Source organism: Oreochromis niloticus, linkage group LG1 (assembly GCF_001858045.2).
Source record: "Oreochromis niloticus isolate F11D_XX linkage group LG1, O_niloticus_UMD_NMBU, whole genome shotgun sequence".
NCBI lineage: Eukaryota > Metazoa > Chordata > Actinopteri > Cichliformes > Cichlidae > Oreochromis > Oreochromis niloticus.
This window is the reverse complement of record NC_031965.2, coordinates 30886050-31030228: the sequence shown is the minus strand read 5'-3', so window position 1 is coordinate 31030228 and position 144179 is coordinate 30886050. Positions and strand designations below refer to the sequence as shown.

General features: G+C 39.0%; 3 protein-coding genes and 3 long non-coding RNA genes across 23 annotated transcripts; 2 read left to right on the top strand and 4 right to left on the bottom strand.

Moving 5' to 3' along the window:
- Positions 1 to 52542: 52542 nt before the first annotated feature.
- On the bottom strand, positions 52543 to 53419 carry LOC102080475 (uncharacterized). Its single transcript, XR_265662.4, has 2 exons — positions 53008 to 53419; positions 52543 to 52727 (listed from the first exon to the last, which is right to left on the bottom strand). It is a non-coding gene; the product is annotated as an uncharacterized LOC102080475 (long non-coding RNA).
- Positions 53420 to 55834: 2415 nt separating this feature from the next.
- Positions 55835 to 65216, bottom strand: LOC100712326 (retinoblastoma-like protein 2). Of its 3 annotated transcripts, XM_025907594.1 has the most exons (15): positions 65034 to 65216; positions 64256 to 64448; positions 61662 to 61789; positions 61099 to 61205; positions 60825 to 60928; positions 60501 to 60638; positions 60242 to 60406; positions 60045 to 60102; positions 59835 to 59944; positions 59579 to 59755; positions 58164 to 58235; positions 57814 to 57865; positions 57179 to 57339; positions 56903 to 57067; positions 55835 to 56712 (listed from the first exon to the last, which is right to left on the bottom strand). In XM_025907594.1, the coding sequence occupies exons 3-15, from the start codon at positions 61733 to 61735 to the stop codon at positions 56512 to 56514; spliced, it is 1584 nt and encodes a 527-aa protein (XP_025763379.1). In that variant the 5' UTR covers positions 61736 to 61789; positions 64256 to 64448; positions 65034 to 65216; the 3' UTR covers positions 55835 to 56511. The 3 variants fall into 3 exon arrangements, with proteins under 3 accessions (XP_025763379.1, XP_025763384.1, XP_025763375.1); XM_025907599.1 differs by lacking the exon at positions 61662 to 61789 and having other exon boundaries at positions 65034 to 65215; XM_025907590.1 differs by lacking the exons at positions 64256 to 64448; positions 65034 to 65216 and adding an exon at positions 62473 to 62610.
- On the top strand, positions 62535 to 65708 carry LOC112847008 (uncharacterized). Its single transcript, XR_003220268.1, has 2 exons — positions 62535 to 62622; positions 65118 to 65708. It is a non-coding gene; the product is annotated as an uncharacterized LOC112847008 (long non-coding RNA).
- A 212-nt stretch (positions 65709 to 65920) lies between these two features.
- On the bottom strand, positions 65921 to 135938 carry chd9 (chromodomain helicase DNA binding protein 9). Of its 7 annotated transcripts, none has more exons than XM_025907578.1 (39): positions 135789 to 135938; positions 130991 to 132638; positions 107580 to 107992; positions 97978 to 98083; positions 95915 to 96061; positions 94708 to 94776; positions 94460 to 94515; positions 93764 to 93881; positions 93307 to 93393; positions 92930 to 93067; positions 91628 to 91749; positions 89170 to 89413; positions 87333 to 87509; positions 87079 to 87222; positions 85415 to 85670; positions 84924 to 85134; positions 83724 to 83919; positions 83217 to 83399; positions 82098 to 82283; positions 81782 to 81892; positions 81439 to 81638; positions 80935 to 81134; positions 80667 to 80826; positions 77991 to 78080; positions 77008 to 77111; positions 76571 to 76688; positions 76378 to 76435; positions 76100 to 76148; positions 75700 to 75949; positions 75063 to 75268; positions 73760 to 74629; positions 73460 to 73629; positions 73142 to 73321; positions 71983 to 72157; positions 71240 to 71388; positions 70798 to 71028; positions 70424 to 70573; positions 70176 to 70280; positions 65921 to 69820 (listed from the first exon to the last, which is right to left on the bottom strand). In XM_025907578.1, exons 2-39 carry the CDS (start codon positions 132527 to 132529, stop codon positions 68822 to 68824), a joined length of 8967 nt encoding a protein of 2988 aa, XP_025763363.1. In that variant the 5' UTR covers positions 132530 to 132638; positions 135789 to 135938; the 3' UTR covers positions 65921 to 68821. The 7 variants fall into 7 exon arrangements, with proteins under 7 accessions (XP_025763363.1, XP_005447710.1, XP_025763361.1 ...); XM_005447653.4 differs by having other exon boundaries at positions 73091 to 73321; positions 135789 to 135937; XM_025907576.1 differs by lacking the exon at positions 135789 to 135938 and adding an exon at positions 134999 to 135176 and having other exon boundaries at positions 73091 to 73321.
- On the top strand, positions 110833 to 123788 carry LOC109202609 (uncharacterized). Its single transcript, XR_002062553.2, has 2 exons — positions 110833 to 110964; positions 121934 to 123788. It is a non-coding gene; the product is annotated as an uncharacterized LOC109202609 (long non-coding RNA).
- A 516-nt stretch (positions 135939 to 136454) lies between the features above and the next one.
- Positions 136455 to 143202, bottom strand: aktip (akt interacting protein). 10 transcript variants are annotated; one of them, XM_005447645.4, is made up of 10 exons: positions 143048 to 143202; positions 142237 to 142361; positions 140485 to 140696; positions 140231 to 140295; positions 140022 to 140122; positions 139736 to 139824; positions 138517 to 138615; positions 138165 to 138272; positions 137971 to 138031; positions 136455 to 137857 (listed from the first exon to the last, which is right to left on the bottom strand). In XM_005447645.4, the coding sequence occupies exons 2-10, from the start codon at positions 142282 to 142284 to the stop codon at positions 137750 to 137752; spliced, it is 891 nt and encodes a 296-aa protein (XP_005447702.1). In that variant the 5' UTR covers positions 142285 to 142361; positions 143048 to 143202; the 3' UTR covers positions 136455 to 137749. The 10 variants fall into 10 exon arrangements, with proteins under 10 accessions (XP_005447702.1, XP_025763348.1, XP_025763357.1 ...); XM_025907563.1 differs by having other exon boundaries at positions 140485 to 140693; XM_025907572.1 differs by having other exon boundaries at positions 140485 to 140693; positions 142237 to 142358; positions 143048 to 143194.
- Positions 143203 to 144179: the final 977 nt, after the last annotated feature.

Below are 144179 nucleotides of genomic sequence, written 5' to 3'. Positions count from 1 at the left end.
ATAAGGATACATTTTTTCTTCTTGGTAAAGTAGAGAAAGTGGTGACGGTGTTGTAAGAGAGAAGCCTGCACCTCTAAGGCAAGAAATAAAGAGAAAGTCTGACTGTAGAAAATTCAATAATAGTGTCTGAGATCCAAGAAGGAAGCACTCAGTGGGAATGAAGACCGTTTATATAAATAAATAAATAATTAAATTTAGGCACTAAAGCTAAAATAATGGGAGTGCTGAATATCATTTCCCAGAAGAAAGGAAAAAAGTTTGAAATCAATGATAATATGAAAAAGACTAACAAACCTTAGAAAGAAAACTGTTCAATGACAAAAACCATGTGATTGGGCAGCTCCAGGTGAGAAATTCTCTAGCATCCATGGGATCGTGCCAGGAAATTATGCTGTAAGTGATGCCATTCAGCAATAATAGACGTCATTTTTAACTACAGTAGCAGTAGTACTCAACTTGTAAATTACATTGTGAGTATTTCTGGATATGATACTGTGTTGTATACTGATGTTGCATGTTTAACTGCTTTCTGATAGATTTTCTTAGATTCCAAATTAGGTGTGTTAAGTTTTTTACTTTCTATTTACGTTCCAGCCTTCTGCATTGTTACATCATTGAGTGATTGTGTATAGTCGTTTAACTGGAAAGAAAAAAATGGTTTTATGTTTCCTGCATTTAAGTGGAACATAACAGTTTAGAACTAATTATTAAAGGACTTTAGAAATTGATCAGGATTCTGAGAAGTGGTAAATGACCAAATTGACAAAAACATCATTATTTTTTTTAATTTATTTTTTTTGCTGAGTCATCAGTAAACATGCAAGACCATGTGTTGGGGAGAGGTACATTAAAGTTAACTTCTTTGTGGTCAGAAAAAATGCGTCTGCTACCTCTAAGTTCTCCATACAAACACACCAGATGACAGAATTAGGTTAAGGATGTGACCTTTGGAATGACTGGTTACATTAACTGACTGACACCACCAATTTTCCACCTGCCATAAAAACAAGTATTTTACGCATTATCAATAAAGATTATCTGGATGCTTTGGGTTTTGTTTTTTTTTTAAGTTGGAACTGGCTTACAAATCAACTATTTACCCATTATTAGTTTATTTAAACATTATTAGTTACGATATAATTGTAAACATTAAACAGCTATGAATTAGGGGTTAATTAACATTAACTTAAGCTATTCCTGATTTTATTGGTCTACTGAGAAATTTGGTAACACATATGTCTTACATAGCTCTATCTAGCCGCAAAGCTAATGTCTAATTTGCCAAAATGCAAACACCTGTGTAGGTCTGCAGGTGCTTTCACTATTGGTGTGTAGTGTTAAAAAAGATCACAAGGTGTGAAGCCAAGCAGAAAGTACTGAATGGGCTCATCTCAGCCAGATAACCTCTGGTTCTCAGTCAGGAGGTAATGCTGACTGTTAACCTAACACAGGATCTTCCCTCTAGTTACAGTATCTCACAGTGCTATAGATCTTCCCATGGGAACAGATTCTTTTTTAAAAAAGACTAATACCCCTTCGATGAGTTACTTCTCTTCTCTGCAATGTGTCATGTATGTTGACAAAACTGAACCAAAACTGAAACTCTATGCTATGAAGCCATATTTCGTCTTCTCCCGATAACTTATTAAGCCTGGGTTTTCAGTACTATGAAGATTGATCAACTTATGCTGCAAACTGAACCTGCTCCAATACAACTAATGTTGAGGATTAGGATCAGGATCCGTAGATATGAAATCACTGCCTACTAACTGATCAATTCTCTGGAAAATAGTATCACCATCCCTGGAAGATCCCTTGGTTCTTGGGGTCTTAAGTTTTCTATGTTTTTGCACCAGTATGAAATATACAACTTTATTCTGTAATTCTTTTGTTAGTTTGTTTGCTTTCTATTGACTGCAAACAAATTTATACAAAAATGTTCTATATTTTAAGCATTAATATATATGATCTTGGTTTTGTATTTTAATTGATTTGTGAAATAACTGTTGTGTCAATTTTGTGTCAAATTCACATATAGCATAGTGAAAGCTTACTTTTCAATTATGTTTTTATATTTATTCTTTACCTTCGCTGAGACTGTTAAACACCATCAAGGCTGCAGCTGAAAGAACAAAAATTAAAACCATCCTTTAAACATAATTGTGATGAAATGCGCTATTATAATCCATCAGAGTATCACGTCTGAATGACAAAGCTTTGACATTGATAAACCTGTTAAACTCACAACTGCATATTTGCCAGCTTTCCTCCAGCCTTTAAATATGCTAGACTTTATTAATAGCTCTTCTCCAATTTTACTGACCAAAGCATTTAAAGTCCACTCCTTCATATAGTGCTTTTAATGTTAAACTGTGGACTTTTATTACACAACATCATATGTAGCTTTCAGTGTTCATCAGACAGACTGCAATTTGATTACATGCCTTGACTAATTCTTTAAATATAATGTTTAACACAACTAGTGTAAACTGAAAATTGCATACAAAGATTAACTAGAAAATCACCAGAAAATCCAGTTGAAAAAAAAAATACCAGTAATAAACAATGCTTCATATTTTGTATAAAAAGGATTTTGTGTTGACCTGCTTGCCAGGTGATGTTTCCTGAGGTCTGACAGGCAGCTGTGCCACCAGCAGTACAATGCCACACCTTTGGGCAGCACAACAGACTTTTATTCATCTTCACATTTTACACAAGCCACTCAAGACAGGCAAAAAGAAGTGTTCAGCACTTAAAAATGGGTCGATCCTCAGTTCCTGCCCTCTTCAGAATGTGCTCAAGAAGGCCAAACCAAGCGCATGATTTTTGTTCAGGTCTTTTAGTAAAGATCTCTTATGGAAGAAAACAAAGGCGCAATACAGTAGCTGGTTTGCAGAGTATTGTGGAAAAACGGATAGAGAAAGGGAGCAGAGTGGTCTCACAGTTAGCGTCATAATAAAGCCTTTTTAATTGACATAAATAAGGATATGAGGAGAAAACCAAGTGTCCCAGGGAAAGGTTTTGTGCTTGCTGGACCTGATGTAGTGAATGTGTTCTGTTAATAGGATGTGAACACATGGCTGATGAGCAGGGGCCCTCTGCTAATTGGCAGTGTTTGTCTGCTGGTGGTTGTGTTCCTTCAAGGACCCAGCAGCGTCCCATTGGTATTCAGGGTACTGCTTTGTGCTCCCAGAAGTGACGCCACACCATTAGGGAGAGGAATTGAGGACCTTATGATTTACTTAACAAGAGGAACTTTCTCTCTGCAGCAAGCGGAACTCAACTGCTTCACCATGTATCAAACACCCCTGGAGCACACCTTGTACAGAATATATAGCTCTGTAACCATCTCCAGCTGAGTGCTACTAATGGATATAATTTATTGAGCTGTAGCCGAAAATTACATCATTTTGTAAAACTGCAGCAATGGTTTTCAAATTTTGTAAATCTGAAAGTTCTTGGTGCAGCCCAGTAACACAATCGGACAATTAAATAAATTACTCATATTTAATTTTTTAATGTATTATTAACCACCGTCTAAGATGTTACACAACCACTCACAGCTAGCTGTGACTGCAGCAACCCTGTCCTTATCTGTGGCAGAAACTTGTAATTAAGGCGTCTGTCACACAGGAACCATTTAGTGACCCCTTGGCAACCACTGGTCACTAAGGAAAAATGTGGACATTGCTAGTTGAAATTGGTTGCAACAGAGGTTACTGCACCAAAAGCCTCCTTGTGATTGTTTTGGTCACTAACAAATTGCAGTTGTTAGCCATAGTTTGCATGGAAAACAGACATATCTGCAAACACTTGCTATTTATTGTCCAAGCTGTACTGAAACTTGAAAAAGTGTGACACAAACCAAATACAGAGAATGTTTGCCTTCAAATTAAAAGTTACATTTGGTTGCAGCTGTAAGGCACAACTTTTACTTTGAAGGCAGACGTTTCTGATTTGCTTCTCACTTTTCACAGTTTCACCGCTGCTTGGCAAGTAGTTTACAGACAAGTTGGTGTCGCATGAAGGTGCAGCATAGTATACCTTTTTACAACCAATTTCACACTAGTGACAGCCAGCAAGCTTGAGGAACCACTCATGAACTGGTCACGAAATAAACATCTTTTCCTCTTGACCAATGTTTGTCAGGTGGTCGCTGACAGGTTTCTTGGCCTGTGAGATTGGGGCTTAAAAAGGGTAAAAAGACAGATAGCAGCATGCAAACATTCAGCACTGCAGTACTGTGATTAATAATTGATTGGTTGTGTGGAGATTGTGTCACCTGGCATATAACCACTTCAGATTCCGCAGATTCACATTGGCCTTGACTTGCAAGGAAAGGAAGCTGTTTGGTGCTAGCACTGCTAATGTTAGCTACACTCATTGTGCATGTTCAGTGCACAATGCAAAGTCCCCAGGAACATTCATTAAGGTCACTAGAAAGAATAGATAAGACATAATGAATGCAGATGTTTACATAAGAACATGAGGATTGTCTGAAATATTTGAGAGAGCAAATGGTCTTCTAAGCAATATGTTAGAAATTGAGCTTCACCTCAAATAGTGTTTCATCCCTTCAGTATGCTCTAGCGACATAAAAAATATATGGCAAAGAGCAATGGAGCCTTTTTTTTTAGCAGTATGAGAAAATTAAAGGCATCACTCTAACACCAGTTAGAGCAACACCAGTATACAAATTATACAACTTAACGTCCTCGTATCCATTACAAACTGACTTGTGTACTGACATTCTCTTCAGTGATACATTACTGAATCCTGAGCTTCTGTTTCTCTTTATGATGTTAATTACTCAGGCCTGGTTCCTTTGCTTTGGAGGCTTTGAAAGCAATTTCCTGTTCATGTTCACAAATTAAGATGGGACTGCCCAAGAAATCACTAATTATATATGAGAAATCTACTTAGCAGTCAGTTAGACTTAAATCATTCTGTGTTGTCAGAGGCGTCTCTGTTATTAATTGTTGTAATAATTATTTGTGATGCCATATTGTAAATCACAGAGCCAAGTGATATAATAGCTTCTTCTGCGTGTGTTGCTAATTATGCTCATCACTTTATTAAAACATGACTCACCTTAAAAATATCACATAGTGTAAACTATAAATAAAATAGTTAATAATATCTTAATATTCAAATTAATATTCAAATTTAATCTCAGGGACGGATGATATTCTATAAACTTTGATTTCTATTAAGTAAAATCTTGTCCTCCAGAAATAACAAATGCCCTAAAAGTTATATTTTAACTTCACAGCAGCTTTTCTGCTGAAGACTTAAACATTTTTGACCTTAAGAATGCTATTAATATGTATATGTTAAAATTGAAGTTCAGTTTTAAGCCCGTTTCCATAAAGGTCAAGTCTTTTATGAAAATTATGAGATAGGTAGCGGTTTGTAATGAAAAGACGGAAAACAGCCTCTCTTTCCAATGAAGAGTAGTGAGCAAATGCTATGATTTATTAGGTTTTTTTTTCTTATAGATATTTCTCAATGCCATATAAAATTAGTTGTGTTTGCGTGTTGATTTTAAATACTTGCTACCGTATTTTTCGCACTGTATAAGCACACTTAAAATCCTTTTTTTCTCAAAAATCGACAGTGTGCCTTATGTATGAATTCTGGTTGTGCTTACTGACCTTGAACTGATTTTATGTGGCACGCGGGGCTAAAAAATCTGTCAAAAAATGTTTTAGTATGACTTTGGTAAGCTACGAAGCTGCACCACTTGATGGATTGTCGGCTACCATAGTCAGGAGCCTCTCGGAGTAATCTGGGTCCAAAACTCTGTCCGCTTCAGGTCCCAAAGTCAAACAAACACTGCAGCATCACTGAGAGTTAAAAACTGTCTAAATTCTTTCATTTTTAATAAAATGGTCAGTGTTGCTGCTTTACCAGGTGTGACAATTGAGTTTAACATCCAGGCACTCATGAAATCAGAATTTATTAAATTTAACGTAGTTAGAAGTTAGCAGGAAGTTAGCTCTCCACCTAAACATGATATACCATGTTCTGATTGAGGGATATCTGAAAAAATTAAAACGGAAAGCTCTGCTATCACTTCCAACATAAATGAAGGCAGAAAACTAAACATCACTGACTCTTGTAGGGTTATGGAAGTTGGACTAGCTGGTATATAATGATGTGCTATGTGATTGCTAGCGACACAGCTATGTTAGCATAACATAAACACCGTGAAGCTGGTGGATGAACGCTAACTTTTTTCCACTCAAAAAAAGTTAACGCGAGGGTTCCCGATGGTTAGGGACAAATGCAATCGCATGGCCGGATGCTGTAAACCGACCAAACTTCAGTCAGGAGAACAACTGAGATAATACATCCACAATACGAGGTTACTCATTAAAATACTAAAACAACATGGGAGCAGCTGCAAGAGAATTCAAAATTAATGAATCAATGGTACATAAGTGGAGGAAGCAAGAAGAATGAGTTGAGTAAAGTATGACTTAAATGACTGTTTTGTTTTGCTTAATGCGCCTTATAATGCAGTGTGCCTTATGGTCCGAAAAATACGGTAATACCAGACACTCACTAATATTTGCTGATTACAACATTGCGGAACTTGCTGTGCTTAGTAGAAAACCTCTACTTTAACTAAAACAGCCTACTTAGGCTACGTTCACACTGCAGGTCTTAATGCTCAATTCCGATTTTTTGATCAAATCCGATTTTTTTGTCTGCTTGTTCACACTACAAATAAAATGCGACAGCAAACGCGCTCTAGTGTGAACGCTCAAAGCGGCCCGGATGCGCAAAAGATGATGTCACACACAACACGCTCTGTTCAGACCCAGACCAAACAGTATTGTTTGACTGATGGCCCTTAATATAAAGACTTCGGACTTTACGTTTCCCAATTTTTGCTTTAAGTTATTTTGTTATTTACATAATAATGTAAATAACCTAAAAATTATCCTTATTGCTGTTTTAGAGGAGCGGTGCTTCAAAGGATAGTTGCAGATTTCTGTCAGAATCTGCAGATTATACAGTGCAAATAAAATGTTCACGTTGTCTTCCCAACAGTTTCACTAACATCTACACTGGATGGCCAGGAAGCGTTCGCGATGTCTTCTTGGGCGCTTCTCCGGCGCTGATAATTGGCGTCCGTCTTGTGTCAGTGACGTAAAAGACGGATTTAATGCGACATGACCATTCAAACAGCAGTCGCTTTCTAAAACATCGGATATGTATCGGATTCAGTACCACATATGAAAGTGACCCAGATCGGATTTGAAAATATCGGATTTGTGCCATTCACACTGTCATACCATGATCGGATATGGGTCGCATAGGGTCAAAAAAATCGGATTTGATGCGCTTTCGCCTGCAGTGTGAACGTAGCCTTAGACTAACCTAATAATAAGTACTAAATGCATTCAGGGGCCACCTTATTAGTTGCAGCTGAACTAATGTAATTCAGTCCAGAGACAGTATAAAAGATTGATGTCCCTCCTATGATATTGCCCGCTGGTTGCAAACACCCAGATATCCCGAGGATGGGCGTGAAACTAACTTCTTATTTCTAGCAGGTTATCATATTGTTACCAAGGGATTACACAACTATTACTAATTGATTTTGCCTCATGGGGATGTCTTTATTTCCACATTATTACCCCCAGTTTCTGGGCCCTTATTATCCTATTAGATTGCTCAACTGTAACCACTCTTGTTACCATGTTATTACTTGGATACTAACTGGTTATTACTTTGGTAAATAAGTGGTGATAGCTTCGAAATTTCCACATTATGACGTTCTTGTTTGTGCTTTGTTACCCTACTATTACCACTTTATTACTGAGCTGCAATTGAAAGTGCAAGTTCTTATTAAATATCACGTTGACTGACTGACCAGTTTAATCTGGATTCAAATGCTTTTCAGCATGTAGCTTCTATATAGTTCTATAGAAAGAAAAAACTGTTTTCTTTGATGAAGTATTTTCATCCCAGAGGTCATATAGTAACACAGCACACTCTGTGCTCAGTTTTTCACCTCTGCACCACTGGCTCATCATTCTGTCATGTAGTATGGGAGCTGTCAACAGTGACACCCTCTACTAGTTCAGTGTCAAGGATAGATGGTACAGCCTCTGCATTTAACCTGGAGTTTTACTCTCCAGCCATGTTAGGTTAATAGTATCAAGCTGACTGCTGGGTGGTAGAGGAATGTTTTATCTGTACAGCATATGTTGCTGAGATGGTGAAAAATGTTGACAAATTTTTCATGGAAATCAACATAATTTTTTGTGTTTGTGTTAAATAGTTTTAGACTACCTATACTTTTTCTGTCATGTTCCATATTATAAGGTAGAAACTATTTTGTGCTCTCCTCTCTTGTTATTATGTTTCTCTCATTATATTTATTATGTTCCCCAAAAGAACCCAACACATAATATTCCACAAGGTTGATTCAGTTTTTAATAATAGAGAAATAATTATTTATAAAACTAAATACAAATAAGGTATATGGGGAAGCCCGACAAAAACAAACAAAAGAGGGAGAAGACCAACCATGCAGTGGATCATGCTTCTTAGTAATTAAGTAAACTCATGAAAGTAAAACTGAAAAACAGGACTTTTGGTAACTCCCAACATAACTAACATAACTGTAACAAGCTACTGATGAGAAATGCTGGTGCTTAGGGAGGAGAGAGAGCTGCTCCATCTCCTCTGGCTTTATATGAGTGCAGGTGAGCATCCACAGCTAATCAGCACCGTGGATGAACCAGAGCCTGAGAGATAGCGGGTTAATAGTGATCATAAAAAGAAACAATAATTGGAGACTAAATGTGCCAGTGTACTGAGGTACATGTAACCGTAGCCAAGAGAATTAGGCGAATAGACTCTTTTAACAACAGATGTGTGTATTGTGTTGAGAAAAACACAAATGACCATGACGTTATTGTAGCGTAGATTGCTATTAGCATTGGGATAAGGACCACATGGATTTGAATGGCTATCACTGGCATGTGAATCATGCAAACTTGAATTTTGCAAGGGACAGCAACAGCAAACACATTGTTGCATGAAAAGACAGCAATGAAACTTGAGCGTACAAGTGATGGTGATGTTTAACCTGATTTCTGACAGCACTGGTTTGAGGCTATAACAGTTTTTTAAGTAGTAAATAATGTGCCTTATAAAGTGATATTTCAGTGGATGGAGGGAAATCTGCTTAGTCTTCGTCTTTCTCTTAGAAAGAGGCAATGTAGAATTCAGGCACTACTCTCTGGCATAATTGAGCATTTTGAAAAGGACTATGGGACTGTAATTGCTTCACTACTGTTCATAAGTACCTTTTGATTAAATTTTTCCCAATACTTTTATGAGGTGGATCCTAAACATCAAAGACTATTGATGTTTAGTTCTGAGGCTGTTTAACAATTACGGTATTTTAATGCTACAACCGGGTTCTTTTTCTTTTTCTTTCTTTAGGTAATGAAAACAGATCTGGAGATGCGGAAAAACCATTATGGAACAGATTAACAGGTTTTTCAAAGCATTTAAAAGCATTTTGTTCTTAAGACATGAAGTCTCATTAAACTAAAGAAAATAAGACATGGCAAACATGAAGCAATCTGTCATTTAATTGTAGGTCCAAATATCCATTCTTTTTGTTTTTGCCTCAAGACCTCGGAAAATGTAACATTTTAATTCAAAGCATCTCGGACATTTGCAGTAAACATGTGATAAAGATTTTTTTAATCACCTGTGGTTTTTTTCACTAAAATCAAGAAAAAGAAGCTTCATACTAGCAATGTACAGCAATGTACATTCACTCATTTGTCTTTTGTTGTGAAGAAAACCATTCCTGTTAGGAACAGACGAAACACAGCATACACTCATATATTATTGTTTGTTCATGTGTACACACGCCTACAGACATTTGAAAAGAGATCAGTTGAATACTGTCTATATCCTTTTAAGCAGACATGTTTGGCTTCTTACACGAGGCAAAACCAAAGTAAATAAATGGAGAGTTATTTGAGCTTTAAAGTCTCGTAGAAACTCTTGTAATTATGCAGTATAAACAAATGGTGTTGTTTTGATGTCTCCAGCATATATTGATGCATAGTTGTGATCACAGTTTAAATCTCTTTTACCCACAGGGAGCGGTTGTATGAAAACTCATCAGCAATAATCTGGTAGATGTGACAGATAGTCAGCAGAGGTTGTGTGCTCATCACTGCTATTGTGTGATCGCACATTTGCTTTATTTTATCAAGCTTGGATTATTTTTCTGCTCTCTCCCTTTCCCTTGTTTTTTCGACAGGTATTTTAATGCAAAATCCAACTGAGATCAATCAGTCCAGATAAACCAGGACTATACAGACAAAAGTCTCAATGGAGCAAAGGAGATCTTATATTTAAAACATTATTATACATAATGCACATGGTTCATACATTTTTAAACATTCACTCCATACATGGCTGTGGTGTTGGGTAGTGATGTGTTCCCCATACAAAACTCCTAGGTGCTGCCTTTAGAGTTTGCATGTCTCACATATTGTGTCAAAATAAAAAGCAATGATACACAAAAGGCAAAAACAATGGAGAGAAGAAGGAATAATTTGATATCTCTGGAGTGCGACTGGAGACATGGTCCTTGTTGTCTTTGTTTTGCATTGCCATTTCCAGTATGACTGAGTTCAGAGCAGACTGACTCTGTATACAAAGAACAAAAATGAGAAAGAAGAGTGACATATCCTGAAGGTAGATGTTGATTTGAAAGGGAAACATGAGAATAATATATTTGAGGTGAAAAATAAAACCAAACATTTTGCTTCCTGGATGGGAAGCTGTCTGAAAACAAGTCAAATTTGTGTAATCTTTAAGAAATTGAGGCCAACAGAAAACATAAGGCATTGAGGGACAGTGCACTAATTAAACAGATAATGGTGTTAAACTGCAGAAAAATGCATACTGGCGGGTGGCTGTGGCTTTGGAGGTGGAGTAGGTCATCCACCAATAGGAAGGTCTGTTGTTCGGTCCCTAGCTCCTCCAGTCCCTATGTTATAGTGTCCCTGGGCAAGATGCTGAACCCCTAATTGTTTCTGATGCATCCATCATAGTGTATGTGTGACAGAAAGTGTTAAAAGGAATAAAATACTGATATAGGAATGTTGTGTGAATAGACAAATGTAATTTGTAGAAAAAAGTGGTTTGAGTGCTCAGCTGGACAAAAAAATGTGCAATATAAGGATCAGTCCACCTACTATTTACCAAACACCGAGGAGTGAAATAAGCCATCTGAGTAGAGAATCAGCCACCCGAATATAATATGCCAGTTCAATCACACAGTTTTAGAGTAATCATTTGCATTTTGCCTTCATAAAACAAAGTCTTGAAAGCAAAGAGTTTCATTGAATGATTTCCCTAGTTTGACGGAATAGGAATTACAGCCCAGCTTGTTCTGTTGTGTGGTTATAAATCTTCAGTGCTGGAAAATGTTTTACATCTATAAAACTGCTTGGTTGAAAGCACTCTGTGATGGAATTAGGCTGTAATCTGAAATCCTTTAAAAGATGATTGATGGTTGTTGAACACGTTTTGTGATCATATGTGTCCATTTGGGTACGTGCACTGAGTATCTTTTGTCTCCATTTTTCTTCAGGTCATCTCTAATTGTATGTTGTCATATGCATGGTTTTTGGTGCTTTCACACCTAACTTGTTTACGCCACAGTTTCAGACCTTTCAGTTTGTTTTGAAGAGAAATCAGGGCTGCAAACCTTTCTTAGATGACAATCTGAAAACCCCATCCTTGCCCGAAAAAAGAGGAGGTCTCAGTCCAGATCAAACAATAGTTTAGATGGTTTGTAGTGTGAAAATATTTTCTTGGATGATTCTGACTTTCAAGATAAAAGAGAAATGAGTTGCAGTAGCACATGTAGAGGGTACGGGATGAAGGTGTCAAACAATGTAATACAAAGTCAATTTGGATACACTCAGAAAATTGCAGACAGCTCCAAATATAAACACATGAAATAAATCTGCTCGAAATACATTTAAGATTTTTTTTTCAATATCTGCAAAATTGAAAATACCACCATCAACAAACCAATCAATTATAGGAAAATACAGACTACATAGACTATGTTGATATGTTTATTATTTCTTTTCTTTGTCAGTATGTTATTAAGTGGAATAGGTCAGTACAAAGAGAAAGGCAATGATTGTGTATTATGTTGCCTCACAGACAACATTTTATTGATCAAAGATCTCCATTATGCATGACTCAGTAAACCCCAATCAAAAACTAATCAAACAAATACTTTTATGACACGCCTAGTTTTAAGGGGACACAAGATTTTAAAGGAAAGGTATTGATATCATATGTAATTCTTTATTGTCTTCCCATAATTTTGAATTTGAAAGTAGACAACTAGGATATACAATGGGATCATTTTTTTGTTTTCATTTTTTTAGATCTGTTGACTGTGGAGGATATTTGAGTACAGTGAACTCATTGTCCTGTTCAAGTGTTTGTATTGTTAGGTCACTGTCATGTTCACTGTGAGGTGATTTAAGCTTTGTGGTTTGTTATTCTGCTGGAAGTATATAAGATAGGCATGCTGTGGTCAAAAGAGTATGGGCTTGTTGGCTTGGTGTTAAAAAAACTAAGGGGTGCAACGTTTGCCCAGAAAATATCACCTACAGCATTACACACCCATCAAAAGCCTGAACCATTTATATGAGGCAGGATGGATCCGTGCTTTCATGTCAGATTCTGACCCTACTATCAGAATGTCTTAGCAGAAATGAAGACTCAGAAGTCAGACCAGGCACTGTTTTTCCAACCTTCTATTCTATTCTATTGTTTGGTGAGTCTGTGCAAATTGTAGCCTCAGTTTCATATTCTGTTCTTAGGAGTGGCACCCAGTGTGGTCTTCTGCTGCTGTAGCCCATCTGCTTCAAGGTTTGACATGTTGTGCATTCAGAGATGCTCTGCATACCATGTTTGTAACAAATGGTTATTTGAGTTACTGTTGCCCTCCTGTCAGCTTGAAGCAGTCTGGCCATTCTCTTCTGCCCTTTGGCATCAACAGGGCATTTTTGCCCAGAGAACAGTGTGCAGATCAGCAGCTTCCAAAATACTCAGACCGGTTCTTCTGGCACCTGCAAACCATGGTATGTTCAAAGTCCCGTAAATCACCTTTCTTCCTCATGTTGAAACTTGGGTTGAACTTCAGCAGGTTGTCTATATGCCTACAAGCATTGAGTTGATGTCATGAGATTGGCTTAGAATTTTTTTTTTTTTTTTTTGAGCTAAATAAGTGAAGTGGCTGGTGGTGTGTATGGACAGTGTGAAAAATAATAGTGCAGAAGGATAGAGCAGATATCAAATGTGCAATAGTGTGATACCAGCTGCAGTCATTTTTATTTTATTGACTAGAGTGCGTAGAGTTTAGTTCAGTCCAGTGCCCAGTGTAATTCCTGCGGGTATTTCAATAACAACTTCAACACAGCAGATATATGCTAAATATGAAACTCATCCATGCAACAGTTAATGGTCGAAATAATTTCTGGATTTCACAGTCACCAATGTATGTATACCCATGACATCACAGAAGGCAAACAAGAGAATACTGTGGAACTGAAAGAGAGGCTTTTCAGATTTGTCTTTCTCTGCAACAGTAGAGGTATCCATAGTAATTAAGTAAGTCAAATAAAACCATTGATAGTACAGTAATGAAATAAGCCATGTTATGACTGAAGCCTCAGAGTCTTGGAGAAGCTATTGTAATTGAGGAGCAGTTGTGTTATCCCAAGCTCCATTAAAATTTCATCACCCTTGCACATTTCCATGAATGGCATTATTGAAATTATGCTAAATCACATCAGCTTGCCTGCTTGGTAATGCAACGTTGCCCATTACAATGACCGAGGCAAGATTTCCAAAGTCTAGAAAGGGTCTGCATTTGATTTAACAGCATGCTTCATATTCTAAACAGATGCTGAAAAGCTACTGAGTATTGGCCCTTGGCCTCTGAATATCTGGATAACAAAAGAGTAATAACATTGAAACCTACTCATTTTAGAGGAACCTTGGTTTTATTTAAACAAATGTAGAACATGTTTTGAAATAAAGTATGAACTAAACCGACTTGGGAGGCAGTTAGACCTCATTTTTAAAATTCTGTAGATGTATTCTCTTTATTGTATAGCTATTTTGTGGATCATACTGTTGTTCATATTGCTGGTATTCAAAAATATTCACGTATTTAATCTCTGCATTTACTAAATAATGTTGGGGGAAAACATTGTCCCATATATAAGAAATTGATTTACATACAAAATAACATCATGTTATTCAAAATGCAGTGCAATTGATGCTGCACAAAACACATACAGAAAAGCCCATCGCAGCTTGACACTGTGTTGTTATTGCATGTAACTTGGTTTGTGGTGAAATATTCATCCGGTGGAGAGAGTGCCTACTCTGCTGCCTCTAATAAGTCACCTGCTAACACACTGAGTGTTACCTGTCTTAACCTAGGCCATGAGAACATTATTATGATTATAGCAGTGATTTCATGATACCATCCTGTTAATAATACATGATAAATAGCTGGATGAATGGAAGAAAGCAGTGTGTAATATTAGGTGACCCCGTGTTATTAGCACTGAGAGGAACCATTAGTGGGTTGCCTTAACCTGCCTTAATGAGGTCTCCCTGCTCTGGGAGTGAATGGGACGATTGGTGCATACAATAAAGAAAGTTGAGGCTGGAAAACCCACACAGCAGTGTCTGTTGAGAGAATGCTTCATTTGAAATGTTATTTTAAGGATGAGGAATTTGGTCCATAGATAGGTTTACTTTATTGATTTTTTAAAAAAAAATACTGCTGAGTTTAAAAAATAACCCTTGCCAACTTAATCTTATTACTTTTTAATCTTTTGTTGAATACACTACACTTTGATCTTCCATCAGTCTATCAAACATCCATGTCAGACATACTTAATTTTAATAGCTGTTCCATAAATATAAATCCATTCGTGTTTACACTGTACACTGAGCCATTCAGTCTATAATGGGATTAAACAGGAAAACCAAATACTGTGTATTATTGAAGGAGTAGTATTAATAAAAAATTATGTAATAGACAAGTTCTGGTAAACTGCATAAACATAACATGAAGATAATCCAAAGTATAAAACTGTCATGCATATGAGTAAAACGTTGTGCTCTGGTTTGAGCAACAAAATAATTTGCTCCACCACCAAGCTCCAAATGTGCCACCTACAAATGTTTTCTCCTAAAAATGAGAAACTATTAATTTAATGTTAATTTCCATATGCAGATGCAAAGGTATATGTGCAACATGACAGGCAAAAAATTGTCTTCAGGGATACAAAAGTCAGGGTGTTAAATCTGTGTGCAATAACATGAAAAAGATGGAAAATCTGCATCCAGAAAGACAAATCAATGATAATAATAAATAAATGTGGGTGTTTTACAAATGGCCAAAAATGTGTGGTGAAATATTTGACAGAGGTTCTCCTTTATAATGGGGGCCTCTCATATCATGAACTCCAATGGGAAACCTTAAAATAAAGATTACAACTACACTGGACCATGCAAATATATTCAGCTACAGCCCTGTGCTCATGCCGACTTGGCTCCATATTTTCATTGCGGGTCATATAGTTGGTAGGTAGGACTACCACTGTTTCTATCTAGGTGCTGGTAGACTTTTCTCAGCTTCAATCTGGGACTTGAGAACAAACATAATTCTTTTTAGGCATAAATAATTGAGTTACCTTGTTAAATTAACACTGTCCATTACAATTACAGACAGGTAGGACTGACAACACTTATTATTTTATTATCAGTTGTGGCTGCTACCTGCTACTTAACAAATGGCTAATGTAGGTAACTGTGAACAGTTAAACAGCTAACCTTAACATGTGTGCCTGTGGGGTTAACGTTCATGATAACTGTTTCATACTTCAGTGTAGTTGAAATGGAAATTTACTAACCTCTACTTAATAAAGACTGGGGTGCCAGTCTTTAATATGCTTCACCAAGTTTGTTGTGCTACTGTTTGTGTGTTCAGTTGTTAGCAAGGGGAGGGGCTGTGTGCCAGTCTGCAGTGGTGCTGGTGCAAATGACTAAAATGCAAATGAGTCTAATCTGAGTTTAGTAGGAAGTAGTATCACTTAGTATATACAGTATACTGGCTATGGTACCTACTGAAAAAATAAAAAGCTGGATTTTCAGAGTTGTGGTGAAGAAAGAAACCATAAGTTATGGTTATAAGTTATAACATATCCAGTTATGGTGGCATCCCTACATTTTACTAATAAATTATGTTATAAACAGGTAAATTAAAAGGGGAGTGGAATACATTGAAAAGCACATCCATTTAAATTGATATCTTCTCCCCCAAGCATCCAGAATTCCTGCTTTTACACTGGCAGGAGCACCCAGACCACCACAGTTGTGATGAGCAATTTCTTAATTCTTGTCTGGCATGTAGTGGAACAAAATATCTCTTTTGCATCGCTCAGCACTACAGCTCTATCAGCGTGTTGCCAGTTTCTAAAGTCTATTCTAGCAAAATAATTAATGTCCTTGTCAATCACACATTAAAGGCGAGCCCAGTCTCGATAGAGTAGAAGTCAATATTTAGAAACTTTTCCACGTGTGACCCAGAAATTACATTCTATGAAGTAAACAACAAAGGAAGGTAAAGAAACATTTCATGGGTGCTGTTTAAGCTCAGTTGTGCTGTATGTGCTGGCTAAATGACGTAATGCTTTAAATATACAAAGCTATAAAGCTAATTAAGCGAGTCAATTAATTAAGTAGTGTAGTTGCTTGTCCTCTCTAAATGAAGGGAAGGTATGTGGGAGGACTTTTAGCACAGAAGATGGGAGGAAGGGGGCTTAAAGATGTGCTACCAATGATATACGAAGTACTAGACCAATCAACTGGACATAACAGATGGCTGGCAGACTATACAGATAGGTGTCTCGTGGATTTGTGTAATATTTGTGTATATCAATATATGAGTGGACTAAAGATATGTGAGCAGTTGTGTGACAGATTGTGAAGTTGCAACCACAGGGTTTGCAATGCTGTACACCCACATACTGCTGTACATTGTTAATAGAGAATAATGTTGTCATGTAGAGCCACAGCCTGGTTGCCAACAACTTTATCCAGTTTTCTAGTTTGCAAAATAATCAGCAGTTTATGTCACATTTATTCCTTCTTATGTCATTTCAAAAGATAACCATTACTGTGTGAAAATGGAAATTGACCGCTGTCTCACTTGACAAAATAAAAAAAAAGTCCAAATAAGAAGACATGGATGTGACAAGTTTGCAAGGTGACATGCTGAAGTATTATTATTGTTATTGTTTGAGGTATTATTTTCTGGCAGCGACTTGCATTTCTTCCTGTGGGTGTCAGGTGATTGACAGTAAGCGCAGCATAAAATAACGTGCCTGCTGAGATGAAAATACAAAATGCAGCCACAAAGAAAAGGCAACAAAACAGACACATTGCCAAAAAACAGACCGTTAACCTAATTAAGGTATTATATTTACCAAGACAAAATGATATGGGTTTCACAATTTGCAACTACAAGATGAATAAATGAATGAAAATGCATGTAATTCAAAAAAAGAAAGGGGTACTCTTCAGAGACACTGCTCAGACTAATTTTCAGGTTATCAATCTAAGATGTTAAAAAAAACACCTTGAATGTAATACTTTTGTAATATTTGGCCTGTTTGATTACTGATGGGGGCAGTTTATATTAATGACCTGTATGTGGACAAGATGGACATGGAGACACATAGGGGGTCATCTAAATCAGAAAGAAGAAGCGGCAGGAACATTACTTGTCAGTCATGTGACAGACCCTCATTACACTCACATCACCAAACCAAGTGTTTATTACACTGGGAATCGGGGAGAAATCAATCTAAAATGACAGCTGTTCGGTCCAATCCTGCAGAGAGTGAAGTTGACCTGTACATAGTGTGCACCTTAGTGACTGGTCTACCTGAAATTACTGTGTTCAGCTATCCAGGGTGAGATGCTATCTTAAGATGTTATCTGGTTACATTATAGCTTCTGCTGGCAGCATTTTTACAAGAGCGAAAAAGAAAGATCAAAGAAAGCAAGGTTTAAGATGAGTGAGCAGAGTTGTGCAGAGTAGAAAAATTAGTAGAAAAGAGACACAAAAAAATCCCAGTCTAGTTCAATAAAGCTATCAAGGCAATAACAGGGGGAAAAAAGCACTTCATCCCCAAAATACCATAATATCTTTTAAAAAAGAAATATTTCAGTTACCCACAGATATTCTTGAGAGAAAATGGAAATAGTTGTTCCTTTTCTTCATTCACTATGCTGCATTTTCAATATATACTGTTCCCAGAAGGATAAAGAAATGAACAACTGCACAAAGCAACACTTCTTAGTATGATGTGCTGTTCTGGGTCTATGGGGAACCCAGAGCATAGCACAGCTGTTAAGTACTTTTAGCAGTGCTATTGTTCAGTGAAACAAAAAAGCCCATTCAGCTTGGCTGGTTTCCAGAGCACTCCTATAGCGACCAAATGTTTATCATTGTTTTGACACTGCATAGGACAGGACAGCATGGGGTATGCTTATGGATAGCCGTGTTGAATCTGTGTACTAGTATGCGTGTAGGGAGGAAGGTTGCACAATTCATTATTCTACAGTAACAAATGAATACTTGTACCTAACTTGGCCCTTTGATAACTCTTTGTAACATCCATCCTTGTTTTTTTCTTTCTTCTATTTAATTGGGATAAATCAGAATCTGCAGCTCAGTGAAGAAGATCGCATAGAAAATTTAGAACATTCAAAATCTAACGTATTTCAGTATTAAAGGGAAAAGGAAAATGTGTTTTTATTAGTCCTTTTTCCTATAAGCGATCTTTTTTCTGCCTCTAATAATCACTGTTTTCTTCCGCCCTTGAAGATTCCAGAATTGAGTCAGTCTTTGTTGTAACAGTATAGGACAGAAATGAAAGGTGTTGCATTATCTGTTCTGACTGCAGTCCGATAGCTGCTGCTGCAGTGATTGTGCTTCCCCTTTCTCCTTACCCATTTAATCTCTTCATTCTGGCAGTGTGCACAGCCAGGACAGTTCTGCTTTATTCTAATTGCATACTTTCGATTAAAAAAGCTTGTTTTCCTTGATTACTTTGATGTTGAAATGGGAGCAGGGGAGCAATTCACATTCATTCGGCAGTATGTTTTTCCCCCCCGCTCTTTTGTGCTAACAGCAGAATTCCTATTTATATATTGGCAGTGGAACTAAATTACTGCAAACATCTCTGTGGGCCAGCCAGGCATAACAGATTGGCAGGCTCCTGTATTATATCAGTGCCCCCTACTGGTTGCTGGAGGAAATGCACTATTGTTCATTCCGAGCACGTATGGCATCAGGGGCTGGTAGAAACACAGTGGAATAGGCTCCTCATTTTTTTTTCCTTGCTGGATATTTGCTAAATAAATCCCTCATGACTAGGGTTCATCAGCCAGTGCACTGCTATGTGCACATACCATGGATTAATCCACTTTAGCTCTACATTTTACACATTTAGCTTACACTATTTTCTAGGAAAACTTAACTTGCCTCTAGCAGGCGTCATCTAAAAAATCAGAAACATTAAGTTCCCTCTGGCTTCTCAAAAAATGAACTTTATAATTGCATGGAATTTGTGTATAGTTTCCCCATGACCATGCTAAGATAATAAAAAACTGGACTAAAAAAGTCAGATAGAGAAGAAAGATATGAGGTCAGATATGAATCAAAGGGGAAGGACTGACATCTTTAAAGAGATGGGTATTCAAAAGAAAGTCCCCAGAGTGATATATGCATAGAAATGGTATGAAGATAGAGGGTTAATAATTTCTTATCTATGTTAATGCCGCATTCTACATTGTTTAGATGACTATAGCAGGGCAAAGGACTCAACTGTCCATAGAACAAAAGCTTGATCAGCTATGTATCATTCATGCCCTTCACTGATGTTAACCCACTAGAGTAAAGGGGCAGGTTTGCAACTAAAGGCGTGGGTTGACTTCCCCACTGGGATGGAAGCTTTTCTCCCTAGAGTCCCATCACACACTGTGACAACACTGGCAAACATCAAGGGGCTTTTGCTCGTTTTATATTTATATCCTCTGTCTTTTCTTCTCACACAACAGTGAAAACGCAAGTTGCACAAGGATGTGCAAAATGGAACAAACACTGCCTTATTGGTCCATTAGCACTTAGCTACAGGTCAATTAGGAGTGTTGAACCACAGGTATCTCAGCAGGTAAAAAAGAAACAAAGTCAAAGCAAGGTATTTGAGAAAAAAAAAATCTTCCTGCCACAGATTTGTCCAAAGACAAATAGATACTGACAGAGACAAAAGTCATGAAGGAGAAAGCTCTGCACACAGCGAGCTGTAATTACTGGAGACATAAATAGGGTCAAATGCAGCCAACATAACATTGTGGCAAATGGGTTATGCCACATAATGAAATATGGATCTTGTATTGACTATGAATTAGAGTGTTTTATTAGAAGCAGTGCCATTTTAAGACTTGACACTAATGAATACATAGAAATGCCATGAAAGCCTTTTAAAGAAATTGCAATATCAGTAAAAGTATAAGATAATTAAGCTTTTTTTCTTTTTTGAGGAAAGCTAATGCCAACTAGTGAAATGTCACAAAAAGTCCACGGTAGCCTGAGAACTGAATAATGTTTTCTAGTTGTGCCCTCCTGTCACATTCATAACACAAATATGCATCTTATGCCCTGAACAAGCGCAATGATTGCTGCATTTTTTTTTTTCTTGTAGCAAATCAATGCTGCTCAGTTTCAGTTTTAATATAATGATTCTGTTGATGGGCACCTTCCTTGTGCCATCATGTCAAAGCTTATGCCAGCTGCACCTTGGGATGAGGTTGTTTGTCTTCATTAGCATCAAGTGATTCGTCAGTGTTTTCATTAACAAGGTCCCCTCCTGTATTTGTCAACTGCAGTGAAAGGCCAGAGACACAACAGAATCTGGGTCACGCTTTAATCGTTTTCATGCTATCTCCACCACTCTCCGAGGTGTTTGTCTTCCATTAGCCGAGGAGAGACTTTCCCACACTGGGGGTTTCTCGAGCAGCTGGTACAGCCCTACCCTGCCAGGCTTGAGAACGGAGGAGAACGAAGCTGTGGCTTCTGTTCTAAGCATTCCTCGTTTCCCACCTGCATGATGGCTTTTCTGCTTGATGGCAGCAATGAGATCCAGATGAGGTGAGGTACAATTTACTCAGCCTGGAGATAGCCAGGTGTCTTATACAAACACACCCTCAGAGTAAGTAATAGTTGCATAAGCGGCATTCAGTAACAACACAACAGTGTTACGGATTTTAGAGGCTATTTTGTGAATAACACTGAAGCGGCACTTGCCAATGACCAAAATTGTGATGTTGAAACTTAAAGCCTGCATTGTAAGTACACTGAGAATACAGGCTCAGTGATGCTTTAAACCTGAATGTTAAACTTTTGAAGTAATGCATTCTGATTTTCAATGAGAGAGGACACAAATATATTTATTCAAAAATGTGTGTAGGGGAAATACTTGGCTGTAATATACCTGCAAAAATAGCATTGCCTTATGTTAAATTTGTTATAGAAATCTTTTCCTGTATACGGACACTTATATTTGCCAAATCCATTATATACATTGGGATATCTGCTTAATTGTGCTAATTTACTATTGTCAGTCTACAATGCACTCAGCTCAACACAAGTGCTAATGCATAATCATCACACACTGTGACCCTAATTACACTCTAAAGAATAAGTTTCAGCAGGAAAAGTCTCCCTCACTATATTTATGTGTTGCCAGGTATAGAGGAAGAATTAAGGTACTGTCAGCAGTTTAATGAGCCTCTCACTTATTGTTTCCTGCACGTTTTTGTGGAACCTCATCTCTGTTTCTAACTCTCAATAAAAATGACTGTAGATACTGGGTTCAGTGTACATTGCAGTGATTAGTAGCTGTGATTTAAGTTCTGTCTTAATTAACCTTGTTCTTTAATTCCCTCCCCCTCTAATTTCCAGGAGAGACAATGGAAACTGTACTGACTATTTATGGGACTGAGTCTATTCTGACAAGGTTATAGAGATGGTGTATCTCACTGTGAGCAAATTAACCAAGTTAGTCTACAGTAAGTAATGAAGATAATATGAAATCATTAATCTCACTGGCTTTGAGTGCATTTTTGGTTATAGATTTTTAGGTAGTTGTCTTCTTTTATCTATTGCCTTCACCAGCTGTGTTAGCCTCTGCTACATTTTCAGTAAATATTAAAGCTATACTTACCTGGTACTTAAATAGGTCTGTTGAAAAAATGACTTTGTTAAATTGCCATGTAAACACTTTGGATTGGTTGCTTGCTGAAGTGTGTGACTTTAAGCCTCTCATGTGCACCAAAAATGTAACTTTTGTTTTAATTAACAATGAATTGATTTCTGCACTCATTGTCAGCAGAGTGAAAATAATGGGGAAAAACTCTAGTTATGCCAATTTGGGTGTAGGTCCTTGTTATTCCAAGAAGATCATATACTCTAAACTCGATGGACTATACTCTAAACTAGCTACTGTGACTATCTAATCACTTCTATTGCTAACACAAAGCCACCTTTAAAGTTGAAAAGCAGCCCAAAGAGCACTTCACAGAGAAATACTGTCTTAACTGCTGCAGGTTGAAATTGAGGCTAAGCCTGACTGCCCATCACTGCTTTTCTTACCTATTCAGCTTTGACCGCTTGACTTGGGTTGGCATGTTCTCCTTTAACATGGAGTCTGGAGGTCTTTGCTATTAGCTTTGTGTTAACATGTTATCTTTTTAGATGCTTTACTGTCATGGCTGTGCTCTTTCATGCAGTAAAAATGAAAATAATGTCTTTATCTGCGATTTTCTGCTTCCTCCAAAACTGAAGTCAGCTGATGTAGCAAGTGTGCTGGAAAATTGTATTTTTGATTTTTGTTCTATCCTAAAGAAGAACTTGTATAACACTTTGATTAGATTACAGAATTTTGTACAGTACTGCATTACAGAAAAAGGTAATGCAAATACAGTCAGTGAGGAACAGACTGTGAGGTCTCTGGCAAAGCTTTCAGCTTGTGCCTCTTGAGGTAGACCATTGAGGATCTTCAGGCAGATTTAAGACAATTATCTTGTATGTTTTTCTACAGTCTGCTAGAATTTAATTGAATCAGTTCTCTCATCTATTAGTGAAATGTTGCAACACCAGTGGCATAATCAATCTACCCCATGAAATAGTTGGAGAGGTGATTTTTTTCATTAAATTCTTCTCAAAGAATCCCATCATTTTTTATATCTTTAGACCTCAACTTACAGAAACCAGCTTGACCTTAAACTTATTGATAACTGCCATGTTTTAATTATTTTATGAACCAAGGAATTTGCCACCTGAAATTGCTTTATCTACCTATAGCCTGTTTTGTCAGCATCATTTTAAGGAGCTATTTATATATTGGAATTTGCAACACCTGGCTGTTGCTTTCCTACTAATTATTGAGAACAAGACCAAATCTTTTGGGGTTCCCGACCTTCTAAATCCTGTTCTCTAACTTTCCCATTTTGAAACAATAAACAAAACAGATTATACTAACCTGGCTGAATATTGAGAAACTTCCTTCAATTTGGCCATCTTTTATTTGCTTAGATTTCAAAAGGAATATGAATGGTTATTGTAATTATTTTGATCAGTATTGAGATCACAATTATTTGTCAGAATTATTCATTGAGTTTAGTGACATGTAAACGTAATGGCACTTTCAAATTCATGTTGTGCTACTCTGCTAATGTACAAATATAAATATAACTGGTCCTCCTTATTCTTCTAAATTCTTAGCAAAAAAAAGGAAAAAAAACTTAAAATTACATCAACAAGGCACTCCTCTCCTGTCACTTTTATATTGTTTTTCATGCCTAATTAAAGTATATTTACAGAGAAATATGTTTATTTAATGGAAACAAATGCCTCTCCTAGAAGCAAAATACAGTACAAAGTCTTTCACTCCATTCATCAGAGCTTCATGGATATAAATAACACTTGTACCTAAGTATTTCACAGCTGTGATGTCCCTCTAAATTTCCTTGGTACTTGGTTTTAGAGGGGATAGCATATCTTTTATCCAGTATGTTGACCATTTTCCTGAAGCCTTCATTACCCACTGTATTTATTTATCTTTGACCAAATGGAATGTGATTGCTTTGGTGATTTCAATGCATTTTTGTGAGCTGGACGGATCCATTAACAAGCTGCACAGGCTCACTTTTATGGACGTCTGAGTTGATGTTGGATGATTTACATTAGCAACCTCTCTATTGTTTTTCCTTGTCTTCATGCATTAATCATACTCTAGTTTGTGGTGTGTTTTCTGCCAGTTGAATAAGTTAGCATAGATGCAACTCTGAAGCATTTTCTGCATATGATTTGTCCCTGGTTAACATTTGCCCTGAATCCAAAGTATTTCCAAACCATAAATGATGGTCTGCTTCGGGTGACAAGCTCTTGACCTTCTGTTGTGCCAGACATTTGAATTTTGTTGTGAATCGCTCTGTTAATGTAGTGTTATCAAGGCTATATGAGAAAAGTTCAATCTGCGTGGTAAAACAAACAGTTTTGTACATGCGGGCATGTAGTTAGGCAGTGACTTTAGGAAGACTGCTTTTTGCTTTTGGTTTGTAGTGTGTTGGCACTTGTTTTCAGTATGGCTAAATCATGTTCACTTAAATTTTAAGTTTACTCACTATTGCTTTAGGTTCCAAATCCATGTATTATATATGTGTATGCAGGTATCTTTAATCTACACATTTTAATGCTAAAATATAACTATCGTTGTTATCAGTTAATTACACAAAAGGTGAAAAAGTAGAAAAGTGCATTATTATTATTTTTGATTACGAAGTAGTTTTAGTGGTTGAACTACTCAATTATTTGATTGATGACTCAAATTTGGGTATAAAATTTGACTTCAGTTTAAAATTTCTGACTCCTTTTCTAAATTTAAAAACACTTTAAACTCACTAAAAATAAAGTCTGCATTAAAGCACTTTGTGATGCTGAATTGTCTGAGACAAACAGGACAAGACATAAAGTGTTCTTACAGTGCGGTCAATATTTACAAAATGCACAGAGGAAGGGCAGAAAACGAAATCTGACTGAAGCAGATATCAGACATCTGAAGATTTTAAGTGCCACAGACAGAAGGAAGACCACTGCTAATCTTCAGGCAGATATAAATGCCTCTAGATCTGGTCTCCAAACTGATCATAAGCAGATGACAGAGGCTTAAGGGAAGAATACTGAGGTCTGCAAACTCCAGAAATGCCTCAGATTTCACAGGGAGCACAAATGCTGGACTGTAGATGACTGGAAGACAGTACGCTGGACAAGTGAGTCCAAGTCAGTAGAAGAGCGACTGGTTAAGTCTGGACTTGAATCCTATTGAACAGATATGGAATTTAATAGATTGAAAGACAATACATGACAATAATTTTAAAACAGGTTTTCGACTGACTATATATATATATCTATAACTCAGGCAGCTGATGAATGCAGGACAAATAGTAAGGGAGTGGCAAGCTAAATTCTAAGAGCATGTACTAGCTGTCAGCTCATGAGAGGAGCTCTGTGCTCAATGATTATGGGCTGAATAGCTGGAGGCAGGGCATCAGAATCAGGTCAGTCTGTTTACTGATCAGCTCTGAGCCTCCAGAGAGCTATCGGCTAACAGTGCTGTGCAGCAGTGTAAGGAGTGTTTTCACAACCAGCGTAGGTACCCACTGCCAAGGGCCAAACTTGGCAGAATTTATACATGCAATGGAAAAAATATCTCAGAAAACTTGATATTCATCCATACATAAATACATGCATCTTTATGTCCTTCAAATAAATGTGAAAACCAGGCTAAAATCTAAAATGTCCCCTTTTTGTTTCCTAAAATTTCAAAACTTCTCAGTTAACAAAAAAATGTAAAATAAAAAAAAGAAAAAGAAAAAAAAAGAAGATTTTATTTGTCTTTTTCTTTATTTTTTTATCCATTTTAAATGTTAAACAATGTCCGTTTTTTGCATTAGTTTGGTTTTGCAATCATGTAAATGGATAAACATTCGTAACAGTTATTATTCAGCATCTGTTATTGGCAAAGGGTAAAAATGGGAGAATCATTAAATGACCTGTGTGGCTGCAGCGTCTCATAGCCGAGACATTTCCTGGGTGAGGATTTAAGGCAAAATAGTGTGTTGTTTATTTGCAGTGTATGTATCAGAAAATGTTTAATAAACCACATTTTTCATACATAGTTTTGAGAGATATTGAAAAGAGTGAAGTTAAGACAACAAACAAATATCATTGCTTGGGTGTTTTTTCTTCAGTCAAGATTCTCAGTGTTTGTCTTTTACTGGCTTTTCCCATGATGCATCACTGTTATTTTATCCAGCAAATTATTAGTGCACTATTCAGTTTAAATGTGGCACACCAATGTGTGTAGAGAGAGAGAGAAAGAAAGAATTGTATTATATCTAGCATCGGTAGCAATAGCATCACCTAGTAAAACCTGTTGTTTTTCCAACAGGGTTGTCTACAGACTGTGCAGTAGACAACCATCATGTTGTCTACTGCACAGTCTGCATAACAACAGAGACCATGGGCCAAGTTTAACATATGGAAAGCATGAAGGCAGGATAAGTATTTACTGTATGATGCAAACTTTAGAGAATTTTAGCTGGGATAATACAGACAGCTTACAAGAGTGGAAACAAGAAAGCCTCTTTTGATTCATTCTTTGTTCTACTTGTTTACAAGATGCAACATTAACAATGCAGTACTTTTTTTCTTTACTAAAATGGATATTGTGTGGGATTTCTTTTGCAAAGTTGCTTTGTAAACATAAGAAGACTGCTATATTCAAGCATCTGCCATGCTCCATCAAGGATATGAAGCTGTGAGAGCAATAAGCGCTAATTCATAAAATTAGCAGCTGTGACTTCTTTTTCAGACAAACACATTTTCTGTATGTTGATGTATATATGGGATTAATTCATGATATAGTAACCTTCCTGGTAGAATGTTTGCATCAACTAATCTCTTAAAAGTATGAGTGTGTGTGTGTTCCCTGCAAGAAGGTGCTGATTATTCCTATTAGATTCGTGTTGTGTTTCAGGCAGAGTAACAGCAGTGTCATCTGCCAATGTTATTTCATGCTCGGTTGGGTGTGAATCAATTTCATTCCAGGGAGCAATTACTGAAGATTGCAGATTTTTTTCCATCCTTCCAATCATAACATTTGAATCAAATCATTGTGTGCTGCTCAACATACAATGCCAGACTCAAAACACATCAGCTGCTCAGTGCCGTGAACATGCTACGTCTATGACAGGCCGTTTCAGTTTCCCTCAGTTTTAAGCCACAGCAAAATAATCCCCCATGTTTTCTGACCTCTTTTCTCCGAGTCAATAAATACCACTCCTGACCCTGGTGAACTCTGACTCAGAGCGTTTACATTGTTGGGCCACCATAGTCAAACAATATGCTGGATGGATGGGAGATAAAGCCTCACACATTCTCCCATTACTCACATAAAGAATGCTGGCCCCTCTGCGATGGACAGAAAGCCTGGATTCCAGGGGCCTAGTTGAGCCAACACTGACAGTTATTTCTGGCCTCAGAGCTGGAATGAGGCAGACTGAAAGAAGGGCAGTCTGCACAAGGAGCCATGCTTCAACAGTTAAAAAGGCTGATCAGTTTGAGGTGGTGCAGCTCTCACTAACGTGGAAGCTGTCATTCAAGTCCAGCTACCTCTAACTGGAGGACAGGTTCCATCCATGGATCGCTGAACAACACAGACAGGCCCTTTTCAATTAGAACTGGCTGCAATGTATCCGCCCCATCTTTCACAGGCTTTTAGTTAGACATAGATGACTATACTGGGAAGGCTTCAAATAAAGATCATTATAATTAAACTGACAAAGCTTCCAGGACACAGAAGTATTAAATTAGTTCTTAAATTTATTCTGAAATAATATGTCCACTTGGTTGCTGATTGATAGAAATTAAAGTGGTACTTTTTAAAGTGTACTACAATAGGTAATATACTTTCACTTTTTCTAATTTTTCTTTTTTTCCTAATCTACTTTTTAAATACCAGATTTATAAGATAAAATACTATATTCATAACTGAGAGTTCTTCAAGATTAACGTGCAAGTTTTTAATTACTGCAGGTAATACCTAAATTATGGAAAAGTGTGGAAAAGTAATAACTTACTGGGTTATCTTTAGCAGCAGCAACTACAATCAAATACTCAAGTATAACTTAGTTTTCATCTCTAACCTCACTGTGGCGAAAATTGGGCACTCTCATCTTTGCAGAAATACTTACTTGCAGCCATGTTTGAGGCTATGTGGGCATGAACTGCACTTCTCAGCATTACAGTGGGGTTCGGGTCTGGACTTTGACTAAGCTGCTATACATTCTTTAGTGGTTGACTTAATTTTATGCTTGGGATCATTTTTCTTGCTGTTCTTATTTTGGTTCATCACAAATACAGATGAACTGACAGTCTCCTTTACTTATGTCGTAGAAACAAACGTGTTTTCCTCAGTTATAGGAAGCAACTAGTGGTGATGCCATGACTAGAGACCATAGAAGGTCAGTAACGTCAAGCTGCGACATGCAAAATGGTGGGAAAACAAAGCACGCAGGTCTCAAAGTTTGCTTAACCCCAAGATGAGTGATTGAAGACTACCAATCTGATAACAATGGAAGGGCAGTAAATATGTTGGACAGCTAGAGTGAGCTTTCCCAGCTTTCTGGTTTCCTCTTATAGTCCAAGTTCCTAGTCACTTTCTACATCAGCAAAATATCCCTATTTTAAGTTCAGTGTACATTTATTTAACAAAAACACACACTACATGCAGTTTTTATGTGGGCATGAGCTACACTCTAGATTACATATATTTGTACATACTGACATAAATACATAAATATAGTAGTAAGATTATAGTAGCATTACATCTGGCACTGTATTTGTTGAGATAAGCTGAAATCTGTCATTAACCTTGACGATATCAAAGCTTTTCTTGTTAAGAAACATTTCCTTATGATTTACCTGTATGTGACATAGGTCTGGTGTTTACTGAAGTAATGTTATCAGCACATCAGTTCTACAACCACTATAGAGTGCAGACTGATAAAGTTATTGTAATCAGCCATGCAGTGTCTAGATATGCCTAGCTTTAACAGCTATCCAAATGTTTTGTTCTCTGTAAATGCCCTAAGAAAACAATGATAGGCCCTGTGCATGCAGTGATAAGACAGTATTTCTCCCTATAGGCCCCACATCGCTGCAGAGGTGGCCAGTACACTAAAGGTCACCAGCTAATGAGCCTGGCTACAGTAAAGACACAGTAACAGCTTGAACTTTTGCAGAACCTTAAAAAAATGAATTCAAACTTTGTGAACAAGAACATCCATATTATTCAGCCACAATGAATGAAGTGACCTTTTTTCCTTGGGTGCAGTTCTGGAAATTCCATGTAGTTTGTTCATATATTTGCAGGCGATTTAGTGAAATTAGTACAGTTTCATTGGAACAGCAATACTTGCATGAAGCCTGTATCGTTTTTCTAACAAGTCCATACTGAGGTATGACATTATATGTCAGCCATAAGGGAAGGTTTATTCTAAAAATTCAGATTTGGAATCTGTGGTGTACAAATTGCTTTGTAACATTCCAGGATAATGTATTTCAATCGCCTACTTTTTCTTTTCTTCTGGTATTTTTGTTGATTTTGGAATAATGTGCTACAGGTGAGACATTTTAGTCAACTTCACGCCTGTGAAAATGGTCATTGTAAGCGATAGTGTGATTAAACAAAGCTGGCAGTAATCATGTCTGGTTCAGCCGCAACCTGTTATCAGTGCAGTTTGTCAGGTGTTTTTTTTCTACTTAGTAACTAAGGGGGTGTACACTTTTTCCCACAGCCGCAGTTTATCCATACATAATTCAAAACTTTTGTTTTCTCTGGTTGCTTTTGTTTTAGATTTTAGATGATCTGACACGCTACGTAATGCCGAACATTTTGTTTAATTCCTAATGAACACATCCTTATATTGTTGCCATCAAATGTTTTGTATTAGTGTGCAGTCAGATAGGGTTAAATTTTACAGGCGACATTGTTATAGATAAAATGTCTGCCATGAACTGTTTTCTGAAATTGAGCGAGGAGCCAATAATTGCATCTCCCCCTTCCAGAAAGATTATCTGTTTTAGCATCATGTCTTTCCTTTGTCACAGAGGAACACCTGGGAGAGAGTGTGAGCACAGCATACACAGATTTCCGCCTTTCATGCCTTGTGAACTACTCATCCCTTTCCTGTCCATATCACACAGATAGCCGACTGCTTTCGACAAGGCTGCAATCATCGAGCCCTGATTTTTCACTCAGATCTCCACAATATCAAATTGACAAAAGGAGAAGAAGCTATTTCTGAAAGAGGCACAAGAGCATAAAAAGCCCCACAAATAGAAGAAGAATCGATAGAGATTCTCTTTTTGCAACATTGGGGATGTGCGATGTGGTGTATTGTATGGTACATCAACCTTCCACCCACACTTTGCAGATCTAAACAGACACTTCGCTTGTTGTTCGTTGTGTTGCCACAGCAATATTTCTATTTATCCTGTGAGACAGCTATACAAATAGATGAAGTGCAACAACATGACATTTTCTGTACTTCAATTACTTTGCAGGGCTGGGCCACGTGGGTTAAAAGCCAACAAACCATAACTTTCCCTGACATTTCCTCCCCCCACAGTGACCGTTGATGGATTCTCCCTGACAAAGCATTCATTATCGCAGAGAACAGAGAGTGCACTAAAATCTCTTCTCTTTTCTTCTCCCCTCCATCCTCTGCCTCCCTGTCCAAATCGAGATGAACTCAGCTGCAGAAGGAGAATGGGCTCCACACGCACACACCGTCAGAAGGAAAAAGCGTTGAATTGCTGCAGGATATTCACTGGCAATCAAAAAGTATATCCTTATTGCAAGGCAGCCATTATGGTGCAGTGGGCAGAGGGGCATATCAAATGGAAACAACTGTTCTGTGCCAGCTCAGATTTGATCCTGCTACAATGAAAGAGCCTTCTATGGAAATGAGCTACGATGGGATGCCATTGAAGATTAGCTCCCTTTTATCATTTATCTCAGAGTTCAGTGCACTGAAGCTCAGTGGTCCAAGATGCATCAAGTCACCATACATGACAGGCAGTGCCCCAACCCCACCGCCCCACACCCCCAAAAGCCCTCTGGAAGGGTGTAGCTAAGATGTACTATTCAGACAGCTCAATCAGTGAAACAGTTGAGCATACATATGCAGAGATCGAATTTGAAGTCTGGCTCAAAAATAAACCTGTGCTCCTTGTTTTACTTTTTTTTTTGTTTAATGTGATCGCATAGTAGTCAAACATGCGTAAGGGAGCAATTTACATGCCAGAGTTAATGTCTTAATCGCATCTCTTTTGGATGGATGCAAACAAACATGCACAAACACACACACACACACACAAATACGCACACATTTTATTCACCTACAGGCAGGGGACTGATTGTCTGATAGCATTAGCATTCCTGTCCAAGCCTGGTAGAAGCAACACAGGAATCAGGCTCACTTCAAGAGGTGCACATCACAGACAGAAACACATCCATTCACTGTGGACAGGGTAATAAATAAAAGAGTAACCCTGTGGCAGTAACAAGCCTATAAAGTATAGCTATGTTTTACAAGTGAATCAGACGGATGGGCAAGAAAGATGGTTGTCTCGCGATAGTCAGGCACTCTGTATTTTATAAGGCTGAGAGTAGTGTGTGACTGTGCAATACTGCACTCTGCTGCAGATTGACTCTGCTTCATCATGATATGAAAATCTCACTGTCACAGCTTGAGTTATCATGTTTACACTGCAGAGATGACACGCTTCTCAGGTGATGTGCTTTTTTCGTAAGATATGAGCTGGATTAGAAATGCATCCAAACGTCTTGACACAAAAACACTCTTTTACAGTTTAAATACGCACCTGTTTAAAAGCTTCAAAGCACTTGAGTTATAAACTTTAATCTGAGAAAAAAACTAATTAATAGATCAATGATGTAGTACATTAATTTATGGCTATAAAGCACTAAAGAATATTTTGTATGTATCAATTTCCCAATTCTTATGATTTGATTTGAGTTGGAAAATTCATCAACTCTTAATAGGGCAAAGTTTGGTTGCCATATTAAGAATTGCTTGAACGGCAGTAATGGTCAAAATATCGCGCTTCTGGCATCTGAGATGTATTGATCTCCTGTTTTGCAGTTTGGACAGATTGACCCAATGATCTCGTACTGAGTAGATTATAAAAACATGAAATAACACATAACATGTTGTAATCTGACTGTATGAAAAAATCATTTTTCTTTTATTCATATAGAATTTGCAAGGTAGGGCTGTTTTTTTTTCTCTTCTAGACACAATTTTTGGTGTTTTGTTTCAAAAACAGCTTTCAGTGATGGCACTCAGCGTGTTTCTGAGGTTCTAGTCATGCAGGATGACCTGAAACTGGAAAAATTAACCTTTTTAAATACTGATATGAAAGCAAAAAAGTCTAATTATTCCTGAAAAACTATTGGAATTATTAATTTTGATATTATGTTGTAAATCTCTTTGTCCTTTTAAGTATTACAGTATGGATACTTTACATGCTCTTCAGTGTTCTTATTGCCACACTAGACATTCCAACCAGAACGCAACTATATCACAAGTGGACAAAAGATAGAGAAATTGCTCTGAGGCTCCAGTCTGGCTGTCATGCCACATTCACGCCTGGTGGACACACCACCGCTCGGTAACTGACTCTATGTCAGCTCCAACATATGCACATCAAATTGTGGATCAAAACGCTGGTGGACATAGCATCTGTTTCACAAGAACTAAAAGCCAACCAATCAAAGCAAGCTAACTCTGCTGCCTCAATTACTGGGATCGCCTGAGCAGCCAAAACACTGGCCTCATCATGTGAGCGTTAGCCCTACTCCTGTCCACCGAGACTGCAATCAGCAGCACACAACACAAATATAAACACATTAGCTTTAATTAGATTGTGGCCAGCACTTTGACTCCATCAAATCTAATACATGTTATGCTGGATGTAATCCAGCTGGTTGCTATGGTATTGTTGCTGTTGCAGAGGATGGGGGCTGGGCCAATGTGTGCTGCTGTGGAAACAGATTTTTTGACTGGAGATTTAGATGGGAGAATGCAAGTCTGGTTAATATGAATGTATGTGTAGCTCATGCTCAAAAAATGTACACTGTTTTTCTGTAGGTTTGCATACATGCAGGCATGTTTGTTTTCCAGTTGGTTAAGAAGAGGGGAGTTTGTGCGAGTTTGTTGAAAGTGGTTTGGGCATAGCTGTTTGTGTAAATCCATGCCGCGCACACACGGGTCTGTACAACCATGTGTCACATCTAACATATGCTTTGTAGAAGTTCACTTTGGAGGGAGAACGAATTGGGGCAAAAGGCAGGTCTGTTCATGAAACGATCCAAGAGGATAATGTGGAGCACATTTGCGTTGGCCGCACAGATGACCCTGGGGCCTTGAGAAGGCTGGCGATCTGTTTGCGTCCTGACTGTTATTGTCTTGTCTGCTTACTGGCTGCTGGAATGCAAGATGCTATACAGCTATGCAGTCTAACATTTGGAAGAAGTGCAGTCATACACATTGAAATGTATGCACAGTTGTATACACATAGCATTTGATGGGTGGACTTGTGGTCGTTTGTATACAGAGTCGAAGCTTTGATGCAAAACAGCTCAGGTCTGCAGTTCATCAGATTGAAAAGCAGTGGTTACAAACAGAGTACACATAAGCGCACATACCATAATTATAACCAAACACAAGTGTAGATAGAAACATAACTTTACAAAATAAATACACAAATATGCACGTACATTTGTACAGGGTGAGTTATATGTGTAGACACAGTGATATACTGATTGCTTTTTTAATACCATTAAAAATTGAAAACTCGAAGATAATTAGGAACATCACATGAGGCATAGAAAACCATCAAATTGTCATCATTCAGATGCTAAGTGAATGAAGTGGTTTGTCCTTTTGCTTGAGCAATGATTGAAATAATGTGTTATCATAATGGTTCGTTAGATAGGATTGCCTCAGTCTATTTTCAAATGTGTCCATTGTCGTAAATCTGTCATGGGTATTGTCATTACACCAACACACCTTTATCAGTAAGAACTCATTGTTGGCATACTGCCCTGCCTATATTCTACATTTCCCATTTTTAACTTTACCATATGACACTGGTCAGAGTCTGACAGCTCCAGAGATCACCGCTCCCATAGACCAGAGTCTCTTCAGCCCCTAAGAAAAGTCCTACAGACATTTCAGACCTTTCTCTTTAAATTTATTAAGACACCTAGGGGGCTGGCCTACCCATTATGACCTCAAGGAAGCCCTTCAGGTTCAACTGTCAGGTTTAAAGCTCCTACTGTCTGTATTGTAATGGCATCCCTATTGCCATATCTTCATTTTGTTTACATGGTGATTTATAAATCCAAACATCTAAATGATCCTAACATGTACTTTCCATGATAAAGAGAGCTAAAAAAGCAGGAAGACTTGAGGAGTATTATTCCAACCTTAAAATGTTAAAGGAAGCATCTTATGGTTCTTAAAAAAATTACATTTTGCCTAGTATAAGTGTTATGTTTCACACAGTAGCTATTATATCTGAGCAGGAAGAAGATGCCATTGCTGATGTTGATGCTATTTAAAATACTAAACTCTCATGCAGTCCTTTGATAATTAAAGGCCTTGGAAAAAAAGTAAATAAAAAATGTATGGAATTTGAAAATAGTAATTTCTTTGCCTTAATTACTTTGAATAAAATAAACAGAGGAATTGAATAAATGAATAAATATATAAAGTTCCTGAAAGTTATGGAAATCGGCTTCCTTCATAAAGGACTGTTGTGTTTCTGTTAGAATCACCCAAGAAAAATGTTTATTATATTATTAGATTTATTATACAGCAGGCATGTCATTCAGACATTGTGTTTTTTTCAGCTTCAGATCAAACCGTGACCTAATCTGCCACTTATACTTTGACAGGATGCGTATTTTCACAACAGCAGTTGTATTCCTGAAAACTATTAATAACTCCTTGAATAAGTCTGTGCTATGGCCAAATAAAGTTGCTTGTTTTTGATTGGCTGGGAGGACCATTGATGCTGTAAAGCCAAATATTTCAAATACAGTTAAGTGCATCTAATGATGTGTAATGGGTTGGTTACATAACAAGGCTTATATAACCAGCTTGTCATAGATTACACTGATCAACCCTGTTGGTCAGTCAAATTAAAGGCAAACTGTTTTCCCACTCAGAGTGCTGGACACACTTGGAGAAAATAAGGTGCCATGTTTATAAATTGCATTAGAGATGACATTAGGTGGTGGGGATGGATAGCAGTTACATAAATTACATAACTCCTCCAGCAAAACCTGGCATCCAGAGTTCTGTTTGTGGTTTGGTTTAGTCAGCAGAAGCATTTTGTTGAGAACATGCAAAAACTGTGAAAATAAACAAGCTGGAGCTCAAGTCACTGTGGATTATTCCCATTCATTTAAACCAGACCTTGATCTTTCCCCACCTCTTACAAAGAGTTTTACTTACAAAATTTAATAATTAGAGTGCAGCAACATAATTCATGACAGATTTGCCTTATAGTTAATAGTTTCAGTAACACAAAGACAATTATTTTTATATGAAGAGAAGTTCCTTGCAACCTCTCCACAGGATGCAGTGTGCAACTTGAAGGTTAATAGTTTTTGATTATCTGTTAGGACAAACAATATAAGCTGTTTATAGGCTATTTACAATATGGTGCAAAAGTCTTGAGGCACCTTATTTCTTAATAGTTTGCTTCCAATGAGCCAAATGTTCTTGTAACTTTTCAAAATGGTCTCAAATAATAGTAATAAAAGTCTAGTCCCTGTGCCTGACACATAACACCATTTGAGAAACATAAAAAAGTATTTTTGCACTTACTATTACCCTGAAATATAGCATATCTGGTGTGTAATATGGAACCAGCTGTCTGTTTGTTTTGTCTTTTCCTCTCCCAACATGCACCATGACCAATGTGACATTTGTAAATCCATCTCTGGACCTCCAGTATAGCCTGTGTTTTTACCAAGTGTGGACTAGTTACATCCAAATTGCATTTGTCTAGAACAATGAGCCAGAAAAAAGAAGGTGCTGCTAAGGCATGTATAGCAAGTATAGCAACCTTGTCTCAAATATCCCACTTTCTCTAACTATCAGCCGGGCAGGAGGTTTAGCTGTGCACCTACTATTAGTCTGAAATCTAACATATCTGGTGTGTAATATGCCCAATAAAAAGTGTAAAACAAAGGAAGTGGCAGAAGGGTAGGATAGAATAGTATCTGAAAGCCATCGTCTTAAGAAACAGAAAAAATCCAGCAAAGATCTGACACAGGACATGAACGGTACATCGGACCCAATACTCACAGAAGGGTCTCAGTGTAAGGTTGCTGTCAAGAAGCCAGAGAAACAGTTAGAAAAGGCTGAGGTATTATATGTGCCAAATTACACATAAAGTGGACAAAAAATTAGTGGCAACATGTCTAATGGAGTGATGAATCCAGTTTTGAGATTTTTGGTTCAGATCTTCATCAATATGTAAGTGTATGTAAGTGCTACAGTAATTTCTCAAATCTGGTGAAGGCTCTATGAAGTCATGAACTATAAATTATAATATGAACACAGAAAACTGCCAACAGATTTTGACCCACCAAGGAAGATAACAAAAAAAGAGCTTTAGAATGTCCTTCAAGAATCCTGGTGAGCTATTTCTGAACACTACTTAAAGAAATTACAAGGAAATTGGCCTAAAAGAGTTGAGGCTGTGTTAAGAAATAAAGGTGATCATACCAAATGTTAACTTTTTAAACTCTTTGTTTATGCCTTATATACTGCATTTCCATGTCTGTCCACACATGTTCTAAAAAATGCTGCACCTGTTTTCCATTTTCCTACCAAAATGTAAAGAAATGAGGGTTGGCTCAAGAATTTGTACACTAACATATACTAGCTTCAGAATTTAGATGTAGTGTACGTGTAATATTGATATTGTTTATGCTGTGTATATTCCTTGATTCCTCTTTTATAGAAACGACTTCATAGGTTAATTCTTACTTTGTTGTCTGTCTTACTGTGGTTCTTTATATTACCACAGCTTCTTGGCTATGAAGGGAAATACTTGAGATGGGGTTTTTTCAGTGTGGAGTGAACCCAAAGAGAAACCCTACAAATGACACAGCCGCAGCCTCAGCAGATCTCTGGCCAATGGACACAATGTGTGATGCGCAGAGCTTTTGCTGCTGTAATGTGCAAACATTACTGTTTGAGCTGCTCTGGCTTTAGCCTGCACTAGTCTCTCTGCCTCTCCAAACTTGGAGAGCAGCACCCAAAGCTGTGTGCAGTTACACGTCTCTAATCCTGTAATTACTGGCCCATCAGCGCCTAGTAAAACCATAATTGGAACCAGCTGTCTATTTGTTTTGTCTTTTCCTCTCCCAATATGCACCATGACCAATCTGACATTTGTAAATGCATCTCTGGACCTCCAGTAGAGCCTATGTTTTTACCAAGTGTGGACTAGTTACGTCCAAATTGCATTTGTCTAGAACGACGAGCCAGAAAAAAGAAAGGTGCTGCTAAGGCATACCATCAAGTACGGCAACCTTGTCTCAAATATCCCACGATTCCACTTTGTCTAAGTACCAGCCGGGCAGGAGGTTTAGCTGTGCAACAATCCAAACAATAGACATACATATACATATATATATATATATAAAGGTTACTCAAACATAAACTGACAGGCAACCAGAAGATAAGGCAGAATGAGACAGTTGTATTTATATAAGCATTTCCCAGAAGCAGCTGTGTTCTTGGAAAAAATAAACACATTGGTTCAAGAAATGTTTTCTGCTTTCATAATAGGTTATTTCAACCCTGTTGACCTACAGAAGCAAAAATCTAAATAACTCTGTACTGACTATAAAAACATAACTGTTTCATCAGTTGACACGTTAGCTATGTAGACTCACACCACCCAGTTATATGCACATGGATATGCTTACTATTGCTAGAATGCACTATAATAATTTGAGTGTGCAAGTGAGGCAATAAGAACTTGGGCATTTCCTCTAATCTGTCATTCATTTGATAACTGCTGCTGCATATGCCCTTAGTTTTATTTGCTTGGCTAATATTTAAAGGTGCTCTGTGGTCTTTTCTTGTACTGTAAAAGTAGAAAAGTTAAGGTGCAAAGCATTGCAGAAGGAACACCTCCAACTCTGAAAATTGGAGAATGGCAAAAGCAGACTCTTTTATAAACCTCTGCTGCTGTTGTGTGTGTGTCAAGCACAGAAAAAAAAGAAGAAACATTTCTATCTGCAAACATTATTCACTGGGCGAATAAAAACAAACTGATACAAGTTTATTTTCTCACAAATAGTATGCCTTATACACAAGTTTAAAAAAATCAAAGCACATACTTGATATTTTGGTGCTCATTCCCTGTGCATAGATAAGTGTTTGCTACTCCAGAGAAGATGTTCCTCACAGCTATTCTAACCTTCATTTTCATTCTGTTTTCCTGGTGAAGGTCATTGTTTGCTTTCCCCCCTCTGTATACATTACATTTCACAGTCTATTGCTTCATTCTCATCTAATGACTTGCAGGCTCCACTGTCTGATTTGCCAAAAATGAAAGCAGTCATGACAGACTAAATGACTTCAATTCTGCTCGGGAGTAGAACTACATACCCTCAATGAAAACCACGCACTTGATAAATAGCGAATAGAGGTAGAATAGAGGTACAGTCATGATGCAATAAAGCTGAACCACAACAAAAAAGACATGATTAAAGTTGTTTATGCAATACAAAAAAAGGAAATGGTTATTTTATTTTGAATTGTGCTTTTAAAAAATTGCATTTCGTCAGACTCTGCGTGATTATAAAAGCCGCCTGTGCAATGTTGTCTCTTACTAATGCAACTGTTTTGTATTTGTGAATTTCATTTGCAACAAACATAAGGCATGGAACAATTCAGCTTGGACATATTTGAGTTTATTCCTGATGTTATTATTAGAACTACTTTAATGGATGTAAGAGGATAACCTGCTATCTAAAATAAATGAACCAAACTGTATTCCAAAGAGTTTGGATGAATTTAGCAATTATTGACACCACTTGATATACTGTGTGACACTGATGTCTGATAATAGTACTGCTTAGCCATCTTATCTTAAGTTAGATAACAGCTTTAACATATAGAGTTTGTAGATTTTGTTCATAGTGTTCAATAGAGTACCTTAAGCCAGCATCGCCTTTGGGCTCAAATTTAAAATGCTACAAATGCTGTAACAACACAGGATAATTTAATAGGTTTCTGACTGCCAGTCCCCAGGAGCCAACAGGAGGGAAAAAAGCAGCTATTCTAATGTGCGCTTGGCTCTCTCTTCCTTGACTCGGCTGCAACTAGCTCTGATAGGAATGATGGTTTTTATATGTATCTCTTTCTGAGTGGAGGCAGATGTTCCGCATTCTCCAGCAGTGCTCCGTTCCAGGGGGAAATCAGGGAAAACTACGCACTATAAAATTAAACCACTGACACTTCACCGGCCCTGAAACCAAACAGGGCCTGCAGCATCGGCAAGCTGGAGCGAATCCATCATTTCTCATTTTTAGAGGGTTCCATCTGCGCTTACTTTCATTAACACTAGCTATATCTGCAGTGAGCTGCTTTATAAAAGATAAACACTGCAATACTTATTCGTCAGCTCCCATTGTGTCCTGCATGAAAAATTTAGGAACACCACATATAAACAGGTACAAAAGCTAACATTATCTGATTTTATTATGTGCAAAACATCAGTAATTATTTACATCATTGTGTGCCACAGTGAGATTGACTCTGTCCTAACAAAGAGACAGCCTGTTCAAAATATGTGTTTCAGTCTGAATAAGATATTTCTGGCTCAGGATGATACAGATGGTAGGGCTGATTTCCTGGATGAGTCATTAGAGCTTTATTGTTAAGTCCATTTTCCAGAAATGATTTGTTGCTTTTTCAAAGTAGGAACTAAAAATCTACTAGTTAGCAAATGCACTTGAATACTGCACACACACTGGTGTGCAAATGTTTTTGCCCATAAATGTAAATTGGGGATGCTTTTAAAAATGATGGCATGAATTGTTTTTAATCAGGATTGATTCAGTATAAAGCGGTAAACAAGGGACAAAAATCTCACCGGTGCAGTTTTTTAAAGTAGCTGGCAGGTAGATTGTTGTAAACATCTAACACCTGCTTTACAGTAAAGAAATAGAAGTCAAAAAGCTGACATGGTAAAACAGTTTTGGTGGACGCAAATTTGCGAGTTCATTGATTATTGGAGGGGCTACAGTTAGAAATTCACTGATATTAAGAGATTTCCTTTCTATAGAAATGACTACAACCTCCCATAAATAATGTTGTGTTAAATATGGTTCTCCAGACTCTGGAAATTGTGGGCTGGTTCTTATAAACATAGTAAAGGAGAACTGTTCTGTTGATTGAGGCTGTTTCAGATACTTGTGCCTCTTTATGTAAACTTAGTCTGATTTGATAATGTTGATAACAGATAATAGATCATCACCACATTATCGGAGAACTCCATGTTCTTCTGACTGTCTAGTACAAAATGACTCGCAGTATGTTTTGGTCATTATCATGCTGCAGAAGAAATTGTATACATGCAGCTTTTCATGTATATTTGTTACTGTTGTTCTGTTTAGTAAAATGTTTATTCATACTGCATGAGAATAAAAATGGTAAAAATGAAAGGGAAAGCAAAATGTAATTGAAAAGAAAGGATAAACATTGGATGCTTAGAACAAAATCAAAGGATGCTGTAGCCTGCAGCTTGATGCACTCTACAGTATCTCTGTGTGTTCCATTTGAAGTCAAGAGTTCAGAGAATTTTCACCTGGAACGCCCGTTCAAGTCAGACTTTCAAATCGGAAAGTTGTAGCAGCCCCGCAAACCCTGACTTAACAGTTCAAGAGGGCACCAGCATACACAAAGATTAGTAAAACTGCACTGCTACTTTTCTGTATTTGTGATTTGCTCCACTGATCAACAGATTCATGTGTATGAATGTGTATGAATCTGTTGCAGCAGTGTTTTAAAGTGCAAGAAAACAAGCATTGAGCTGCATTGGTAGTGATGCATGAATGGCTCTACCTCCTAAGGAGCAAAACAAATCCAGTTTTTTTTTGTTTTTCTGACTTTATAACAAAAACACGCTCAACTCACAAGTGACATCACTCCCAGCTCCAACATCCCACTTCTGCAGTATGGAATTCAGCACCTGACCAGTTTGATCTCCCTAACCTTAATTAATAAAATGTGTAAAATCAGTGTATTTACTTTCCAACACAGATTTAGTATTTAGTTTTTCACTATTATTTCTTGTATTTCCAGTTGTATAAGATCTTCATACAGACCATTTTAATTATAGTAACTCTATTAATTTTTTTTTCCATTTTTTTGAGTGAGTCCATTGTAACTATTTAGCCTTTAAAGTTGCCTCCACTAGTAGCCAATGACACCCAGTTGAACCTGGATAAGGGGATTAGGCCTCAAGCATTATGGAAATGGTAAAGATCAAAAGAGAACCAGCAATGGTCAGGCTGTTCATGCAGGTAGACTGGTGGAACAAAGCCTTTTTAATTACCCTTTTAATTGCCCCTTTAACAGCATGAATTAGCATTTTAATGATGGGTATGTAATTAGGGTGGAAAAGGCTACGAGAGCTGCAGGCTGCTAATAATGCCTCTCAGCTCAGAGATCACAGCAACAGGAGACAAGAGCAGCTGCACCTGAGTGCCAACACACACTGCATCACACAGTGAACAATGAACAGATGCTACATACACACACAAACACCCCCCCACACACACACATATTAGAGCTTTCTGCACACACAGATATATGAATTCATATATACAAAAGTTTAGCAGTCACTGGGGTGAACAATTAATGGACATCCAGAAATGAAGAAAACTCAGTAAGCAGTTGTTTCTCACACACAACTGCTTGCCAACTCTACAAACGCCTGATTAAATCATTAAACTGATCATTAAAATAATTACACATCATCAGTCACTACCCCAAACCTGACAGTTTCTTGTTTGTGTTACATTGTAGTTCTATATTGGGACCAATGATCATGTTATCTACAACATACAAAAACAGATGCACTTGCAAACAGACCACTTAAATACACACACTCATACGCGCACATTTCGAGCACGTAGCCTATCAGTGCGACTTACAGAGGATAGCTTTGAGGACCTTGGCAATTACACTATTAACTACAACCTCCCGAGCTTCCCCACTCTCATGTTGAGATGGAAACGATGGTAAAGGATGAGAGTAGTTTTGCTAAAGGCTTTCCAGCTAATTAAAAGACTAACGTTGCTTCCAAATGACCATTAGGATGCATTTGGCTTGTATGCAAAAAAGGCAGAGATATACATCTCATCGTAACATCGAAATGCAAGTTGAAAGCAGGCACCATCAAATTTGCCAGTGTGTGTGTGTGTGTGTGTGTATTATTTGTTTCAACAGAAACCTTTACCTGTGTTTACACGCGATGCAAATTGTTCAGCAATCTAATTTATTTACATATGAACAATAACTTAAATCTGCCTGTAGGAGACACAATGCAGGCAGTAATTATGTGACATAATGACGATGTTTGAAAAACAACAGCAGCCACATATCTGATTATACTCTAGTAAGTATATTTGCAGTGCAATAATGGAGGTAGCTACCTAGAAGCCCATTGTGAATTCAAAGTATTCTTTTTCTTTTCCACATAATGAAATATAAATGCGCTCCCTCTCATTGACCCTAGATTTGTATTTTATGAGAATCTTTGCTGCTAGTATTTACATTTAGACACTAATACCATGTTTGTTTGCTTGTAGCTTTTTATTATGTGAAACTTGTAATCAGCCGCAGTCTGAAACCTGCCATTCTTCTCACTTGTCTTATTTAATTGCAGCCTCTTTTTACAAGCAAGCAAGTTTTATTTAGCATTGCAATAAGATTATTTAACCAGGACTTTGGTCTATCATGACCGTCTTTGTGTAGTTTTGTTTCTGAGGGAGAGAGAAGGGGTTCTCATTATGCTCTGGACGTTTGTCCTAATTATTTTTCCCACAGATGAGGTTGCATTCCTCATGACCCAATCACGGAGAGGGGATAGCTTGTTATTAACGATCTGAAGACAAACAAACATGCTGACTAAATGGCATCCATTCAAAATAACCTTTTTCTTTTTTTCTTTTTTATTTGGCTGTTCTTGCAATGATCAAATTCAAACAAACAAATGTAGAAACACAGCGAGGAAAACAAATAAGAGAATAATCTTAATATTTTTACCATGAGAGTTTCAGCTTTGGAACAATGGAACAGATTTTTCTCTTTTCCCTTGAGGCATGCAGGACTGTGGCATGATGACACAGCGGGCAATAATGCCATTAGCAGACTATTACTGTTATTTGATGTGCATAAAGCAGCCCTTCTACAGATGGTTTAGTAATGTTCAGGGGTATTAGGCCTGTTGTCATGGTGAACACAAAGGCTCCAGCAAACTGTCGGGGAAAATTATTGAGATAATAAGCCTTTCTTGTCCTAATGGATTTGTTTCCAGTGATGTTAAATGTTGAACACACATAAGTGTGACAAGCCAAAAACACAAGCCAAACAGACAAATACAAACATTCAGTCGTTTTTGCTTTATTTTCCTTTTGATATATGGCATACATTAAATATGTAGGATTTCTCAAGTATCCCCATTCCTTTTCTCCCCTTTTGTGGTGCTTGGAAGTCAGTTGCAACGTTAGAACAAGACCTATTCTGTTAGAAGTCATGTATACCCCACAGACATGTCAGTAGATGATAATGAACATGAGAGCCTGTGAGTGGGGGTCTGTAGTTAAAGATTGGACTCTATAGCGGTTGGGCTGTTGGATGAATATATTGGCTGTGATATCTGTTTGTTTTTTTTCACAGATATTTGTGGTCAGCTTCCTTTAGAATTCAGCTTTGTAAATAAGCATCTTGTATGTAAAAGCATATGCTAATGGGAAATGAAGTATGGTTTACATTTTCTTAACCAACCCATCAAATACTGCTATTTCCTACTCAGTTGTATATAGTATTTGTATTTCTATTTTATTCTATTGTATATATTATTCGATTCTCTTTTATTCTATTGTATATAGTATTTTATTTTATTTTATTGTATCTTATTGTATTTTATTGCATTCCAGTGTTTTCTAAATTCTGCTACATAACTTTGCACTTTTGCTGTAACAAAACAAATTTCCCACCTGTGGGACTAATAAAGGTCATCTTATCTTATCTTAAAGCTGATGGATTCAGAGATACAAACAAGGTGTCCGTTGGTGTTTCTTGATGCAGTGGCTCATGGGCTCACTCCCAACCTTTTACATGTAGCCACTTGTTGTTTTCAATTTTAATACATTTGATACCATTAATCCGAACTTTTACATTTTTGATCCAAATCATGATCTTAATTGCTAAGTCTATATTTTTTTAGAACAAAGTGATGGGAATATATCTGCTGGCTTCATATATAGACTCATCATGGGGATAAATATAATGGTAACTTGGGGCTTTCAATAATTTCTTTAAAATGTGGAATGACTGTCCAGCATACATCTTTAATGACTTCAAAGAAACAAGAATTGGGTGCACAAGTATGAATTTATTTTGAATTCTGCTAATTCACACAGGATCAAAATGATTCATATGGGCTGAAATATACAAGCATATAATATTTTTTTAAAAAACAGGTTCCCCACTTTCCCTGCAGGTGGTCTTCAGACAAATTTGTCTTATACTGACTAAGAGGAATGACCAGTTGTAGTTAAACGATTTTGGCCTCGTGAAGCTAAAAGATGTTTCAGAGCCTTTGGCACCAGTTATTAAAAGATTTAGTGAGTATATGTGTTTATTTGAGCCTAAATCTAAACTTTTGATCCTGTGTGGATTAGAGAAAATTCCAAATAAATTCAAACTGCACCCAATTCTTGTTTCATTGAAGTCATTGAAGATGTATGCTGTACAATCAATCCAGTCTGGAAAAAGAAACACATTAAAAAAAACCAAATACCATGACATTATTAATGTCATTTATTACTGTAGATCCTTTTGGGTTCCTGGATGAGTACGCTCTTGTCTTTTTTTTCTCTCAGTGATTGAGGGTGGCTAACAGCATCTTCAGCATGACCTTGGTTTGTTAAGAAAGGAAAGTCAGTTGGAAAGCAGTTAAAGTAAACTGGCCTTGTTATCTGAGCTTCTGCAGGCCCCGCTACCATCTTTGCAGTTTACTTTTTGGTGCTTTGATTATAAACTCTTTCTGTTCAAGCTAAAACATCCAACCCATAAAAATGAAACAGAATCAATACAGTACGCGGTTAATATTTACCTTCATGAACAACACAAAGCAAAAACATGTACAGAATAATCACCAGTGGTATTAAAATCTGTTTAGACAACTCACAAAGCCTATATAGTGACACGTGTTTGCTTTTACACACTTTTTCTTATCAAATTTGATATTTCAGAGAGCTCACTTGTCCACAGTCACAATAGGAAGAGCTGATTCTGCTGAAGGTCACCCTGACATCAGAGCTGAATGAATGACATTTAGAGTACAATTTCCTATTTTTCACCATTTTCTTTGAAAGGAGTTATGCTACGTGAACAGACCATGCATGCGTCCACAGAGCCATACTCGCACACAACCATACAGAAGGCTTTCAGCTGCTGCTAAGCTATTGTATTCTACTACAGTGAGATACATTAATGACTTGTCCTGTCCCCCGGCCACTTCCTTCTTGCTTTGGATCCCATCAGATGCAAAATAACTTACCAAATAGACTGACGATTCAAAAATGTATTTAAAATTTGAAAATTAATTGATGGTAAAACACTGAAATAGAATATACTCAAAATAAAGTTCTTAAGGAAACACTCTATTTCTTAATACCCTTTGGTTATCTTCTTAATGCCCAGAAGAATCAAGAAGTACATTAGACATTATTTCAAAAAATAACAAGATTATGTATTATATAAACGTGCTCTTTTTGCTTATATAAATTTCCAGAATTATAGCTGGTACGCTTCTGTTATTAGAAGCTGGTATTTACTTTCTAACCCTGTTGCAAAAGGACATGTCTCTTTGTGCTCCTTTCCAGGATAATCAAGTCATCCTTGTTCACATGCCTCCCTATATCTTTCCCCCAGCACCTTGACCTTTATCTTCAGCTAAATCTTATTTGCCTTCAAGACTTTATAGGGTTTCCCAGTCATTCATAATCTATTTGCAGTGTCCTACAGACTTTTCATTGGTATGACATTTGACAAAAAACTTAATGGTAAGATATTTCAGTCCCTGTATTTGTTCACCGTCAACTTTTAGTGATTTATTTTGGAAACAGTGAGTGAATATGTTGTGAAATGCTTTCCTCGGGTTATATTTCCCACAGGTTAAGGAAATTTCAGATAAATATTTCATCAATCATTTATATTTATGAAGCCATAAGAAGAAATAAGAAAAAAACCTTTTTTAAATATGTTACTGTTTACTGTCAAGTTTCAAGAGAATGCAATGCACTACATAAAAAGCTGTACAATTACAATTATTAAGTGTCACAAAATATGGAATATAATTTATGTGTAATATTTATAATCACGTAAATTCTGTATAAAAATCTTGGACCTTGAAATTTCTTTCTACACATTTTTTAGGATATTTAGATGTGATAAAGTGTGTTAGAAACCCTTAAAGCTCATATTTTCAAACTGAAAGTACCCTGGGGAATACCAACATGACTCTGATTTGCAGTAGAATAAAAGGAAGAAGCCACAGAAATAGCTGAATTCTTACCATAAACAGCTTCTAATAAGATCTGGACAATATTATCGACAGCATTTGGAAGTGCTAAATGATATGTACATTCTAAAGTCTAGTACCATGGATGCTGTTTGGTGGTATTATGCACAGTTTCCATTGACAAGAGAAAGAAGAACATAGAGCAGCAGGAATAGGAGAAAAATGGTTCCCAAATAGACATTTCACAGAACTGCAAACAGTCCCGGTAAAAGTGCACACAATGATTCAGTGGCTTGTAGAACAACCTTTAGCAGCGTTAACTTGAAGTTAATGCTTTCTGTATAAATTTATCAATTTCTTACACCGTTGTGGGTGAATTTCATTGAGGTTTGCAGGGATTCATTTGGGCACAGCTCTGTTGAGGTCAAATACAGCATTTAGTCATTCTGTTGTAGATTTGCTCCTGTGCTTGGAATCTCTGTCCTGTTGCATGACCCAAAGTTGACCAATCTTTAGCTGTTGGACAGATGGCCTGACATTTGGTTCTACAGTGCTCTGGTGTACAGAAGAGTTCATGGTCGACTCAATGACTGCAAGGTGCCCAGGTCCTTGCAGTCATTGCAGCAAAATAAGCTCAAATCATTACCCTCTCCACCACTGTGCTTGAGAGTTGCTATGAAGGCTTTGGTGTTGATATTGCATGTTTGGTTTTCACCAAATATTTCCACTTTGGTCTCCTCTGTCCAGAGGCTGTTGTTTTAAAGGTCTTAAGTTTTGTTCAGATGCATCATTTTCTTTTTTTTCTCTCCTGGCAACCATTCAAAACAGGCCATACTTGTTCAGTCTTTTTCTAATTATACTATCATTAACTGTGATATTTAACATACCAGCATGCTAGGTTTTTGTAGTTTCTTTGACCATTGCAACCTTGGGTTAAATTCACTGGGAAGTCCACTCTTGGGAAGATTGGCTGTCTTGAATGGTTTCCGCTCATGAATAATCTTTCGCACAGTAAAATAATGGACTTTAAATTGTTTGGAAATGGCCTTACAACACTTCCCAGATTGGTGGCGAGCAACAGTTGCTTTTTAAAGATCATTACTGATGTCTGTCCTCCTCGGCATTGTGTTAAAACACTCCTGACTGCTCCAGACCTGCAAACTGCCAAAACGTCTGATATAGAGATGGCCACACTTGCTGATGATCAGTTAATTACGTGCATGTGATTAACAGCACCTGGCTCCTCTTAATTCCTATGAAAGAAAAATTGCAAAATGGATAAAGACTGACCTCTAAGATCATGACATAATAATTTACCAGGTTTTGCACCATTTGTCACATAAAGTAGATTTAATGAAAGAAGACAGAGGGGAGATCCCAAACTCAAAGTATAGTTGCTCTTGCAGGACCCAAAACCTGCAGCAAAAAGAAAACAAAAATGAATGAGAAGGAAATGTTGGACTTTTCTGAATCTACTTGTTGTGAGATTCCAATTTAGTTCCACTTTGTTCCTGAATAGTTTGCTCTTGACTGAGCAGAAGGGTGCCATGGAATTTGAGACAACCATATCTTAGTATTTTAAAAAACAACTGCAAAAAATGTTGTAAATGAACTGTTATTTTAATGTGTCAGCTCTTCAAATATACTCATTTCTCCATTAAAAAGCAACAAAAAAAAAATGCTTTTAAAAAATATAAGGTGATGGAAGGAAGTTATAATCAAATGGAGCTGTTACAGGAATCAAAATTTGCAGGTGTGATAATGTTTGTATTGTCAGACAATGGCATGTTTGAGGGCCCACTTTTGCATCATCTAGACAAGCACCACCAACTCATGAGTGTCAGATGACATACATGTGATTTTGTGTGCATTTATGTACCTTGAAATATTGACTTGCACTTTGGTGTGAATTTGCCACAAAATGTTTGAAAACCAATAGAATAGGGGTTTGCTACCAAACATCTGGGTTTAAAACCACATTATGTTTCTCAACAACTCTTCTTCCTCTTTTGTCCTTTAGAGCCAATGGGCTCAGGACCTCATTTATGATTTGCTTCTACTTCCTGCAATCGGTGGCTATGGCGCAAGCTTCCTTGATGGTCAATCGTCAATTTTTGATATCTTCCTCAATGTGGTTTCTCCACGTTGTCTTTGACGCCGACTTTTGAAGCTTCTGTTGCACCACAGGAGCTTGAATGGTATCAGCCCGTGATCCCAAGTACTTGAATTTGTGAACCTGAGCCTTGAGATGATGGTTGTTGTGATTTGGCACTGCATAAATAAAACTGAATAGAATAGAATTGAATTGGACTTTAGCCTGTATGAGTATGCATGAGTTCACTGTGATTCCAAAAGGGGTGTCCGTGTCTGTGAATATTGAACTATCATCAGCGAACATCAAATGAGTTAGGAAGCCATCTTCCCCAAAATTGAACTCCAGTGTTAAATTTTTCTCCTTTTTAAGAGCTTTGGAGAATAGTTTATGAGTCACCTTTACTAGTTTAAACATATTTGAGAGAAAATAGTTTTCGTTTTTTTTGTATTTAAGTGGAAGTGTAATAGTAATATTAGCCTCATCTGTAAGAGATGTCATAGTTTGATATAACCAACACAGTGATATATTGGCTAAAGAACCTCAGAGGACTTGTGCTTTGATATGATAATATGCACTACCTGGCGAAAGTTTAGATATTTTTACATTTATCTGAACCAAAGATTCAACCACAGTAAAAAAAACAAACAAACAAACAACAAAAGCACTTCTTTAAGATTCCTGATTTAAACATCCTTGTTTATGTCTGGTATCACATAATGAGGCACTGTGACATCCCAAATCTATAAATTCATGCAAAGTTTACTGCCTTGAAATAGAGTTAATTGATTCAAAAGCTATGTTGGCATTATTTTCCCAACTTTAGTTTGAGTTCCCAAACTTTTACAATTCATGGTTGCGGCTTTTTCTCGTCACACTTGTTTCTGTGGGCATTATCAAGCGAAGCGATTTGGGACAGATGAAGAGATAGATGTGAGAGCCGAAGACTTTTAGCTTTATTATACTTGGAGAAAAATTGTTTTGTTTTTTTTTGTGTACGCCAAATGTACCAGTTTTGGGGGTCTTCATTTCTTCTTCAAATACAGATTAAACCAAAAACATGTTATATTTCTGATATGAAGTCAAAGTGGGTTGCTCATTGAGAACGTCTTAGCTATTTTTATACAATCAGCTGTTTACGAAGCAGCACTCCAAAGGCCTCTGGGATCAGATGGTTGTGACAAGTTCTTAAGAATGTTTTTTTCTCTTTTTTTTGAAAACAGAAAATAAAGAAAGCCATAGACCTCTAAACAACCAGAAACATGTTCTTGCACCACACTGTGAATAGGATGGTCTCTGTAGCCTGCAGTTGTGGGGGTGTAGGAGGAGGAGGAGGGTGCAGGCTGGTTGGAATCAGTGACATTCTTCAAGGCCAGTGTAAGATTAAAGACCAGGGCTGTCGTGCCTCTGATCATATATTCACAAAAGATACCCTGTGAAGAACACATCTTTAAAGAGAGGCTGGCTGAAAATAACACCACTACTTGTGAATATTTGTGGCAGGGTATTATACATATCATATAAATGGTCTATTACTGAGTAAGGCGCTTACAAACCAAAGACTTTTTTTTTTAACTTGCCCTTCTCATTTTTTCGCCCTCTCGTTTGGCACAGTTGTGTGAGCAGCTGCCTCCAGTGGCATGAGTTTGTCCTCTGTGATGTTTTATGTGTGTAGAAATCACAGATCCTAGATTTGGATTTAACTGAAAGACTTTGCAGTCTCTCTAGCTCTATTTTTTCTGATCGCAATACCTCCAACATTCTAGCATTGTGGCATTGAGCTTAAAGAGCACTGATTAAAAAAGCTAACAGCCTTGGGCACAGTGTGCAACCACAAGCATTTATGCAGAAATGAAAAATGTCAATAGTGCTTCCTTCCATAATATTGCCTATTTCTCCAGCACATAACACTGGCCTGTGACTCATGAACATAAATTCAGTGCACATAGTATACTAAACCGAGTAATGATTAATATAACTTTCATCTTGGGTTTGCTTCACTTGGTGTGGCCTTGAGCTTTTTTATAGTCATGGCACAGTGGAAAAATGTAATGGCTTGCTATTCTGCATGTCCTTCAAATAAAATATTTCCATAATGGATTCTCATTGGTAGATATATATACATAGACTGCACCATAAGCTTTGCCCTCTTTGTATCTTTCACAAGAGAGTTAATCAAAAACTCTGCTTGATCTCACAGCCCCTGGAAAGCAACAGCAAATGGCTCGGCTGCTGAGAAGTATTAATATAATAATCAAGCGTTTCAGGTTGCTCTTAATTCAATTGTCTCTCTTAACATTTCCCAGCTATGTCAATCAATGTGCCTGCCTTGTCTTTAAAGCAACAGAGGAGTTATCCATTCCGGCACCATTAAAACATCAATGTCTCATTTCTGCTAAATGGCAGAGGAAAGATAATTGGCATGTGTGCATGCATATTAATTAACTGATAATGAGACGATAAGGCCCCCTCTTTATCTGCAGGTGTGGAGCCACTAATCAATTGGCAGTGAAATGGGGTAAAAATGCGCTTCTTTTATCCCACTACTGAAATTAAAAACCTATTTAGTACCACGTTTTCCAACAAAGTGCTTTTCATTTATCTTCTCCGGCACATTATTCAATCACACTTTCCATTTGTATAATGGTAATATTTTCATGTAATTTCCCACTGCCTCTGAGATGGGTATTTTTGATATGGCTTTGTAAAATGGCTATTCCATTCCAGCTCCATTCACTGGTAATAAACTTACAACCTATATTTCAGATTAAATGTCTTCAGCAAATGGAACCAGCCTCAGACGTCTCACAGCAGCGGGGGAAGATCGCTCCTGCTCCCTGGTGGCGGCAAAGGGAACTGTTTCCCCTTTCTCTATGCCCCCTGGTGGCAAGGAACATAAAGTTCTGGAAGCTCTTCTCAATCCAGCTCTTGGCAGCAGTTTGTTATTTGTTGTATAAAGACTGTCCAAATGAACACCGGTAGCAGCCCTCTCATATGCAGAGCATCCCATCTAGCTGAGAGCTCCAAGGTACACAGAGCTAAGACATAAGTTGACTGTCTTAAAGAGTTGCTGCTTTAGCCTGCAGCAGTATTGGAAGCATTTAAAAGAGAGTGTTGTAACTATCAGCTCTGACCAGAGGTGTGTGAGTGCAAGTAAAGAGGGGGAGGAGAAGAGAATGAAAATAAATGATGAAAACAAAGCAAGGTACGCCACAGGAAACGGCGCCTAAAAAAGAACATAAAGGCAACAGAGGTACAAGACAACACAATGTAATACTCCAAACGATATATTTATCACAAAATAGTTTCTAGACTTTGACAATAGGAGTCAGATTTCTTCAGAAGTGTGCGTATTTGATTATGTGTGCCTGGCCCAGATGACAGACAATGATGGACAGTAGTGCAGCGTCGCCTCATCCTGCTGACAGGTCCTCCTTCACCCTTGGACAGGCCAATCTGTACACACAGCAACACAGACACCACAGAACCCTTCTCAGTCACCACGCAGCCCATTTGTCACGTCAAACTGCTTCAGAAAGACACGGCGGTCAAGTTACAGAGGTGATTGTATCAAAGTGACCCCTATGCAATGGTCATAAATTGCTTACTTTACAGAGAGATACTGTATCCTTGTTCATTGATAGAACTAAAATGAGAATGAAAGGATGTAGTCAGGTAATAACTAAAAATCTTGAAGGCAGATTATGAGTAACATTTAAGGAAAAAATGGTCTTACAAGAAGAGTTAGGTACGGTGTAAAGGTGGCGCTCAGCTGGAACTCTTCGTTTTTTCGTCTTTTTCTTTTTCTGTTGTTCCATTCGTTTCCTCTGCAGGCGCCTGCTTGGTGGACGTGGCAGTTTTCGGCCTGTCCTCTGGCGTTTCAGAAGGGTCAACCACTGTGGCCCCCCTACTTGTGTTGCAGCCCATGATTTTTTGAAATTTGAGAGTGTGCAGCGTGTCGTTCAGCTGATGGTTGTCCACAGGAGTATGAAGTGTCAAAACACTGGTCGTCTCCTTAAAACTTGTGTGTTGTGGGCTCAGGTGCATTTGTTCTCCATGGCAACTATATGACTTCCTGTTGTGTTAACTTTGTTAACTTGATGGCCTATTGGTTTTATTTTACGGTCCTTTGTCTGTTGTATCACATTGCCTTTTTGCAAATACTTCCCTAAGCGACAGTGGTTGAGAATTAACTCTGAAGCATGCCAAAACATGGTTACTGATAAACACTGAAGCGGGCTGTGTGTCAATCACAGAGTAGCTATGGTTACTGACTTTTCCACAGTGGAAAAATTTGTGTTTTGATTCCCTTGGAGGAGTGAGTTTTATCCATCGTCATTTCACAAAATCCAATTTACATCAAACTTTATAGAGCAGAAAAAACAGGTGTAAAAGTCAACAACTTGCGATCACAAAAGTTACAGTAAAAAAATATTTTTTTTTTAATTTAGATATCGGATCTATACCTGACATGTTTCTGAATTATCTTTTTGTGAAGCGTCTTTCAAAATCTTTGAAAATGGGTTTAATATACATGTTAAAGTGGTTAATTTGTATTGTTGTAAAGTTTACAGTATTGCGATATGCTGGATGATGCAGAGCAGGCTGTGGTGTGCATGGTCACTGTGAAGTTAAGAGTGTCAAGGCTGTCCGACATCCAATTAAATTTAAGGGGATGATGCTGTTTAGATTCATTCACTGAATTTGACCTTTTATACTAGCTTTATAGTGTCTAGGGGTTTGCTTATATCTTGCTGAATTCAACTGCCTAAATCCACAAAGACCAGTAAGCAAACGGGTCATATTCTGGACACAAAGTAAAATCTACTGGAGCTAACAATAGGAATTCTTACGTGACGTATTTCTAAGTTATTCCGTCACTGAAGTGCTACACCTGAGGGTTACCCCACCTTTGAAATCGCAGGTTAACCCTTGATGTAACACAACATAACAAAAAAGAAGGAAGCAGTATATTGTGGTGCTATTCACAAATTAGTCACCAATTAAATTTTTCAAGGAGGTAGATTAAATTAGCAAAATTAGCAAAATAAAACGACAAAATTCATACAAAAAAAATCACCACAAATAGAACTGCAGCTGAACTGAAATTTTAAAAATTACATAGAAATAGAAAGGTATCTGTTCCATTGCCAAACCCTAGTATTTTACATGATGTTGCACTGGTTGGCAGTGTTTTCTGGAGGTTTCTGGCCCTCACTGGGTGAAATTGGTTGCAAAGAAAGCGCTGCACTGAACTGGTTGGGAAATAGACATTTTTCGTAGCAACAGGTAGTTGACAGGATGTCACTGACTAATCTGTAGGCCTGCATGACTGGGATATTAGCAATCATTTTCCCAGCGACTGCCACTAACCTCCAACCATTCACAATCAGCTGAGGACTGCTCATTTTCCCCTTTCATGATGGGTTATTTGCTGGGTGGTTCACTTGATCCCACATTATTAATTATCATCAAGCTAAAATCTTGTGGTTAGAGGTCACGTGTCTTCAAAAGCTCGGTAATACCTCCTTATTGTTAAACTTAGATTTAGAGAAACTTTGTTGCATCAGCAGATGATAATGAAGCCAACTTCTGCCAACTGACACATGTATCATTCTGCGCAATAAATCTCAAAGCAAAACACTTTTCTGTTTGGAAAAGAGCTTTAATAAAATCACCGTTCAGTTTTTGAGTGATGTCCTGTTGAATCAGCTGTGATACTCAGTCTGTAATAAACGGTGGCTGAAACTGCTGACAGGATTTTTAAAGATTTATTGAATTTGTTTTAGCTTCTACATTTATGTTGACCAGTGCAAGTTTCTGCTACTGTAACAGCACTTTTCATTTATTATTTTTGAAAAAGTCTTACTTTAGTTTATCCTCAATAATTTTGCGATAAGTTGAATGTAAAAACAACTTTAAATTACTTTAGAGTGGTATGCATCAAGCCCCTAGTATCACCAATATGCAGTCAGAATCAAATCACTTCAAACTTCAGTACTCATGCAGGTCATAGACAGAGGTTAATGTTAGTATGTACACTCAAAAGTCCAAAAGTAAGTCAAACATAAAAAACAGATCAGTCTAGTGAGAACAAATGAGTACATCCTCAAATTAATCACACAGGGCCTTCAAATATGGTGTCAGTTATTAGTCTCTTCTTAGAGAGTAATAAGTCTTATTTTAACCTCAGACATTCAGGGTTTGGTGTTCCCCTGTTAATTTAAAATCAATAATTCTGCAAATTATCTAAAAAAAAAATCTTGTAGCTAAATAGCTGCCAAATTTTCCATAACGCGGTGCCTCAGCAAATTATGCAAGTCTCCAAAGACCCCAAACTTTCATCAGAGGATCTGCGGTTAACTCTTTGTGTTGTAGACAGTGCAAAAACTTGACCTGCACAACAGGAATGCCCAAAAAAATACCCCCCCCCGCTTTTTTTTTTTTTTTTAGCAAAGCTATAGTTTTACAGTTAACATAAAGGCAAAGACCAAGGCTACTAAGGCACATCTAACACAGAGTTGTTCAGCCATGATAACAACAAACAACAACAATAAACAACAAACAAAACAAACAACCTTTATTTGTCACATACACAATTATACAGAGTCGTGAAACTAAGATAACAGAATTGTTAAATTTGTGCAGAAAAAAAAAACAATTTTCGCCCAGATTTCTATTGGATGCATTTGTGGATACATTTATGTTTTCATATTACTGTAAATATTAATTCCTGTGGATGCAGACAAACACTAACTAATCTGCCTTTTAGTTGCTAAAGACCTGTCTAAGTCCTTTTTTTTATCTAAGAAAAACTCACTGGGCACTTTGTAGCCTTGTCTTTCTTTAAATTCATACAATATCATGAAGGACACTTCCATCAGGCAGCAACCCAGGATGACCAGTCTTCTATTATTGTGCTGGGGATAACGTGGCTTATTCACAGACCTCAAAATTCCAAAAGTAAGTCAAACATAAAAAACAGATCAGTCTAGTGAGAACAAATGAGTACATCCTCAAGTTAATCACACAGGGCCTTCAAATATGGTGTCAGTTATTAGACTCTTCTTAGAGAGTCTAATAACTGACACCATGACTTATGGTATCAGAAAAAATGGTTCCAAACAAAAGAGCCAAGCAACGGAAATTTAGTACTTTGAGCTGACAGAGAATTTGAGAAAAAGCAAATGTGTGCTTTACTTCCATCGGATTGGGGGTTGGGCATGTTAGCTGGAGTAAGCTAGACCTGGTCCTGATTCGTTCTTGTAATGCGATCATTGAATACATTCCTTAGTCGTCTCTGCCAGGCTGACTGACCATCCAAACGAAGCCTTTTGGCTGAGGATCCGTCTCCTTCCTCATCTGTATCCAGTGATACCGCATAGCATCGCATGTTTGGCGACCTGCCCGTTTTGATCATGTTGTTGATCTCACGCAGAAGCTGTGAAAAGAAGGAAGAAAATAATATTCTATTGTGTGCGAGCAAAGTCAACCATTTTTATCCACTAAATGATTTCCAAAACAGGAATGTAGAATGTATTCAGTATCTTCAGCCTAGATTGTACCCCAACATTGTACCCCTACATTTTTTAAGACGATCATGTGAAAAAGAAAACATTATATCCACAGACCTCTGGGGGACTTGAATTGAAGTAGTAGCAGAGCCCAGTTCTGTGAGGGGAAGGGGTTTCTGTGTTGTATGGTGAAATGGAGATGGACGGGCTGTTCGACAGTTGATAACAGCGAGGCGATGCTTTCCACTGTCGAGGGTATGGAGACAAAGGAGGGGTGTCTCGCTGGACAAGAAATGAAGTGTAAGCGTTACATGGAAAATAAACATTTCCCATTTTTACTGAGTTCTTAGTTTTGTGACATCAGCTCAGAAAAAAGAAAAAATGTTCACTTACTAATGAGGTTTGAGCAAACTGTTTGGCAAAATGCTGCATCTTTGTCGTGTAGACCTGGTTGTAAAAATGGATGAGATTGCCCCGCTCCTCCTGCCCAGGTCTTGGATAATGTGTTGATGGTGTGTTGGGGGTTAGGATAGTGCTGCTGTGCTTTCCATTATCTATAATCAACAATATAATAAAAAGTCACTTATCACTGTGGAACTACTCTTGGATAATGGATATAATGCAGGTAAAATGTTGTAAGTGAATCATTTGGTAACTTGATGGGTGTCATTTTTCTTGTGCAATGAGGCATTGCTTTGAGTTCTACCTCTGTATAGTACTTTATTTGGATCTAACACAACACATGCTGCATTCGTTTTCTTCAGCTCTACCACCACCAGTGCCACTGTTTCCGAACCACATAGCCAGCTAACAGTACATGTGCATTTCTTCGCCCACAGTGGATTGCAGGCATGTGAGCATGCATTACACATATAAAGCTACGATGGCAGTGAGGGCAATGTGTAGTCCCCTTTTCAATACTTATCGGGATGCATTATGTACATTACTGTAATTACAAGGCTATTTTTGTAAATATGTTTTTAAAATAGTGTAAAATGTATGACTTTTTTATTTAAAAGCTTTCTTACTGATGGCAGAATTTTCCTCCATCCTTTCTGAAATCAGCACGTTTTTGCAGACCTGCAGATAGAAACGGTAAACGCTGAAACAAGTGCTTTGAGTTGCTGCTGTCAACCTGCTAACCTCCTTGCAAGACTGAAATACTCATGTAAAGCAGGTATAATGATATTGTCACGGTCGGTTAAAAAATGTACCTGTTAACATTAAAACATTTGATGATCAACACAAAACAGAATGTTGCTAAAACTGATGGAATCTTGGAACTGATACACGTTTCAACCTGTATCGCTATATTTTGTTAATTCACAGCTGTGTACTAAAGACAGCAAAAAATAAAACCAAAAATAAAGAAACTTACACTTTTGTTGGCACGTGGCTGTGACTTGTAGAATTTCATTATCTGTTTGAAGGGTATCTCCATCTTGGTAATCTGTAAAGGCAAATGCCACCACTTAACTGCTGAGTATGTGTTTTCCAATGAAGTCCATGCATTTCCAACATCGATTCTTTTAGGATTACAAATACAGTTTTCCTTTAATTTCATGTCAGTGAAAATCGATAAAAATTCAGAACATTTTTAAAAAGGCTTTTTGAGCTGTCAAGTGCCCTCACAACAGTCTTTAAATTTATTTAAACACCAAGTAGTTCTTTTCCATAAAACTGTAAATCTGTAAACCTCCCTGAAGGTTTTACTTCTCCTTGGTCAGGGTGGAGTCAATTTGGGGCAGGTGTCCAGCATCAGAGGTCTAAGAAGTCTGGCCATTCTGATTTACTGTGGCTTTGATTTACTGCACCATCTCTCTGTTTGCTGTTTTCTCCACCTACATCTTGCTGGTACTGCATTAGTCATCATCTGCAAAATGCTGGTATATCTTAGCCCACCCTGAACATTTAAATGTATTCCCCACTCCCTAAGAATTGTTTAAAGTCTATTACTCATCTTCTCTGAGACAACCACTTGGAAACCTTCTTTGCTAACTGCATTTTCCAGTTGCATTGTCTTGCATTATTTTAGCTGATTCTGTGCCTGTGCTGAAGTTGCTTTTCTTTCACTCAGCAAACAAAGTTGATGTATTAAACTTCTGATGGTGTGGTCACTTTTTGTCTGAATCCTTTCGATATAGTAGATTTAGTTTCTTCAAAATGTTTTAGAGACCCGAGCATTTCAGAAACCTTCAGAAACTTTTCTTACGTGTCAGTTGTGATTCGCTTTACCGTACAGGTAACTTGTTAACCTAAAAACAATGTTACGTATAGTAATACATAACATTGAGTAACCTGTTATGTACCATATGTAACAGTTTACTCAAATCCAGGGTTTCTGTTTCAAGGAAAGGGATACAAGCTAAAAGAATCTGACCTTTTGTACCAACGAATCTCACTGTGTGTGAGATTGTGTTACTAAATAACAAATAACTGTAATTTGTAACACATATCACATCGAAATCTGACATTACTATACTATTCCTCCTTGTTTGATAATTGAATTTTCACTTGGGTGGTGTAAATATTCATGTAGGTTAATTCGATTCAATTTTATTTTATTTAAATAGCACCACATCACAACAGCAGTTACCTCGAGGTGCTTAAAATAGGTGTAAAACTCTTACTAAGACTAAGACAACATGTCATGTTGTAAGAATAAGTGTAAACTGGTCAACTGGATAAGTCTTTGAAAAACTTCTTAGTCCTCTTTAACCATCTCTTTCACTAATAATGGGCTCTAGACAACAGAGACACTTCAGATATTATAAAGATACTATTAAAACCCACCTTAGCTATGATGTAGATAGCACACATGAGCAGTTGGTCCAGGTGACGGTCTACCATTAGACAAGAGCAGTGGACCAAGGAATACTCAAAGCAGGTCCAGATCTTTAATCGCAGCTCATCAGATATTTCCAGCGTGGAACACAGCTCCCTTAGGCGCTTGGCCATCAAGCTGTAAACCTGAGATAAAGACAGACATGACCACACTAAACATGTCATATAACAACGATGGTAACTGGACACATGATATAGAACTGACCTTCCGAGCAAACAGATGGAGGGAGCTGCTTTTCTCTTGTCTGTTTATAGCTGATGGGGAATGCTTCTGCTCTGTCCTGGCTGAGCGGTTCATCCCCAAACTGACATCCACTGGCAAAAACAGTTTACCACTCAATCTATAATAATAGTGTAAACAGTTTGCAGGGAGTGATTTTATTTAGAATGAGTCTTTAGTGCACTGTGTTAATACCTCTCGGCACACCTGGATCCGTTTGCATTGGACCTTCGAGCCTATTTGGATGCATTACCTACATTTGACACAAGGCAAAACTCTCATTAAAACCCGAACTGTTCAAAGAAAAATTTAATTGCTTTGGATATGTTATAAAATTTCCAAAGATTGATCATTTATGATGTCAGGCAAAGAGTATTTGTGTTATTGCAAACCTGTTGGCAGGTGGGCATATGGCCCTCGTTGGGTGTGATTTCATCCCACAGTGGTGAGTCGCTGGTCCAGGCCAAGTTCTCCAAAACCTTTTCTTCCACTTGGATGAGGTGTGTGACCACATAGTGAGGCAAGCCGGACCCGACCCGCCAAACAGGCTCAATCACCTGTGAGAACACAGAAAAACAAAAGAGAGAGCATTCAAATCACATACTAAATGTTACTGTATCACTAAGTGTACAGTATATAGCAAAAAAATACCTTCCAAAAGTGGTATGGTGCCAGTTTGAGGATCTGAAGGAGCAGTGGGAAGTCACATGGTAAGCTGTTTGAGGTTACGGCGATCTCCAAGCAACAGGCCACCAGACAGCGCTGGAAAAGATCATGCTCCAAGATGCCCTGCATCAAACACACCTGTTTTACATGCATTACAAGCACCAGCTGCTTTACTTTAAAGATGACTCAAAATAAATAAAATATATAAGTTATGAGATCACAGGTGCCATGAGACATTTATCTGTGACTGCTCAGTTTATATGGTCAAAGCTCAGTTCCATCTTTGGCCACCAGATGGCGTGCACTTACTGAGATGTCACTGAAGCCCAGCCTTTTCCTCTCTTGACTGATCAGGTTCTCCAAGATTCTGTGATACCAAACCCCTGCCTCGTAGCAGCACTTTGCTGCCAACTCTGTGAACAATATTAGATAGATTATTTTTGGCACGTATTAACAACACAGGCTTTATTCCAGAATTTCACACCTGCTATCAAAAGACAGCCTGCTCTCTAATCATAAGAATTTCGGCTATCAACCAGATATACGCTGGAGGCCACATTCCACTGTAAAATCATCACTATACCTTTAGTATTCTCATTTCCCTCGGCGTCCCTGTAATGCTGTAGAAACATTTGCAGCATGCATTTCAGTCTTGTTTGAATCGCCTCAGTCGAATCTCTGGAGCAAGCCCTGAATCCAAGGCATCGTCGCAGAAATTTGAGCAGGACAAAAGGGAAATGGAAAATGTAATTAAACAATATTCTGCCATTGGCATAAAGTGGAGGTGTCAGTTCTAAAATGTAAATGAACGTGTGCTTTTTAAAGCTCTTGCTTACAACAGTAGAAACTATACTAAAGAATTCCCAGTACAGAAACTTTATCAGCTCTGTGTGTTTACACATTATTGATCTGGACCACACCCTCAGTGCCTTTTAGCAAAACACCAGATGTTAACTACACTATGTAGCTGTTAAATTGATCTAGCCACATTTGTACAGCGTGTGCGGCAGGCTGATGAAAGATCTGAGGCGTGTTGCGCTTTATTGCAGCTATTAGTACCGCGAGTATCAGTATCAGGTTGACGTACACAGCCTACACAGATAAACACTGTGTGAGTCAGTAATGCTTTGTAACTGCAGGGCTAACCTCAACATTGCGATCAGACAGTCACTAGGGCCAAACCTTGGCTTTCCCACAATCCCCTGTGGCACAGTTGCCATGGTGACCTCCTCACTCACACAGGATGAGAGTCAGAGAAGGAATCAAATGGACACCTAAACATGGAGTGAAAAAAATACACATTTTTGTTTACAAACTAGAGGTAACTTTGCATGATTCATAATTGAAATTATAATTTAGCTTATACGAGGACTTGGTGCATTCACTGTCAGTGGGACCTGAGGCATAGGCAGACTAAGCAGCAGCTTATCACACCCCAGACAACTGCAGCGTCATCAGTGTCAACTACTGATTTAATCATTTTCATTCTAAATGGCTAGACGTGGTTCTCTATTGGACAGTGTGCTGGCAGACCACAGCGAGCTGCAGTGAGTGTGTTTTGCCACAGGGAGGCAGTGTCCAACATTTGTGGTACAATCAGTCTGTGTGCTACTCTTGCTTGCGCTGTTGTTGGTCTGTGCAAGTCACGATGTTATAACATACAAAGTACTGAAGGAAAACCAAGTGTTAGAAATAATAAAAAGCGTCCACTGCAGATCACTGTCTGCTTTAATTCTGTATTTTTGTGCTTTGATGAATTTTGGCACTTTTACGGTTCCTAGTGCACTCTTACTTTCACCCCCACTCTGTTCCAGTTGGCTTGTCAACCAATCAGCGATCAACCTACATCCAGTTGCGCGACTTGCTATTTTAGAGGAGCATGTTTGCATAGGTTAAAAACCCCTCACTGTAGGCAAATAACTCGAAAAATAGACGCAACCATTTGACAACGACTAACCTAAGAGCAACTGAACAGGGCTGTGGCTCAGGTGGTAGAGTGGGTCCGCTACTAATTGGAAGGTCCAGGTAGGGATGTCCGGCTCCTCCTGGTCATGTGTCGAAGTTTCCTTGGGAAAGACACTGAATCCCAAGTTTCATCTGTTGGAGTGTGAGTGTGTGAGAATGTTAGGTAAAAGTGCTTACAGATAAAATCACTGTATGATTTTGTGTGACTGGATGAATTAGACTTTTAGTAGAAAGTGTTTTGAATGCTCAAATTAGTAAAAAAGTACTAAATAAGTACCACTCCACTTACAGCTGCACTGCTATAAAGCTAGCTGTTTGTTAATGGACTGCAACAATTGTGTCTCAAAAAAATAAAACCACACTTTTAAGCCTGTTATAGTGGACAAATGGTCAAGCATGGAGAATATATAGTTAATACTGACTGGTGATGGATTTAACTGGGAAGGGTGCCCAAAACAGATTGTGCTGAAGGCCTCAGTTTAGTTTCCCTTCCCCTTCACCCACTGTTGTTCAGATTAGCTGCCCCTCACAAGCACAAGGTTTGACCAGGAGGTGGGCGGGGCTTCTCTATAGATCCCGCTTTAAAAACTGCTTGAAACCAAGCATTTAGAGCAGTCAGAAACCTGGGAATTAGGGATTGTTAGTAATGTGCTTTAATTGTTTTATTTCTGGCAGGTATAGTTTTGTTAATGCTGGACACAGGATTACTTCGCCACGCTAAGTTCTAGCTTAATATTTAAGCATATTAAAATGAAACACGAAGTCTAAAAAGACGAGTTCTGGAGTCCGGGGACCACTGTTGCAAAAGCTCTGTCTCCTTTATGGTGCACATCCAACAGGTCCTGGTCACATAACCTCAGGGACCCGCTGGGGGACGTATGGATGTAAAAGCCAGCTTATTTACAGAAACATCAAACTATTGTCTTACACCTGGAGTTTTATATTTGCTGCAGCCTTTCTTGTTATGGATGCATTAGATGGCCTGGTGGTCTTGTTGACAGCACCACTTTCCCCTCTGTTCATTTGCCTTTAGTGACTCATCTGTACTTCCTGCTCTGAGCAGGCAGCTGTGAATAGTCACTTTTGTTTCTGTGCACCTCACATACTGAAAACCCAAGAAAAACATCTCAGACTTGTTTCCCTGTGCAGGGCAACTGTCAATTTGGCAAGTCGTGCAACAACAGAATATCTTGGATGCCAGAGAAGACTCATGAGGAAATAATAAGTTAAATACTAAACCGTCCTGGGCTCACGTGAATAATAATGGTGGATAATATTGACTGTCAATCTCTAAAAAGTGTGTTTCAAATTTAATAATTCTGCAGATCTGCTGAGAATTGAATACTCCGTCCCCTGGCGGTAAAGTCCCCTCTTCTTTTTACATTCTCTTTGTGTCTTACCACCAGCCTGAACGAGACTCTGTTCCTCTAACCATTCTCACATGTGCTGTTTATTACTGCCTGTGCTGAGTCAGTCTACAATGACTGCAGATGGCACTGTAGGTGGAGAAGAAGCAGCTTTGCTCAAAAATGTGCCATAAGGTTTTCAGAGTAGAGCATGTCACACTCAACATTACTATTATGATTTCCTAATATTTCCCTTGATCTGGCTATACTTTTTCCCCCACTAACAAGACAAAATCAGAACCAGAATTAGTTTAATTCTGACCTTTTGCTTAATCTCCAACATAAGGACATTTCTGTATACTTTTGTGATCATTGCAGCTGAATGGATGCCTTTTGATTCTCTGTGTTCCAAATTTGCTCACAACTTACTGTTCGTGTTGGTTGAAGCAGCGGCTGTCTGATGCGTTTTCCACGTGGAGGAAACGGATTTCACAAAGATGGCGAGGTTAAATGGCAAGAAAAACTCTCATCATGCTCTCCGACTTTTACTCCAAATGCTGATATCAGTCCAATGGCATCTTAAAACATCAAGTTGTGTCTCATTCTGACTGACTTCCAGCTGCTGCATCTCAGAAGAGACAAACAGGAAGTTGGAAGCATCAATATGCATGCAGCTTCTCATAAATATGAATCACACCCTATCTTGTTATCTTCAGCAGGAAGATCCTGGCAGCACGGTGTCGATTTAAAAACACCACAGATGTGTTTTCTGCATGTTTGTTTGCTGTTTTAATTTTGCTAAAAGCTGGCACAATATCTAAATCACACCCATTTCCTGTTTCCTCTGGACTGGACTCCACTCAAGTCAACTTACATGCAACTCATGTTACGTGAAAATAGGCCTACTTTCACTTTCTAACATGTGCTAGTCCCTCAAAGAGAATTTAAACATCGCCTTTATCTTGGTTTATAATCAGAATTTGTTATTCAGTGCATTAAAGCCTGCTGAAAAATAGCTATATAAATGGTTAATGTGTGCAGAGGATTATTTTATTCTGCAGCTTTTAGGAACACTGAAGCAGATCGTGTAACTGTTGCATTTTACTCCAAATAGTCAGCTGACTTCTCCTGCAGTTTATTATCTCTGTGGAACTTTCAATGTGGCTCAAGAAAACAAAACTCATAAACCAGGATCAAAGTCACTCACCAGTGTCAGTGGCTCTTCTGGGGTGGTGTTAGGTCAAACTGACAGACTTCTGCTCTTCAAAATCTCTCCTGTGTGTTTGTCTAGTAGCAGCAGAGCAATGCAGCATGATTCAGTGCAGCCAACCTGCTGCTCTGCAGGCTGAGGAAGTTCAGCCCATTGGCCTCTCACCATAGACAAGCCTCAACTTGTCATCTGGTCTGGTTGCTAAGATAAGTGCCAAACAGCAGTAGAAGCGGTTAAACAGGTCACTGAGCACCACCCTGAGGAGAAGGGAAGGACTTGCAGTGAAGAAAGGCCCTCTGCTGCAAGAGTTTGGTATGTAGTTTTGTTCATTTCCAACATTGCTGGAACAATATGGACACTAGAATTCTGTATCTACTAACGTTTATGCAGTGTTTATGTGCAAATGGATCCATCAAATTAGCTGTGAACTGAATGTTGTTTTAAAAAAAAAAAAAAAATTCACAAGCAAATATGTAATTGGTTTTTTAAGAAAATACTCAGAGTGAAATAAATTATCAGGTCTCATCTACAGTGTTAACAACAAAACAGTTTTTTTCCTACTACTCAGTCAGATATACTTACCTGTTGTGTCTTTGCTCTACGGCTTAACAGTTTTATCATTGTGTCTGTTACTGTGAGCTAGTGCCCTGTTGCAGTATGTGTGTAACTAAACTAATGTTGAGGCTACACAAATATATTAAATTACATTATTATTAGTATTATAATATATATACACGTGTGTTTTTGCATGTAATGTGATGCTGAACAAAATCTGATATATACATGTACAATTTTTTTTAAAGGATTCAAGACAAAGCGGTCAACTCCTTGATATAACTGAATTCTTCAAAAAGTCCCTGGGACAAAGTAAAAGGCACACTTAATTGATAGTCAGAAGAATATGTTTAATAAAAATAATTAAACCTCAATTTCCTCTATAGAACTTCATAGAAAGTAATCCAATAAATTACAAATGACTTTTAAGACGTGTTTTCCTGCACTACATTAAGAATTATTTTGACTACACAGACCACAACTTGCAAATATATCAACTGTTCAATGAGAAAGAAAGAAAAAAAAAAAAAAGAAAGAAAAAGACACAAACTGACCAGGGTGACATTTAGGATACTATCAAGCTTGAAATAAAAATACAAACCCCACGATGGTAGTTTTGTCATCTCAGTGATTACATGTATGAAAACCTCCCTGTACAGCAGTAGTGTGTTTTGTCGTTCCTCTTGCATATTGGTCATTGTTTTCTTGTGTCTGTGTTTAATGCAGATTCAGCACAGCCTCTTTAGCAGCAAGCAGTGCTTTCAAAGTCTGTATACAATATAACCTTTACAAAAAGAAGAAAAAAAAGGAAGGAAAGCAATGAAAGCGAGAAGTCCCATCTTGTGTCTACATTTATCTCTTAACGAGGATTAGCACAGTCATCAATCCATCGCTGCGGGGCAACAAAAAGTAGCAAAAGTCATCAGTCAGTCACCTACAGCAGATGTAGCAGTGGCTGGGTGTTTGCATAAGGGCACTACAAGTTTAAAGAGCGTAGAGGTGCAGATATACAAAATGACAGTGGCATGTTTAAGTTCATTGCTCAGACATAGAAAAATACCGTACTGTTAGTAATAATAATAAAAAAAAAAATGCAATTGCATTGCAAGCAAACCCAAGACGAGGTCTATATATATATATAACAGGCATACAAGAAAACCACATTAAAGCAACATTAGAAATCAGGCATGTCTTCAGTCTTTGTTCATGTCTGAACCCACTGGAGAAAAATGCTACAGCTACACTTAAGAACTAAACAGTTATTTCAGTGGGCTGTCACCCTCAGCCCAAACAGAAACCTCACCTCGGAAATAATTTGTGTATCTAACAGTCCACTGTGTAACAGCAGTCCTAGAGCAAGCACTGTTGTGCTAAGAGAGACTTACAAAAAGGTACTTCGGTTCGAGTGAACTCCAGTGTTTGTGTGTATATCCTGGTTACAGGTTTAAAATGGACATGTGCACGGATGCTGAGCAAAACACACAAGCATGAATAGTGAGCATAGATGTGAGCGGCTGAATGAAAGAGAGTGAGGTACAGGATAAGGGCACTTCTACATCTATCTGAAGCTCTGTTCGTCAGAAAACAGAGTTGAGGGTGAAGTGAAATAAATCAAGACAGCGCTAAAAACTCCCAGCAACAAAAGCTATTATTGAGCCCTTCCTGAAGCTAACCCGTGTGGCACTGCGTAAAATGTAATACTTAGACAATGACAGTGATACTACAATCTTAGCCAGGAACTGAACTATCTTGTGCTTGTGCCCCATGGGCCTTGTAGGAACACAGGTTGCCATGCAATGCGTATCATCAAGGACTTGAATCCTCCAAATTTCCAAAGAGAAATGTTTGATGGTATTAAAAAAACAAAACAACAAAAAAAACAACAACAGCAATGTGGTGTTTACGTCTCATAGCCTGTCAGCCCCCACACCACCACCTAACATACAGCCTGGTGAGTTATGGATGCGGCGAGAGGAGCAGCTCAGGAAGCAAAACACACAGGAAGGTTTCATTTAAAATAAAATTAAAAAAGGCCTCTGACACACATTCCAGCAGAGATGAGAACATTGTGTACATTGACAGATCACACACACCCATGCACATGTACATTTGCACAGTGAAGCCAATCCATTTAGCAAAGTTGAGGTAAGATTCAGTCAAATACACCGGGGTTGTAGAAATAATATCCATCAACACTACAAAGACCAAACAACTCCGTCAAGACCGCCAAGGGTCAAAGGGCAGTTTTTTGGCACACAGTAGAAGGTTTTTCTCTGTTACCGCAGCTCAAGGAGCTTTTAGTTATAATTAAGAGATGTGCAGGTGAATGTGAATGCCTACTGTTGGTGGCTAAAGTGCGCCTTGAACATGCTGTGGCATGTTTGTAAGGTGATGGTGAAAATTAAAATGTAAAGTCAGACAGTAGAGAAATGAATTATGTTCAACTTTTTTTTTTTTTGAAAGAGATTTAAGATTGTGTATGTCTGGAAAAATAATACTTTTACCATTTTTCCAAGTCCTTACTAAGGAAGGAATCATTTCCTAACTGGACAAGGAGAAGTGATAAATAACCTCTTCAAGATGATATGAAGGTATGTGACAGGTTTGTGAGGCTGTGAGAGTTGTGCACTCGGGTGGAACATGGCAGACAGAGAATCTACAGCTTCAGTGACATTCATTAGCTGCCCAAGTTATTGCTGACATATCCAACGTATGATCTGCAAAGCATAAGTGTCAACGAACCTGTAAAAGTACTGACTATTTACAAGAGAACCCAAAGTGTTTGTCAAGTGTCATTCCCCACACCCCTGACAATCAAAATATATTAATAGTACAGCTCAAAGAGCGTGTTGATGTAGTTTTACTTCTTTTAATAAAATTAATCCTGACATAATTACAATAATGCCTTTTTTGTTGCAATAATTGCATGGTACAAGTTCAGAGTTCAGAAATCTACTAAAGTCTGACATGCAAAATGTCTCAAAACAAGACTGTACCTTGTGAACAAACATTGACATTTTATTTCAGTTTCTTTAGGTCAGTTTTTCCTATTTTTTTATTTCTTTTTTTAAGGTTTTTGTAGTCTTTATTACAGAACATTGTAGTTAGTTCTTGTATTTACATGTAAAGAAATCACAACAGAAGTGCTGGAAAATCCATATATATATGTGAATATATGTATACATTTCTAGGCAATACATAAATAAATTTATATTTATATATTTGTAGGATCAGTCCTCATCACTGGAGTCTGAATCGTCTGAGGATGAGGAAGAGCTCCCAGACTCTGAAGAAGACTCTGCTTTCCCTGAACCTTCAGGACCACTGTTATCCTTTTGTTCTATGGATTCATCCTCTTCCTCCTCCTCCTCCTCCCCCTCACCCTCATCCAAAGGCTCGTCTTCCTCCTCTCCATCCTTGTCTCCCTCTGGCTGCTCTGTCTCCTTATGTGATGACTGGGAAACTGAAGGTAGAGGAGGACCAGTTGGAAGGGTGGGGTCACTGTTTGAGCTCTGTGGCTGTGTGGTGGACACAGGAAGGTTAAGGCCTGGAGTGAGAAGCATCCCTGGGTAAAGCATACTGGAGAGTAACAAGGGGTTAAGAGACAGTGGCTGACTGGAGGCTGCAGAGGCAGCTGAAGCACTTTGTGTGGCGGAGGAAGAGGAAGCAGAGCTGGAAGTGGAGGAAGGAGTCGTGTTTGAGCCCTCTGTCCTTTCTCCTTTGGTGTCTGAGGTGTGAGAGGGGGCTTTAGAGGCAGATGACTCTCCTGTTCCACCGCTGGTTATTCCCTTTGTTTTCTCTTCAGAGCCTCCTGCAGCTTCCTGAGCAGGCTTCCCAAGCAAGCTGCCCATGCTAAGGAGGTTTGGCAGTCCCGCCATACCAGACAGCATCATGGGAAACATGGCAGCCAAGTTACTTGCAGCCAGGTTGCTAGCATCAGACGGCAGCCCCATCAGGCCTGCAGTGAGCTGCAGGGACTGTAAATTCTGGAGGTTTTGCTGGAAGGCCTGCAGACTCGTGAGGTCCATTCCAGAGAGGAGGCCGTTTGCCAGCAGTGGGTTCAAACCCAGTGCCGAGGCTGCCGGGTTAGGTGGTGCTCCTGCCGCTGCAGCTGCAGCTGCCGCCGCCTTGGCCAAAGGATTCTTAGGTCGTCGTCCACGCCGACTTACCTCCTCGGGAACAATGGGTCCAGTCAGGATCCTGTCAAACATGCTCTCTGGGAGGTAACCCTGGAAAAGATGGAATGATGTTAGTCGGGTTTCCCAATATAAGCAAATAGTCTGTGACAACAGTTCACTGTTACTTAATTAGGCTCACTGAAATAAAACTAATGTTGTCCTAAGAGAAGGAGAGCAGCACATATTTGAACATACGCATTAAAGTTAGTTGGGCCAGTTTTACTATTATCTGCCCTCAATAACATGAATGGGGCGAATTTAAAAACATTTCGATGGCACCAAACTGCCGTCTTTAAAATGATCAGAAACAGGTTAAAATCTTCATGACAGTAGAACTTACGCCTGTTTAAATTTTATAAGGTATACATTTTATAATATCTGAGGGAAGTGTTACTCTGTAACTTACCGACTGTTTAACAACATCGGCCCATTCAGGCGGGACTCCGTACTCTGGGTTTTCCTGAAGGAATCGGCATAGGTCCTTCAGCGGAGGAGCAAAGGCTCCACCAATCTTCAAGAAAGAATACAGACAACATAAACCCAAGTGCACATCATTGTTATAACGTACACACTGTCAAAATGATAATTAACAAATTAAAAGCCATCTTTGTATTTGTATGGCTGCTTATGACTTAAAAAACACCACCAACACACCTTGCGTGCGTTTCTCCTGTTGATGATCTGGACCCTTTCTTCTCCCGTCAAGCTGTTGACATCAATCTTGTTGGGGTTTCTACAGCGGTGCCTTTTCTGCTTTGGCCGACCATCCTGGAAGTGGAACTGCATTTGCATCTTATTTACTCCCTAAACATGAAATGAAACGACAGTTAGTTACATAGAATGTCTAACTACAAGAAGTTTTCTGCTCATACTGGTTCCTTGTTATTGGTTCCTCTGTTTTTTAATTGAATATGTACTAAATAAAATAGATGTTTCTGAATATCTATTATTTTAATCAATCAGAAATTGTCTCTTTTCCACAGACAAGAAGAATTTGAAGCCCTTGGAGCAAAAAAGTAAAGACTTACACAGATAAAAGCTCCTGTGTCTGCCACAAAGCCAGGATTTTCTTTTAGCCACTGCTCCAGTTCTTTCCTCCTGGGAGCATCATCCCCAGCCAGCCGGGTGCCATCTTTCAGGTTGATAACCGGGACCCTGCTCTCAGTGTCTGCAGGGACCTGACTGGAGTTTTGACTGTAGCTTGATGCAGGGGCTGGAGGCATGCCCACCTGGCCAATACCCCCCCACCCTGGAGGTACCTGAAAGCATATGAGCACGTCATTATATACTGTATACCTTGCAGAACAGCCACTTTAAAAAAATAACAAATCAGAAGACCACTTCTAAGAAATATAATTGGTTCTAAAAATCAGGTAACTGTCATTTGTGATTGTTTTTTTTGTTTTGTTTTTATTTCTAGCATAACACAGTTACTAAGAAGTATGCCCAACTAACAAAACAACTGCTTACCTGATCGGGAACTGTTGGGACTTTACTCCTATTCATGAAGAGCAGGTCCATTCCCTCAACGTTCTTCCTCCTCCCTCTCCTCCTTTTAACCACTGGCTGGCCATCTATTACTCCATTTGGCCTCATCTGACCAGTAAGACCTGGAGGAACTGGAGGAGAAACAGCCTGTTAGCAGTGAACTACGGTGTCAGAAAAAGGGCTAACTGTAAATCTTTTCTTAAATTGGAGCCACATTCATATTTTGGTGTCAGGACTTTGACTTTTTCTTACATTTAAGAATGTTATGAACAGACCAGATGATTTTCTTACAGAATTAAGATATTTAATGACTAGAAAATGTCTGTGTTGAGTACACAAAGCCAATGCAACAGTCCAGACTGTTTTTCTCTGTCATTTAAAAAGATCCTTTGCTACCATCTTGTGGTGCTAAAGAAAAACAGCATTGTCCATTTCAGCACACTGTGCACGAACAGGTGCTCAGATCTTTGCTCTATTTGCATGCAGATATATTTTAGACAGCACACATCATCAGGCAATAGATTTCTATAGTGCAATGCCTTCCCTTTTTGGATAACACCGACTGTTTAACTGCACACAACTAAAGCCTACTCAAATATGAATGGTCAACACTACTTGGACTACAAACAGAAAACTTCTGCTGCCTAAAGTCTTTCCTGTTGCCTAGAGATTTGCGTATTCATAAGCCAAATCTGTTGAGGAAGATTATTTTTAAAGAAACACACCCGTCTGGAAGCTGCACTGAGGTTTGGTGATGTCAGCAAGTCCGGTGTCTGAGGCACTCTGGAGCTCATGAAGCCGAGCCAGGTACTGCTGCTGGGCCTGGGGACCTTCCTCGGACTCCAGGGGCCTCTTCAGAGGTAGACCCTGTTTCTGGAAGGTCAACTTCAGACCTCCCTCCTGTTATACAGACATAACAAAGTAAGACAAGTCTAGGAAAATGACTGTCGGGCAAATGTACAGATTATAAACAAAGAAAAGCTTTAGACTTTATTTGTTGAGTCTGTCTGAGACTTTCCTGAATGATCACATTCTTTATGTCTCATGATTTAAGGATGACTAGGACTGTGTTGTTCTCATTGCTCTCTCTTAGTGGAAATGCTGACTTGAGATCTTTGTTAATTCATCTTGTAAAAGGTTTCTCACAAAATAAAAACAAATATTGTTCAGATATTTTCTGGTTAGTAATACTGGGACACATGGACACACAGTGGGTAGTGCTTAGCGAGGCAGTGGGTAAAGCTTTTTCAGACTGGAGTTGAAAGCCATGCCAAAGCAATAGCTGCTGTCAGCATATAATATCTTAATATTGAAGGTAACAAGCTTCTGGTGTTTAATGATCTGTGATTGTAAAAACCATAAATTTGGAAAATGATCCCCATCAAAAACCGGCATAAAAGGAAAGATGAATACAAGAAAATCTGAAGCCTGCCATGTTAATGGCCACATTGCTTAGAAGCATATCAGAGAACACCCACAGCAGAGGTCTCCATTTCAATCTGATTATTAGCAAGACCCCCTTCAGTCTAGAGAGGCTTCAGACTGAACCTTATTATATTCTCATGACTGACTGATTTGTGCTCATGTAATCACAGCCCGAGAGCCCAATTCAAATTGAGTGTGTGGGAAAAGAGAGGAAGGCTGCTATTAAATTAATCTCTCCTCCTGCCAGGCAGTCAAAACCACTAATCATACCCAAAGGAAAGCAGGAAGAAAACCAGAGAAACATGCTGAACACGGCAACTAACACCGGTCATGGCAGCAGGAAGTGGTAGGGTCCTAGGATTAGGGCGAAGCGGAGGGAGGAGGGGAGGAAGGGAGAAATCAACATACATCGTTGAGTTTTACTGAGAACTCCTTGTTTTCTGCAACATGCTTGGTCACCTTTGACCCCTGTGGTGAAGCAGAGGGGTCCTCGCACATGCTGTTGGCGTTGTCCAGCAGCTTGGTGGTGTAGAAGGAGGCCACAGCGCCTCCAGGCTCATAGACCCGACGTGTTCCCGGCCATTTGCCTTTAAGCACTGCCTGGCAAATGCTATCCAGGCGGTTAATAATCACGCGATCCTTAAAAAGCAAGAGCCACAGAATTTTAGTCTGATTTCCCAACAACACCTGACCATACTGTAAGTGGACATATTAATGTGTTTTCAGCATTACATCATCAGCAAATTATGCAAACTGCACATATACATAGTTAATCACCTTTGGCCAGTACGATGCAGCCAGCATGTACCCTCCACCCTGGAACGGGTGTGAAGAGTTGTTTGAGATGCCATTCTCAGCTACATGGGTGTCTTGTGTTTCATCCTGCGTTGTGCTCAGAGATGCCACACTGTCCTCATCAAATCCCTTTACACTTGTAGCAGTGGGAACTGAGAAAATCCACAAAGAATGCAACAGAGAAGATGCATTTATTTGAACCTAGATAAGCTCACTGTCAGCAATCCTAACAAAACATTACTTGCTTTAAGTTTTCTGGAATTTACATAAGAAAGTACTCACCCTTCTTTTTTCCTTCCTCTCCCTCACTTTCACTGTCATCAGAAGAAGATGAGGAGGAGGAGGATGATGACGAAGAGCCAGAAGAGCAAGATGAAGAAGAGGAGGAGGAGCTGGACCCTGAATGTGATGAGGAAGATGAGGATGACGATGAAGAGGAAGAAGAGCGTGACGACGAACTTGAGGAGGAGCCATCTGAGTCGGACTCTGAGCCATGCCTGGCTTCCCTGCGACTCCTCTTGGTCTTCTTCGGTTTCCTCTCTGAGGAGTTGGGTGTGAGGGGTTTCGTTCGTGCTGCCACCATCTGCCGTTCATTGTCCCTGGTTACTGAAACAGGCTTCTCTTCCAGACCTGTGGGAGTAGCTGGTGCTTGAGTCGGGGTCCAACTCGCTCCCTGTCTTTCCTTGCTCTCCTCACTCTCTGAAATTGGTTCCACTTTGGGCGTGACCCCACATAGGTCTGCGTCTCTTTGAGTGGGTGGAGGCAGTGGAGAGCCTGTCAACGCTGAGGTGGTAGCTTGGTACTGAGGGTGTAAGAGCGGTGTGGATGTACGTGATTGCTGCTGTGCTTTTGTTTGGCTGTAGTTGCGTTGGGCAGCCATGAAGCTGAGTTCAGGGTCTCTCAGAATGTGGTAATCAGTGCGACTTACACCATGCTTTGCAGCACCAATTAGCAGGTCACGGTCATGAGTACCAGCCTCCCACCAAACAGGTAAGTCAGAGCTCATCTGACACAGTGGCAGACGCTCGTACAGTAATTGATGTCGAAGGACTTGTTCCCTCACCTGCCGAAGCAGCTCTATTCTGTACAGGGTACGAGATGCTCGCTCTTCTGTAATGGGCTGGATGTTTAGAGACGGGTCCACTGCAGAGTCTGGAACAAAAACGAACAAGCAGGTTTGAGAAAAAAAAAAAAAAAAAAAATTCTCAACAGGAAACTCCCAGACTTGTTTTTGTCTACAGCTTCAATGTCACAGTGTTTATCTTTCCACAAATGATTAACCTTATCAGTCGTCTACCTCAGAACTGCTGAGCCAGCTTGTTTACTAAGGTGTTACAGACCTTCCTCCAAAACAAAACCTTGGAGTCAGGATTGAGTCAGGATTGAGTGAGACACATACTACATGAAGCACTGTTTTCACGTTAAGTTATCCAACTAAATGGATTTTCTTGATGAGATCAAATGGCTTAGAGACTGTTGAAAGTAATCTGAAGGATCTTCCCTTCGGATATAGGTGTGATTGGACCATAATATATGACATTGTGATCTGCATACATGTCTGCAAATAAGAAAATGAGCATCTGACCTCCTTCTTTAGGTGGCAGGCGGCACACACGTCGGCACATGGCAGTAAAAGCACAAAGGTATTTCTGCAGGCTCTCATCAGTCTTCTTGTGCAGCCGAGCCATAGCCCTGAACTTGGTCCAATCAAACCGCCCGAGGTTTGGGTCAAAAACGACACCAAAAGTGGAGACAACACGATAAAAGTCAGCCTCTTCTCGTCTGGTCCATCTGTTGAAAGTGGAAAATAAATTTAAATTATACTAATTAAACATACGCTCTTTCTTAAAAAAAAAAAAAAAAAAAAAAAATGATTTCTGATGTCTGTGGTTGGCATGCTGTTGACCAGTCATGTTTGAAACTGTGTTACTAAGAATGGCATTTCCAAAAGTGCATCAGATAACTGATGGCTATCGTTAACAATCTTGATTTGTATTTACTATTTTTACCATTTTTAAAACTGAAAATCTTGGCATGAATATCCATTGGCTCACTTGAAGTCCTAGAAGATTGGCTGTTGCTCTGGGAGGCTAAGTCAGCAGACTAGGTAATAGGTTCCCACACTGCCCACCCCCCGACACATAATATTCCGCTTTTACAAAAGCATATGAATTTTGAATTGCTTCTTTTTCAGCCATCACTGATATAATCTGTGTTCTGACCTTTGTTGCCGTTCAATCTTAGCAGCCATCTTGGGGTTGAGGGTGTCGTTGAGTGTGGGGGGTAGCGGGCAAAGTGGAGCAGACAGCACCATAGTCTGCTGGGAGGACTGAGACTGAGTCTGGTGGATGTGTAGGATCTGGCGGCTCTTGGTGTAGCGCTGAGAAGCTGTTATCAGACGTCTCAGCCTGGCTGTCAGCACTGAGGGGGAGGGCCAGTAGGCACTTTCACTTTCTGTCACTGGAACAGGATCTGAATTAAATAAACAGCAAAAAGAGTGGCATTATTTCTAATATTTTTATTAAATTTACCACTTGAAATCTTTAGATTTCTCCTGCCTGTGGGAGGCCTGTGCTTCTAATCATGATAATTTGCTGTGAATTACAAGCATCTAATACTTACCTCCAGCACTGTCAGTGATAACCAAGTCTCCAGGAGAAGAGGCGTCGTCCTGAATGAGAAGAGTTTATGTTTAGAAGAATACTGGAGAACTGAAAACCCCAACAAGTCAAATTAAGTATCAAATATCTTGATGCATGCTCAATCATCCAGGTAAGGAAATCCTAAAAAGTTAATTCTGTTCAGCTGAACAGAAAAACGCTACATCCACATGAACAGAATAGAATTTGAGGGGATAAATATCAAATAGCAACATTCACCTTTGAGTCTTGCGACCTTACCTCCATGTCGTCCTTTAACAGTGCTGGAGCAGGCTTGTATTCTGGATCATCCACATCCCTATCCACATAGAGAAAGTTTGTGTCTTGTTGTTTTTTTTGCAGATGATAGATTAAAAGATATCTGGACCAGCCTAATCAAATTAAAGTAAAAGACAAAGTATTTTTCCAGTTCAGGACGGTGTCGTGTACTCACCCATCCATGAAATCATTGTTTCTCTGTTCAGCAGCGATGGCCTTCTCATCTGGTTTTCCCACACGCTCTAGGAAACACAGGGTAGGGTCTCCACGAATAGTGTTGTACTTCTCATAACCTGGGAAAGCACAGGAGGATAAGTAAACACCAAAATTAGTTAAGGATAATGCATGGAAACAGATATGAAGTAGACAAGCTGGTTCATTCCCACCCACCAAAAATATTTTAGCAGGTTTCCACTGACGACATGTTACTTTAAATACCAGATACTGACTTTTCCTTTTCAGTAAACTTCCCACTGTCACCACGGAAAAAGCTTAACTTAAAAGCTAACTTTTAGTTGGAACTTAAAATATAGAATTACATTTTTTGTACTCAAGTTAAAAAAAATTTAAAAAAAACCCAAACAAGTCACATTAGTAGAAAAACTGTGTTACCATGCTTAAAGACACCCAGCAGAAGACACTTGTCAGAGATTGCATCCCACCACAGGGTTGGAAGCTCTGAATTGTCAGGCTCTGGAACCCAGATCTTTACTTCACTGTAGAGGACAAGGAAGACGCACAGCTTTAGACAGGTATTATGGGGAGTGATGTTTATACATTTCATTATACTTGCTGATAGCTGTGACCGTTTTTCAAAAGATACTTCCTGATGTATTTTTAAAAAGCAGCTGGATTTGATTAAACAACTTAAAAAAGACAAAAAAATGTTACATCTGCTACATCTATTTTCTTCAATACATTTTTTTATTGTGAATCCATACAAAGCTATTTGTAAAATGTAAATAGTAATTTCATGTTCATGACAGTTGACATGTTTTTGAAAAGATGATAATGTGGCATTATACCTTAAATACAAATAAGGTTGCTATAGTGAATTTAGTGTTAAATCCAACCGCGTCAAAGATGCAAAAGCACTGTAGTTGAACCATTTTGTTCTTGAGCAGAAAATAAATAAGTCCCGTCTTTCACCAGCAGGTGGAGCTCTGCAACCTTCTAATGAATGTGGCTGATCATTTGTTCCCTCAACAGGTTGATACCATAGGCTAATGACACCACTCCAGGAGAGAAGTCCGTGGTAACGCCTTTAACCCTTCAACCAGAGTTGTCATTTAACATCTCTATCAAGGCTTTTACTGTTGTATTAAGGCTGCGTAATCCATTGGTCTTTTCTGTACAGTGAGATTGGGACTACTGTACAATTATAAAAACGCCGCATAAAGGTTTAAAAGCTGTCTACTGCTAAGTATAAACAGATGAGTTATGTCCTAAGAAGTGTATAGTGTTTGCCAAATTACATTTTAAAGGAGACAAAAGCAATAATAGTTGCAGGAAAATCTTGTCTTAGCGATAAATGGTTTTAATTCTCAGTGCAAGGAACCCAAGTTGACATCAGACTAGGTAAGAGTCAAACTCACCTGGAGTCCACACCATCTAGCACCTTCTGGGCCTGGCTTCCTATCACCTCTTGTTTCAGGTAGTAGAGCATTCTGACCCTGAGCAGCACCCTGCACAGAGAAAACCCACTGGTCAGAACAAAGCCCTGACCACTCAGCCCTGCTGAGCAAGCAGAAATAATGCACAATACACAGACATACGCACTCAGACTCACCAATTTGTTGGGCAGAATGCAATTAAATGTGTGGTCAAACTACACATTACTGTATACTCGTTTCATTTTCACTTATACATTTAGTCACATTCATCAATTTATGCCTATAATCTCTCATCTTAATGTGTACTAAGAGCAAAGTACAGCTATAAATACTCCACTGTACAGGCCTTTGACGGAGCAGGAGACACTACACAACTCTTCTGAAGAGACCGGCATATGCGCCAACCCTGATCAATTAACTATGAATTATTGTATCACTTAAAGTGACATTATTGTATAGACGTCACAAGGGAGTCATGAGCACATCCACAGCTCGGCTCTGAGGACTGAATGAACAGACAAGCGTCTCTCTCCAGTTGTCATGTGGTTGTACTGGCAGTAGATGAAGGCTGGGAAGTCGAGGCTGACAAGGTAGAGAGGAGGCTGACTCACAGGGGAGACATTAGCTCTGTGATGCATGATCGCACATTACAGGCAGCAGGCTTTGAGCACAGACACAGTGAAGTGGTGGGAACCGATGTGCTCGTGTACCAGAGCTGTAGCGTTTAGCAAGCCTTGAGATTTTCTTGGTGATGAAGACCTACGGTCTAGTCATTCTGTAAGAATACATCATGATGCCTGTTGGCCAATTCTGGCTCTAAGGTTTCAAGGACAAAAATAAATAAATAAATGAATAAATTTGGAAAAATCCTAAAATGATTTTTTAGGTCACATCTCTGTTAGTACCATTGTTGGCAGGCTAGTCTGCTTCCTTGTATTTGTGACCACTTTTTCTCATCACTTATACCACTATATTCATACATCATCATATGGATCCATTGCTTCTCCTGCCAAGGCTTCTTTTCAGCACAGCTTTTCTATCAAGAGCACTGAAAAAACTGTGGGCTGCTACTCACAAATATATCATGTCAGGCATTCCATCTTTCTTCTGGTATAACTAGGCTAAATATTGTTATAAATGAGCCCAAAATCCTTCTTTCATTTACTGACAGGACCATGAACAACCGGAGGGCTCCGGAGTCTGTCCGTCTGTAGGAGTGATGGATGTCTGTGTTGACCGGCCTGGGCTTGTGGCTCTGGTAAATTAGAGCTGAACGTCCTCCTCCCTCCGTCCTCCACCCTCCATATTCCTGTGTGACTGGACCCGCCCAGGAGCAGCTGCTGCTTCCTCTGCCTGTCAGCACAACCCTTCATCACCCCTTTTCCAAGCCTCTGTTAGTTGCATTTGTGTTTGTGTGTGAGAGATGTGGTTCACTCAGAGAGGCTGCAGAGGATCTCAGCACAGTCAAACACAGTCTTTCAAAAACAAATAACCCAAGTATGTCTGACATGAGTGGCATGCAAAAAATCTCTCATGGGCTGTACATAGAAAACACCATCAGCGTAACAGAGAGATTCTTCATCATAGAAAATATTCTCATTCAAAACACGCACTGACCATAAAATGCCTTCTTAAACCTGCATAGTATAAGTATATTTTTATAATTATATTCTCCAGTATGCAGTAAACAAAAGAAAAAGAAAAATCTACTGCATTTTATTCAGTAAGGTCCAAGACGTTCATATCGTTATCACCCACTATGACCCAGTTTCATAACCTGTTGATGCTTTAAACTTTTCAAGTCTTTTAGGAAACAGTCTATAGTAATTCACCCCTTCTTCCTATAGCATCCATTGCTGTGCAAGAGCTGTGTCCTACATTTGTGGGTCTGTTAAGAAGCCAGTGCACACCCCCACCCCACCAGTCACATTCCAGGTCCTGAGAGGGAAAACGCACAAGTCAGCAAACCCTGCTAGCTGCATGTCCCCAATTGCCCGGCGTGTCACATATCAGACAATCCCTGGATTCAGCAATACTGGAAAAGGAAACAATGGAGAACTTTCTATGGAAGCTTCAGTGCTCTGCATCCAAAGCCCAATGGACACAAGCTCTCTGTTTTATAGCGCTGTTCCCCCCTCTGTAAATAAGAGAGATCTATGACAGCCATTAGATGGGCTGAAGTCTCATGAAGATTCTTATCAGCTAGTCTCAACGTGAAGTCTGTTAATCAATCAGTGGACTGTCAGCTCCAATACATGTTTTAGTGCTTCCTAATTATTGTGGCTCGAAGGTGCCGCGGTTAAAATTTGAGCCATGCGCAAACTGTATTTTCATACACTTAGGCTTCATTACACAAAAAATAAATCGAGATCATCTTTGTTAAAAGAGAATAATCACCACCTGCCAGTTTCTATAATAGCTTAAAGGTTTACATCAGCACTCACACACCTCTTTCTCACGCACAGGAGACTGAACAACACAGCAATAGACAATTAGTCCCCATCTCCACTATAAGCCAGTTAAATGCATACTCTCTTTTATCTTATAATGCTTTTGAAATAGCATTATAGAACCTCTATATTTTGGTCATTTGGAACATTATTTGTCTTAATTGATGAAAATCATACTGGATGAAAAGAGCCATAAGTGAATACTTACTTGTTGCAGTGGTGTTTCAGGTGCTTCTTATAGCCATCGTCCTGAAGCATATGCTCAGGGTTGTGCTTCCTGAGCCACTCAGCCTTGTGGATGTCAAAAGAACTAGACTGGGTCTTCATCTTTTTACCCTTTCTCCCCCGAGGAACTGGGGCAGACAAGCCTAGTAAAAAAATTTAAAAAAAAAAAAGTGTTGTGGTTCAAATTAATTCTTACTACTTACTGATTGTAATAAAGTCAGTAAATGTCGGCTTGAATTGCTGAGACTCACCTAGGTGATTCTGCAACTCCTTTGTGCGTCCATCCTCAGTAGGGGCGATGAGGTCCCACATGAAGCTTTTGATTTTGTCATCTCCACGATAATGGACCAGGCAGTAGGCCAACAAGGCCCTGCAGATGGACTCCACATCCCACTCAGTCAACTGCTTCTTAAAACGGCCATGGTTGAGGATATCCTTCCAACGACCCCATCTGGAAACAGAATGGGAATGCCACACTTAGGAATAATCATTTGAGTATAGAAGCAGACTCAGTTTGGATGACTTTTTTTAGTGTTAAAGTAAAAATGTATATTGCTGTAATTTATAATCCTGATGGTCTTGTTTGTTTGTATGTGAATGGACAAATTCAAGTGGAGATAATAGGATGTTTAATTCAATCTATTACTAATTTTTCAGTAGCCTCTTTGTTGACAAAAATTCAGGTGAGTCCTTCCAAATACCAGCTATGTTATTTAATAGTTAGTATTAGGTTAAACCTATTAAATTTATCTTACCCATATACAAGCAAGTTCTTCTCTACTCTGAAGCACTCTGTGCGGCCATAGCTGTTCAGGCGATCGTAGTTTCGTCTGAGCTTAGGTTTGGTCTCATCACCGTCACTCTCGCCCTCTGAAAGCTCTGCTAGCTCATCCTTGGTGGCACTAAAGGGCCTTGTCTGCTTTCTGACACGAGGAGTGTCAATGACCAGGCTGTTCTGTAGAGGGGGAAAAAAAATTCATGGACTTTATGTCTGTTATGCAGTTAAAAAGGAATGTATCTCAGATAGATGTCCTGTGTATGTCACATTCCAATTATCCATTTCTGTGGATATTGTATCCATTTTAGTCTGGTACTCACTCTGCCGTTGACCATATCCATATCAATGTCAGCCTTTTTGGCCCACTTGTCCCAGAAATTAGGGTCATCCAGGGAGATGTCTGTACGGTTTCCAGATGCTACAAAACTGGCCTGAAAGCAGACATCAGAATCACATTAAGTCATAATCATATTTGTTTTTCCCTGTATGCCTGAGTCAGGAATTGGCACAGGTTGAACATTTTAAAAAGCCAGTGATATGCAATCTCCACACTCTCATGTGCACAAAAGGTGATAAAGCTGATGTTAAATCATTTGTACTTAACAAGTTCTATTTATCAGATTTCTTGTTTTTTACCTTGGCAAAAGTGGATCCTCGCCCCTCAGACTCAATGGTAATGGTCTTTGTCCTGCGCTGCAGGATCTGGTCAATGTCCTCCTCGCAGAATTTGGCCCCTTCATCCTCCTCATCCATGATTGCCCCGTAGGCCCCACGTCGCAACAGATCTTCAATCTCCTTTTTGGACAGCTGCTGCTGCACAGCCTGTAAGGTAAAGGAAAATTCACATTAAAGTCATGAAACTATAACACAGTTATAATTACATGATAATAGTTCACAGATTACAAAATAGACTTCAGGTGTGAAATGGAACCACAGGAGGAATGGCACTACATAATGCATGAGTTGATCAAATCCCCAGTTGGCAGAAATAGCTCACTAAATGCAGGCACACAGATAGAGCGAATTATTAAAATCACAAAATTAGCAGCTATATATCCAACCCCAGCATTTGTTTAGTATGCAGATATGTTCAGTCAGACCAGATGTAGAAAACTGCTAATACATCCTCCTTACAGTTCATATAACTCCCAGGGGACACAAACTGCAGCTAAGCATCCACCTACACACCTCACAGTGTTGACACACTCTCTCACAAACAGATTAGACTCTAATAGGATCGGTTACACTTCAAGTGGAAATTTTAAGAGTGACCTTCACGTTTTAGTTTTTATTTTTTTGTTGGCTTGACAAGAAAAAAATTGGCTTAGTGTCATTTCCCATTTGCTACAGTGTCCTCCTAATGTAATTCAGTATCCCGGGTATGTATGTCAACTTTTATGTTACTGGAATGGCAGCTGAAAGAAATGCAGCATTCATCTCTTGTCTTTTATAAATGGAATAATTTTCAGGAGATCATTAACTTGTTTCATATCCAGCTTTTTAGAGTTTAAGATGGCAAAGCTGGAGAAGAGAGCGGACAGTGTACTGTTCGTTAACAATAAACAGAACACTTCGATTAAAAAAACAAAACGAAAAACATTTTATTATAATTTATTTGCATCTCCCCATATGAGGCATTAGTCACTGGCGCTGGGGCTCGTGTAATTCTGTTGCAAGATGGTTTCTAATTTACAAGATTTCAAGATTTAACTACTCGTTTCTATTCCAGACCGTATGGACAATTCTCAAACTTACCCCTCCGCCAGTGCCTCCTCCCAGGCTGTTATCTCGGCCACTCATGCTCTGCAACACTGCTTTATCCAAACCCAACTTGAGGCTGGCGCGATCAAACATTTCTCGCTCATACGAGTTCCTGGTGATCAAACGGTACACCTTCACTGCCTTGTTCTGACCGATGCGATGGCAGCGAGCCTGGGCCTGTAAAGTATACAAAAACTGAGGAAACTGCACCGACCACATAATTTGTTTTAATATCTACACAATGATTTGATAGACAGCTCTTCTTAAATGACTCATTAAAATGAGATTCAACAAACAACATGTAAGTTGTTTGTGGAATGACTGAGCATTCACAACATGTACTTTTGACTGGACACAGTGTAAAGCACTTCCCATGGTGGCTAGTTTTGCTGCCTATCAATTGCATGAGCAGATCTCAGATAACTGCTAGTATGCCACTTTCTCAAAACAGCAATAAAACAAAATCTACAGCATTTCACTGAACCCACTGCTGAGTCCTACCTGCAGGTCGTTTTGTGGGTTCCAGTCAGAGTCGAAGATGATGCAGGTGTCTGCTGCTGTGAGGTTGATTCCCAGCCCACCAGCTCTTGTGCACAGAAGGAAAACAAAGCGATCTGAGTCAGGCTTACTGAAGCGGTCGATGGCCGCCTGTCGCAGATTTCCACGAACCCGTCCATCAATACGCTCGTACAGATACCTGCAACATAAATGAAATAAACATGATGAATGTTTGTACAATACCTTTTTAAATCACTTATTCTGAGTTCTTGTACATGGGATCCAGGTACAGTGCTTATCTAATCAAACACCTCGGTATGTTTAAAATGTGGCCGTTATTCTTTAACAGCCATTTAATTTATCCATACTCAAAACAAGACCACAGTACTTATGGTCTGCACACTATCAAGTGTTCTTGTTTTGTATTCCCTTTTTCTTAACCCGAGAAATATAAAACTATTTCTACAAGAGGTGAGTATGCTCTTTCATCCTCGTGTCCACAATCATCCCCTCCTACAATCCTACCCCTTGCTCTTCCTGGGGTTATCCACTTCCACTCAAGAGAAACCTCAGAATCTCCCACTTGTCTAATGTGATGGAGCCCTGAGGGCTTTTGTAACCTACTGCTGAACCCTGTCTGAGGTCTGTGTTGCACAGCACCTCACATGTTTACAATAGCTTCAGGTTTGTTCTAGCTTCTGGTGGGCAGCCAGTAGAAAGAAAGAAGAGAAAGAGAAAGGAAGAGCTAGAACAGGACAGTGAAGGGCTTTAGCCGTACCTTAGTTTGTACACATTAGCTTTATATCTTTGATGAAAGAGGGAAAAAAAATTCATGTATATTGATTGAAATAGTTCCGTGTATCGCACTCTGAAATTTAAACCTAAAACCCTGTGATGGAACTGAGACATTATCAAGTTAAAAGTGCTAAAGAGAAGATTAAAATAGCAGGCTGTCACGTAAAGTGACTGGCAGTTTGGTGTGATAATTTGACATCTCTTTGAACATAACGGAAATTAGAAATTTAAACAATGCAGGTTGAAAGGAACATTTAAAACTACTACTAAGTGTACAACTAAAAACTTGTTTGGTTGTGTACAGCAGATATGGTGCTTCCTTGATAGAACCAGGTCGAAGGTCAGTGAGTAAGGGTGATATCACATTTGAACTGCAGGATTATAGTTTGTCTAGTTACATCCTGTTACCTTCTCTGAATGAGGTAGTCTTCCAAGATGTCCAGACAGCGCACCATTTGGGAGAAGATGAGCACCTTGTGCCCTCCTGCCTTCATTTTAGGCAGCAATTTGTCAATGAGGACGAGCTTCCCAGCAGACTGCACCATAGCCTGCAGGTGAAAGTCTAGGGCAGTAGGGCTGTGCACTTCCCTGAAGTCTTCTAGGATCTTTTCCTCTGCTCCTGTCATAGCAAAGACATGGACGCATTAAAAAAAGTGAAGCAGTATTGTCAAAGTTGATTATTTTATTTAAAGCCAGATTTCAGTTCAATGACTGATATATAAGAGCATAATTATATGAGAAACAAGAACAATATGGTACTTGTGTACCATAAAAAAGCAGATAAAAGTAAGAACTTAAATTTGCTAAATTTGGCTGTTAGCTCTAGAAGGTGAGAACAAAAGTTGTTACTTTGCAGTTGTTACAGAACTTCTTTATTCAAGCTTTCAGCACTGTCCTACCTTTGATTAGGTAGGGGTGGTTGCAACACTTTCTTAGCTCCATCATTGTGTTGACCAGGTTGGGCATATTTGCCTGGCCAGCTCCTTTAGCCAGGAAAGAAAAATTCTTCTCTAGGATGGCACGGTAGTACTTCTTCTGAATGTTGGTGAGCTCAACTTCAATGATGGTTTCCTCTTTCGGAGCCAACTTCTTCTCCACATCTTCCTTCAAACGACGCAGCATCATAGGCTTCAGGATACCCTGAAGCTTTTGCACCTGTGGGTCACAGAAACAGTTTGAACTCACCTTTGGCAGCTGCTTCTACGCTGCACTTGTTTGGGGGCTAAAAATTGTATGTTTGAAAAGGATACAACTGTAGCTGTATTGGGTTATAACGAACAGTATTATCCAAGTCATCAAATTTCCATTTCCAAATTGAAATTCATTGCATTTAATAAGTGTATTTAAAAAATTGCAGAGCAGCAAAAAAAAAAAAATGAAGAAATTCAATTTCTGTTCCATATCATAGACATACACGTATCATTACACATGGAAATGTGTATTTCACAAGTATAGTGGGTGATGCAAAGAACCTCTAAAAGTAGATAACATACATTATGTAAATAATCACCGGCTAGAAGTGTAACTCGGTGTTAGCTCAGCAGTTGACTGTAAAATTATTTTCATTTCCAGCTACTGTTAAGAAATGTCACAGTGGGGAAACTATTTGCATCATTTTGGTGTTAAGCGCAACCATAGTAACACATACAATTTCGCTCTTAAAGCAGAAGTCGCTGAAGAGTAAAGCTGACCCAAGCACAGTATTTTATATTACAGAGTCACCTTCCTTATATTATCATTATTATTGTAGCTTGCCAAAGAGATATAATCTAGGCCATCTCATATGTATATCTAGTAATTTCTTCATCTTATGAAGACCTACATCTCACAAATCATGAATTTGTGCTGTAGTGCAGCATCACTGCATAGATACTATTACACTCCAAGGACTGGACCAGCTTTACAAGCTTTTTTTTTTTATTACACACCCTGTGCAGGACTTCATCTAATATCAGTTATGCTGTGTGGAGAAAATAAGTCTCCTAACAGCACCAGCAGCTTTTACTATGAAAAGGATTACACATTTCTAAATTTAGTTCCATGTGTTGAACGCTGGCTGCTCCAAATTTTTCAACTTCCACACTCCTGACATTGAGATGTTTTTAACAGCCTTCCATTGAACACCTCTTTAGTAACACTGACTAAAAATGAAATGCCAAACAGCAGTATGTAGCAGAAAATGCGAAACTGTCACATAGTCCAGCACTGAGCAATCTAATATCTGTTATCAGTTGTTATTATTCAACATGTGTTGGATATGTGTATTTTATGACTGTGCCCTAGTTAGAATAGGCCCCAGTTCAAGGGTTCCGTCTGTACCAACAGTATCTTCACATCTGATGAGCGGTGTGTTTGAAATTTGGCTGCCCATTCATGAAAAAATTACCAACCCTGAAAACAAAGATCTCTTTTAGATTCTGCAAATATTAAGGTCCCGTATAGAGCCATAAAAGCTCAACAACACAACACACATTTATGCAGTTTTTCTCTAAGGTGTATTTGTGTCATGGAGAATATTGAGAATAAAACCTTTGAGACAGAATGTGCACATATCTAAGCTCACCTGCTCTTCAGTCTTAAGGTCTCCAAACTCCTGCATGAAGGTGTTTTCAGAAGGGAAGCGTGCCGGTTCCAGAAAGTGAAGCAGGCTGAAGAGCTCTTCCACTGTATTCTGGAGAGGAGTACCTGTCAGCAGGACCTTGTGTTCCTTGAAGAGGACAAGAGTTTAAATGTGAAGTGAAAATTGCTTCAATTGGTATTTCTGAATAAAATTTGGACAATGTGTAATAATTTTCTCTAAGCTCATGATTTATCTACCAGGTTCATGAGCTTGAATCCCTCTAGCAGCTTGCAGTTCTTGTTCTTGAGACGATGGGCCTCATCAATAATAACGCAGCGCCACTCTATGGCATTGAGTTCGGGACAGCCTCCAAGAATCATCTCAAATGTGGTAATAACAGCCTGAAACCTGTAGGCACCACGTATGATACGACCCTGAAGACAAAAAGGGGAGAAGTGTACATATTTCATCCGTTTCAAAAGTGGAGGCACTGCATTTGCTTAGTTAAAATATCACATTTTATCAGCTAAAGTATGCTCAGTGTGTTTTGTGATTAAAACAATTTTGTTTTCCGATAACACAAGTACTGAATCTGGAAGAATGTACTGGAAAAAGTGCTATACACAGATGCATATGAAAGGTACATAGTTCTTCTGACACAGCTTGCCCTTTTCTGTGTTGACATTAGAAACCTACATATTTGCAACCTTTTTAGCTGTTGACAGCAAACACAGGGTTTCCTTTATTTAGACTTCTCAAACATCGAAAAACATACTTTATGGTTAGGAGGCTATCTACAGCATATCCAGTACACAAGCACCTGCCAGTGAGTATTTATTATTTGTTTATTTGTTTGTCTGTCTGGGGAAGCTTTGCTTTCCCCCGCCCCTCCATTTGTATCCATTGCCTTGACAACAGTCCTCAAGGGATACTCAGTTATCCAGTAACCCCCTCCCACAGCCAGCCAGCCAGCCAACAGGCTGCTGTTGAGGAGTCAGTCACTCTGATATGCCTGAGCAGCGATGACAGAGATCTCCCCGTGGGGGCTGCTATGACATCACAGGCTGCCTGGGAGACAGGCTGGTGGCGGCTCCACTCTGTTCTCCTCTCGCCTTAGATTCCTCCTACGGTTCGTCAGAATACTAAAAGGTCCTAACTGCCTGCTGTGACACATCACATGGCCTGCCAACCACATAAAGCTTCTGTTCAAGGCTCACTAACTACCTAGCAGCCTACATATTGTCAGGCACGGGCCCCATTTGGATTCTTGCTATATGCATATCTTAGTATTATAAACCAGATATTTGTTGAAACGTTATCTCTCCCAGTGTGAGCAAACCCAAGCTGTTTATAGATTTATATTTTATACAGGCTGACAAAAATCAATACAGCTACAAAGTGATACCTTTTCAAGCAATTCTAAACACAGCATTGACACAAACCTTACAAACAACTTGCACCAAGCACAGAAATCCACTGTGCTTGAAGTGTTGCTTGTTCCTGTCTTACGGCAGAGGAGTTTTCCTTGAAAAACATGGTGTTAAATGAGGTTGCTGCACTAGCTATAGGACTGTAAAGGGTATCTGGCGTTTGTGTTGCACATATAATCACGGTTTTCCTGGCTTTTCAATATCCGACTCCTATTGTTATAAGAAGGCCTCGTGCTTTGAAACATATCATTACACCACTCGTAGGATTTCATGTTACTGACACAGTGCTGCTGTTTTTTAAAAAGCACTGTGATTACTTTAATCAAAGTGAATCATAGCCTTTCACTCCTAAAAGGTAAGCACAGCAGAATTGAGTTCTGCTTGCCAAAAACAGCCAGCGTGGTGTTCGACAAACACTACGGTGCCTACTATACATTGGCCAAAACTATATGAACGGATGCAGTTTTTCTCTTTTTAAAGTAATACATAACACATTTCAGTTTCTTAAAGGGCTCCTTCCTATATTATTCTCTTTATTGTGTGACAGAATAACACTGGTACTTGTAAAATAAGAACTACTGTACTCAAGAGCAACAATTGTGAATTCTTGTGTTGAATCTCATTTTAAAATTTAAAATTTTCTGCACTTGATATATTCATTTACCTGTGCATCCCTGAAATACATCTCATACTGCTGGAGCATCTGCCTGCTGACCATGCTTCCGTGGTAAACGATGACATTGAGGTGGGTCCAGGTACGGAACTCCCGCTCCCAATTGGCGATGGTGGAGAGTGGGGCAATTATGAGAAAGGGCCCTTTGATTCCAATGCGATGGATTTCTTCTAGGAAAGTGATGGACTGTATTGTTTTCCCTAGGCCCATCTCATCTGCCAGGATGCAGTTCCGTCTTAGAAAAGAAAACACAGTGGATTTAGGACAAAAAGAAAGAAGGAGAAAATAAATTCCCTGCTTTGTACAAAAACTAAAGTAGGTGTGGGGGGGTACAAATGTTTTGAATCCAAGTACTGTATGTAATTTTATCACAAACACAGAGTGGTGTATATTATGAGAAATTCTTCTCTTCTAACGATATACAAAATATGTACAGACGGCCAGGGGAATAGGTGAAAAGAGGAAGAGCAAGAAAGCGAAAGGAAAATGCAGAACTCCGGTGACACTAAAAAACAAACAAAAAACCAAACAAAAAAACAGTGAAAACAAGATAATCAGCAGTAATAACAGTCCCAAGATATCATACAACACACAATGGTAAATGCAACTGCCTCTGCTGCGTGGTGTACTCCAGCTAACCATTTATTCAGCTGTCCAGTGGGTGGGGGTATTATGTCTTGATGCTAATTGCAACGTGCAGATATTCCCACTGGCCTCTTAAGCAGCTCTCTACTTTTGATGAATCTCTCTGCGTAGGCATACACAAACTCCTGCATGCTCACACATAACAAAACCAATTCCCAGGGTTAATGCAAGCGCACTGACACTGTGTTCAGCAGATGTACTGTGCAACACATCTTTTGAGATTGTAGGCGAAGAAAAGCAAATGTCGCAGGAGTATGCACCTTGACAGGAAATTTGACTACCCTCACAGGCCTAAGCAAATAATGTGAATACAGAAAAACACAAGATGGTCCCACACATGCAGGATTCAAAACAAGATAAATCATTCATTATTTATAATCCGCAATCCCAATACACCCAAAAGACTCTTCTTGAAACACAAAATATATGTAAAATAAATCAAATATACTACAGTATCCTGAACTGATGGAACTTTCTGTTATTAATCCAATTTGCACTGATACAAATAGAGCAAAGAAAACAAACAAACAAACCTCTTTGTACAACACTAAACAGATTAGCAAGACTACATATTATATCCCCAAAAGAGACCACAGAATTGGATAAGCACATCTCTGAAGTATAAAAAACAAAATATTATTACCTTTATGAAATTAGGGCACATTACATAACCACTGCAATTTGTGATGTGTATGAAATTATGTGCCTTTATTTTTATAAAACAATGGTTCCATAATTAAATTTGATTTCACTTAAATTAAAAAGAAGTGTGTGTGTGTGGGGTGGGAGTCGGGCGGGGGGCTCTGTGCAACGTTTCATACAGTTGACTGTTGTTGGTTTGAATCATACCTATCAAATAGACTCCAATTCGTTCATGTAAATGGAGAGTCCTCTTCAAACACCATAGGTTAATTATGGCGTTCCACAGGGTTACGTGCTAGGGCCAATTCTGTTTACATTATATATGCTTCCCTTAGGCAATATCATGTATCATAGCATACATTTTCATTGCTTTGCAGGTAATACCCAACATTATCCATTAAGCAAGATAACACACACCAATTAGTTAGACCTGGATGATTTTCAAATTTTCTACTTCTAAATTCAAATAAAACTGAGGTTATTCTACTCGCCCTAAAATCTTAGAAACGTGGTATCTAACCAGATCCTTACTCTGGATGGCATTACTTTGGCCTCCAGTAACACTGTGAAGAATCCTGGAGCCATTTTTGACCAGGATATGCCATTTAATGTGCATAACAAACAATACGTAGGAGTACTTTATTTTATTTGTACACTCTCTCTAAAATTGGAAATACCCTGTTTCAGAGTGATACTGAAAAACTAGTTCATGCATTTCTTACTTCTAGACTGGACTATTGTAATTCATTATTAGTAGGCCCTCCTAAAACTCATTGAAAAGCCTTCAGCTGATCCAAAATGCTGCAGCAAGAATACTAACAGGGACTTGGAAAAGAGAGCATATTTCGCTCATGCTGGCTTCTCTTGGATCTTGTTAAATCATGTCAAATCTTATCAAACAGGTTTCTTTAACATAGCAATGACTTCAATGGAATGAAATGCTCTCCAAGTTCTCTATTGGGTTGCGATATTGCAACCCAATAGAGCATCTCTGGGGTGTGGCTGAGTGGGAAATTAACATCATGGATATCCAGCTGACAACTACAAAAACTACATGATGGCATCATTTCTGTACTGTGATACTAGTTAAAAGCTCTTTGGGTTTTTCACATTAGCTGCAGATTTTTTACAGGTATGCATACTCACAGTGCTTAAAACTAACCTGTTGTACCAGTTGAAAAGAAGCCAGTTGACTCCTTCTAGCTGGTAGTCCCTGAGGCTGTTGCCATTCCTGTATTGCCTCGATTGTTCCCTCTTCTTCCACAGATTGGCAGGAGGACGCTCCTAAGTGACATACATGGCAGATTGGAAGTTAACTTTACATTTTTGATGAACACTTTTCAGTAGAATGTAAATATTACAAATGCATGACACAATTTGTCCTTAATGTAAATATGTAAGAAAAATTGTGTATGTTTCTGTTCTGTGTCCTGTGTACTGTTTGTTTGTATATGTGTCTTTTTGGCTGCTGTTACAACCAAATTTCCCCTTGTGGGACAATTAAAGGATTATTCTATTCTATTCTATTCTATTCTATTCTATTCTATTCTAATTTCTTACACATAATGTTAGCATTATGACCGTACAATTGACTGGCACCCCATCCAGGGTGTACTATAGCTGAGATAGGCTAAAGGATCTGTAACTTATACAATAGTAAATTGGATGTGGAGCTAGCATCAGTGGTCATAAGCAAAATGTTGGTTATTTAAGCAAACTGGAGAATGACAATGGTTTAGAATATATAAAAAAAATAAGGAAATCCAGCAGTGTGAGATGCATGCAATATAAAAACAAAATCTCCAGCAAGCCAACCTTGCTGCATCTGCAAACCTATATGGTAACATTGCACGCATAAAGAGTATGTCAATGTATCTGATATATACACAGGGGTGTTGTAAAAACTGACCTACTGTTACAACCACAGGTATGCAAAGTGTGAACTATTGTAGTGGACAGGGAAATAAAAGATGAAAGATAACCTGAAACAAAAACTGTCAGTATTCATAGTACAAGTTACATGACTGATCTCTGTGTAGTCTGGTTATAAATACAACTGTTTGTTGCTCAGTAAAGGGGGAACTATAGAGTATGATAAAAAACAAAAACAAAAAACATTGTTTTCTTTGAAGATTAGTCCATTTCTTTCCTCCCAATTTTGACTTCAGTCTGTTCAGTACATCTTGCAAATCTTCAATAGAAAATGTTTTCCTAGTTTTACATTTCCAATAAAAACATCATTCACTGATGTTGAAGTGATTGACAGCAAGTGTTTGTCTTTCAAGCTTGCTCACACCCCTGTGTGAGTGTTGTCTTATTTAGATCACTGTAATACGTGTGTACACACACACACACACACACACACACGCACACGCACACGCACACGCACACGCACACGCACAAGAGTGATAAAGAAACATGGAAATACAGTGATAGCTGAAGAAGGCTGGCAGGCACAACTTACCACCCTGCGTGAGTCTGGCTTGGCTGCCTGCAGCTGCTCAAACTCCTCAATCTTGCTCTGATCTACATCGTCCTTCAGCTCCCAGGTGCTGTCTTCATAAGGCAGAGAGCACCACTTCACCAGGTAGTACACCACTTCCTGTAACAAGCAGAGGAGAATTAGCACTGAAAAAGACTAGAGTGAGGCCAAGCTTTGCTTTTACAATATTAACAAAGGCTGCAAGGAAGCCCATTAGGATGGCCTTGGGCATTTCTGAGATACAAAGACATTGCTAGAGTGGAGAATCTTTTGAAAGGAACAAAACCATGAAAACCGTTCAGGAACTTAGACAAATACAGAACTCACATATGTGATGAAATGAAAAAGGATTCGCTTACCTCTCTTGTATCTTTGTCCTCGCAATATGACACCTCCAGCACTCTATCTACTTCTACGTAGTCAGGGTTAAATGGGTCCTCTTCCATCTGAGCGAGACAGAAGGAAAACACAAAAGGAAATGAAAAAGATTAAATAAAGGGAATAAACCAAAGTGCCCACTCACCATCTGGAAACTGAGATAAACATTATATTGCATCAAATGAGGAGTGAGTAAAGAGACTCAAATATATGCACGCAGATGTGTTGGTCCCCACAAAAACAGAGTACTGAACGTGCAGTTGCATCCTAAAAGACACACCAAATTGTGGAGACACCCACATTCACTTATAGAAATGTCCTCAACAAAAAGACCCCCCCCCCCAAAAAAAAATAAAATAAAAATAAAAGCCAAACATTTGTGTCGACACTGAGGTAATGCAGTACGTCCCCAGACACAAACCAGTCGCACATCCTTACATCTGCAAAGAAGAGTGCCCTCTGTGCCTGTTTCATCTTGAAGCGTTTGATCTTCTGCTGAATCCTCTTGTCCTTCTCCAGCTGCTGTTCTGTGGCCCACTCACAGTGTAGGTAGGAGCTGACACACACACACACACAAGATCAGTAAGGTAAGGGACTCGTGCAATCACCTAAACAGCATCTGGGGGAACTGCTGAGGCCAGCAGGTGTGATCACAGATTGCAGATGTGGTCACAGTATCTACTGGCATGCTGTTCTCAGTCATATTTGTTTAGAAATATTAAAGTGTTTTCACATTCATATTTCCATCCTCGTTATCATTTGGCTGTGAAATGATGGATGTGATCTGGCTGATGACAGATTATCTGCCACACACACACAAAAAAAAAAAATTCTGGGAGGCTGAGTATGACACTTAAATCTTAATTTCCAAAACATTAAAACTGATAATTTGGTGTGTGAATACACTAGAATTTGTATTCTTATTTATTAACAGAAAAAACAGCAATCATAACATTGAGGACATGACAATACTGAAAGTTGTCCCATGCATGCCTGCGATGTATTAACGTTTGAATAGTCAGAGTTCTTAATTACATCCTCTAGCTTTCATGTTAGCTGTGTCTCTATAGATATATCTATAGACAAAAACATGTATGCCACTAACCACCCAGAAACTAAACATGAATAACTTACTAGTTTTTGTATTTTACAAAAAACTCTTCCACCTCAATGACCACTCCTGGAGAGACCTAAAGAAAAAGAAGGGAAAAACATAATAATCAGAAGCAATGCTTTCATTTAGTTTTAGTGCTATAATAAGGGACAAAAAACATAATAAAACAACCCAAAAATCTATCAAACTAAAAATTTGCAAGAGAAGCTTTTATTACAACCGTGCAATGGTTAAAAAAATAAAGCAAAACAACAAATTAAATATTTACCTCCTTCTTAGCAATACGAGAAGACATGATTTTGTCAACAACAGCAGCATCCTCTTCACTGGGATTCTCCTACAGAGGACATGATATAGTTAATGTCAACTGATAAATTCATAACAGTCACCCCAGAGCATTAAGTTGCATAAATGTCTTCATAATACAATAACAAAAACAAACACCAGATGCTCTCTTACGCTTTACACATCATGAATCCCTTTGTCAAATTTGTGACTCTGCATTACATAAAAATATCCCAGAACTGAAAAGAGCAGGTTTAGACAACAGAAATTAGAGGACAATAATTTTATTTTAAAGACTTAAAATGTTTTTGTGGCCCTTTCTAACTTCTCTGATGTTGCATCTAAATCGTTAAAAAAAAAAAAAAAAAAAAAAAAAAAAGGACTGAATATTATCCTTCTTCTTTTTTAAAGCCTTACTGCAGGGGTCCTGGTTTGAACGTCACAGTGTGATGTTGAAAAGAACAGGCTATTCAGCAGAGCAAGCAGTCCTATTGTTTTTTGTTTTGCTTTGTTTTTTACTGAGTGTGTTTGTGTTCTTTTATGGTACAAAAATAAGATCTTCCCAACAATGTTTATGTGCATGATTTCAACAAACAATTCTATTTCTTTTCAAGTCAAAACTCTTAATACATGTGAAAAAGAGAGACAAGACCAAAGTGGAGAGGTTTGGTCGTAGAACAAAGCACCATGGTTGACATGGTTAAGGCCACAGGACATGGGCACCATGCAGTCCCAACAAACTCCACTGTATACCAAAGTATTCTAGAGCCAAATGTTAGACCATCTGCCCGACAGTTAAAATCTTGGTCTAAAATGGGTCATTGGACCATGATCCCAAACACACCAGCAACTTTACAATAGAGTAACTGGAAAAGAAAAGAACCAAGTTGTTGCAGTTGCTCAGTACAGACTTTAACCCAATTCAAATACTGTGGCGGGACCTTAAGATAGCTGTGCATAAACAAATTCCCACAAACCTGATAAAACCATACAGAAAATAAGTTACTTCAAGTTATTGCTGCTAAAGATGGTTCTACAAGCTAGTCAATCATAGGGTGTACTGTATCTTTTTCACATGACTAAAAATGCAAGATTCACTGATTCAAGTTAATACACAGAAGCTGTATTTTCCCATTTATATTATAACTGAAAGAACTGAAATTAAACGTGTTTCCCACAGAGTTACTTACTACAAATAGCTGAACAGCGGGTTCCCTGGATGCTGCAGTATTGGTTTTCTTGGTTTTGACAATAACCTTGACTTCATCATCTGACAACCTGGTCTCCAGCTCTTCAGCATACTTCTTTCTCTTCACCTGTCGATTAGACCGCCTCTTCTAAAAAATAAATAAATAAATTAAATAAAATATAAGCCAAACAAAGGAGTAAGAAGCACATTTACACAAAAGAGAAAACAAAGTAATCTCAACTACTTCATTAATCAATTTTGAAACTGCAAAATAAAATTGGTAATTAATGACTGCTTCGCATGAAAATTTCCCATATGGCTCTAAGACTGAAGATTTGATCAAGAGTGAGCAGATGTTGCTAACAGAATCTTGAGCATGGACTCATTTCATTCTTAACTAGTGTGCCTGTTCAAACCGGTGTTATTTATTAACAAAAGCAACAATGTAACTACTTCACATAGGTCGCCAAAGCAAGGTAATAAACTTAGCTAAAGAAAACACACAAAGAAAAAAAACACGCTCTGTGATCAGGTTCATGATTGACTTATTATCACGGCTCAGAGTGTCCCACTGCTTAGTTAAGACAAATGACACATGCATTTACACTTAGTGTGATTTAAACTGACAGCAACAACATCTACAAACTGTTTTAAAGTTGTGACTAATGAGCATGCTTTTACTCATATAAATCCCTGCCAGTACTTCCAACATTTTATTATTAGAATTGAGAATAAGATTAGAAAAACATTAGGCTAATAATCAGGTCTATTGTCAAATATATTTTCTTCAATATTCTATGATCACAGATGTTATGCTTCTTCTTGCTGGTTGAAAACATGAATGGCAAAAGCACTTAACATTTATAAATTTCAGTATTCAAAATGACAATATAGATTTTTCCATTGTGCAGGCCATTGCCCAACATAACCTATTACTGACCTTACGTTACTAAAACCAAGTCAAAGTCCAGAAAAATATCCTTACAATTAGAAAAAAGTGCTCTAAAACCCAGCTTCTTTCTAGTCCTTCCTGTCAAGCCTTTATAATTATCATATGCGTGGGCTGCTGCATCCTGCATCAATACACGAGCCCCTCCTAATGATAATATGTAGTTAATTAGGAATAAATGCCACTGAGCCACAGTTAATTAGGTGTGCAGCACAGTATTCCCGTGGAAATATACCCTCACATTCATAAACCCAAACTGACCAGAAAGCTGGAGACTCAAACCTGCCGCATGCCACAACAATAGGAGCGAGCCCCTGAGGAGATCATGCTCCTATTCCAGCTGGCGGCCAAGCTACGTCAACCTCTTCCACAAGATCATCATAAATGAGTCATCAACCGACTATTTTAATTAAGTCCTGGGGTGCCACTTAGCGGGCGTAATTATATCATACAACACACTGTAGTTAGTGGGGTGTCGTCCCCAGTCATTCACTTATGTCACTCATAACCTTTTGGATATCTGTCAGAACCTACTAGTGAGAAAAGCTCCACACAGCCCAGAAGTGTGTTTTAAATGCTAAAGGGTAAACTCAGGTGACACCTACTTCAATTTGCCATTCTATCATTGATGCTCTGACCTAGATAAAAACCTCTGCTGTCAGTTTTCTCAATCATCAACACAGATGAGAATGTGTACTTGAGATAGCCACCCACTGTATGACCTCCATATGAACCAGAGAGTGGAGCCTTCCAGGATCAGACTAAAGCTGTTAAGTCTTCTACAATGCTCAGCAGCAGTGTGAACAGCCAGGCCGAGGACACCACTTAAGTTTTATCAGAAAGCTAGCAGAAAAAGAGTCTCGTATTTCTCGTCTGCTCTCAATAACACCTGCACCACATCTGAATAAAGTGGGGAAATAACACAGTCAAATATAGCCAAATTCCAACCTAAAATTCTAGTGTTGGCTCATAGTATAAGGTTCATACTTTGGTTTGATAAACGGCAATGAAATGCACCAATTTCTCCCAGTCTCATTAGAGCCCCTGTTCCTTGTTGGCTTGTACTGTGTATTCAGGTCTGCATAAGTTTGTGTATACTTTATACTGGAACTCACAGAGTCATCATCCTTCAAAGTGTGTTGAGGGGGAGGGTCATCATCAGACTCCTCTGAAGACTCGGGCTTTCGCCTTTTCTTCTTTCCAATCTTGATGACAATTTTCCTAAGGGAGAGAAAAAGACCCCATGAAACCAATGAAAAACATGTACCAAGTACAACATTTTTACTCCGCTTTAGGCATATTTTAGCTGGACAAATGCCCTAATGGTACAATCCAGAGGCTTCTGATCAGTGTTTTCTGCCTTTTCGTGCTTGATTCTACACCGTGAAATTAATCTACATTTATTTTCAAAACATTGTTAAATATCTTGATTATATCACAAATGTGTCCATGTCCAGAGTTCTTAAATGTGAAATGATAAAAAAAAATATCTGCCCAATAAACTTGGGTGTATGAAGTCCTGCTAAACATTCTACAATCTGTTTATCGCGTAAGTATAAATATGCTGCATGGGCAATTTGGCTTGTTCATTGTTTTTGACAATTCTTCATGTAAAGATGCACTTGCATAAACTTTATGGAGTATATTAATGCAAAGTGAATGCATTTTTAAGAGCTCATCACATAAAGCAAAAACACCTCAAAAGAATTGACATTTATTTCAGAAGACACAGGGTTATTTTGAACTAAATCTACAGTGAGACATTTTAACAGCTTTTAAGTGGGTGGATAAGGAACTACTTCTAACAAAAAGGCTATCATTAATGGCTTCTAAGAGAAGGATGGAAAGACAACCAAAACTAGAGAACGCATGCATAGCCCCTTGCACACATATATATTGAAAAAGAAAAGCATTTGCTGCAGTATATTCCAAAAGGAATAAATGCAGTTAAATGTAAAACTCCAACATACATATAACAACAGCAGAGGAACGATTGTAGAGAATGGCTGCACGTATTAACATGCTCACAATGGAAGCTGCCTCAGTTTATACAGAGAGGAATTCGGTGCTTTGCTAAAGCTCCTCCTTAAATGGAAGATTCACACCAACGTCATTCGATCCTAATTTGGTAAATATTTTTTTCCTCTTTAAAATACCATTCCTAGTTTGTGGGTGATGAAACTCTTACCTTGGTCTAATATACATTTATAGTACCAGAGCTCCAGATATCTTCAGCATCTCAGCAAATATCACTAAACTGCAGAATGACTATATGCAAGCTTTTAATTTTTTGCCAGCATTTCATATTCTAATCCCCTCTCCTCTCTTTCAGTCACATATCATTTCTGTGACCTTTCTCCATATATTCTCTAACCACATATGCAGACACTTCCCATCTTGCACTTCTCCACATGCATAATCTCTTGCTAGCCACAAGTGGTAAATCTTTGGCTTGGTGTGATATTGATAGGAAATATATATCTTCTTCCCTATGAGCTTTCGAACGTGTTAAGAGTGTGAGAGGAAAAATATGTGCAACTAGGACAGCAAAGAAACAAACTGTCAAGATAGCAACTTTAACATTTAAAGCCACTAATTTTGTTGTTTCCGATTTATCATTTTATCCCCCTTACTCCTCCAAGATATTTTATATCCAATCACAAATGGGTATGACTGAGGGATTCCCTTTTTTATTCTTATTCCAGCAACATGTTAATTTGACCGAGGGATAACCACAGCACAACAAACCAACTGCATTTTCTATACTACTGGGCAACAAATATATCCAAACCCTGTCTAACCTTAAGACTTCTTTAAAAGTCTTATCTTCGTATATATTTGGGTTATAATGATATTTATGCAAACTTACAATTTTTTTCATAGTTAAAATCAAGTAAAAACAAACAAAATAAAATTCCTCAAAAACATACTTTTGACACTTTTTCACGCATTTCACTTTTCAAGTCAAAAAAATTAATCATCTGAAGCTTATCTACATGGAAAAATACTTGAAGCAACATAGAATTAGTGGTCGGATAGACTAGATACATTTCAGGTGATCCAAACACTCATACCCATTATAATATCTGACTGTGTAAGGTAGAAAACAACAGACTTCCAGCAGCACTACGCTGAAGACCTGTCCCCTCAGCTGGCGTCCCTGTCCCCCCCCACCCCTCTCTGGATGATATTACATTTCACAAATCCTCTTGACAATGACACTTTATGGTTGCCATGCAACATGCCCTTGGGAGTGTATTTGACTATGTGGGTGTTAAATCTTCCTCATGACATCACTTCCTGTGAAAACAACACCAGTACATGGTTACTGACACTACACATGGCTAAGGTATATGCCAAGTCAGAGTGACACAGTGGAAGAAAAAAGAAAGTTGCCAGCTCTGACGCCAAGAAAAGAAGACAAAAACCAAAACGAAACAACACAAAAACAATACTGATAATAATGATAATAATAAAGTAGCTAAATGGGACTGAACACAATGTTTATCGTTGACTAAATAAAAGCTGGCTGTGATATGGGTCTTGCTGAACAGCAGTGTCACATCACCATTTAGCAGCTCGGCAACTAACAGCACATAACAGGGCTAAAGCATCTCTCTGACCCCCATATGGGAAAACTTGAACTGTGAAGCAAGATACTCGAGGACTGTAGAAACATCAATTGAGCCAGACAGTGAAGACAGAAAATACGGATGCCGGTGTGGTACATTTGTATCAACCTCTGTTGCATGTGTGCATGGCATTTACGAGAGTCACGTGATTTACATAGATGCCATTGCCATTGTAATGAAAAATAGATTCTACACTTGCACACACAAAAAACAAAACCCACATCTTAGTGATGGTAACATCCTGTTCCAACTCTTATGTGGCTGATACACAGGACCACCCAAAGATTTACTAACATCAGTACTAATGTACATTCTCCCTTTGACTGGATAGCCTTCCCACAAGCTGAAATATGGTAACTCAAATGACAGGGAATAAACTCAGACTTTGAAGTCAACCCCTTACTGACAAAAAGTGGTACAAAAGCAGACTCTTCTGGGTGGCAGTTAGTTCTCCCTGATGCAAAGAACTTGAAAACATCAGCATGAAAACCAATGAATTACAAAAATTCTATCCATTCTCCTAAGTATTCAAAATGCCTAACAGCCTGACCAGGCAAGGAGACAGCTGTAAAAAGAGCATTTTTTATATTGAAGAAAAATGCCAAATTTATGAGAAAGTGAACACAAGAAAAAACTGTCCGCAACTCTTAGATCTACCAAGACCAAACTTGGGACATGGATTCTGGAAACACAGAAAGTCTCTGTGGCAAGTGTTAAACAAATAATTACCTTATAATACCAACAGTCAACCCTATATTGATGCAATTCCCATATTGAATTTTATCAATTGGGTCAAAACCATTTCAAATTATTAAATTTGTTCTCACTGATGTTTTCCAATCTTGAGCAAAACAAATGACCTTCAGACCAACCCTCTGAAACATTATTCAATGAATAGCTTGTCCATTAAAACTAACTGATATCAGAAGGTGACTTCAAAACTTTGGCAACCATGTCATGTTTCTTGACATGTGATAACCTCTGTGGTTGCAGAGGACACCACTTCTACTCATTTTTGTTTCCTATATTTGTCCTTTATGGTGCATTTCCATCCAGAGTTGCTGGGTGGAAATGTTTGTTCCTGATAAAGATTCTACATTTTACAAGGCCATCTTCAAGACACAATCTTACATCTTTAATTTGACTACAGTTGCCCCTCATCTGACATTACTCTGTATCACTGATGATAGGCTATCACAAGCTTTTTCCTGAGAGTAATAATCTTCTTGGCTGCTTTTCCCCCATTGTGCCAAATAACCCCATCCCTTGTCCCCCAGTGTTGTCCTGTCCTACTTGGCATGCCGCCAGTGAGAGTGTATGAGTGAGGGTTTGATTTTTAATAGAATCAAGATCTGATGGTGCTTTGCCAGCCAAAACAGCAATGAGGCATTTCAGCATGTCAGAGGAACAGTATTCAACTATTAGATAGCCTACCTCAGAAAATTATGATTTTGAGTGAACGAATTATACTCAAAAATGCCGTTAAGTATGCTGCGTGTTTGTGTGCGTTTCTTATCCTGAGGGGCTTATTGACACAGCAGTGCAGGTCGTTCTCAGGAAATCCCCCTTCTTATGAATGGAAGGCTATAATCTCAGTACCACATAGCAAACAACTGGAAACAGTAGCAGCAGCAGCTCTATCAAGCACCCTCTAAAACACAAATACTATATCAGCGCAGAGCACATGGCCTCATGGGATTTCTGCTTTATACAGCAAACATAATTTTTTTTTTTTTTTAAATTAAAAACGGGTAGTAGCCTCTCTCTCTTTCACACAGACACACACACACACACACACACACACACACACACATAAAAACATCTGAGTTTGCATTAAGACATGCACAGACCCCCAGAATGTTTATATATCACATGCCTGCACATGTGAACACGCACAAAAATGCACCCTGCAAGGGATTAACTAGGAAAACAATTACAAAAAAAACAGCTTTAGCTTTCCCTAATGAAAAAAGTGAGGGAGAAGAGATTAGACAGCTAGCAGGCAAGCATTGAAATATGAACAGCTATACGCTGCAGCACATACACTAGACTTAAACCTCCATTTTCTATCATGTAATTGATCTCACAAGCACCATTTTGTTTGATATTTTCCTACTACCCTGCTGCTTTGTAGTATCAGCATATTTATAACATGCCTGCTCACAGGAAGCATTGGATGCACAGCTTTGAGCATGCTGATTGAACCAAATTTATATTAGGAAAAAAAATGTAAAGAGGAGGGGGAGGGTGGAACAAAAAGAGCAGCACACTGCTTTCATCTGATAATTATTTGAGGGTATTTTTCAGCAGGTAGGCTGCACAGAAAAGCACATTCCAGCCTACAGAGAGCCGTGATCGGTCAAGCCTATCCAGTAAAATAACCACCCCCTCTCCTTAGAGTAGATAATGTTGGTTAATATTTAAATTCATAAAATTCTTGCTGGAAAGTGAAAAAAAATCTATCAGTGCCTTAGTCCTGTTTATTAAGATTAGGTGTATTTACACAATATTAAAAACAGGATATGCAGGTCCTATGGTGACCCTGAAAAAGGCATCCTGTCCACAACATCTTTTAGTGTCAGTCCATCATGTCACACTGAAAGCAAGTAAAGCTTTTATACTTAAAAATGAACTATTTTACAATGATGGATTAACTCACTAATCTGTTTTACTATGGATCGATCTGTCATTTCCAAAGCATACCACAAGCAATTTTACGTATGATATTATGGTATGATATATCTTTGAGGCACAAATACATGCTTAAATAAAGCCCTTTTGATTAAAACAAAAACAAAAAACACCATAAACGAGTGAATGTGAAGATTCAAGATAAACACCTGTAGTACTAACAGATGAAATGATTCCCCAGGGTTATCGCACCTTATAGCAGCAAAGCATAAGAGCTTCCATGATCATGTGTCTGATTTGCCTAAATGCTATGGGATCTAATGGTCTATGTTTAAGCTTTGATAAATGTTCAGCAGTCATAGTGATTAAAGTCAATTTAATTATTAAGACTGTTATAAACCAAGTTGCAAATTAGTCTCTATAATTCCCCAATAGCTGATTTTAATGTACCACATCTTGTTTTGCCAAAGTAGGACATCAGTTAGGACTTCAGTGCTGGAAAATTCTTGTTGGGCTATAGTTTCATTACAAATCCCCAGATAAGTAGAGTCATTTGATACTGAAGCATATTAGCCAAGACAAAGATAACAAATATGTAACATTTTTTCTCCGGTTTGATTTTTCTTGGATATCTGTCATGTCCACCTGTCACAGCGGCTGCTGCATCCATATTTTAACCGGCTGCATTAATTTATTTATTCTCATCAGACAGGCAGATTTTCCATATGATCATATGACCCCCAATTTGCTTTCCAAGCATCTGGTGAGCAAACTATCCGAGTAATCCAGAGGACACTTATTAGGCATTAAACAGAATTGATTCTCCGAGAAACATAGGTAGTGATGACAGTATAGTGGTCTCAGAGAAACAGAGCCTTAAGTATACCGACAATTAGGGTAATGGCCTTATCGTGAGATCCAATTCCCTGCTTAAAGAACAGTCAGACGATGCGATGGAAGAGTGAGCACATACTCAAACAGCACCAAATACACACAACCTCCAGCTTTCTGAACACAGCCAAGCACACACCCTCAACAGAGCAGAGCCTGAATTAATGACTTTAGCGGAAGGTTAGTACCTCTGCAGTCGGTATACATTAATATTTTATGTGGAGATCCTTGGTGGTGCATGCATATAAACAGGACTCTCTCCACTATGAATATAGAAAAGAAGCTTCATGTTATAGTCTCAATCACCGCAGTCTTCATCACAAGTGCAACAGATCTACCCCTCACGGTACATATATAAACATATTCCAACTGCATCTGTGTGGAGTAAAAATAGAAACTGTGAATCTTCTTCACAAAAAAAGAAAGAACTAGTAAACCGACTATGCATTATACAACCTATCTATAATTAATTGTGTACTCTTGAATGGATGCAAATGTGTGTAGAATTGGACTTTTATTGCCAGACCAAGAGTCAACCTAAAATCCATTTCATCTATGATATGGGTAACTAGACTTCAATTCAGCTGTAACTACCCAAGTAGTTGAATGACAAGAAGATCATCACAGGTATGCCACATAAGAGCAAGAGGCCAAGGCACAGTCAGAAATACAGCCATTCATAGCCTTACTGCAAGAACACTATTATGGATAGGCCCTATGAAGTAGTTCTACAAGTCCATAGTCAAAATGTACAATACAAAAATGAAACTAAACACTGTAACTGTTACAACAGTGCCAGTCAGTTCAGTGTTTTACAGCTGGTATGTTTGTTCTGTTAGGCTGGAAAGTTTTCTCCTTTCTTTCTTTCATCAACAAGTATTCACTCCCTGTGCATTTGCAATAATGCATTTACTTCATTTACTGTTTAGAAAAAAGTTAAGTCAAAAAGTGGGTGTTGAAAATGGCATTTATGACAAAATCAGGCCATCCAGTGCTCAGGACAATAGGTTTTAGTTTTTATGTTTATGATTAGAGTGCTGTGAGACTGTGGCGGGTCATGTTTTGACTTCGTGATTCAAGGTCTACACCTGCCTGTCTCAGTGAAACTGGACTTGCTGGATTTAGGTGAATGCACATTCTATTCCTGTAAGTGTCTTTGTTTATATCAACATGGCTATCAAGAGTCACAGTTATTTTGGTTTTTGAGTCTTCAAGCAGCATCATTAAGTGCAGCTCTTGAAAAAGATCCGCTCCAATTTGTCTGTTCTTTATTTGCTAATTACCAAAGTAAAGGCTCCATTAGCCTCAAGATTTTCTTAGCTATGAATCTTCACACCTCAGAGGAAACATTCACACACTCCTACAAACCTCTTGTCATATACAGACAGCTATACGTCACTGCCGTTTTCGCACCAAAGTCTTTTGCATTTTAACAGCTTAACATATTTAAGAGCAATTTTAATTTAGCTTAAATCACAAAATATGCGGTTCATTAAATAAAAGCACAGTAATGTTAATACAAGCCCCCAGAATGAACATATGTTGATGTGTTCAGAAACTAAAACTGGTATTGATTTAGCAAAATCTAAAGCAAAGCAGTCAAACTAATTTGAAATGTCGTGCACTTTATAAATTTCTCTCTAAAGAAAACAGTATGGTCCTTCTAGTCAGATGACCAGTCCATCATCTGACCTGAATACATTTCATTTTTCAAAATGGCTGGAATGCATGAAGAAATGGGTGCTATAAAATGTGGTCCATATCACTGAACTATTTTGGTCTGACTGTTTTTTGGTTTTTAAAACAATATTTACCCCAGGTATGGTTGCTTGGGCTACTTAGCTCATTAGCTTATAACAACAATGCCTGCTATCTGTGACACATTTAAATGACAGACTGCAAACACATTGTTAGCTGTCCTTTAAGGCCAACAACTCTTAGATTGCATTTGATTACATACAGATGGTTTTAAGAACTGTGTCTCAACGGATGCAAGGTGGTTAGAAGAGTAAAAGATCTGGGTGTGCACTCTCTAACCGATATGAGTGAAGCTTCCTGATCTTAAAAGTCAAAGATAAATAACAAGTTCAAACAACGCTTTCATTTAAAGATCACACCTGAGCTTGTTCAAAAATTCAATCACATCCACAAACCTCATGGAGCTCATTATGGAGCTGAGACATGACTTAATGTGAACACCAACAGACACCTACCTCTAACTAAACCTGAAAGTGTAGGCAGACTGTATCACAATGACTGATGCCTCCATCATCTTACTGTTCTCCCAAACATTAGCACTTCCACAACTTTGTCATTATCACACACAGGACATGTGAAATCCATTATGTGCTACAGCTTTTCTCCCTCAGCATACCTCATCTAATTATTAATCAAGGCTGCAACCAGCCAGATATTCAGTTTGACCATTTCCAGCTACTCTCACGCTAGGTCTCAAATGTGGGTGCTGCTTTAATAGTAATAGCGATTTTTTTCTAGCTGTACAATGTGATATATTTAAACATTCCCCCATTCCTTCAGTTCCCTGCCTCTGCATTCACATCTGCACCAGCTGATATCTTAACAGGCTGCGCTGGGTGTGGCTTAGAGCTACATACTGCTTATAGCAGTTAAAAACGGGGGGATGGGAGGCAGATTAAGGTATCTTTACATCAGCACTACTCACCAAAACATACTAAGCAGCACTGTCCTGCATGTAAATGCAGTCTTTGTGCGCTCCTCCCATGTCTATGCTGATGACTGAGCCTGGTTTATTGTTATGGTGTGCAGTAAAGTCTGTTGAACTTTGAGCTTCCATCTTGGCAACCACAGGCAGAAAATAAATGTAAAAATGTACCAATAAAAATCAACCGATACAAAAGAAGCTAAAATCAGTCATACGCTGCTGCTTTATTAAAGCAATTACGAAGAAGACAGGTCAGAAAAAGACAAAGTACATGTATGGTAACATTAATTCAAGATTAAACTTACCGAGCTGTGACTTGGGCACTTGAAAAAAATGTTGTTTTTTTCCCCTATTGAACATTGCTCTTTTTAAACTGGCTCTTGAATCACACATTTAGAACAGTCATTGTAAATATGTAATAGTTTCAAACTCTAAACCATCCCTTTAAATTCCTAAGCTTCAGTGGGAACTATTAGAAAAGTGGATGTGGATGAAGTGAAGAGTCTCAACATAAACTTGACTTTTACTGAACGCAAGCTATGTGTTAAACCATTTTCCAGTAGTGACAAAACAGTGATCAATAATGTTAACATTGCTATACAATTATTTAAAAATCCTAAAGTGTTTTAGGAAAAATTTTTAATTCTGAAATGCTGAAGCTACGATTTCTTTGTCTTTTGTGTATTAAGTATAATGACAGATAGTTAATCAGTGGCACATGTTACTTGCTCATACGGACTCATGAAATGCCGCTGTTACTTAAGCATGAGTTGAGTTAAAAGAAATGAGATCAAAGCAATGCTTAGTGGATTATTTTTTGCCAAAGCAACAGCGCACTGCAGCGGTTAATAGATGAGCATTAACGATTGTGACTACATACCCGATCTTGGCCTTCTGCTTGGGCTTGGACGAGGGTACAATACAAGCTTTCCTGCAGGCCTTCTCCTTGGACCGTGCCTTCCCATTTCCTTTGTGCTCATGATCACGGTGGGCTTTGTACTGCGAAGAAGAGCTGGGGAAGCTCTCTGGGCTCATAACCCTTGGGATGTTTTTCTCCCCTCTTTGCCGAGCCTTTGCAATAGCCTCTGATATTATCCTATTGGCCTTCTCCTGCTTGTCCTGTGGAGTTGACTCCATCTGATGATGTGTCCTCCGTGGAACCCTCTTCTCTGATGAGGAGCTGGATGAAGATGAAGAGGAAGATGAAGAGGATGATGACGAAGATGAGCTGCTCTTCATTGGGGGACTGAGGACCCGTATCTGGCTTCCGGGACCATTAGCGTTCTTTCGAGGCTATGGTGAAAGAGAAAAATAAACAGAAACATAGTGAGTATGGTATGGTACTGTAAAAGGCGTTTCATAAACAGCAGCGATGTCATCTAGCTTTCGAAACAAAAAGCTGCACCTTAGAAAAATCTAGTGATGCAAAGATCTTTAAAAAGAAAAGCTTAACAACAAAATAAATGTAAAAATACTAGCTTCAAAACACTGACTCACAAAAAATAAATAAAAAATACAAAACAGGAAGAACCCCCCCCCCAAAACATCAGCCTTAATTTACATAATGCATATAACAGATTACAAAGCCAATGAGGTACAATGTGGATGTACTGATACAGCCTGCAGCCATTTACAGGTTATGTATTTCTACTTATATAGGTGTGCTGTCACTAGGTTTGGTAACAAACAAATTTTTTTTAATATAAATAAAATATATTGTTCAAAACATCTTCCTGTTTTGTAACACCATAAGTATTTATTTAAAATACAAAGCCATTAATACCACTACTTGTATTTATAGCTGCATTCAGCATGTGGGTCCACTATAGTCACACAGCTCAGCTAACACAATCGAATTATTGTTTCCTTCATAGAATATTGTGGAAGCACAGTGCGATGCCATTTTACTGTACAATAAGCAGCTGAATCTAATAAATATGAAACAAGGTCTAAAACAAGGAAGAAACTAAATGTTAAAATCCAGCCTTCTATGAATTCGCAACATACTAGGGTGCATCCGTGTGACGGATGAAAATATCACTCATTCAGAAAAACAGAACCTTCTAAAGGCTGTGTGAAGCACTCAGGCAGCAGAGCTTGTTGCTGTCCCCATCTCAAAAGCTGGGGGTGGGGGGTGGACCTGCCATGCTCTGCATGATGCTCACTTTAACTCCACTCTACTAGTAGACGCTGAGCTTGATGAAAGGCCAATGTTTCCTCCAAGAATTCATTTAGATCAAGGGCAGAAGACCCTCTGTCTGAACTCTGAAACCATGTGACATCAAAAGTCAAATTAAATTCTTTTGGCTCAAGTAAGCTTTTCAAACGGAGGGTTAAACACGGGTTCAATGTAGCAGGTCACAATGAGCCTCGCAGACATAAATAATCTAGCCTGCCTGATACATGATAATATGTGCATAATAGATGGCGTGACTGCGGTTATGACTACACAAGCACCCTGTGGTGGGCTTTAAGCCCAGCAGAGAGGGAACCCATAAATGGATGACCTAATCTAAAAATGTGTTGCGTATGCCTACATGGCCCAGGCGCGGCTGGTTGCTTTTTTTCCACACTGCTAGCTAAATAAAGAGAATTAGCTTGAACCTCACTGACAAAGTGGGGGAGGGAACTGAATAACTAGCAATTCATTTGGAAGAAGTGGGGAGAAAAAAAAAAAAACCACACACATACACACAAAAGCTGCATTATGATTTTCACGTGTGCCACGCCGCTGAGGCTATTAGGAGGAAATTTACCAGATCATGCTGGAATGTTCTCATTTAAGTTATTGGTGAAAAGAAAGAAAAAAAGAGAGAGAGACAGAGGGAGGAGTAGAAAGTAATGTTTAAGAGCGGAAGAACATGAACGCACATGAAAGAGGTAGGAAAGAGGAAGACTAAATATGAAAACAGGTTTCTATCAGAGAGGGAGCGCAAGGGAGAGAGAGAGAAAAGATAAAATGCACCAAAAGTGAGAGCACTGCAGCTGTGTAATACATCTATAAATAACTGAAATTACAGCCTGCCAGCACTGCAGTGATTTCAATCTCTCTAGCAGCACGCAGTCCCATGAAAACGGCAGGGACTATTACAGCTAATGAAAAGGTAGAGTAAGCTCCATTTGGGCCGGACACCTTTCCCTCGCTCCCACCCTCTCATTTCCACATGTAGTGAGGTCTCTGGTGACTGACAGGCTCAACTCATAGAGGGCACAAATACACGCACGCACGCGCGCACACACACACACACACACACACACCATACACTGTACATAAACTACAGAACAGGGCAGCAGAATTCAACTGAGAATGAAAAGTGATGTATGATCAGACAGTGGGGATGGGGAAAATACTGTACATCCAGTAAACCATGCTAAGGTCCAGCACAGCAAAGCAAATGAATATAGAGGGAAAGGGGAAAAAAGCAGCAATGAGTTCAAGATGGCGGCAGTGCAGCATGAGCCAGTAGCAGAGGAGGTTGTTCAGTTCCTGCCGGCCCCTCCTCCTCCCCTTGTCCCTCCTCCCTCCCAGCTCTCAGCACAGCTCACTTACCCTTCCTCTTGGCCTCTTCACTGTAGACATGGTGTTTTTTTTCCCTTCCTCTTTCCTCCCCCTCTCCAACCGGCTAACAAAAGCCTTGCCCTTTCGCCGGGTTTCTTCTCTCTCCGTTGCTCACTCACACTTTCTGTTACAAACACACTCACTCTCTCCTTTTCGTTTTTCTCTCACTCTTCCTTGAGCCGTGTGTCCCCCCCTCCCCTCCCTCTCTCCTCGTTTGCCTCCCCTCCTCCTTCCCGGTCAGCTCTTCTCCTCGGGCAGTGCAAGAGCGCCGGATCTGTTCGTCTCCTCCTCCCCCAGCAGGCAGGGCTCAAGAGGAGCGCATGGGAGCTCACTCTCTCTCTCTCTCCCACTCGCTCTCTCTCTCTCACCCTCGCCTGTCTCTTCACAGGGTGATGGGGGAGCAGCGCTGTTGGCGGTAGAGGAGGTGCGTGGCAGTCCAGGAAGCTCTCATTCTGCTGCTGTGTGCTGCTTTACTGTCGTCCGGCTTCACCCAAGTCTCCCTCACTCACTCTCTCTCTGTGCGTGTGTCAGAGTTGCCTTCCTCTCTCCTCCCCTCTCATTGATTCCTCTTTTTGCCTGCCTTTCGTGAGTGCTCTCAGTGCCTCTCTGAGCCTTCACCCTCTTGTTTCTTGTTCTTTCTTGCTCTTCCCGCTTAGCTGTTTCTCTTTTTGTGCCTCTCCTCGTCTTCTTCACCAGCTGGGATAAGGTAGGTTACTCCTTTTATTACACACAAAAGCCTTTTTTGTGTTATCTTGCTCGCTTGTTTGGCTGATTGTTTTTTCCTCCTTTTTCCCCCACTTATCTTTTTCCTCGTTCTCCCTCGCTGCCCTCCCCTCTCCTTGGCTCGGGCGTGTGTGGCGAGCTCGAGACTCTGGCAGGCAGAGCGGCGGAAAATGAAAGCACAAAGCAGCAAAATGCATCAGCATGAATATTAGAGATGTCGTTAAAACCCAGACTCGTTTTTCTCTCCCTCTCTCTCTCTCTCTCTCTCTTGCTCACTCTCTCTCTCTCTCGCTCTTTGTAAGGAAGTAGGCCAGCAGATGGTGCTAGCAGTTATTACATTAACTTTCACAACTTAACCCCCAAAGTACTGGATTTCTCCCACGCCACAGATTGTCAACATCGTAGCTTTTCACTTCCTCATATTGGTTACTGATAGTGATATGGTGATTTATAAATAGAACAGCAGATTCCAAGAGAAGAACAAACAGAAAAACAAATTTCCAAAGGCTAAAAATATATTTCTCATACAAACAGACTAAGAAATGAGCAGAGTATAACAGACTTTCAACTTCCTAATTAAATCTGGCACACACAGCCTACACTGTCTCCAGCGGTGAATTCAAGCACTTTTACCGGGTCAAGGCCAGGTCACCCTGCTACGAGTCTTGAGGGAGGGGTGACCAAGAATGGAAGCTGGGATGTGTCCAAGACATGGAGCTCTTCCTGTGAACCACAAACTCTTTGAGCAAGAAGGCCTTTCAGGGAACTCCTGACAGCACGATGTAGGGGCCATGTGCACAGCCTGGCACATGGTATTGGGAATTATTTAGACACAGGCTGGCTTGATGCCAGGTACAATACCCCCCAACGACTGGGTTAGGCCTGAGCTACTGACGGACGCCATCAGCTGTTTTTAGTCTGTGTTTACTGTGCAAAACAAGGTAAACCAATATCCTTCCCACACAACACAAAGTCAATTTCAAATGCAGCTGCACACAACAGAGTTTGTTGTCTGTCCAGTTCAATTCAAGGAGGGATACACTTTCCATGCCGTTTCTAAAAAAAAAAAAAGTTATTCTAATGGCCAAATCTAAGACACCAAGAAACTAAAGGACTAAATGGTTGCATTCACGGGATGAATGATTACCACAATTCAAAACACGAACAGTTTTTGAAACATATGCCATCTGACCGGTCAGGGTGACACAAGCAGCATGGCTGTTGTGAAGACATTAGTAAATAAAACACAGAGTAAGACATCATCCTAGGAAGCAAGGAGGCAGACTTTCAGGCAGGAACACATCCAATATAGTGTTACTTTTTAAAAATATATATATATCACTTATTATATTATTAAATGCCGATTCTCCTCACATGTGTTGTGAGTTTATGGTGTGAAATGTGTGGGGTAGTGTGTTGAGGTTACAACACAATATGGCTTTACACTCCATGTTGTATACATATTCTAACAGCCTTATTCAAAATCTGTATGTGTAAATGGGGGTGTTGGTATAGCAGTGGCTCTAGAAATTCTCACACCATCTCCCTCTGGTTTGCACTTAAAGCTTTATATTGTCTTTTCTACAGAGATCATAGCCATGTGTGCACAGCAATAGTCCTTTCTAAATGTTTGCAGCAGCGGGCATTGTATCAACCTGCCAAGCCAGGCCTTGGAGTTTGGACTTTAAAGCAGACCACATGCTTGCTGCGAGCAGAGCAACAGCATTTTCTCCAAGCTCAACAAATCTATTGTCAGATAATGTCCACCAGGCTACAGTCCCCAAGGATGACTCGACAACACACACTCACTCACACTCACATTGTAATGACTCCACAGTCATATATTGCAAAGTCATATATTCAATCCGCCCTAGACAAACTTAAAAATAAATAAAAATACAGTCTCCTCACAGTCCTCATTAAACTGCAACAGTGAAAACATAAAAAAAAAACCTGTGTCATTCATTACTTTAACTGCCACAGGTTTACACAAGTATGCAATTTTATACATCCCACAATGGTTTATCTCCAGGAAAAAAAAACATCAAGTATTTGAAGAATAAAATAACCTGGTACAAGCCTCTAGAGAGTCTGAATAATGCCTCATTTAAAACAAGATTCAATAACTATGTTGCTTTTAATGAAACATTTTTGCTGCATGGTAAATGTTTTTTCTACCCGGACAAGATTTTAAAAAATGAAGGGGAAAAGAGTATAGCAGTCAACAACATACACATGCTTCAACGGTCACATGGCATGAAGCCACAGCTCCTTGGCAACTAGACAGTTAATATGCAAACAAGCCTGGCAGCTCTGTACAAGGGGAGTGGCTTCCTTTTAGGACAGATGAGGGAGGGGAAAGGAAGAGGGGAGGGAAGTAGAGAAGGGGAGGGGAGTAGCAGAGCTGGTAAAAGGAAGCGGGTGGAAAAAAAAAATGTGTGTGCGCATAGAGAAGCAGCGTGGCTGCAGAGGCACAGGTGTCTGTCTCTGAACACTCCATTACTTCCTCATCAAAGGGTCTGTATTAGTGCGCCACTGCTCTCATTTCTTGCCTGAACCACCATGAGAGTCTCCACCAACTCACCATTAAGAAAATGGAGAGCTCAGAGCTAGCAATGCACTGGCTGTAAATGACAAGATGGCTAGCACCCACGAGGCTCCAGAGCCAAAAGCCAGCTGTTACTCTCATATCCCAGAAATTAATTCCTTATCCAGCTCAAATGCAATGACACCAAGTGTCAGTGACAACACTGTGCGGGATGAAAAAAAGGCTGCACTGGAATAGACAGTGCACACAGTTCACATTTTTAAATGTTACTTAAGAATTAAATTTGAACAGTACTTGTTTCATATAATGATGTTTTCACTGGTGAATAAGTTTACTGTTGTGTTCTCAAGCCATAAAATACACACAAAATCAAGGACAGCTATTCTGTAGCGGAGACTCAACTGTGTGATTTTGTTTTGTCTTCAGTGACCAATGCTAGATCCAATCTATCCTTGCCATGATTCTGAATTAGACATGCTATGATGAAAATGGATGGCGTCCTGTTTAACTATTTTTCTTTTTAGCCAAAAAAATAAAGTCTCAACAATATAATGATTTATGTATTTCTTGGAAAACAAAGCCAGCTTTCAAAATTTAATGAGAATCAATTCATAATATTCTATTATATCTATCTACTATTTTCATTTCTGAACCTGTAGCACAGAAGTAGATAGTCCACTTAAGTTGTATTTGTTATATTGAATATTCTTGGTTTAGTTGCTGCCTGGGTAGAGGTTGCAAGTGAATGAACACATAAAAGTCACCTGTAGTGAATTCACCAAATAGTTACCTGCCTTCTTGTGCTAAACGTATGGTCCTGTGATTTGTCCATTTGTGTATCTATTTGTTTATGGAGAGCCTAAGGGTTTTCAAACAATGCAAACATACACTTGTGCAGCCCTCCAAAATCTCAACTGCTCATTGCTGGATATGGATGACATGCATTGCATTTAACAGAACAAGTAAGGGAGTGATAGTGGCATTTAACTAGAATGAAAAAAGCACAAACCCCCCCATAAAACTCCAAAGTTTAAAAAATAAAAGTATGAAAGTAGAAACCTTGTTGCAGTGGACTCATTTTGTTGCTTTAAACACTGTTTCATTTCAGCTCTTTGTATGTTTATAACTTCGCTTTTCTCCGTGGCTGGCTGATGGACCAACAATAGCACAAGCAAGAGTAGCCCACAGACCGGTTTTACCACATACTTTTGATACTGCCCCTGTCTGATGATTTATGCTCTCTACAGGTAGATTGACAGTTTGTAGCTGCCCATAGACAGCTAACACACTGCCAATGCACTACAATCACATGGGCACAATGAAACATGACATGGACCTTTTAACTAGGGAGCTCACAGAGTAAAGACCACTTGATGACTGTTTGAGCTGAACCTGTCATTTGTGTTCTTACCTACACCTCAGTCTGGAAAAATTCTGGATGACCATGACTGTTTAATGTCAGCCAGGCTGTAAGTTTTGAAAGGAGGTGGGCAGGTTATTCATTCACCTTCCAAACAGGTGTTCTAGTTTATCAAAGAGAATAACAGAAATTGTTTTGCAAATATTTAAACTTTTAAAAAAACAAAAAAAAAACATTGATACCCAAGAAAGAGGTTTTGGCTTTCTCCAAAAGAAAAGAAAAAAAGAAAAAAACAAACAAACAAACACCAAAACTGCTTTTTTTCACAAGGACTTTCTAAGCTGGGTTTAATATACTTAAGATCAAAATGGATTTTTCTTTTTCATATGGTGAAATTTAAGAGGGAAATTGAGAGACCTTGCTCAATTCGCTGCCTGAACTCCAGTTGTTCTTATATTCCGAGTCACCCCCTAAACATTTAAACCAGGAAGAAGCCAGCTTTGTATATTTTTAATGAACTTTAAATTAGACATAGTTTTTCTCTGTCTTCTGCAAGTGTGAAAGGTGTTAAACCATCAAATTACTCGTAATGTAGGTGTTTTTAAAAAGGTGATGCTGCAGCTAGAAATAACTACTGGTCACATGGGAATTGTTCAGGCCACTTTCATCTTACTGTTAGTTCAAAACGTTTCGTATAATACAGATAATTATAATGCTGCATCCACCGGGTTAACCATTCAATAAACCCAACACACCCAAAATAAGTGAATGAGCATGAAAACTGTACTAGCCTCAGGAGAAACAACACTGCCAGCACACTATGCATTGTGTGTGCACATGTATGCATCTGTGAAGATAATTTTAGATAACGTGCGAGTAAACCAGGATCTCAAAGCCGAAAAGGAAAAAAACAAACAAATACAATACCCCGTTTTCTTTTCTCCATCCTTTAACAAACATTCTCCAACAGACTGCATGATCTTTACATCAGGGTTATTTCAGTACAAATACAACACTAAGTGTACTGGATACAGTTAACTAACAGGCCCAGCAAATTGAAGAATAGGCTTTATAAATGTAATCATGCTGCACTCCTTAGAAGTACAACAACAGATCCAACAGGCTTTCATAAAGAAAGCCTATATGCTTGTGTTTGTGTAATGCACTATTTGACTTCTTCCTTTATTTAAACAAGTTCAGCGCTGACAGACATTCCTAATTCCAACAAAAAGCCTTTTGGGTGCAGATGGGATATAGGTATAGTATGCTGGACGTAATCATCTAGCTATGTCAGTAATAAACACTAGGGGGTGACTGTGAGGAGACAAAGCAGGAATGCAAGGTATAGAGAAAAGATGTCTACAGCCACCTTATGTGATTCACATCCAAGTATGAGTGCAGAGTAAATGTCAGCCCTTTGTCTAAATTCCACTAATAAAGCAAAAGAGAAAAAAAAGAGGAAATATGCAACAACCCACAACATCATGATAGTGATTTTACATTAAACAGCATTGTTTTTAACTCCTGAAGTACTATCACAAATGGGTAAATATTTGAAACTGTTTCTCTCTTTGACTTACTACCCACTTAACCAAATAAAACTGAAGCACTGTCTGCCCCTCAGCAGTGTTTCTAAAGTTACTAATTGAACTAAAGCCATGTGAATAGCAATAATGTCTTTCATTATGCTGATGACTAGATTTAAAATCGTATTTTGTTAATTAATATACTGAGGAAAATAAACTCAGGCCTCTGTGTTGTGTTTGCTTTACTTATGATGCTCATTTTCCCAGTGATTCCACAAAAAATAAAACTTTTAAAAAATTAACAGCCATGACGTGGGTTTGGGAGTTGGTCAGAATACATAGTATGGTCTAGTCTGGGCTCTTTGATAACCAGGGCCAATGACTGAGAAGAGAGAGAGCAATTCTAAGTAGGGCATTTGCCCCTCTTGCATCTTTAAGTGTCAGCTCAGAGGGCAGACACTCACTGAGATTTAAGATGATATTTCAAGGACTAGCACTGCTTGCATGCACGAATGAGTAGGAGTCAAAATGAAAGCAAGAGACCATCCATCCAGAGAGGGACAACTCTCACAATTAGTAGCTGACAAACACACTTTAAATACCAGCAGTGCAACTGAGGAGCCTCACTTCTGAGTAGTGGTTAATATATTTAGTATACTTTATTCTTGACATTCAAAACAAATCTGTGTATAATGTCTTCTCACACATAAACACCCCCACACACTCGGTCTTATCTTTGTGGAAGTGCTATCTAGTTGTATATCACTTTCAAACAGAGGAAAGGACCCTATCATAGACAGAATATAAAACACAAAGTAATTGTGACAACACCAGGTAGTGAAGTCCTGTCATGAAGGGTCAGTTTTGACTATTGCCACCTTTTTGCTTTGAAACTGGACTTTTCAAGCAAGAAGTGGAACTGACTAAGAAACAGAGGGACGGTGGATCATAATTTATATGAACTTTCTCAGTCTTGCCACCCCCTATTTATACATCACAGTTTAAGTGTAGGGAGAGTTTGGAAACTCATCTATTCCCTACAAAATCAGTTTTTATGTTGAAACAAAAGAGCTATTTGAGCTACTTGTATTGTAATATTTTTGATTCACATGCTCCTAAATATATTTCTGTAGAGGGTCTAGTGTTAGTCACAAATGTGAGTAAAGGCTTATGCTGCCCAACATAACTAGCATTGCCTCCCTGCTGTATTTTCCGATCCACATCAGCCTCTTTATTTCATTTTAATGTGGAAAAAAAACCTACTAACAAGGGGAAAAATCATTAGGGATGACTGAGTTTGCATTTTTCAAGGTAAACTCATAACTCTTATTGGTGGTAACCCCATCACTGATCACCACAGCTGGCCAATCAACACTGTTTTTCCTTTCAACTCTGATGAATCCTGAGCTCTGCACTCTTTAAAAACGTCTGTAGCCATGACATTGATTCATCATCAGAACAAAACCAGAGAATGCAGGAGGACCTCTCTATCTGTTATCTTGATTTAAATTAAAGCTTAATGTATAGTCTGTTTGCAGAGATGCTCTTTCCTCAGCTTATTTCCCCCCTACCTCACTGGGCGTGTTTGCAAATGAAAGACTCCAAAGTGTGGTGCCTTTTGAAGAGGGGAGGAGAGACAGACAAGCTATTTAATACTCATAGCAACAGAATGAACAGAACAAGTTAGAACTTTAAGCATAAAGAAAAAAAAAGAAGCAGCAGCAAATTCAGTGACTTAACAGTTTTAACTTTGTAGGTGATATCCACAAATGTATGCCCGCTAATTACGGTAGGCTCGTCATGTTCATTCAACACCGTATATGCACAAATCTCTCCTGCTGGTATAGCCTTACATGTCAGGCTGGAATTAGAAAATAAATCCAATTGTGTCTCTTTATTTCACTAGCAGTCGAGCTAGTTGGATAGCTTTGCTGTGTGTTTGAGCCACACAGTACACAAACATGGAGACTGGACAGTGCTATCTTTGCCTGACTTGTCCCAGCACAAGTGGTTTCACTTATTGGCAATCTCACAGGAGGGCAACAAGACCGATTCAAAAGATTGCCCAACCCTATCATATTCATACAGTGGAGACTTGTTAATCACAATGTAGGCCCACTCTAAAGGATACCCTGCTTTACTGTACTTTTTCGCTATCAATTGAAATGATAAAGTAATAAACATCATAACAATCATAGATCAACTGAGCAGTAGGGTGGTTTCCATTCTCATTTCTAAACTTCTACTTCTACAAATGGACATCCAGATGAGTTACCTGGTCATGAGAAAGAATGCATGTTAAAGGAATCAGTCTGTCTGTCCTTTATATGTACTCCATGGTCCATTCTCAGGGCTATGTGCTCATTCTTAAGTCAAATTTCATAGGGCTTCATGCTTGAAGACTCCACTAAGGCAGACACCATTTAATATGGCTACCAATCTGAATTGCTTTCTTAAAAATTGTGAAACAGGACATTTGCCTCGGTGGAGGATGTGCTTCGAAAGTGCCCTTCTAGAGGTTTTTTGTGTTAGTGTGTGCTGTGGTTGTTCTGAGTAATGATGTGGTGCTCTCTGAATCAGAGATGGCACAGCAGGTCAGACACCAGGCAGTGAAGTGGAACTGAACTGTGCAAAACAAGCAAGCCGGATGATGCCATTCATTAATGGGAACATCGGTGCAAACTGAAGAGTGGAGCCGAGAGGAGGTCCCTTAGGATGCAAGAGAGAGAGAGAGAGAGAGTGGGAGAGAGAGAGGGAGCCAGACAGAGACAGAAGGAGAGGGAGGGAGGATGGGAGGGATGAGGTGGAAGAGAACTCAGCAAAGGGCTTACTGCCAGACCTTTACAGCTCCTTCATTATTGAAGCAGTGCAAAGGCAGAGCAGGGCCAGTGCCTGCGTAAGGAGGAACACACAGAGAGGCAACCACGTACATTCATGCACAAGAAGCACAGTGCGGGTGTGTAGTCAACCTACAGCCTTCAGGATTTGATGAAGTGAGGACTTTTTTTTTCCCCCAGCTTTGATTTCTACCTTCTCCTGTGTGCATGGTAGATATCTATGAAACGAAGAGACCGAGAGTGCAGAGCGAAAGCGTTTTTCCCCACAAAAATGAAAAAAAAAGGAAAAGAATTACCTTAGTTGCATCTTAACTTTATATTAAGATAATGACATTTTAACAGTCAAATCCAAATTATAGATCATTTTTATGACATGTCTCATAAGCTGCAACATAAAACTGAGTTGTTGTTGTTTTTTTCAAACTAATATGCAATCTGAGCTAAAGGTAAAGAAGGTAAAAGAGCATGGTGAGGTCTAACAAGAAGATCGGGTCGTCACCCACAAGCCAACTGAAGCATAACGCAATTCACACCTCATCAGGGGTTCCCTGTTGACTAATTTACTAGTCAATTAAACATGACAGAAAAAATACACTCAAATTGAGAACAATGAAAAAAGAGGGGAAACTGTATCCAAACAAATGTGGTTACACACTGCTCCTGTCGAGTTGCTACATGCCAATTTACTCAATCATTTTTTTTGGTCAAACTACAGCAGTCATCTGCCTTACTTTACCCCTTACTAGCCCATTAGTGGTAGGTGGGTGTGTTACATCTTAGAAATGAATCTTATGTGTAAGTTCAATAAGGAAGATGCATCTGTGTGCTACCCAGATGTTTGGAAGCTAGACAGTGCTTTTCATTACTTCCACTTTCCCAAGCTGTCAAGCTCATTGCTGACATCACTAGTCTAGACCAATCATCTTTCGGCCCACCATCTTCAAGCCAATCGGCCACCACTTTGTGTACTTTATGTGAAATGCTTATAGCTGTGCAATGCCCGACCATTAAATGACAGTAGATTTACAGTAAGATATACAGTAAGATATAAAAATTTACAGGTTTCCTTCGTGTAAACCACCTCCTCCTCATCTCCGCCTCTCTCACATTACTAATAGCTTTATCCAAGCCTCCGTCTTCATCACCACCACCAGCATCTAGACTCCAGGGGGTCTTGCCTAAGTTATCACTAGGAATCTGTACAGCTGTGATGGACCATTGAACTCTAGTTGCCAAATAGCTTAATTCAATCATGAATCGTGTTCAATCCAACCTAATGATCTTTTCTTATAAAACTTAAAGCTAACTGAAGTGAAATTAACAATATATGATTAGTTTAACCAACTAGCATTTCTGGTTCCACATAGCAATAGAACCTTTCATCAGCTAGTCAACTAGTCACACATATCACTAGTCCCTTGTGGGGACTATATTCCTGGCTTTACTTAAATTGAGAAATTTGTCCATCTTTTGTACTAGTATGAAATCACCTTAAGTCAAAGACAGACAGATGTTAGCCACAAATGTCTAAATGTCTAGTGGCAGGGACGAGTTATGGCCAGAAAAGAAGGAGCTTCCCTGCTGATGATGTTACAGCTGAACCCCAAAATAAACACAGGAATGCAGGGTTTAACACACACTTCATTTCATAGACAGTTATTCAATTTCAAACAGACTATCAAATTTTCATCAGTAGAGAACAACATTATGAAATGTTTGGCCACAAAATCTGAACTGAGGCTCTTCAGGTTTTTTTCCTGATGCATTACTGAACAAAGTACAAGAAACGATAGTTATTTTTGATAAAATTTGTAATTTTAAGACTATTTAGATTTTTTTTTTTTAATCACAAACTAAAAATAAATAAAAAAAACTAAAATGAAGTATAAATATATTAAAACTATAGTTAGGTAAATTACTTGACTAAATATACTGGTAGCATCCATGCTCTTATTCAATGGCAACGAAACAAGTTGTATGAATCATATCAACAGTATTTGTACTACATTTTAAGTTTTTATTCTTTTCCACTATGATCTCGAAATTGTAATGCAGATTTATGGTGTGTGAAAAACTCGTAAGTTATTTTATGCTATTTGCATTTCTTCTACAAATGTTCCACATTTAAATAACAAAAAATAATTTAGCAGTTTTTAAAAGGGAGCAAGTTTAAGCAAGTCTTCAATTATACTTCTGATTTCAGCTTTATTATGGTTGAGTTTAATGTTTTCCTAATGTATTTTTTAACATACAATATATGTATTAATCTTACTGGTGTGACCTGGTTGAAATCAAACTGGGCTATAGACACTACAGTACAGCATAACCCCCTTACCTCGCTCTAAGACTGCAGACTTACTTTCCTAATGTGCTTGAAAGTAAAGTGGGAGGTACAGCTTCAGCTTCCAGACCCCTCTTCTGTGAAACCAGCCCCCAGTTTGGATTCAGGAGAGAGAGACAACTACTCTACTTTTAAGATTAGGCTTAAAACGTTCCTTTTTGATACAGTTGGATCAGATTACTCTGAATCCTCCCTTAGTTACGCTGCAGTAGGTCTAGGCTACTGGGGACCACACATGAGTCACTGTTTCTTTTTCAATCACCTTTTTCACTCACTATGTATTTACACACCCTCTGTATTTAATCATTGATTATTATTAATCTCTGGCTCTCTTTCACAGCGTGTCTTCGTCTTGTCTTCCTCCCCTCATCCCAACCAGCCACAGCAGATGGTCGTCCCTGCCTAAATCTAGTTCTGCCGGAGGTTTCTTGCTGTTAAAAGGGAGTTTTTCCCTTCCCATTCTCTCCAAAGTGATTGCTTTAAGGGGGTCATACAATTGTTGGGGTTTTCTGTTTTCTTTGTCTCTAAGGGAATGGGGTTTTGGGGGGCTAACAGGAGGAGAGAAACTGCAGAGAGCATGCAAGACTACAACTCTGCTTGGTCCCAACTCTACATAGTTATGCATCACACAAACAGCAGGTGCTGCTCTCTCAAACCCATTATTTTCAGTGGCTTTCACAATACAACAAAGAATCTCTGGACCTTGTGGTAACTTAAAATGGGCCTTGGGGTGTTGATGAAGCAGCTAAGTATGAGCCGCACTTTATATAGCGATATAGCATTGTCCACATAACTGTTTGCATTTGTTAAAACAGGCCCAAGAAAAATTCTGGTGCCAAAAAAGTCCACCAGAGGATTAAATGACTACAGGCCTGTCCTGCTAACGTCTGTGGCCGTGAAGTCCATTGAAAGACTTGTGTTAAGCCACCAGAAGGACATTGGACTGGAAGTTCACCTAGCTTACTGTGCCCACCTCCACCTGTCAGTGGATCACCAGACCATTAGCACCAGCCTCATCCAGGGATGTGTTCTCTCCCCGCTGCTCTTCTCTCTCTAGACAAATGAGTGCACCTCAGGAGAACCATGTGTGAAACTCCTATAGTTCGTCAAGGACACCACTGCCATTGGTCTGATCCAGAAATATGATGTGTCCGCATACAGACAGGAAGTGGATCCACGCAATCTGAAGTGGTCCTCACATATAGACTCTGTCTGGAAGACGGCCCAGCAGAAGTTGTACTTCCTGCAGCAACTCAGGAAGTTCAACTTGCCACTGAAGCTGCTGGTCATCTTCTACACTATCATCATTCAATCTGTCCTATGCATGTCAATCACTGTCTGGTTCAGCTCAGCCACAAAGCAGGACAGGGCTAAACTGGAAAGGACAATCATGTCTGCAGAGAGGATCATCGGTACTGATGTTACCTCCATTCAGGACCTGTACAGGTCCAGGGCTAGGAAATGGGCAGAAAACAGTGCTACAGGATGTCATTTACTAAAACCTAAAACGTTTGCTTTGACTACAGTTTAAGTTAAAAAAACAAACAAACAAACAAACAAACAAACAAAAAAACAAAAACAAAAGAAACATCTGCAAACATACAAATAGCAGCTGTTGGATTGGACTGAACTGATGGATTGTCTCATTGTCACCAATATACGATCCAGTTTTTTAATCAGTATCAGATCAATATTTGGTTCAAATACTTGACTGGCACATGGCTAATATGGTTAAGTGTGGGGTAACTAGCTTGATGAAATGAAATTTTAATGGCCGTTTTTTGTTTTGTTTTCTGTTTTTTTTAATGGGTTTCAGATATGTTTATCACAGTACTGCTCATTTTCCTTTGGAAGGCCAGCACCTCTTTGATGGTGACCAACATTAGCAAGAAAAGCCCTGGCTCCATGTGGGTTACATTTTGTAGGTTTGCTACAGCATGGTCAATAAAACAAAAATTTATACCCAAAAAGACACAAATAAAAGTCAGATTTTCACATTAGAGGCCCAAAATTGAGGTGACTGAAATACTCTTGTCATTTTTTTTTTTAACCTTTGCAAATCCTGTCTGACAACACTGTAGCCTGACTCACTAAACGGAGAGCAATGATTGATTAATGACATACCGGTTTCAACAGTCAACCCTCTTCTGCAAAGGTAAACAGTCAACTGAGTAAGTCAAATGTTGTTAAAAAAATGAAAAACAAAAAACACACACACAAGCATAACACACAATAAAAGTCTCCACTTACAACGTCTGCATCCATGGCAACTATTTAATGACTTCCTACTGACACAAACCTGTTTGCTGAAGTTACAAATCACTAAGCACTAAGCCAACTGCCGTCTCTCGGGACAATACAATTGACATTTAGTTTGTCAAAGTCAAGCTGTGGTGCAAAAACCACAGACTGGAACAGAATGACAGACTTATGCACTTATTCCAGTCTTATTTAGATAACTTTCTTTAAGTTTTTAGTCATATTAAGGGTTTGCTTTTATCCTCTCAATTTTCTCACTCATTGTATTAGGTGTAAACACAAGGACAAAGGGGTCATTACACCTCTGCGTCTTTTCTTATTTCATCTGTTGCACCCTACACTGAAGTAATTTACAAGTGATTTTCAAGCTGTCCCCCTTGAACTGAATCTTTTCATACTCAGAGACACTGTGGTAGTCCAACCGCCCTTTCTGCCAGTCAAAGGTTAGCGTGAGTTCAAGAAGGTTGCGTCACAACCAAAAAGACATTCCAGTCACATACACACACAAAAAAAACCCTCCACATTTTGACCGCTGGGCAAACACTCACCCACCCATCACCCCCCAAAATATTCAAAGCCATTTAATCCCTGGAGAAGGAGGCAAAAGAGAGTAGAAAGGAAAGAAAAGCAGCATAAAAGGGCATACTTTAAATTCAGACCTACTGTGCAGTTGAGGCTGGCAGCGTTCCCACATGCTCCTGACACACTCAATCCAAGTACAACTCCCTCCTCCCTCTCAGTTCTCAGCTCCTCCCCCACTGAACCCTCCCCTTCCGCTCACAGCAAAGGCCGCCTGACTTCCTGTCTACCTCTGACCCTCAGTTATCCCCCGCCCTTATCTGGCAGGCCTCCAAACAGACAGGACAATCAGAGCGGATGAACCAGACAGAATGCTTCGTAGAGTGAGCAAGCAAGACAGAAAGTGAAAGACAGAAGAAGAAATGCACACATACAAAGCTCTGCGTGTCACACTGGAGGAGGTTATTAGAGAAAGTGGAAAGTGTGTGAATAAGACAAGCTATCACCATGTGGGCACGGGTTTCTCCAAGTACAAGCATGTGTGTGTGGCACATGTGGGTTGTGGGGTGACAAATGGGGTGACGCATGGTGTCATGTTTCAGTACTGATTATGGCATTGCTTGCCCAGTCTGGATGGCTAGAAGTTACATAAACCCCAGAGAGGTCAGGAAGTACTCAAGCTAGCCTGTCACAGAAACAGCAATCCTTTTTACAAGCATGCACGCATATTCAAAGTTGATGACTGGAAATACAACTCAGAGGAAAAGGCTGGGCAGAGAGGGGAAAGCAGCAATACACCAGCGATATAGAAAGCCAGCGGGGAGGCACCTGCTCAGTATCGCTGCTGGGGGGCCCCCAAATGACTACAGCCACCCAGGCCATCAGTGTCCATCAGTCTCACTTCTCTTTTCTATTCAGCATGAAAGCCGTAGCCTCTAGTGTTATGAAAATTACAAACAGTAGAGTGTAGTAGCATGCCAAAAAAAAATGACAAAGCCATTCATTAACACAACAAAGCTAGCACTCCACACATCCAGGTGCCAAAACAATGACAAATAGGGCCTTATATTTGCCACAACGGAATAAAATGAACTGAAGCTGAAATAACATCACATGGTAAAAACATGACTCCATAAGAAAGAGAGGCTTAATGGCAAAAGTAGTTTTTTCATATTTCTTTTTTTTATAAACTTGCAGCATCAAATTGCCAGTCCCAATCAAATGTGTAAGACCAAACTATGCAATGTAATGTCATATCGGCCTTATGGACTGTCAGTGAGCTGAGTGCCCAGAAATATTTTGGTTTTGAATGGAAATGGGTCCTTAACACCAAAAGGCAATAGATTCAGTATTGAATGTATGAATTTTTGTTTTTCTACCCAAATTTAAGCCAGCACTGCTCTGAGACGTCAGAAGTTAGGTAAGTACAACATTCAACCACTAAAACTATTTTTTCTTTTTGGGAATGCAAGTGAATAACAGTAATTTGGCATCTTAATAAAAAAAATACTGTGCTTTACTTTTTCCTGCTTTTATATAAAACAGTCAATTTTAAAATTCAGGGATAGCAACAATATGTATTAAAAAATTTCATTTTGATAAATAGCATTTTGATAAAAGAGCTTGCACACATACTGGTGGATTAACCACTACAGAAACATAAAAAATTCATATTTAAGGAATTTGCCAATCTTCCCAGAAGTGGATGCCCAAGTCTAAATGTTTTCTCTAGTTTTCTTTCTGATTTTAAATACGCTAGATTTTTTTTTAAATTACTAGGTATTTTTCAGTTTTACTATCTAAAGCACACGAAGTTCACATATTCACATAGTGCTTTTAATACTAACATTACCTATTACACACATTTACTCCTATGTCTGCATCAAATATGCTGCTTGCAGCCTGTATTATATATATTTACCCTCTTAATATTTTTCTAATATCACAGAATCATCATATCTTCCTTTATAAAATTGGCCGCTCTGCTAATATACACCTATAATGTAGAGCTGTCCTTGTTTGTGACTGGTCATATGCTGCCAACTCTACACCTTTCATGTGAACGTGTTTGTAGTTGTATTTGGAAACCTTAGGTTGATTTTTCAAGTTGATAACCACCTTCGTATGACCACATAGCCTAACCGCTGATGTTAAGTGAAATGAAGCCAGATAATGGAAAGATATCCTGGGTAGGCTGAACTTGTTTTGTAGTATAAGCCTTGGCTGACCAACACACACAATGAAGCATTTTCAAGTAAAGGTGGCTATCTAGCTAACAAGCTCTAGCTGAGCTTGCTAGCTAGTTTAGTCGATAGCTGGTTTAAAAACAGGGCTAGACAACATATTGATATTCTTAAAAAAAGAAGAAAGGGAAAAAAAGATAATCATATAACTTAAATATCTAAGGAGATATCAATGTTGAGATTTTAAAATCATCTGTCCTTGACAACTAGAATCTCAAAATTCTGAGGACACAGCTGCCCTGTTTCTTTGTGCAGTGATGAATAAAGTTAGAAGAAAAAAACAAAACAAAAACAAGAGCATGTCCTCGGGGTTGGAAAGGCCACAGTGAATTCAAACCCAGGACCTTCTTGCTGTGAGATGATATGCACCATTGCACCACCTATATAACCAACAATTAATTTTCAGTTTGTAGCTCTAAAGGATTACCAAACCCTTAAGTCTTTCCTGCGAAAAAGCCTAAGTCAATAGTATGACTTGCAAAAAATAAACAAAGTGATATGTGTGTGTATTTAGCAGACTTTTATTTTGCTTTACTGGGTACACTGCCAACATAGACACCAAACATTCAACAGCCTATGACACTGGATAAATGTCATTATTTCAAACATGCCTTTATCAAATCAATTCAAATTTCAGTGGCCAGTGTGACTCTATGGTGGATGAATATAAAATGAGTATTCATTGCAGTCTTCTCTTTGTATTACTTAATACAATTTCCTGACAGCACTAGGGATGTCAGAAGACCGTTGCTTACAACACAATTTAATATCAAAATTCTGAAAACGTGATGGTACTTGTTTTTCTTTGGCATTGTAAGCAGTGTACTGACTGAGGTGGCTACTCTTCTAGAACTGCAGGGGGAGGCACATGGCTACAAGTATTCTAGTCTAGCCTTACCTGTTGAAGAAGGAGGAAGCAAAGGCAAAACTAGAAATGGCACAACATATGAGAAATAGTGACTAGTGTAGCGGTCACAATAGCTCTGTTCTGACTCACTGATGAGAACGGAAGATTCAGCTATAGAAGCACTTTGTGTTTAGAGTAGGGTGGGTTGAGTTGGTGGACCAAGGCATTGATTTAATTGATTCACAAAAGCCAATATCCAAATGATGCTATTGCAGTTTTTGAACAAAGGGACGAAATACTTCCAATTTAGTGAAGACAAGCCTCCAGATTTCCTCAAAGTTTCAATTCACAGTAACGACATCCACAGTATTACCTTTCTAATGTTATCCTGAAATGCTTGTTACTATTTTGTTTAAGACAGCTGAGACTGATATTCTGAAATCAGCTTTACTCCATATACTAAAATATTTCTCAATGGCTAAAATTAAATGCCTATGCTAACATAATATAACTAACATTAGTAGGCCAGAACAGCACAGTAAGGTGGTGGTTAGCACTGCTGCCTCACAGCATAAAGGACCACACAGTTTGCATGTTCTCCCCTGTGCTTGTGTGGGTTTTCTCAGGGTTCCTCCCACAGTCCAAAGACATGCAATTAGTTGGGTTAAGTTAATTGGTAAATCTAAATTGCCCATAGGTCTGACTATGACTGTAAATGGTTCTCTGTTTTTCTGTGTACAACCTAACCAGGGTGTACTCTGCCTCTCGCCCTATGATAGCTGAGATAGGCTCCAGCCACCCGCAAGCAAACAAAGAACTTTGTGTTTAAGTACAACTGAATTTGGCATTGTGAATCATTTAGTTCTATTGGTATTGGTACCAACTACTACATTTCTAGTACTGTAAAATCCCCAGTCATCACTAGCTCTAGTTTCATTATTGTTTTTACTACTGGATCAAGACGCTGAGAATTAGAAATGAACCCTCAGAATTTTCCCACGCCTAAAAAAGTAAATAATAATGTAGTATGATCTAATTGATTATTTACTCAAATTTACACCTTAGTGTAGAGATGAAATGACCAGAAGAAAGGTACTTTTAAGTTAAATAATTACCAAATGACCAAAGAAATGAGAATCATCAGAATCAGCCCACTAGCACTGAATATATGTTGCCAAATTGATTCATGGAAATAAAGCAAGAGTTCTACACATATCTAGTAGTAGCTGAAATACTGCTGTGGTATAACTTTTACATTGTGAGTCTATCACTGTGACAAAATGTGGTACTATTGCTTTTGGAATAGCAGGAACTATTCCAATGTTGTCTTGAGTACATCTGGCAACCGTTTATGTTTGAGGACTGAATTTTGTCAACACTACAGTGCCACAGTCGTGCAAAACCAAGTTCAGAAACTTAACAGGTATGTAGCAAAAACCAAAATGGGTGTGGTTCAACCTTTGCTTATTTAATAATGCAGAAATTGCTACTAGGTAGGGTGTACCCAGCCTCTCACCCTATGACAGCTGGGATGGGCTGCCCTTCCACTAAGCGAAAGAGGATAACAAAAACTATCGCACTGATTTAATGTCAGTATGCTTACAGACATGATATTTGATTTGGTTCCACTGCAAGAAGGTCTCTTGTTTGATTTAAAATTTATTTCAACAGAACATTGAAATTTTCTAAATATTTAATTATGTAAAAGTTCAGAATATTGAAACCTGTGATAAGTCTTAAATCTTAACCCTGGCGAGTCATTACATCTGTAGCTGACCATTACAAACATTGGAAATCCTAATTAGCCACATTCACTGTGGGGGAGTGAAGAGTGGGCCGCTATCCCCTGATGCCTTGCCTGTTCAGCAAACACACTATCAGCAGGCTCTTCACACATCAGTGCACATGAATAGCACAGTCAGCCTGTAAGCATCAACACAGGGCTGGATGTTGACACAGACAGGGAGAGGCTTGTTCATATGGCTGTGGTTCATGGCCCCATTTCAATCAAGGACCTTTGCAGATGAGCAAATGGCCTGTGTGGATGAGCTCTGGTTTAGGCGCAGCACCAGTTTTGTTATCACCTGCTGAATGCTGGGGTATAGATGAGCTACTGAAAACACAAGTTGTGTTTTGGCTCTGGGGCATATATTTGCTTTTAAAAGTGGGGAGACATAATGGACCTGCTGCTAGTAAAAGGTCCCTGTTTACAGAGATTTAAATGAGTCACTCAAACACATACTGTAAAATTGTAGTAATATAAGTGTTTACTACACTAGGGTAAGTGCAGATACAGACAAAGGTGAGGTTGGTACAATACTGCCAAACAACACTTCTGTACGGTTAGTGGTTATGAGATGTTTTGTCAGTAGAGGGCCATGGGAAACACAAGTGCTTTTATGCCTACATATAAAGTGTGCCTTCAAAAAAATAATTTTCATTGTTTTAGTAACAAAAATTCTGAAATCTAACACAAATGTTCTCAAAAGAGAACACAAAAATGTGTTTCTATCTACATATGCACATAAAGTATGCAGAGCATGATGAAAGGTCTGTGGCTTCAGCTGGTGGTCATGTGTCACTCATGGGTGATGGTAGTGCATGGATGCTGCTAAGTTACAAGCCATCTGAGGTCCAGGAACCGCCTGAAGCCTGTTACAGCCAGCTAATGCATTCACCCAACCTCCCCCTCCGCTTCTCTTCTCTCTGTCATGCTCTTCCTCTCTGTCTCTTTCCCTCCCTTTCTTTCCTAAGCTCTCCTTTTTCCATGAGCTGCTGCCCTCTCCATCTCTCAAACCCCCTCCCCCGCTCTGAAGTGCTAACCACTCTCCTTCACCGTGCTCTTTTCCTACCGCTCACTCTCTCACACGTGCACACGCACTCACGCACAGACACACACAGAAACTGTGGCAGCTACCACAACAGCGTGCAACCTCCCCCACACTCCAGCGAGGCAGTGTGCAAGTGCTTCTGGCTTGCCCTGACCCACATCTTGATATAGCCCTAAGTATGCTTACAGCTAAGTCCTGAAGACTCTCCTGCCACTCTTAGCCTAATCAGGCCTGAGCTGCTGTCAGTGCACTGGCCAGACAGACAGGCCAGGTTGGGCTGACCATTATCATTTTCAGATAGCTTTCAGACTGCCCAAGATACACCTTCCCCTTTCCACTGTTGATTGCAGGTTTTCTACTAGGCAAGCACATGTTCTACCTGAGATAGCTAAGCATTATATGAGTGGCCGAATTTTGTGCCATAATATGCAAAGAAGAAAATATTTCTCCATTATTAAAGAAAAAAAATATTTAAAATAGCAACACATCACTGTTTCATTTCATTCAGCTTATTCATTTTCATTCTTGTCATTGACTGTAACTTAGAAATGTAACTTAGAAATGGATGTTAAGTATGAATAACAAATTTCCCACCTGTGGGACTAATAAAGGCCATCTTAGGTGTGTGGTTATATATAAAGATCAGTGCAGTGCCTTTAAAGAAATGCTTTAGGAACAAAAAGGATGAAATGTGTTACCTTGTCTTCACTGTACTCAATGGGTGATGGTTTCCTGTACTCAATTCCCATCTCCTGAGTAGTATCAGTCCAGCCACAGTTAGATTTGTCCTCTTGCTTAAAAGCATGCTCAAGCTGGGGCAGTAGGTCAGGCAGGAGGTCGGGAGGCTCCAGGCCATCCAAGTCTTCATCATGAGCTGCTGATGGTAAAAGGCTGTCTCCCAAAGCTTGGTATCCATTAGTGTTGATAACCCTGCAACTCTGAGGCTGCTCAGAAGGCAGGTGGGTGGTAATGTTGGGGTAGGATCGCATAGATTCACCAAACATCTCAGATGACTTGCAGTTTCCCTGGGTTTCTCCGGAGCAACGTATAGCACGGAAAGGACATTCCTCTGCCTGGCTAATTGGGGTCCTAGTGTGCTGCTGACTCAAATGTGCAGTGGATGAAAACTGGCATGGTGTCCCTGTAAGTTCAGGTATTGTAGAACTGAGTGGTGCAGTGGTGTTGCTGGGCCTAGACACCGAGGCTGAGGACAAAGATTGCTCATTGAGACTGGGTAATTCTGGCTCCCCAGGATAAGTAGGGTACTGAGTCGGCTGATAAGCTCTGGCAGAACTGACAGAGCATGTGGGCAGGGAATGAACCATAGATGATGAATGCATGGGAAAGGACAGGTTAGATTCTTCCAGTCCTGTTCCAGGGAAAGCTTGACATTCCCTGACCAACTGGTAGTTACCTTGCTGTGGCTGTGTTTGCAAGCAAGTTGCAGTCATAGAAGCATTCGGACTTTCCAAATAATGCTTATTTGGAAGAGCTCTTGAGTGGAACTGCTGCTCTCTCACAGTTAGTTGGCGCTGAACCTGCTGCTGAGTGTGGTGAATTTGCTGTTGGCTGCTGGACTGGCCTCCCTGGTGAAACGGGAAATTGTGATGCTGCTGCTGCAGGGACACAGTCTGTGTGTTAATTTGTTGGTGCTGGTTTAACAGCTGTTGCTGATGACTTTGCTGTTGTTGCAGCTGCTGCTGTCGCATTCTGTGCTGCTGCTCCTCTTGCTGATAACAGGGATGGTGCTGTGTTTGATGTCTGCCATGAAGTTGCTGGCTTTGTAGTTGTTGCTGTTGATGACAAAGCTGCTGTTGAGGTAAGGCCTGGTACATGTTCCCATTCTGGTCTTGGTTACCCCACATCGGACTGCCACTGTTACAGAAGAGCCCATTGGATTGAGGAACTTGACTCATGGGAGCATTATGGTATGAGCCATGTTGCTCTGTAATCATGCCCTCACTTATGCCCTGAGAACCAGAAAATGCCTGAGCCACATTGGCCTTAATGTCAATGTAATGACCCATTGACTGGCTGTAACTAGGCATAGCTTGTTGGGTAGAAGCTGGTGGCATCATGTCTTGATGCTTCCCAGGGCCAAGAGGCTCCACTTGGAGTGGTTCAAAGTCAGCAGTAAGATTTAGCTCATCCACAAGTGATGGTGCTGAAGCGAAGCCATCGTCATCCAGCCCTTCCAAACCTCCACCAAAGAGGCTGGGGTCATTAAAGAAGTCCATGGTGGAGGCTGGAGGATGACTGGAACCTCTGGAACACCAATGGATCCAAACTGGTCCCCAAATGCCTCTCTGTAGAGCTACAGCATGCCGACTATATAGTTTTTCTGCCCTAAAATGGAGAGAAAAAATATGAATTATAATACTTATATCAGATGATAAAGTTTCAGCTGGTAATCTATGGCCTACATCAGGTTTCATTTGGTAAAAAAAAGTTACTTATTAGCATAATCAACCTTTAAACACACGCACAAATAATTTCCAGTTAAAAGATGACACAACATCTTATCAAGTATATTTTTGTCCACCATATTGAACTTTGTCATCCATTTCCTCATCAATGATGTATCCTTTGAGAGCAGTAAAACTGCATAACTCTATCAATCTGACATATAAAAGCTCTTATCCAAGTGAAGGCTATGTCATGGTTGTGGAGAAACTTGGTACTGTCAGTTATCTGTCAGCATTGCCTTTCATGTGTGCAGCAAAGCAGCTGGTGCAAACCAACCGCCAGCCACCAGCAGGTGCCTCTTCCTGTACCCCCACCCTTTTCAAATACACTCATACACACAAATGCGCCTCAACCCCCTACCTCCACAACCAATGAAGCTGCCTGCCCTGCTACTGCAGAATGTGTGGGAGGTGCAGACAGCTGATAGAATTTCAACAGCTAAGGACAGAGGCAGAGGAGGCCCTTTAAGCACGCGCATGTGCGTGTTCTGCAACCACAGACCAGCGGAAGATGACAGCAGCCTACCGAGGTCAGTCATTATGCTGACTTAACATGCACACAGGCACACAAATGAACACAGACATTTGTCCCATATTTTTGTCTGGCATCTTCTTCTTTGATTATCACGGCATATATTTAAAATAATAGCCATGCTAGTAAATGGTTTAACATAACACTCTACCAGCATAAAAAAAAAACTATGGTGCTCTCAACTACTGAATGTGTGATTTGTTATCAGAAACACCAGCCTAATATGGATAATGTTATACACAAAAAACAACAACAACAGAGAAATATGCACAAGCTGATAAACTAAAAGATAGAAAGTCTTAAGTTTGATTTTTCTTGTTTAACTGGCAGTTACCCAGCTGCTGCTGCAGTTTTGTGATGGCTATAAGAAAAGCCCACCTAAAAAATCATTTTGACTAAGTGATTCTAACAGCCAACTTCTCTGTATGCAAGTTAAGTTCACCTTAAAGTGAACCAGCATAGGTGGCCTGCTTGGCCCATAGCAACAGAAATATCTACATGAACTCTCAGAATTACCATTGGTTCCCTAGTTTAAGTTTCCATTATTCATATAAACCTTCTTAACTGTTCTAAGGGTTTAAAGCTATCCCAACTGACAAGGGCAATATGTGGGGTACATGGGTAAGCTGCTTGTCAACCCTTGGGTTGACACATAACTAAACAAATAACTATGTTCACATCCGGTTCTAGAGATGCCACTTGACCTAACCAACATGTTCAGGCTGTGACAGCAAACAATGTACCTGGGGAAAATTCACACAAAGATAGAGAGAAAATTTAAATTGTTATGATGAATACAATTGCTGTTCCTACTAGAACTCTACGGAAGACAGAGGACAAGCTAAACAATTCCACTAGCTACATTACGAGTTTCATACTGACTTTATAATGTTACCAACATCAAACCTGAGTAATGTGTAATCTCATATATTAACAAACAATTCATAACATTCTCACCACCTCATACCATTGCTTTGCATTTCGAAAGCAATATTTAAATCTTAAATTAAACATACAGAGAAAGGAAATCTACCTTACTGTACTATCACTACATTTCCTTTTAAGACTCATTGTCATGCACATTACCACTCTCCCCACTAACCACCAGGTCCCTGCAAAAGTCAATTCACACAGGCATGAAGCAATTCCTGTTTTCACATTAGGCTGTTCTTCAAGCTTAAGATTCTCTCCAGTGTTTTCTCTAGTGATCATTATGTTTATTGGGAAATCATTTGACTGCCATGTAATTACATATCAGTTTTAAGTTTCTGTAGATCCCTATCTATATGTAGGTTCCCTATAGCTAAGCCAAGCAACTGCTAACCTTCAAACGCCACCCATCTGGCCCCGAGGCATAGACCAGTCCCCTCTGATGCTTTCCAGCTGTTTCCTTCATAATTGTGACGTTGTGAGCACCATCCAGGCACGTGCAACTCATGCCTAATATCAACATGAACTGTGTTTATAAACTGCTCCTGAATTCTGGGACAGATGTCCGTGTAAAACTAAGAAAATTGAAACTATTAATTTAACTGAAAGTTGAAGCAAACGCTAAGCGCGTATACGAACGCATTTCAGTCCACTTTTAGGAAACTTCCAAGGTTTTTATTGGTAAAGTGGTCCCGTATCTCAGTTGGCGACACGGCGATACATCTGTGGTGTTTTCAAAGCCCTTAAGCGACCATGTTTAAGTAAGACACCGAGCTCACCTTTTGAGTTAATATCATCCTCTTCATCTTCCCTCAGAAATGGCTTCAGCCTCTGCGAGCGCGGTGTTTGATAAGCCGACGAGGCGGCAATGTGTTGCGCTACTTTAAGCGCAACTGCTCGCCGAACGGAAAGAAAATGAACGCACGTGGAACATTTGAGTTTTAGATATAAAACTGTTTGTCGAGGTGCGCACATGCACTCGAACCGTACAACCTAAGGATTCAAAAGGTGTCGTGACGCTGCTCACAGAAGAAGATAGGGAGGAGGAGGGGGGAGGGGGCCGGAGATGGATGGAGAGGTCGTCAATGATTGTGACCGTGATAACAACCAACTAGTTTATCGTCGCCTGACCTGACTTTCGTTTTCATTTCAAATAACCTGTCGAAGTATTGGCACTGTTAACTACATCGGCGTCCACATTCAAGTGCCATGCTGCTTTGAGCCCGGCTGGTCGCTGTCAGTTCAGGACCACCATGACCAAGAAGAACCCACCTAGGACTACTTTGGAGACACGCGCATTTACATGTAGGCGTCAAACTCTGAAAAAGTACGATGATATTTGCTGCTTTCGATGCGAATTCAAAGAAAACAAACAAGTTTTTCGCTCCTGAACACCCTTGCTTCTAGAGGGAAGATACACAGCCAGCTAGGCGGTGTGTCATCAGACAGCTGAGGCGACCCTCATTGACTCACTGTCCGAAATTTGACAGCTACTTGACTGTATGAAACAGAAGCCCACAAGTCCAAACGCGTCTCAGAAAAGTCAACGAAATTAGCGCAGTTTCTTACCTGAAAAGAACCACAAAGCGCAGCTCCAGACGCCAATGAAGACAGAGTGGTATTAGCGAAGTTGTTACTGTGTTGTTAGTTGTACTCCTGCTGGCGACCACGGCACAGCGGCTCTGCTGCTGCTGCTGACGTGACTGTGATAACGCCGCATTTGCATATTAGTAACTCCCTCTGTGATTGGACCGCTGACAATTTGCCAAAATCACTCATTTCCATGTTAAATTAAAAACCGGTTCACCAACTGTGACTACTTTGAGGACGGTGGCGCCAGGGCGTTGCTGATTAAATCATGTAATCGTTTGTAAAGTTGCTGTGTTGACAGAGTGCATAAGATGGCCGCGTCTAAACCGGAGCCAATCCGGAGAGGTTTTATATTCGCACATGTACCCTAGTCTGTCCTCAGTGCGAACGTGACAAGAGCCGGAGATGGTTTCAGCTGTGGGTACATAACGCCATCTGTTGCCAGAGGGAAATACTTCGCTAAAAAAAAAAGTAACTTCAAATTTGAACGTAGTTTTCTTTGATATAATCATTTCTAGTGTAACAGAAATTGCTACTTTGTATCAGTAACTGTATTGAGTAATTACGTTTGAAATACGTTTCTTGTAATTAGGTTTTCATTAGTTCAGAACAAACACACATTTGAATAAATACATAAACAAAACATAGCTTTTAAAAATCCTTTTATTGATTTCAAAGAAAACCAGTCTAAGCAGTCAAGAAGAAATGGTTCCACACGTCAACACATCTGAACTTCTGAAGAGCCAAATGGCATCAATTACAGTTTGTTACAACTTTCCCTCTTACAGCAGCTCAAACAAGTTTGGCCACCATACCTGCTGTGCTCATTTCTTTATGGAATTTCTACTGATTTTAAATCTATTTTCCAACAGTATTTGCAAATACAGCAATCAAGCCAAATCCCTCTGCTTGAAGACTTCAAGTTTGAACTGACACTGGCCTGAATCTAGAGAATATGAAGCAACCCAGTTTATTACCATCATATTTTGCTGTTCAGAGTGTCCTAAATAACTAAACCTTATCAAAATAAAAGGTGTTTGTCTTCCAGACTTCTGTAATTCTAGAGTAACGTCATTTATTTGGGAGTAATTTACAATTATCTACAAAAAAAAAAAAAAAAAAAAAAAAAAGACATTCTCTTACAGAGCACCAATGCAGATGTCTCTTAAACCTCAGCATAGAATCCATTATTTACACATCAAACCTTTAATAACCAATGATATATATATATATATATATATATAAAACATTCAAAATGATTTCAAATCTGGCAAAATACATAAGCTTACTTACTTAGAATCTTATTTAAAACCATATTTGCCAACTCTGCTTTACATAAATATTAGGAGCAAAGTAAGACAACCGTTTACACAGTGGAAATAAAAAATAACTCATTGTCCAATAAGACAAATATAAAGCAAATGTCAACCTAACTTGGTAATAGAGGAGGATGTGACAGGGTTTTTTCACCGACACAGCTGTGATTAAACATTCCGAGTCTTACAAATAAACAGTCCTGAGCCAAATTGAACAAGTGGTATTGATCATGCAATCCACTGTACTTACAATAAGAATGAAAATAATTTCGCTCACATCTTCCACAGCCTTTTGCAGCTGTATGTCATAACGTAACTAAATATGTGAATGGATAAGAAAACCAAAATGAGAATGCACTTTGATTGCATCTTACCCTAAAGGATGTTGACACATCCATTTGTCATTGTTGATTTAAATATGATACAAACTTGGTTTCCTTTTTCTAAAACTCTTTGAGGAGAGGCCTACAAAAGCTTTTAAAGCCAAGCAATAAATGTGAAGAGCTGATATAAAGTTGCCAACTACCAAGGTTCCACTTTCACACAGATGGCTGATGCAAGCCTGTGGCATGGAATCTGATGCTTCTGACTCCCTCTAGTGGCCACTATCTTGACATTGCAGGTTCAGCTCTGGGGAGGATTGTCTTCTTTGCTGAAGGGCTGTGTCGAGCCAGGCTTTACCCAAGACAACCCCGATGCCTGAGATACCTTGTGGTGATCCTCAGGTCGTCTCTAGGGCAACAATAACAAATTAAAAGCTGCATAACAAGAATCACCTGAGAAAACATACAGATTAAACTCTCTCCTGCTTTGAAAGTGCAAAGTTTTAATTTAGCAAAACTTACCTTGTATGTGAACATCCTCTCTTTTGCTTCTTCATGTACAGCTGGGTTCCATGGGGAAAAACTGAAACCAATGGATCAAAGTGGAGAATTGAACACAAGATAATTTTTTTCCCCCCTTTAGAGTTTCAACAAACACACACACTTTTTTCCTTATTGTGGTCAGCACTAGAATGTGAAATGGACAGTTGACGAACCTTATTGCGTAGGGATCATCGATCTTCGGCTGATCAAAAAGATGACTGTTGCATAGTTTCACACTATCTACCACTTTGCTTTTGAACAACTGCACATCTTTCTCATAGCTGGAAAAAAAAAAAAAAGGGAAAAAAAGCCAATGTCAAACTTATTTAGCCAGAAACATCACTTTGCACCGAGCGCTAAAAGACCAGTTTCTTAGTCGAGATTTTAACTATGTTTTTCTATAAATGACTAACAAGATTTTTTTTAACATTTTCAGAAGAAAAATAAAATATACACACACAACAAGTTCCATTAAGGAAAAAAAAAAGAAAAAAAAAAGGCAAAAACCAAGAATGTTAAACTCACAGTACAGCAGCCTCTGGGTTGAGTGGGTCTGTGGTGTTAATCTTGTAAAAAACTGTACGTGCATACATCAGGACTTGCCAGATGTGGTTGTGATTCCGTCTACACACACACACACACACACACACACACACACAGGTGGATGAAGTCAGTAAATGTTTGATTTATTTTAAATTCAGTTACATATCGTTTATAGAGAGCCAAAAAATAAAAAATTACTGTCGCCCCAAGGTGCTTCATATTGCAGCGTAAAGCCCATATAATATTACTTTATGAATTAGTTGGTGTCACCAAGATGATTCCGGTGCAGCAGAGAGAAATACTAAGTTTGTTGAAGAAAACTTGCTAGCAAGCAGGTAATTTGTAAGTTAACTCTGCTTCAGGAACAGATGAGTTTTCCTCATCCAAGAGTTAACAAACAGAGCTATTAGATACACCTGCATCATGGAAGAGTGCCAAGATGTCTTTAAATGCAAAATTTGTACTACAGTCCATGCCATTGTCAGTCCTTGCTGAATAGCATAATAAACTTGTTTTTACTGCCTTGTGCGTAGTTCAGTTTTTGATCACGTCCAGAAGCACAGCTAGTCATGGCATACAGTTTTTGGATTTGTGTTACTTTTCAGAATCATGTTTCCTGGTGCATCTCTCTCTCTCTCTCATATTTTACACCTGTTCAACTGTATGTTACAGCAAATATCTCAGACAATCACATGACAGTAAATCAGTCAGGTATGTAAACCTGGTGACATGCTGAATTTCAAACCAAACATAAGAATGGGAAGGAAAAGTGATTTAAATGACTTTGAATGACTGGGTGGTAGCATGGGTGTGGGCACCAGACAAACTAGTCTGAGTATTTAAGAAAATGCTGATCTACTGGGTTTAAAACACGGTCTGAAAATAGAAAATATCAGCAAGTGGCAGTTCTCTGGCTGAAAATGCCTTGTAGGCACCAGAAGCCAGAGGCGGCCAGTTTCCTTCCAGATGATAGAAAAGTAACAGTTACCCAAATAAGCACTTGTTACAACCAAGGTATGCAAAAGAGCACCTCTGTTGAACCTTGAAGCCTATGGGCTACAGCAGCAGCCCACACTGAGCTTGGTGATTCATTTAGTTGCTCAAGTTTTTCCAACCCCCGCCCCCAATTTCTTCTACTGCAAAATATAATTTGAGAAAACTAAGAAAGCAAAGTACATAAGCAGAAAAATGGTAAACCTACCTCCATTTGGTAAAAGCTCTTCTGACATCAAGCTCTCCAGACACAGGGTCAACAAGTGGATGGAAGACTGGTATGTCAAATACTAATTTCTGAAACAAATTGTTTGCACCATTTTTTTGAACCATATTTTATGACAGTTTATGTATACATCATTTATGCTGCTACTTCTTATTTATAATGACATACATCTTGCATTTTCCAATGTTTACTCTTTTTAGCTAAATCATACAATCTCACTTTTTGGTAAGGGGGCAAAATATCAAACAAGAACATTTTTAATACTTACAGGACACTCCCCATCTGGATAATTGTCTGGAATATACACAGTGAACTTGAAGACACCATCCTGGTACAAGCCATGTCTGATGAATATGACACCAAACCACACTAGACAGTGAGAGATGCCATTTTAGAATCACTTATCACTTTTTTTTCCTTTCCCCTGATATATAAAAAGTGACTAATTGCATGAACTTTTAAAAGTGGAATCCTTACTTAGTGCAGACTTGTGGGATGGCTGGACATAAATTCCAGGGAGCTTCTGCTTTATCACTAATGTGCTGCAGGTCACAAGAAAAATCAGAAGAAGGAAAACCAAATAAAAACAATTTAAGTGATACTGTGAAACTAGTTTAATACAAAATGTATACAGTGGGTATTTTAAAAACAAGGACTACCAGCATATTGGAGCATGCCAAGAAATTAACAACAAACTGAAATTTAAATTCTGACACTGGACCAATACGTACAACTCAGCCAGCAGAGAGTACTCCAAGTAAAAAGGGCCGTAAGAGGCGTGCGTGCCATTGGCAGACTGCATTGGAGTACCCAGTGGTGAAGGCTTGGTAATAGGGGCTGCATTCTTAGGAATCGGCGGAAGCTGCTTTCTGCCAAAGGGCATCCGGGCTGGACTGGCCCTCTGCTCCCCATGCCCGCTTTGTTCCTCGTTGTCAGATCTCTGCTGTTCAGGATTGAAAACATGACAGGGATCTCAACACATGAAACATTAAAGCCCATGCTATGTGGGAGGGGGGGAAAAAAAAAAAAAAAAAATAAAAAAAAATCAGAAGGAAACCCCTGAGTCGAATTTAAATAGTGTATATAAATGCTCAAGCGGTAGACCTAAGGAGTAATCCAGTGGCACAAGGTAGTGACCATGTGCTGTGAGTGACCTCTCAGGTTACACTGCCCATCTGGTTTGCAGCTCGTCAGGGAGCCATGTCTAGACAAGAGCAAGTGTTTTCATGCCAAGCTGTAACTCCATCTTACTGATGACGCAAGGATGATACGAGGAGTTGCGGTAAAGTGTCACAGTGCACTCTGAACACAAAACAGAAGAATGCTGTTTTGAATGGCAGGATACATCAGGAAGCCATAACAAACAGTGATGTTAATCAGCACAAATATGGCAGGAATGCTTGCAATAAATATTGCTAATACACCAGATTTAGGCTGCGTAATCACTAAAAAACAAGCAAAAAAAAACTTGCCTGTAGAATGTGTTAAAATGTACCTTCAATGAGACAAACAAGGTCACTCACACTGTTTTCGTCCATCCTAAATCCCCTCCCCACCAGTGGTGGAACGGGATTTAGGTGGGTGCTAGTGGAAATTTAGTCAAGCAGTAGCAAACTTCACCAAACACCACAACACAGAAAGAGTGGAGACTTTGTTATAATGTAGCTTTAAATCATATGGTTATAGTTAAACTTCACACAATATAAGCATATTTCCCCCCAAATAAGTGGAAAAACCACACCCTTAGGTCGAGTATGAAAGTTTTCCAGTTTAACAAGATTTGTTAACAAGATTAAAAATATGAATCCAAGTGGGAACAGGTGCGGGAATCAAGGCTGAGAAAAGACAAAGCTATACATTTTCTCAGTTTGATTTTTGTCCCCTGAATGTTAAATTTTTAGGACTATCGAAATCAAGATTTGGCAGACAAGTACAGATTTTGTTTTTTTGTTTTTGTTAAACTAAATATTTTGTTTCTTTGGAGAAAACCTAAACCTTTAACTCAGTCTCATGCAAATTGACAAAAGTTATCTCAAATATTTTAAATCTTAGGAAGTGCAATCTCATATTCTTGTAGGATCAGCAGAAATACAACCTTTGTAACCCATAGTAAGCTCTACAATGCTCCAGGTTTAATAGGCAGTCAAAACATTTTATATGTTAAGATTTTAAGAATAAAGGTGATTAACGTTGCCGTGTCATATGAAGGTAAAAAAAAAAAAAAAAAAAAAAAAAAAAAACACTTACTGCACTGTTAAGACATCAAAAATCGCTCTGCTTTGCAAAGCTCATGACTTTCATTTCCACAGGCTTGTACATATCTGAAAGGCACCTAAGGCGAGCTTCTGGACACTAAAGTGTTGTATCAATATCAAGTTTGCCATTTTTTCCACAAAAAAATACCGAATGGGAATGGCAATGATTGCAGCTTTAAAAACAAACAAACAAACAAACAAACAAACAAAAAACTCCACAACGTTTACCTTACGACTTGTATTGGCAGACATGCTCCAGAAGGGGTTTAAGTTCATCACTCATTCAGAGGTTCAGACTGATGTCCCTCTTTTTATGAAGGTCCCACGACAAGTAGTCTCCGGGCCATTCGCTGCTGTGGTGGAAACAGTTGAGGTCAAACCAAAACACACACAACCTAAACACGTATCTCAAAAAAACAAAACAAAAAAACAACACAACAATAATAATAATCAAGCATCCCATGCAAATTTAGCTAGCATAGCTACTTGCAACCACAAAGTTAACACTAGGACGGGTTGGTTCGGCTAGCTTAGCTTCGTGCTAACCTAGCTGTTTCATTGAAGACGTTTTAAAACGTGTGTGTCTAACGTTGTTTGTCAGAGCCGTAACAAATTTGAAACTAATGTTCTGATTTTAATCAAATGTATTGTTAAAGTCTCGTCATTTCTGGTACAAGCATGAGCTATCGTGTCATTCACCACAATCTGAGAATACAGTGCTACGTTAGCAAATGTTATGGACCAGGGTGAGGCAGCTGAACGTAACATATTTCTAGTTGACAGCTGGAATTTTGGCAATATAAGCTTTCAAAGCATACGGTGAGTTACGATTTTACCAGACTTACACCGTCTCATTTGTTTTACTTGACTTACCTAACATCAGCTTTAGGTTTAAGGTTACATTTGACGCTGCTAACAAAACCAGTCTTTTTAACTGTGGATCTTGCACTTAAGAGACCTTATTAATTAAACTCACCGTATTTGCTTGAACTGTATAAACGTCCCTTTAAATATTAATAAATGTTAAGGCATGGCCCACCTTAATTTTCGAAGGAAAGTGCACAGCTGCTCACCATTCCTTTGGTTACCATTCCAGCTAGCTGGCTAACGTAGGTAGGTTAGCTAAATAATTTGACAAACATACAGAAACCGGAGATCAATCTAACAAATGAAGGGCGTTTTTGCTGCTGTACAACGCGTCCTTATTGGTTCATAAGGAAACACATCTCAGCAGGTGATTTGCTGGTGACTTCGTCACGTGATAGACAACGTGCCCTTTAACACAAAGCCCTCGAATTCAAGGGGGCTTGGGTGTTTGAAATAATAATAATAAAAAATAAATCGACAAATAAATCTATTTAATAAATCTAAAAAAAATATAGAGAATAATGAGATCCGGAAAACCCCAAAAGAGAGCAATTCCACCAGCACAAATATTACAGTCTTCTATTTATGTTGACTTGAACTGGAAAAAGACATGATGAATTTCAGACAAATACTGCAATGTGAAGAAAATGAAATAAGTTTAATTTAAACATTTGCGAATAATACATCTTAAAAACCACTGTCTATAATGTGGATGATTAATTTAATTTCTGTACTCTAAGTAAAAAAAATAATATATATATATATATATATATATATATATATATATATGTATATTCAGGATTGCAAAACGTTTCATTTAGAAAAGGCATGTAAAGCAGGCATCTTTTTTATAATAGAGACATTGTAATTTATTTTGTGAATAACTCAGTGGATGAAAACATTTGTTTTCCAACCCGTCTTCTCATCATTTTTGGTAAGCGTTGTATAAATAAGGTGAAATGGACCAATTGCAAGCCAAACTCTGTTATATTTTCAACTGACATCAACCAGTTTTCTCATTCAGTTGAAAAATAAGAAGCAGCAAATAGCCTAACATTATCTAATACATATACAATTACTGACTAATGTCAACCTCTATCACCCGTTTCAATTTATCTTTCTTCTTCATCTCTCAGCATTATGTTTTACGTATTCCGCCCACATTTTACCTTTTTACTGTAAGTCTGTTCACATACTGTTAATATTATTGTTATGTGAGAAAAAGTAGATGCTGATGGAATCAGGACTTGTTATTAGACATTAAACACTTTTTGAATCATATACAGTGGAAACAGTAAAGCAGT

Excerpts from the sequence above, each read along its gene's own strand:
- LOC100712326 (XM_025907594.1), bottom strand. The coding sequence starts at position 61,735 with ATGGCAACTGTGCCACAGGGGATTGTGGGAAAGCCAAGGTTTGGCCCT. Across the intron at positions 61,206-61,661 it reads TGTCTGATCGCAATGTTGAG|GGCTTGCTCCAGAGATTCGA; the intron begins GTTAGCCCTGCA and ends CCTTGGATTCAG. Across the intron at positions 58,236-59,578 it reads CTATCTACATCATAGCTAAG|ATTACCAAGATGGAGATACC; the intron begins GTGGGTTTTAAT and ends TTGCCTTTACAG.
- chd9 (XM_005447653.4), bottom strand. The coding sequence starts at position 132,529 with ATGGACTTCTTTAATGACCCCAGCCTCTTTGGTGGAGGTTTGGAAGGG. Across the intron at positions 89,414-91,627 it reads CTTTTCAACTGGTACAACAG|ACGGAACTGCATCCTGGCAG; the intron begins GTTAGTTTTAAG and ends TTCTTTTCTAAG. Across the intron at positions 87,223-87,332 it reads GATTCAAGCTCATGAACCTG|GAACACAAGGTCCTGCTGAC; the intron begins GTAGATAAATCA and ends GTCCTCTTCAAG.
- aktip (XM_005447645.4), bottom strand. The coding sequence starts at position 142,284 with ATGAACTTAAACCCCTTCTGGAGCATGTCTGCCAATACAAGTCGTAAG. Across the intron at positions 139,825-140,021 it reads ATCCAGATGGGGAGTGTCCT|AAATTAGTATTTGACATACC; the intron begins GTAAGTATTAAA and ends AATTTGTTTCAG. Across the intron at positions 137,858-137,970 it reads AGAGGATGTTCACATACAAG|AGACGACCTGAGGATCACCA; the intron begins GTAAGTTTTGCT and ends TTGTTGCCCTAG.